This window comes from Misgurnus anguillicaudatus, chromosome 21 (assembly GCF_027580225.2).
Source record: "Misgurnus anguillicaudatus chromosome 21, ASM2758022v2, whole genome shotgun sequence".
NCBI classification, from domain to species: domain Eukaryota; kingdom Metazoa; phylum Chordata; class Actinopteri; order Cypriniformes; family Cobitidae; genus Misgurnus; species Misgurnus anguillicaudatus.
Window position 1 is genome coordinate 33,435,303 of NC_073357.2, and position 144,179 is coordinate 33,579,481.

General features: G+C 39.0%; 1 protein-coding gene across 2 annotated transcripts; it reads left to right on the forward strand.

The window, feature by feature from the left end:
- The first annotated feature begins 15,345 nt into the window (after window positions 1-15,345).
- lgr4 (leucine-rich repeat containing G protein-coupled receptor 4) lies at window positions 15,346-102,022 on the forward strand. 2 transcript variants are annotated; one of them, XM_073858967.1, is made up of 19 exons: window positions 15,346-15,684; window positions 15,876-16,149; window positions 58,233-58,304; window positions 76,872-76,943; window positions 77,954-78,025; window positions 85,706-85,921; window positions 87,160-87,231; window positions 88,463-88,531; window positions 88,956-89,027; window positions 89,132-89,203; window positions 92,700-92,768; window positions 92,916-92,987; window positions 93,575-93,640; window positions 93,742-93,813; window positions 96,796-96,867; window positions 97,131-97,256; window positions 97,510-97,622; window positions 98,240-98,292; window positions 98,406-102,022. In XM_073858967.1, exons 2-19 carry the CDS (start codon window positions 15,956-15,958, stop codon window positions 99,792-99,794), a joined length of 2,943 nt encoding a protein of 980 aa, XP_073715068.1. In that variant the 5' UTR covers window positions 15,346-15,684; window positions 15,876-15,955; the 3' UTR covers window positions 99,795-102,022. The 2 variants fall into 2 exon arrangements, with proteins under 2 accessions (XP_073715068.1, XP_073715069.1); XM_073858968.1 differs by having other exon boundaries at window positions 97,510-97,607.
- Window positions 102,023-144,179: the final 42,157 nt, after the last annotated feature.

A 144,179-nucleotide genomic window follows, 5' to 3' on the forward strand; every position in this document is an offset into this window, starting at 1 on the left:
AGATGCACGTCAGCCAAGCTGCCGCTGTGGCAGGGTCTCACTGCAGAAATGAGAGTGTCAGCAAGTCCCCACACACCTACACACACACGTACTCATATAAAACAAACAGGCATCATGCTCTTACCCTTACCTAGTAGATTTTGAAACACTGCAGATATTTGCCTCTTCAATACATTTTTTAAGATATGAGGCTACACATTTTATTTCAACAACCTGTTTATTGTTTATGAATTTGTCCACTTTGCTGCAATGTTGACCAGGATCTGCAATGCATGAATAAAATGATAGCAGAATATTGCGATCGAGGTGGGGATGGAGCTGTTTTTGATTACATGCGTACACAAATACTACAATATATGCACATTAGTCAGCATAAACTGTTTACTTCACTTGACATTGTTATATACTCTATTACAACCATTGAAGCAAAATACTGTAGACTAAATCTTTTACTTAAGTGCTGGATCAAACTTTCCCAGACAAACAAAGGAATGGTGGTTTATATAAAGCCCATAAAACACAAGGAATTGTTTAAACTGATAGTGGAAATGTGAAACGTTCAGAATTGTTGCACATGCATAGGAGGAAAAGATGCATCAAAGATGTTTCCAATCTCTGACAAATCTCTGGAAGGCACGAAACCAAAATGGAGTGGATGGTACAGTACTTATCCAACTACCAGAGAGAGGAAGAGAGATACACATGGTCATAATAACACAATAAGTTATGGGTTGTGTGATATGTTGATGTGAATAATGTGGAGCTTACTTTCACTCCAGGTCACTTAAAGGGGACATATTATGAAAATGTGACTTTTTCCTTGTTTAAATGCTACAGTTGGGTTCCCAGTGCTTTTATTAACCTAGAAAATGTAAAAAAAGATTAACCCAGTAACTTAGTTTTTGCTTAACCATTCTCTGTAAGCATATGGAAAAATACCTGTAGGTCATTGAAATTTTGCTCCCCTTGTGATGTCAGAAGGGGATAATAACGCAGCTTAATCTGTACTATCCAACCACAGCACTGTCATTTAGTGCAGATATCAGCTCATTTGCTTTTTTAAGAACCACGCATACACATTTTTCTCTCAAAAATACAAACATGTACATACATGTAGCTCATATAATATTGTAGCCCAGTTTGTGCTGAACGCAGTGTTATGAGACACTTGTCATTAATATGTTTTAAAGCAACTGAAATAAGACCAAATGTAAGAGTATGTCAGAACCTCTGCCATTGTCCCAAAATGGTCGGACCCCAGAGGGTTAAAGGAATAGTCTACTCATTTTCAATATTAAAATATGTTATTACCTTAACTAAGAATTGTTGATACATCCCTCTATCATCTGTGTGCGTGCACGTAAGCGCTGGAGCGCGCTGCGACGCTACGATAGCATTTAGCTTAGCCCCATTCATTCAATTGTACCATTTAGAGATAAAGTTAGAAGTGACCAAACACATCAATGTTTTTCCTATTTAAGACGAGTAGTTATACGAGCAAGTTTGGTGGTACAAAATAAAACGTAGCGCTTTTCTAAGCGGATTTAAAAGAGGAACTATGTTTTGTGGCGTGATAGCACTTTTGGGAGTACTTCGACTCGCCTGAAAAGTCTGCTCCCCTTCTCACTCTCATAATGGGAGAGGGAGGGTGTTACTGCGCCGAGTCCAAGTACTCCCAAAAGTGCTATTACGCCATAAAATATAGTTCCTATAGCTTAGAAAAGCACTACGTTTTATTTTGTACCACCAAACTTGCTCGTATAACTACTCGTCTTAAATAGGAAAAACGTTGATGTGTTTGGTCACTTCTAACTTTATCTCTAAATGGTACAATTGAATGAATGGGGCTAAGCTAAATGCTATCGAAGCATTGCAGCGCGTTCCAGCGCTTACGTGCACGCACACAGATGATAGAGGGATGTATCAACAGTTCTTAGTTAAGGTAATAACATATTTTAATATTGAAAATGAGTAGACTATTCCTTTAAAGGACACACCCAAAAATGGCACATTTTTTGCTCACACCTACAAAGTGGCAATTTTAACATGTTATAATAAATGATCTAAATCTAAAACTTTACATACATACTCTGGGGATACAAAAGATTTATTTTACATAAAAAATCTTGTGAAATGTCCCCTATAACAAAGGAAAAGAAATTCTGCACCATATTTGCAACTCTAGTATGATGGTAGACGATAAAAAATTTGGTTTGTTGGTTTAACTTAAGACTCACATAACACACGCTGATTCTGCTTATATAATGTTAATCTTGAGTACAGTATAGAGTAGTATTAAATCCATTATATATCCAAAGAGTCTTTAGTTGTAGGCGTACTGTGGGCGGAGCGAGTCACGAGCAACACACAACACATCCTACTATTTCTGGATAATTTATGATTCACTATATGTTTGTGTTGTTTACATGATATGCACCAACATGCCGATTGACAACAAAACACAGACCTTTGATGTAATTTTACATGCCTGTGACTCATGACCCGGTGGGGGTCGCCCCATTTTAACGCAATCCAGCATTAGACAAACACACACGCACAACTCCGCTGCTACCCCGGATAAACAAAATATATCCATTGTTTCCATACTTTGGGAAGCTGAACAAGCTTAAATTTTCCTCACAACCAACAACACAATTCTCTGGTGATGTTGATTTAGTGTCAGTTCTTAGTTGGTGTGTGCGTGCTTTATTCCGGTTAAAGTGCCTATATAAAGAAATAAAGCAAGATCGTATGAATCTTTCATTTTCGAAAATAACTTTCCGAAACTTGTACAAACCCTGGCAAAGTCCTGTAATTGGTAGTACTTTTGCCTGGATATGCCAGGTACTTGGAAGGTGTCAACAGTTCATTTTGCAAGCAGGAGATGAAGTTCTGCAGCTTGGGAGGAAGGAGCCAGACAACATCACATTACAGAGCCAGTATGTGCACATGATCAAAATGAAGGATGTAAGTAAAATGATGTGTTATTTGAGGCTGCTATAAATCATAAAAGTCCCACTACTATGGATGTAGCTAAAGATTTTAATATGTTCCCTGCTGTTATTCTCATATCGGCGCGTATGCAGTCAGGACCAGGTAAGGAGATATTCATTTTAGATGCCGCAGTAATCTTTTATTGTTATCTTATCTATTGAACAATGACAGGCGGCAAAGCACCATGGCAACCGAGAAGGTCGTAAGTCCCAATGAACCCTGGGAGCTTTAAGTGGCACTGCTGGAAATGACACCGCATGCTCCAATCGCTGAGCAGAGAGAGTAAACAACAAGACAGACACAGTAAATGAGATTCTTTGTTGCATTCTTTTTCAGCGAGAGAAAACTGAATGAGAACTACGATCGCACAGCGACTATTAAAGGTTAGAGTTTCACTAGTATTCATACATTTCGCCGATGCCTCACCTCAAAAGCCACATGCGCTATTGTGGATCGAATTTGTGTTCTGTTTGCTTTTGTGTATCCTCTCAATAAGGTATATAAACCACATTTCCCAAAGCCCCAAATGATCATTCCAGGACATGATGTACAAAACTAGTCTTGGTTTTATCTCTGTATTTTTTTACTGTTCTGCGTTTTCATTACTGGCACAGTGTGTGTTGTGAATGGAAGCTGAGTGAGTTTGGTGAAGAGAGAGGGAGATAGAAAACGAAATAAAGCATTTCAAAGGTGAGTCATGTTAAAACTCAATAGCCTTATACGAGTATACAGCGTGGTGGGTGAGAATGACGTGCAGACTCTATTCTAGAATCGGCTGTGGCCATGAAAATAACATTCCAGGGTCCCTGACTAACCTGGTCCTCTGCTTTAAAGCTTCACACCTCTAAGTGATAAATTGTTGAGTTCAGATTAAAATGTCTGATTTCTATTCATTAAACACGTGTACATTCTTGCTTTCATTGGGCGTTAAATGTTGGCTTTGGTTTGGGTACGCAGTAATGTTGAAGCATTGCATTCTGTCTTATGTGAACCTGATAAACTCAATGAAGAAAATTCCAACTTTTTTCTGTTAACACATTTATATTTGTGACACATTTGCAATCAACTTGGAAATGGATCATGAATGAACTTGATCTCTGTGCATTAATGAACAGGATTTCGCCTAAGCCCTGCACATCTCATCCTTTCACCGGTACGTGGTGATGATTACTGAGACATCTGGTGAAATTGCAAATGCCCAGCACTGACACAAGAAGCAATTTGTCACACTGTAATATAGTAGAAAGACATCTAATGGAGAAAAGATATCCGATTCAGAACCATTTACGTTGTTCGTCTCTTTTTCTTCAGAGTCCTAATGGATTAGGACTATGATGATAGACCATGCATGTGACATGACGAGTCTATAGTAAACGCTCCCTATTTAAACCTATTAAAATGAAGCCATTGACTCTGCAGGTATGATAGAACTGCCAATTAACTGCTTTACAGGGTCTTGTTAGTCTGTGTCTGCTCTGTCCAGCATTAAAGTCTGACACAGCACACTGTGTGAAAAGATGAGAAAGAAAGAGTGGAAATATGAAACCTTGTCAGTACCATGTTCAGAAATCCTCCTCAGACAGTGAGGTCGAACTGGAGGAGCTGAAGTACATGGAGAGGAAGAGAGCAAACAATGCTAATGCTTTTAATCTATGGTATATAGCCTTTTCAGATCGACCGCAGACCAGAAACCTTCAATTTCAAAGATTGGATACTTTGGTAATATTTTTCATTTTATTTTTGACCAACATTATTGCATATTATAAAACAAACGGTAACGACCACGAATTCAGGTGAGTCACATTTAAAGCTGTTGTAAAATGACTATAGACACACTCTTGACATAGTACAATCTCAAATGCTGCAGGTTTCTGTGTTGCCTAGCAACCACAAATAGAAAAGTGGTAGAAAAGTGAACTATATGCTTGGTGGATCGATTATTATTGATTATTGAGAAATTGAATTGCTCATTGTAATGATGTCATGCTGCTGTCGCCATTTTAAAGGTAATAGGCTTACCTTTGATTTTAAAATGACCATGCCTTACAGTGATTTTATGGATATGGGGTAACAATATTGATCTTTCAAGGTTTATTGCTTTAATAAAATATATGAAAGTTTATTTTATTTATATAGTGCCTTTTACAGTGTTGCATTGTTTCAAAGCAGCTTAACATGAAAAGATAGAGTACAGAAAATTGGAGAATTATTAATATATAGTAGTATATAAAATAGATATGATATTATTGCTAGTTTTATTGTCCTCATAAATAAATAAAAATCTAGTAAAATTATATCTACTTTCCTTCGACTATAAGATTTTTAGTCAATTAATATAATAAATGACTAAATGTCATATTAAACTTAAAAAGTTAGTTAATATAGTGAATTAATTATATTTCACATGTACTTTGGTGCATTTAAAAAAGTTAGAAATGTCATTCTATATCACTTAAATATTTGCATGCACATTTGTAAGAAATGTGTTTGTTTAACTGTAAGAGTGTCTATTTACAATGTATTACAATGTACAATGTATACTGTCAGTACTTGTCTATTGGAAATAACCTTGCTGATACTGAAGTTGCTGAAAATACTTTTTTTTTGCTGAAAAATCACGTAGACCAGATGCTTGGAAGATGTCAACAGTTCCGCTTAGCATATGAGCGATGAAGTTCAACAGCTTGCGAAGAAGGAATCAGACCACATCACAGAGCTCTGAGAGTCTGCGTGAGAGCCGGTATGTGCAGATGGTCAAAATGAAGGATGTAATCACAATAAGGACCCTTACCTGCCGGATAAACTCATCTCATTTACAAAAGATATACAAGCAAGCAACCACACATTCCCCAAAGAAGGAGGTGCTTCTTCCAAGGACTCCGAAGGGAGGTTATCCTTGTTTTGAGATATTGGGTGCCCAAAACATGACCAGAAGTAGGGCTAAGTGTATGGTGGGAGCCTAAATGATGTTGCTCTTTAGTGAGACATCCTTGCTATCCGCACAGAGATCGCATGGGGATATGCGTAACTTCTTATTGCACACCTGGCTCATTTTACATGGATTGGCCCCCGGGACATTTACTATTACGACACCTGCACAAACAAGCTATGTGGATGCTTGCCAAGACCCTCTAAGATGCAGCCTTGGGAGTCAGTCCAGAATGTACATGAGGAGGTCCACATCAGGCCACTTACATGCCCAGATATGCCCCACTCTCCACTTGAAAGATGCAGTCGTGCCTGAGGCCCGATTTTTACCATACCACCTTAAAACCCTTTATTTACCTGTGCTCTTCTACCCCCACACCTAACATGTGGCTTCACACGCACACTGCTAGCTTAGACTTGATCACAGATTTGGTGTGCTGGAAAAATTACGTATGTGTGTTGTCCTCAAGCTCTTTAATATCCCATTGTTATTATAATTAGTGTTGAACACCCTTCCAAAAAAGTTTCCAAACTTAAACCTTTGGCTTGTTTGGAAAGATTTATTTATTTATGAGCACTTTGAACCCATACAACCCAAACGTACATATCACCACATCTAAGCAGGGCTTTGAACCAGAATTTTTTCCCAATTGGTTAGTTCCGGACAGAAACAGTATTTTAACGTTTCCGGTTTTCGGTTCAACCCTAAAACTGACGTTCCTGAACTAGTTAGAACAAAAAAAAATAAAGTTCCCGAACCGGTTAATAACGTTCCATGTCAGCTGTGGGACATACAAATAAGTAGGCTGATCATTAAGACATAAAACTTAAATTATTACTCTACATAATTTTCCTAAGTCTCTATCTTTCACCGATGCAGCATAAACACATAAAGTCGATCCACATAAAGTGAAAATTACGTTGTTTTTCAGTGCTTTATTCGCCAAATGTATTTTAATGGATTACAGTATGAAACACAGTAGCGCAACTCTATCTCAAGTTTATACATCAAGAGTTCTGATCTTTGAAGGGCGGAGTTGGACCGGACACATTCAACCGCATGTGCGTACAGAAAATTGCTCACTTTAGCATTTTTTAGCGGTTAAATTGTTTAAAATAACTTAAGTGTTAACATTTGCAAGCCTTTGAAATATGTGCAAATGATCAACTTTCACCCTATTTTAAATTGCGTATTAATCCGTGAATTGCATGGTCCTGATCTGTACGAATCACGGATCAACTGTGATCCGTTACACAACTAATTAGTAAAAAACAAACATCTTGAGAAACTTGGTAGACTACAATATTTACCTCTTATGATTGGGCATTAGAGACTTTAGTAGGCTACTTGCTGGTGGAAAGCTTCCCATTTCTCTGATGAGTCAACGACAACCGGAAGTGAACTTCATCGAGTATTGCACAGCAATCTTGTCAAAGAACGAAAAAATAACGGTATTAACTGGTTACTATTATTTTAAATAAACGTTTCTGTTCCGCAGCATTATTTTTTTTTAAGTTTCTGGTTTCGTTTCTGTTCCGTGAACCGGTTCAAAGCCTTGGACCATGCGCGTATCTCGTCATCTCACGTGCGTCCGATAAAACCGTTTATATGTTCATTTATGACAATACACACTATGAAAAAATGTTTTAACTTAAAAAAAGTGTTTTTGCTGTCTTAAAAATATTAGTTAACTTAGTAAAAATGTTGAGTCAACTAATATTTTTAACTTAAATTAACTCAAATCTTTAAGGCAGCATAAACACTTACTTTTTTAAAAGTTGAACCAACAAATCTTTTTTACAGTGCAGTATTTGAAATTTTGATATATGTAAACATGCCCAAATTCTTTCTCTAAAACAATTCAAGATAGAATAGCTATATATTTGTACAAATAATGCATTGCATTGATTGGTACACGTACACAATGGGTAGAGGGTTTTGAATACAAATGGTTTAAATTTAAAAATCTATATTTAAAATTTTTTTAATGATAATTTGTCTGTCGATGCAATTAAGTTTAAATCACAATTGGAAAACAAACACAAAAGTGAGAAAGTGTTTTGAACTTATAAATAATATGTTAACAGACACTTTTACTTAGAGCAACGCATGGGTGATATGTAATAAAAAGCACCAAAGTTAATATCAGACAGGAAGTTCATGCAACACAAATATTCAGTTGGGGAATTCTTCATTGTGCTCAATTATTTTTAATGGATATGAGAGTTAAAAATAATCCATTCAACCACTGCACCACAATCTCTTGCGTTCCCAAAATAGCAGCACATTTACTACATTATTGTTAAGTGCAAATAGTAACTTGAATTTAAATGTTGTACATGACAGGTTTGATGTACAGAAATGACATCCTAAATTTGCTTTATTTTTAAGTTCATGCTGTCAGTTTAACAAAACGTAGCCTAAACATTTACTGTTGTTTCAACTTAGAAAGAATAAGTGTTTGTGCTGCCTTAAAGTTTTTAGTTAATTCAACTAAAAAGTATTTAAAGGTGTAGTGTGTAAATTTTAGTGGCATCTAGTGGTGAGTTCGCAAATTGCAACCAACGGCTCAGTCCACTGCCCAACCCTCGCTTTTGAAATACATAAAGAATGTACGATAGCCACCACCGGACAAACATGTCATCGACGGCAGTGTTGGGGAAATTTACTTTTAAAAGTAATGCATTACAATATTAAGTTACTCCCAAAAAAAGTAACTAATTGCATTACTTAGTTACTTTTCATTGAAAGTAATGCTTACGTTACTTTTAGTTACTTTTGCGTTACTTTTTCTTGGCTAAAGCTTGATCTCTTTCAGGCCTTGCAGGTGTTTTTATGACTGAAAAGTTCTGCCTTCAGAAATTGCATATTTCATCACAAAAATGTTTAGCTCTGACTCATACTGTTTCCACACAGGCACAGAGAGTGCATGCATTTAGTTTAATTCAGTACATATTTTTTAATCAAGTTAATTAAACTAAAAAAGTAACTTGAGTTACTTTTTTGAAAAAGTAACTCAAATATTAATGTCTACATTTAAAAAGTAATGCGTTACTTTACTTCAGAAAAGTAATATTATTACGTAACTCAAGTTACTTGTAATGCGTTACCCCCAACACTGATCGACGGAGACAACTTAGTAAAAAGGTTTATTCGTTAAGGGCTTCTGTAGAAACATTGTGGCACAAAATGGCGACTTCCATGTAAGGGGACCCTCTGTGTATGTAGATAAAAAGTCTCATTCTAAGGTTATAAAAACATTAATGGTTCATTTTAAAAGGTCTTTATACACCACTGATAATATAGTTTTGTATATTATTTTGCATTTCTTTCAAGAGATCCTTCTAAAAGTTACACACTGTACCTTTAATAAACAAAATTTTTTGAGACTAATATTTTTGAGTTGAATTAATTCCAAATTTTAAGGCAGCAAATTGAAACACCAAATCTTTTTTTACCGTGTTCAAGTGATAGCCCTCTGAGAGTGTCCTAGATACTTGTTTTGCAAGGCTTGGAGGTCATGCTTGGTAACTGTGTCTGTAAGTTTCATACAACTCAGCTTTAATCATGACCATAACCTCATTAGGCCTATCAGTCTCATGCCCAAGTTAAATAAAATCATCTTTTTGTTTCAATGTGACGGTGGCTGTTTTTTAAAGCTAATCCGATAGATTTGCTTCCTTGACGACAGAGTCTAGGGTTATAGCATTTACTAATGGTCGTAATAATGATGTAATTAGTGGCTGAGGATCACATAATGTGCACAACATCTCGTTGTCATTTAGCCAACGCAGTCCCTTCAATGACTTCTTTCATCTCTAAAAGCAAAAGACAGAGGGAACCAACATGCCCACAAGGTTTTTCGCATAATGTCGGCTGAGCAATGCGACGAGTGTTCTGTGGCCAGCTCGTTTCATGGTCAGTCTTCTTCTTTTTGAAATTATTAATTGCGCAATTTGAAAAGGCGTTTATATCTGATGCTTGATTGTTCATATTTGCCCTTCTCATTTTCCGTATCTCCTCACATTGTTTATCAGCAGAATGCAACAATGATATCTCTGTGTGGATATGACACGGCCTGATTGTCTATCTTATACATAAAATGTCTTGTGGTGTGCAAAGTGTACGGTGGTTATGTTTAAGAAGCGGATGAGCGCCATCTAAAGAAGACATGATGCTCCAAAATTCCGTGAGATGGTTCCTGCCCTTTCGAAAATAATTGATGGGATTTTATCATTACAGTTCATACATTCACTTGTTACCATCATAAGTATATTTTGAAAAAAATTGGTTTGTGCTTTTAACTATTGTGCAATTACAGTTTAGAAATGTCAGTCGCATTTATTGAGACTCCGAGGCCTTCAGGATGGACGGGATTGGTGGAGAAAAGGATGAAGTAGGATGATAGGGATTAAATATCGGGAAGGGAGGAGATGGATTTGTCTGGCGTGAAGAATGCTACGTGCTGAGGGGTTTATTTATGATTACTTAACTGCTTACTGTTGATCAGGGCCAGACAGACTGTGAAAAAAACAGTCAGAGAGAGAATGATTATGGGATGAGAAGCTTCATGACCAGACATGCATACAAATCTCACTCTCATCCGTGTAAGTGCATGCATGCTTTTGTTTTTCTTTATGTTTTTTTTTTCCTGGAAGGATGCAAAGGGGCGGTTGGTTTAAACTATAAATCATCATGTTTGTAGCACAATAAGCCACTACCAACACATTAATAATAAGGGAAAGTATGTTGGCTATGATGACAAGTACTAGACTTTATACATTGTAGCATTCTTGCCACTGTGTTGAGCCACACTCATGTGGTCACTGGATGTGGGTTTGTGTCCCAATAACATGTAAAGCTCTCAACGGTAGTGTCTTGTGTGGTTGACTCTCATTATGTGCGGTACACAGTCTGTGATCAGTAACACATGGGAGTACTTTGAATCAATCACAGATTCTGTATGATTTGTAGTTACCTCTGATGGGCAGAGCATGTAGTGGTTTGTGGTTTGGTGTGGTTGATGCCCAGATAGTTTGAGAATGGGGTTGCTGGTAGCCTATTGGTGTCAGCTCTGCTTTCGGAGGATCTGGGTTTCTGGCAAAGTAATTAGTCATTAGTAATGTAGGGGTTGGATTTGTGGAGTAATTGTGGTTTATTGTACATGCAATTATGAAAGTAAGGATCAGGAAAAATATGCGGTGTAAAGCTAGGGGTTTGTGTTTAATGTTTAGAGAGAAAGGAGCCTTTAATCGTGGGAAAATTGGTCTTTTGCCCTGTTGTGCCCTATGACAAATAGTAAGTAAATTATTTACTTATAAAGTATACAATCAGTGCACTTTCTGATTAAATACTGTTTACCACTAAGCGTCACTGTTTCCACTTTTGTTGCACTTAGATTTTTAACTCCATATTGTCAATATGCAAGTCTATATTTTGCCACCAGATGGAGGTAAACGACCACTTTATAATCTGTCGTTGTCTGTTGTATCCATATCGTTTTTAATTAACACTGATTACGTTTTTAGGTTAAGGACATAAAAAAGGTAATATGTAATAAATCTTTAATGTTATATGGAACATAGACTATAATATAGTCTACAGTTGCTGGCACAGAAAGTCTGCTTGTAACATCACAGTTATTTAGTAGGTACTACATATCTTTCTCTGTTTTTCTGCTGTGAAGCCTCTTTTGATATTTATTATTTTTCTATAAATAATACATATTTCTATATCTATAGTATTTGTATAGGCTGAAATGCCCCCCCCCCCCCTGTATGCATCCCCTCCGTGCCCCCTCATCCCCCCAAAGAAAATTCATGACATAAAACAATCGCAAACTTAGAATTTGACTTAAACTAAACATTTTATGATACAATGTGGTGTTTGTTGGTTAGTAGCCTTATTTCACTAAGGATTAATTACACTGAATTTCTGATAAATTAATGTATTTTATACAATTCTGAGCCCCCCTGGCACAATCTCACTCCCACCAAGTGGGGCCCAACACCCAGTTTGTGAATCCCTGGAGTAAATGGTCAGTACAGAACTTTGCGGGGAACAAGTCACAACATTTATTACAATTAAAAGTATTTTAAAAATTAACTGTAAAATGTTGCAAAATGTAATTAATAAGGTTTTTTATTGTCTGCTTTTCTATGTGTCTCCACCTATGTAGTAATTTTATATAGGCCTATAATTACGCAAATTCAGGTATCTTTTGTCGTCAAAAATCTGTAACCATAAACAGATCATAAACAGAATGTGAATAATTAATAGACATGCAGCAATTGATCTTTAGTGTAACTTTTGTGCCAGCATATGTCTGTATCTCTCTGCTTGACAACTTTAATAACCCTGTTTTGATAGTCACTGTCTATTTGAGGGTGATCTTGATATGCGCCATTCAAATGTGCTCTCACCCATGTCATTTCCTCTTAAGGCCATCTATCATAACAAGTTGCACAAGTGGCTTTTTTACTGCTTAGTTGCCACTGTTGCTAATTCAAATTTTATTTGCATAAAAACTCATTGCCTTGTGGGCTCTTCCTGCTCCTGGGAATAGACGCTGCCACCGAGAGTAAGTTTGAAGCCATGTGAAAAAATGACAATATTAATGTCTCTGTATAAAATTCAATTAATCCTTCCATATTTTCATAAATACAGAAAAATTATGACAAGTTTTGACACTTGTTGCTTCTGAAGTTCTGATACTCAAACTTGATAGTACCTACTGAAATACAGAGCATGTCAATTCAACAGGCCTTATATTTTTTTCAGCATCATCTCAATAGGGCTGTGCAAAAATATACAGCTAACTATCGTGATACATTTTTCCACGATAGTGTATCAATATTTCAATCTCTACTATTGATATTTTTTTTTAATCCCTCTCTCCTGTACCACTGGTGTGGTTGTCGCTGTCAGTTGTCTGTCATAGACCTACGACTGCAGCTTTCAAAGCCGACGTGTGGAAACACTTTGGCTTTAAGAAAAAAGTTTTTTTTTTTTTTTACATTTTTGATAAAAAATGAAAAAGTGTTGCAATGTATCGCAGCATGCAACGTATCGTATTGTGATACATTGTATCATGTCCAATGTATCGTGATATGTATCGTATTGTGAGGCTTTTGCCAATACCCAGCCCTATATCAAGTAATTACTCAGAACAGATATGCAGATAAGGCAGATGATCTAAATAAATTGCAGCGGTTCCTATATGTGTTGATGTTAACAGTATGGAAAAATTTCCATTTTATCCTGAGATTCACTTTTAGCTCTTTAATTCAATGATTGTTAAGGATGAAACAAATTTCCTGTAAACAACTGGTAAAGAGATCTTACGTTTGGCAATTCCTCAGTTTTATCACACATCTTTATGGAGATCAAACTTTTCCTTTAGACATCATGGCCATAACAGAAAAAGTAATAAAAACTCTGCCCAATAACATAGTCAGATGTAAAACAATGACCATGGTGTGAGGCGTTTGGCAGATAAGCTAATGAGCTGCAGTCTCGACAAATATCAGCTTATAAAAGCAAAGCAAGCTTTAGTGATTTTAGATAAACTTGACGTCAGTGGAGTTGAGCATGAATTATAAGGGGGGTAACATGGAAGAATTTACAAAACACAAACACTCTGGCCAAGACATGAAACTCTGTTTATGCCTCTTTTTACCCGTTGAGTTTATGTGTCAGTGCCATGCAATTCCATGGGTGGTACAGCAATGTTTGTAACTGCAGACATTTATAAAAGCTTTATTATGGTGTATAAACCTGAGTGGAATAGGAGGAATTGCAGGCAACCTTTACTTGTATCACAGATAGTTTGGCTCAGTTTCCAGAAAAAATAGGGTGTATATTGTATTCAAATGGATTTTGTTTTTTGAATTACGACTTTAAATACAAATTTTGGATGACACAAAGCAGAAATATTAAATATTTGCAAATTATGGTTTTACAACACCTTGCAAAAGTAGATATACTGTACAAATATTATTAATACAGATCACTTAATATTCTCTATGCAAACTAGGTATCACCTTAGGACATTTTCCCTCACTTTGCAACTGGTTGTAACTTTTTTAGCAACATTACATGCTTCACATTTTCCAGAGATATCGTCTGCTGGACTCTATGGCATTATTCAATGCTCTCAGTATTTACACGACTCTAACAAATAATTCAGGCGATCTGTTGCCACTTAATTTAATGCATTGGTGCAAGTTAAAAATTCTAAATAATTGATTTATTGAAACACTTTAAGTTGCAAACGTTTTTATAGAGTTGTCCAGACATACTTATGTTGATAATTACATCAAATAATATTGTGTGTAAGTTCAACTTAATTATCTGTGTAAGCTTGTTTAAAACATTTTTTAAGTTGTAGTAACTCACTGCATTTAGCTTGATAACATAACTTTTCAAGTTTCAGGTTCCAGCATCCTTTGCATGGGACTTGATAGTGACAGTAAATGTAGAAACATGATGTTATTTTATGAATTTTTATCAAGACGAAAACAGAAGAAGACTTAATAATGTTTAATGTTCTGTACTTTTGGTATTTTAAAGTGTTATATGTTATTTATTTTTAAGAGGTTACCATCGTGCTGAAGAATAGAGCATTTGCTTAAGTTAAGAACAGACTCCCTGAGCATTATCTTACATGCAGTTTCAATCAGAAGGCATTTTGCTAAAAATGCTAGGACTGGTTGTCTTCTGCAACCTGACAAGTGCAATAAAAAAGTTTGAATTTTTTTGTAGTTTTATGTAAATTAGTGCCCACGGTTGAATCACATTTAAAATTATGGGGGGGGGGACAAGATAGAACAACTTAAATTTATAACTTGTTTTCTAAGTACATCCAACTCAAGATTGTTTGTTGGTAGAACCTAATTTCAGGATTAGTTGTCTTAACAAAAAATAATAATAAATAAATAAATAGATGCAAACTGTTGAGTTAATTTTTTTAAGTTCAAGCAATATTTTTTTAGAGTGCTCTTACAAATAAAGGAGAAAAAAGGCACTTTGTAGCATTGCCATAAAAAATTATTCTTGGTTCTCAAAAAAAAGAAAAAAAAAAAGGTTCTGTGGCCTTCCAGGAACCTTATTTTTTAAAGTGTACTTTGTTTTCATCTACTGCAATGTAGCTGCATCACATGAGTACTATATTTTCTCAGCTGTGTTTTTATTCTTTGATGTAGGCTAATTTCACTTTCTCACAGCAATTTTATTTTATTCGTGTTCGTAAGTGTTTTAAGTGCAAAAAGATATATATTATTTCAACCTGTTTCTCGTTGGCATGCTATTAATTCAAGCTTTAAAAACGACCTAGTTGTTAGTCTACTAGTCTACCACAACAATTACACGGCTGACGTCGAGAAATCATTAATATGTAGGTTTGTATTAACATATTCAACACCTCACTGCCTGTCCTGCAGAGAGAGAGAGGGAGAAAGAGGGAGAGAGGAAACGTGAGGCTCGACGGAGAGAGCTAACCGTGTTTTTCTACAGGAAACAAATCAGAAAGAGAGAGAGAGAGTGAGTGAGTGAAAATATTGTTGTAATCGCCGTGTTTCGTCGCGGTTTTAAAAGTGTTTCCTGAACGCGGGGGCTTCACAATCACGCCAGTGTGGAGCCTGGTTTGTTTAGACCCGGGGATCTGAGCTCAAGGGGTTTTGTTTGCGTGTTTTTGGAGGCTCGAGACTCCGCGCAGAATGACCGTTGACTGGCCCGATCTGCTCATCGTTCGCGGGCATTAGGTAAGAGCTCTTATTCACCAGCACTGTAGCAGAAAGAAACCAGCTATTACATGCATATATTTTTGGGGCAACCACAAACAAAGGGAACATTTTGTTGCTTAATTTTCTATCCCGTTAAGTCGCCCGCATCAGGTCGAGGAGCCTAGCGAATTCAAAGTCTCCAGAGAGTCTGATATTGTACTTGTTTTAAGGTTAAAGGAACGATCGCTACCACCGTGTAACTGCCGAAGGAAACCACTTCGAGGGTCTTTGGGTGGAAAGGACGCGTACAATGGCACAGCTGGCCGTTCGGATGCTCGTGCTGGGGTTGTGGATAGGAGGGCGAGCAGCCGCTGCGGGAGAGGGACAGTCCACTCCGGCCACATGCGCTCCGCTGTGCCGCTGTGATGAGGACGGAGGAGCGGACTGCTCTGGACGAGGACTCACCGCCGTCCCCGCCGGCCTCAGCGCTTTCACTTATTACCTGTGAGTAACATTTAACATCGTAGAAACAACCAAGTCCATGTACACACTAGTATCAGTTGCATGTGTCTGTCTGGTAGCATTGCTACACAACATAACTATATCACTGTGGTCCACCAATAATAATTATGTTATTATAAAAAAGTGCAATTTCTCGAACACTACCGTAAGTCAACAAAATAAATGCACGTGCTTGCAATTAAATATAATACACAATTATGGGAAGCTGATTTCAATTTTAACCACTCTCACATGTGATTTTATGATGTCAACAATTCAGTTTTTTAATGTGGAAAGTCTGTAACCATTCTCAAAGGTTGAGCAAGATGTTAAGTGATAATTTAATATCAAACTCTGATAAACTGTGCTGTGACTCTGAAACACACCTGTATACACTCACATTTATTCACACCATAGCCGTAGTATTGGTATATTCTTACTCAAACAGAGTTCACTTATATAACTGTAAGTCTGGTGATTGTTTTTCACATTTAAATTTCACTTTGTAGCTCAAAGTCTATCTTGGGCAGCTTTTGGGTACTCTTGAGGTGTAACTGACTTGATGCCGTTTTACCCATTTGGGCCATATAGAGAAGGCTGCTCATTTATTATTAAATACAAACAAGCTTTAAAAACCTTACCAGAGAGCTTTTAAAGTTGTGTTTGTGCAGGTGTTTTAAGGTGAGCCAGGGTGCTTTTCTGTAAATAGAGTTTGTAGTTTTATTTCCATCCACCTTAATGAATATAGGTTTGACTATTATTCATCATCATTTAAAAATCTTTAATTCCGACTCTTTTATGCTGTATCAATGGAGTACATTCATTAGCGGTGCTGTATGTAGAGTCTGAGAACTATTTGCCCCTCACAGGAGGTTTCTCCCCCTTAATACGGAAGACTTGCTGGGTTGAGCCAGAGCCCACTGTGGCACGTGTAAATAATGTCCCTCACCTCATTAGACTCTACAGGCATTTATTGCGTTTTCACTTTGTTGTGATTAAGTGCGGTGCTTATGCCAAAGGGTCTTTGAAGCGCGTCTAGAGGCGAGTGTTTATTCTGAAGCTCCCTCCTGGAGCCTGTACATTTTGAAAACAGCTTGACCGGGCTCTCGAAATATCTCTGCCAAGCAGCAGCTTGTAACTCAACCCCAAGCTAAGTCCAGTCTGGAGAAGCGATAAAGCCAGAAATAAAGCCACCGAGTTAACACTAACGGTGGCAGTGGCCATCTTAGGTATCAGTGAATGATATGCAAAAAGGGAGGCTGCACGTTGAGGGCATCGGCGGTGCAATCACTGACGACCCCTCACATCCAGGACAGCACCTGTTCAACCTTATGCCCTCTGGCAGAATGTACAGGTGTATTAAGAGCAGGACAAACTGAGCATTAGGTCACTGAACTCTTAAAACTCTTAAAGCATGTATATATATATATATATATATATATATATATATATATAATAGTTTGTTTCTCTTTTATATTTCTTTTACATTTATTCTATAATTTTTTATATATTATATTAATAATAAGTTAGAGTGTTTTCTACCTGTGCAACATTTTGGGATAAATTGACAATTCTTGATTTACAGAGCACACGTAAGCTTGGTAAAAAATTCACATGTTTAATAACACAATAATTACTCTGCATTGACATTTAAATGATAAAAGACATACTTTTGTGTTTATTGACCAACAATGACAAATCCATGGCACATTGTTAGGCTACATAAAAGCTATAAAGATGTCAGTATTTTTTATGTTTGTTACCGTTATTTGGAATGATTATTCTGAAGGCTACTGATTTTATCAGTAGAAGGATTTTATAGTGCTGTTTTTTGAATTAAACGCATTACTGATCAATCCACAAGTGATGCTGAGCTGATGACAGGACATCTGTCAGACAGTCTGTGCAGTAATAGTTATCACAGAGTTTGTTACGGGCTGAAAAATGCCACCCATTTAGTCGCATTGCTGCATCCGGCTGCATTGGCCTGTTGCACGCTTTGCTGCATTTCTGGTATTTATTTATGTAATTGATAATAGTAGGGCAGTTCTCTCTCCCCGTCCTCTCAGTTGCTTTTTAGCTGTCGCCACACTGTCTCTCCCTGCAGTGAAGGACACAAGTGAAGAATAAGAAAGGGGACAATAGAAACGAAGACAGCAGAACTTTCAAAAGTGTGAATGTTTAGTTTATACAGTGGGAGAAATCAAATATTATGCACTGCATTTCAAACTAGCTGTAATTTTGAAGGGTAAAGTGTCTCCAAAATCAAAAATCTCTCTCTCTCTCTGCATTTATGATGATCACATAATTTCCTAGGAGTTTGATACGTAGTCTGGGACAGTCTTCCAAGTTATTCATTTTCAATATTAGGCTAGTAACCTAGCTAGCTATGGTTTCCTCAGCCGACACGTGCGATTGTTAATTGAGAATGTCACGTCCAAACCACACCCATGATTAGTATAAAATCAATCATCAACGCTCTTTGGCTAGCTGAGTTCTCCCAGGTCAAGAATTTCATGTGTAAACAGGAGAAATAGCACAAAACAAAAACTTCACTTCATTGCGTCATAATTCTTTGGCGACCCAAATTATCCAGTTCATGCCAGTAAGTATAAATGAACGTTAGGCAAAGAAAACACAATTTGTTAGAGAATATTAGGGAACTGGTGGGTTACTAAAAAGGAGGGAAAAGAGACTGGAACGTTTAAGAGAAAGAGTGAGGGTGACACACAGTCTGGTTGATCATTATGCCCCTAATGCCGATAGCAGCCCTCAGTCCTGTGGGTTTAATAAAGTTTGCTCACTTCACAACGGGTAGTTGCGCAACACTTTAAGTTAATCATACTACGATTAGGCGGAGTACTGGAGCAGGACGAGTGAGAGACTTAGCACCGGCTTAAGGAACAAATATGCCCCACACCAGAAAAACTTTGACCTTGACTGTACTCAATGGGCGGATGAAACTATATACTTAACTCCCAACAAAAGTGCTTTATTGCTTATTATGCTGTGGTTTAGATCTTTTAACAAGCTTCTCATAAAAATTGTCCAGAACTGTGTTGATAAGCTTTGTTTACAGTCTTTCCCCCTCCCACTTCTCCTTGTTTAATGCATTTATAGAATGTATTTTTTATTTATAATAACACATAACATTCATACACTAGTGCATTGGCGCATTACAGCAAACCTTTATTTCTGACCCCCCTCCCCTAGTTTTGAGTCGACGTTGCCCTTTTATTGTGTCCCCTCACTGGCTAAAAGAATTCCCCTTGTGCGTATATATATGTGTGTGTGTGTGCATGCTAGCTGAGTGCAGTGGGGATATCCCCCCTTAATCGTCTGTCCTCACGCCATTAGCCTCAGCCTCTGTAAAGGAGCCCTTCAGCATTGAGGAGCTGGAATGTGTCTTTGTGTCCCATTAACAAAACAGAGACGCCATGTTCTTTTCCATCTAAAAGGCTGTGGGACGGGCTGCACGTCTCCAGCCTCAGTCAGATGGAACCAGTAGCGCTATTTTTCCACACCTTTCCCTTATTGAATGTATAGAGCGATTAGGGACATTCAGGGTTGAAGACAATATCTCTTTTTGCAGGAAGGAGGTGCAAAGAGTAACACACTTTTAACAGTGCTCAGAGGTAATTTTGATTTGAAAGTTGAGCTTCGCACAGTGAAAAAGTGCATATGGACAGCTGTTACCTGTAGAAATTTGGTGCAGGCCAATTCAATTTGTATAGCATTAAGTAATTCTGTCTTGAAAAAAACCTGTCAATTCAGATAATATCACCCAAAACACATTTCTTAGATTACATGGCAACTGTTTTTTGTCCATTGTCTCTGTTTTAAACAGACCACCGGAGAGACTTGTACAGTTTCCTTTAATCTGTCAGGTAAAATTACTAGGGTGTTAATTATGGATTACTTGAACCATTGACCTGAAGGCATTTTTGTATGGTTCACTGCTTCACCAATAATTTACAGCTCTGACTGTGATGATATACGGTGAATTGAGAGAACTCAGAATAAAGGTTGGTTTATGTACATGAACACAAGCACTCTTTAGTCATACCTACACACGCACGCACGCACGCGCAGACACACACACAGGTCATGAGAAGAGCTTTGGAGGAAAAGGGCCCTCTGTGTTCAGTGGTCTGGCAATTGCTCGCTCTGCCATCGAAGGGTGAAACCACATGCCTCACATCTTTAAACGCATTTTATCAAGAACATTAAGTATCTTCCTCAAGCCCCTTTATTGTATAATGAAACATTAAACTCTATGAAACAAAAATGTTATGACTACCTCTGACAAGCTGGATGAGACTGGCTAATGTTGGTTTGGTGCTGATAGACCCGCAATGCATAACTTGTAAAGTTTGTCATCCAGCATGTTATTTTTAGTGAAGCCAGTTTGGCGCAGACGTACCACTGGTTAGTTGATTAAGAATCCTGGTAAGGACACCAGAATACAAGCATGTCATGCAGGGGTCCAACATACAAAACACAACTCATGTTGGTGACCATCGTTGCTGGGGCCTCATTTATAAAATGCTGCGTAGAAACCATCCTACAGTGTGATTCATAAACCAAAAATATGTGCAGAAAATGCGAGAATGGCTTATATTTGCAAAAATCTGCAGCAAACAGACAAGCAAAAGTGTGTACGTCTGCTCAGACCCTAGTCTCAGCCTCAGACGTCACGCCCACAGACTGTGGGCTGAACGTCTGATGTTTTTCGTACACTTTTCTGGAAACCCTGTGAGAATGTCAAAGTCATATTTGATTGGTTGAAATAAACCGGATTTCCAGGAGACGCGAATGTCGCGATTAGTTTCGGTCCCTGGAAAACAAAGCTCTGACGTTCCATTGAGGAAGAGAATCAGTCGTGTTCACGTGGATAATAATGACCAGTTATCATGATCAGCTAAACATTGAATTCTCAAAATATGCAAAGTTCGCAGCATAGACTCTCTAAAAGACGTCCAAGAGTTTTGCTTGAGGCAGTTAGTGGAGTCAAAAAGTTCGGTTCGCCTGAATTGCTTGTATGTGTTAAAAAGTGGAGAGATATGCTTCAAACAGACATTTAACGGGAGCGTCTCATTGGTGTGGCTGTTGATGAAGTGCACAACGTTGTTCTATGCTGAGTAATGTTGTTTATTTAGATGCTATTCGGTTGCGGCTGGTTATTTCAATAACTGACTTGTTGCCAGCCGGCTCGTTATTGTGGGGAGTCCTTCAGTATTGAAGGTCTGGCTATGCGAGACTACTCAGACCCTGACGTGGCGGCGGTGGTGCTAAGCACTTTTTCGCGTCAAAGACAGTTTTTATAAATATGGACTTTGCCGTGGATTTTTGCGTATTTACGATTAAATCTGTGCGTACGCACGCTTTATAAATGAGGCCCATGCTGGTCTTTTCAACCTGGTGTTTTTCTTCCTTCCCTCTTTTATTTTACTATTTTGGATGAGCATGAATGAAGGCTTATGATGATTAGAGAGACATGTAAGAGCTTTTCTCTCACTCAGAACTGGTGGGTGTAGGACAGAGAGAGAGAGACTGTGAGGCTGCCAAAACTTCTTTTACCATTGCGAGTGTTTACACATGCTGTGCTCATACCTGGCCCTTCTATCATAGTTTTCGTCCCATGTGAATGAAATACCCACCAAGTGTCCGTTCTGCTGGAAAGGACTGTGAGGACCGGATTAGTGTTTAGCAGGTTTGGCTCGCTGAGGGCCCAGACAAGTAGTCCCCAGTAGGAGTCCAACCGGAGATGAGCTCTAATCCAAGGTTTGTGTGTTTGGTGTACTGCGGTGGATAGGCTCCTTGAGAAGTGTCCAGCAGCTAAAGAAACACGGATGCCTTCACTGCCCAGCTCTTCCAGTAAGCAGTGTTTAACGTGGCACCTCTCCCCCATGGCGCTAGTTTGTAAGCGTGCTTGTGTGTGGTCCAGCACCATGCCACTTGGCTGGCACCTTCTGTCTCTCTCTCTGCCCATTGCGCACGACCCCCCGTGACCTGGAGTCTAGGGGTTTGTCATCACTCCACACCCGTCCTGTGAAACACACACTTCCTGACCTGGAGATGAACCCAGGGTCCCTCGCATCTGTCCGCACACCATCCCTGCCAACAATTTGTATGTGCGTTTATGAGCGTCAGAGAGGCAGAAAGTTCGAAAGTGTTGAATTTATTTAAACTGAGCTGATGATACATTATGTCTACAGGGTAGTAAAATAAACAGTTATTCTCAGTTCATCATTTTCTTCCTCATTTCAGAAACCTCTGCTGTCTTCATGTCTGCGTCTATGTGGCATTTTAGCCAGTCATGCTTCATTTTAATTGGCTATTTTTAAAAGTTTGCAATATTTTGTGTGTGTGTTTCATGTCAGGAGTTCTGGTTTTAGCAGACAAATTAGACTGTAAAGCGTTTAAGGGACATCACATTGACTAATAACAATAATTTTTTTTAGTGTTTTCAAGGTTTTTTAAAAATAATTTAAAACGGCAGATGGAAAGTTAAGGTGGGAGAGAGGGAATTTGATAAGGATGACTTCTTTTTTGAGCGCGCACGATGCGAAGTTCGTCACAACATGTATGTAGTCCATCATGTGTGTGGTTCGTAATTTCAAAATATGTGTTTTGCGCGTCGAGTGATCCTATGTGCATTACGTGTCTTGTCAAAATAAGTGCCTGCTGCAGACGCGTCTAAAGGGTTCATAATAAAAGAGACGCTCGCGTTTGCCAGATACTCGCATAATCTCATGCGTAATCAGAGTTTACTGTTAAGGGAGTGTCTAGTGTGTATTTTGGGATCGTGAGCGTCTCTTTTATCATAAACTGTTTTGACGTGTGTGCAGCAGGCACTTATTTTGACAAAACACGTGATGCACATGCTTCACAACGCAACAAACACATATTTTGAAAACACGAGCAACACACATGACACTCCGAACACATATTTTGAATTTGGGCCCATTTTGAAGAGCAGTCACGAGCCGCCACTGGACATGACCTGGATCTCTATGTGCTATCACCTCTTATATTTTTAATGAGCAAATGCTGTACCTTCTGCACCAAACCTCTGTCACATTAAGTATTTCAATATTTTTAATACTAAAAATTATCATTCATGTTAATCTACCCTGCATGTGCAAAATGTGTCTTTTTATTTGATTTATGTATCCAGGTTCAGTTTGGCTATATTATGTTTGGTGTATTGCACTTACATTAAAAGGATTTTTTTGCAGTGTTGACAGAGATTATAACTGATATGTACTAAACTTCATGTTGCGACTATAGTGTGTAGACCTACTAGCGACCAACAGTGTGACGACTTGTGACCTGCAGCAATTCATTTGTCAAGTGTTATAATCTTTATATTTGGAAGTGTTTAGACTCGAAGTAAGAGTTTGTATGGGCCTGCGAGACAGTACTGATGTACTTAAGAGGCCCATTTTTTATTTGTTAGTGTGCTGTGTTCAAGTCAAGGCCCGTTTGAATCATTATATTTGGTCTAAACCAAATATACAGAGTCATTAGGACAGCGGGACACTTCCTCCAATTCTCTCCCTTCGCACACTATTGCTCCTCGATATAGTCTCCATCCCGGTAAAGCAAAGGGTTGCGGACACTCGCAGACATGACCGTGTGATTATTTAGAGATTGTCTATGGTAAATTATGTCGTTGAGACCCACGCAGGTTGCCTTGGCAGTTAATGAGTTTGTTTAATGTGAGCTTCCTGATGGAGCTGTGAAGAAGGCCAGCTGGTGCATTAGAAACGCCTGTCTCCCATCACATCTTCTTTTTCTAATGGACACCAGACAAATGACAGGATGAGGGTCTGAGATCAGTGGAAAGGAATGAAGGAGATGGAGGGAGAGAGAAACAGAGAGAGAGAGAGATGCGCTGAATGATAAACGGAAGGGTAAACTGAGTGAGAAAGCTTCAAGTCGGATACACACACATTTTCTTACTCTTTCACTCTGGACGTGTTTTAATGTTTAAGTAAATAGGTGCAGCCACAGACAGGTCTGTACACACACTGTTACTGGAAGGTGGGAAGCCTCTCTGGTCTCACTGGAATGTGAAATGACTTCCCAGAAAACTGGCTTTATTTGGGTTTCGTTCCCCACGTCAAGCTTCCGTCCAGCTCTGCTCACCTCTCCAGAGTAAAAAAGAAATAGGAAAGAGCACGGATGCATAAGAACAGCCAAGAATGTCATTTTCCATCAAAATGTTTATGGTTTTTGTAGATTCAAATTTGTTCAAATGAGTCTCTGTGGATAAGCATTTCCTGACTGATCTGTCCGATTTAAATATTAGACACCAATTTATTTAAAATGAGATTTTTACAATTGCTGAATATGTTTATAACATTCCTTAAGGAATAACGTTTCTTCATTAAATTAAGGTGATACTGTTGAAGACATCTGGAGAACACCCGTGTTTGAAAGTTTGCAGGCAGGCAAGCTAAAATGTGACCTTGCTGATACTGTATTAAATCACTTGTTATTTTCTGCTCCCCAGATATCAGCCTTATTGCTGTTTCAATGATGAAAGAATGTGTGCTGCTCATTACAGCAGAATGACGTTTTTTCCTTCATATGAAAAGCTAGATTTATGTGGCCTGCTAAAATATGATATATGAGCACATTGAAATGGGGGATTTATTATTTACAATGCAATTTTTACTTTGCTTACAACCTCACAGCCATTTATAGATCAGCCATTTATAGTGAAAGCTCAAGTAGTTTACATAATTAATAATTATTATATTTAATGAGAAGAGAACGGTTTTCGGAGTTCTCAGATGCGTTTCAATTAGGTATCAACTTTAAACTACTTCTTAAATTTCTTATGAATGAATAAAATAAATCTTTTAGGGAATTGGTGACATACAGTAAATAGTATAGAGCTATACATTAAAGAGCACCTATGGTCCAATTCATGATTTTACATTTTCTTTGGTGTGTAAGTGTGTGTACATGTTAACGATATGCAAAAGGTACAAATCCCAAAGTAAACAATGATGCAAGTTATCGTCTCCAATATGGGCCGGTATAAGATTCTGGCGATATGATAACCTTTAGCAAAAAAAAAAAAAAAACGGTGTTGCGGTATTGCCATTGCAACACTAAAATGTGTTATTTTCAAATGCCAGGTAAAAATAAAGCCTTTTAATTATAATATGCTTTCAAAAAATATATCATATTTTCACAATGTATATTAAAGTAACAGTATGTAAGAAATGTATATCAATTAATCATAAAATGGCCCTGATATGTACCTTGAAACCGGTAACCGGCCCATGCCTAGTCTCCAAAGGCGAATCTCTTTTCTTGGACTACAACAAACACACGGCTTGTAGACAACAGTTTACTTCCTGGGATTGGTGACGTAGTAAAGACCGACATGATCATAATTCCTCCCGCTTCAGACTTAGCCTGTAAGTTAACTCCTGTTAGCATTGCATTGTGCGTGAATCTTTCAAACATGGTAAGGAGCGTCACATTTCCAGCTGACGTCAGAGGTATTCATGCCACTCACAACGTACAGATTAGCTGGCCAATCAGGGACACAGAGCTTTTCAAATCAAAAAGTTTTGTACCAAATCAGTGCGTTTCAGGAAGAGAGTGAAAGCAAATTTAGCTGCTTGTGCTATCGTGTATTATGTTGTGCTATCTGTCGTTTTTCTGTGCTTTCCACTGCTTCTATTAATGTAAAGCTGCTTTGAAACAATCACCAATTGTGAAAAGCGCTATATAAATAAAATAAAATTGAATTGAATTGAAATCTGGAGCTACAAAAATGTACAGTATGCGGAAAATAATGTGTTTTTTTACCATAAACCATGCATTCAAAAATCTTTGTATCCAACACATTTTACGAAATATATATATATATATATATATATATATATATATATATATATATATATATATATATATATATATATATATATATATATATTTATACAACAGTTCTTTCTGGTTCTCGAATCTGATTGGCTAAGAGGCGTGCAATATTCTACTGATAACGGCACAGTAACCGTTTCACCATTTTGTATCATTCCGCCACCTAGTGAATGGAGGTCCTCTAAACAGGCTCATCTCTGAATTGAAAAACTGCAGGCACACACAGACACACACAAACGCGCTGTTTTGAATCACTCTCCGTGTGTCTCATTAGTTCACTAGCTCATGAATCAGTGTGTGAATCACAATCGGAAGTTATTATTCCATCAAAGATCAGCGCTCTTGGATTTTACAATACACTTAATGGGAGTAATGTCTTGTCACATTGTGTGGACGATTAACACTTAAGAGGAATAAACAATTTTCTGGAGCGATCTCTCTCCTCAGAACGTGAAAACACTGTGGAACCGCAGGTAAGCACCACAGCTGTTAAATGTGGACATTGATCATTTATTTTATCGTGACGTGACTATTAAAACACATTATAAGATATCACCACTGATATATTTATAAGCAGCATGCAAAAAACATCTTTCTGACACTTATTAAAAAACTGTTTTATATATTTTATATAGTACTGACAAGAACAAAGTCTAATAACAAGCGAGTGCTCGTATCGCGTTAAGATTAAATGGGAAACCAATAGTAACATTATATAGTATAGTTTTATTAACTTTTACCTCGCGCCAAAACAATAACAACACAAAAGTGAATATGAATAACACTAAATATGAATAAGAAAACAAGTAATAGTTTCATCATGACACCAAATACTGGTTATTTGATCTAATTTTTGACCATCAGGCCAACATGAGAGCCAGGGAATCCCTGTCAGAGATGTAGCCCAGAGAGGGCGGTGGTCAGCGGGGCGAGTGAACACAGACGTCCACTCATGCTTTGGTTCTCATACGTACCGAATCTCACTAAGCAAACGTTCAAACATGCGCTATCTTTACTAATCGACTGTAGATTTAAATATAATACATATACATTCTCGACTGAACTAATCTTAAAACTAGGGCTGCAACTAACGATTATTTTAATAATCGATTAATCTGTCGATTATTTTTTCGATTAATCGATGAATCGGATAAAAAAACAAAAAACAAGAAAAGCATTCATTTCCAACCCCTTATTCAAAACAGAACAAAAATCTTTAGAAATTACACAAACATGTTGCTCCTTGAACATACCTGAGCTGTTACAATAATAATAAAATAAAATAAAAATGGACTAACACAAAAAATACACATGTATGCTTTACATCTGCCAAATATATAGACTTTTTATGATGCATTTCCCATCAAGAAGCCTCTCTTGATGGGATCAAAAAGATAGTAAATGAGTACACTCTTAGAAATAAAGGTACAAAAGTTGTCACTGGACAGTACTCTTTCAAAAAGGTACACCTTTGTACCCAAAAAGTGCATATTAGTACTTCAAAAGTACATATTGGCAGTTCAAAGATACATATTTGTACCTAAATGGTACATATTAGGACTTTTTATAAAGGGTACTGCCCCAGTGACAGCTTTGTAGCTTTATATTTGACTTCATGTGTTTTCTCTGATCAGATAGCTAACTCATTTGTTAAAACTGTTCTATTTACATTTGGCCACATACATGCGTCTTGTCAAAACGGAAAATGCTTCTTCTACTCCCGCGCAAAATGCAAATACACCATTTATTACTTCGCTTTAAAAAATGTAAGACGATGTTTATGTAACAAAAGGCGGCACTTACTGAATGTTGGGCCGGGCACGCGCGTCTACTTGCTTGGCAGTCGGCATGAGCTGGAGCGCGCAGGAAAGAGCAGCAGGAGAGTGATGGCGCGATGATTTTACGTACAGGTCCATGACGGGGAAAAGCGTTCATACAACTCCCTCTCAAAGTTTTATTTCATTGTTTAATATCAGTGGAGTTTGTCATTGGAGTTTTTTATTCGTTCTAGAAACTTTTTTACCCGCTGTCGTCGCTCCATAAAGCATAAGCGTGTCGTCTTTGTTTGTTTACCTCTTTGCCGGCTAACTTCCAGGTGACGCGCTTACGTTTGGGATGAGTAAAACACTGACATGTGGTTTTCCTCTACCTTTGCTGTTTTTTTTCCCATCTTTTTCCCGCCGCCCTGTCTTTTCTCCGCCCTGTCTATGAGCCGCCGAACTCTGCAAGCAACAGTGTGCGAGAGAGACCGACGCTGCGTCCCAAACCGCATACTTCCATACTATATAGTAGGCGAAAAGCACTACTTCTCATACTCTTTCCCTACTATATATTATATAAACAGGCTGTCTGGGACGCAGCACGAGTGTGTTCACTCCGCTCCGCGCTTAACTGATGTGTTTTTTTTTATTTTTTTTAAATTAAACGTCTCTGCGTCACGCGACACGACGAATCGATAATGAAATTCGTTGCCAACACTTTTAGTAATCGATTTTTATCGATTTAATCGATTCGTTGTTGCAGCCCTACTTAAAACTACACTTTGTGACCAAGAAACGGTAATATAAAGAAACGGCTTTTCCGTCCATTGAGTTATTATGAGATTCAAAGCAGCCGAAAGTGTTACCTGTCATTCTGGCCGCCCTCAAATCCGTGGCGGAAGAAGTAGTTCTCAAACAAAGAGGCTTTTAAAATGACTCCGTTGTTGTTTTCTAGTTTTCTTTTTTCAAACGTGTGCCGTCGAACTGTTGTATAAAAGCAATATCGCTCTCGGAGTCGTATGATATAGCTCTATATCAAATCAAATTGCCTCTGGCCTAATCACAGCCGTGATGATATAGAGCTATATCACACGACTCCGAGAGCGATATTGCTTTTATACAACAGAGCTATATCACACTCCTACTCGAGGGATATTGCTTAAATAATTTTTTCATATTGACCTTATTTGTTATAATAACTATTGCATATTTATTTTGCTTTAAATGAATGCAAGATGGTATAAGGATAGGAGGTGAGAAAAGTCTGAATGTGAGTGGTGCACTTGAATAGTTTGCTCTTGGCACTTGTGCAGTCCAACTCCAATGTATGTTGTTTGTGTCGATTGGTGGTTCGTTCAGCCTTGTTCATATCTCATTACAGATAGGCTATCAGCATAGCCCAAAGACACAGTGTGCTTACAAACATGGTGTTCCTGTGGAATTAAAGGCTTAATAAACTTCCTTTCTCGCGTTTCCGCCGCCTTTATCCATTTGTAAATCCCTTGCTTTTTCTCTGCCTCTCAGAATCTCAGTCTGAGAATTTTTATTTTTTTTACTTGACATGTTTGCTCTGAAGGTTGAATGTTTGCGTTAGCCCTCACGTGAGGGAATAGGCTTCTTGCTCTGTGACTTCAGAACTGTAGCTCTTCTTTGACTGAACATAAAGCTGCCTGTATGTTTGTGTGACTTGGTGAACATTTTATATTTTCATAACGCATTTGCATTTCATGCGCCTGTGTGTGGTCCTTCATCTCTCGGTATCGGGCGAGTCTGTTGAATTTTGTTCTCATGTCTCGGGTAGTTTAGTTCCAAGAGGGTTTAGATTAAAACCCGTTACTCGATTAAAAAAATAAAGTTCTGTCTGTATTGGATGGCAATCTTTGACAAACAGTATAAGTAAAACACTTTAAGTGCTGTCTTTCAAAACATTTCAAGTACCAACTGTTATGTTGAAATTCTTGTACATTATCCCAGTTATGAGGGATATTCAGGCCATTGTTTGTTAATGAAAATAGGCGTCTTGCTCTACGGCAAGACCAAAACTGATGTGTTTACTTTTCCTTTTACCTTTTGTCATTTTGCGGTTTCGCAGACATACATCATGCCTTCTGAATGGTGTGACAGTGTGCTGGTGTATAAATATGACTCAGTCTTTTAACTTGTGTACCGAAGGAGAGGAATTTGTCAGGCATGACATCACCCAACGTGCTGATAGACTTTCAGTGTTTAGTGTTCGTTCTCTACTGTATTTAACACTGAAGGAAAAGTAAAATCCTCAGCTTTCTGCTTGTCCGAAGAGCCTCATGTGCCTCAAAATTAGGGTGGAGGTCCCACTTGTAATAACAAATCCTGAGAGCCAGTGGCGGATTGAAGGTGTTGTATTGAGCCCAACTTTCATTCGTGTAAGCTAATGAGATAAATTCCTGTGCAGATTTATTCTTTATAACATATATGTGAAGTGTAGTAAATCAATTCACACCAATATTAAAGTCTAATTATCTTTGTGTACTCATCAGCAGCTCACTGGGTGCTTTGTTTAATATGTGTGAATGCGCAGTATGCGCTAGTATCATTACAGGCCTTGTCACAGACTTCACCTTTAGTTACCCCAGACCTGTCAGTTTCCAATAAGTCTATTTTTGTGAGTCTGTCAATCAAAATAGAGCTGGCATAAAAACGTCCCGCCCTTCTTTGGCCTAGAGCCAGCCCGTGAACGAGACCCACCCATACCCCAAGACACAAACACACACACCACATCTACAAGCCTTATCATGGGGCAGGCTGTGGCTGGGCTGCTTTAGGGCTTGGCAGGGCTGTGAGCGGGCTGGCCCGACTGTGATGTGGGGATCTGTGGGTAGAAGCGGCCACAGAAAGGCCTGCTGCGGTACTGCCGTGGTTTGCCAACGTGCGGATGCTGAAACGTAAAAGTTGATGTTTAGGATGAGAGCAGTCCTTGAGCAAGCAAGAGAGTGAATTACTTCAAACGCTGAGTATTTCTAGAACACAAAGCCTCTTTAAATGTGCTATACGCATAAAAATTAGAATTTGACTTGTAAGTCAGAGCAGAGGATATACAGTAGAGGTCGATCGATAGTGGATTTTACAGATGCCCATAACCAAGTTGGTCCCTACTTGCTTATAACCCATCAATCGACCGATAGTTTTTAAAATGAATACTGGATAAAAAACAAACAAACATAACACTCAAAGTGAAACAGTGCTAAAATGTATGACCATGAAAATGTGCTAAATAGAATACATAAAAATATATCAATTATATTTAGTATTGAAGTAAATACTTTGTGAAATTCTCCCACTGGTAAAATTAAATTACATAAATGTATATTATATGTGTTGTCTTGTACTTTCTTCTGTTTTAACAAAAATAACAAAAGATGTATTGCAGTGACGATAAAAAAATAATTAAAAATATAGCTGCAAGCAGCAATTGCGGGGCCAAGCACCTTCAGCGCAATGAGCACCCAAAGCACAGCAAAAACCACACGACGCAGCAAATGTGCAAAGCGCAGAAAGCGCGCAATACAGAGGCCTAACCCGAAGCAAAGCAAATGCAGAGCAGAACCACTGCAGTGCGGAGCAACAACAGTAAAGATGGCAAAAATATAATACGTGTGGAAAACCAGACAGATCGAGAAGAACGTGTTAAAGTGAACACAAAAGGAAATCTCAATAAGTGAAAGTAAGAGCTGGGATTCGAACACATGACCTCAGGTTACCAAAGCACAGCAGTTACCGCATGCGCCACTGAGTAAACGTTTAACCACTGAGTTGGTGTGTCCAAGCTATAGAATAGAGATTTAGAGCTGTAAACATTGATATCCAGCAATTACCAAAAGTGCAGAAATGACAACAGAGAGCACAAATAACTGAAATACAATGTATTGTATGAGATTCACAAAACTTAAGTGAGAAAAAAGTTAAGACAAAATATCACTGCAGATGGGATTCGAACCCATGACCTCAGCATACTTTATTATTATATATATGTATATTTTTGTATTTTTATTACATGTTCAAATAAACGTATTATTATTATTATTATAACATACCTGTCAAGTATCCCGTTTTGGCCGGGAAAGTCCCGTATTTTACCCTTCTTTCCCGCCGTCCTCCCGTATTATTATTTTCCCGTAAATCTCCCGTATTTTAACCTGCGTTATTACAAAACTAATAATGCTCGGGCGGAGTAATAAAAAACATTCCCAATCCCAGATCGCTAAAGATCCACTGATTCCGCTAATCCACTTCGTGTTTTCCCACCCGCTCCGCAGCATCTCTGTGTGCACTCTCTGCCTGGAGAACGAAGACGACAGTTTCTGTCTGAAGTTTGTTGCATTAACAGGTAGATTTATTACATCATATATCAGTTGTTAAACCGCAGAATTACTAATTTGAAAGTTTGTTTATGTATTTCTTTGGTTAATGATTTGCTGTCGGTGTTTTAAAAGTGCTAACAAGTTAGCAAGCAAACAGCAACAAAATATCCACATTATTATCGTTACAATGCTTGTCTAATGAATTAAATGTTCCCGGTCAGATCTAAGTTAACATAAACACTAAATTTGTTGTTGTTGGCACACTTTGTAGACAAAAAAATACCAAAAACACCAATGCCTTCACAAAATAAAGACAGAGAACGGAAAGGGAGGCTGGTAAAGGCAGTTCAACATTGCAAACATTGAAAGCTCCATCAAGCCAGCAGGTAAATCATTGAATATCTATTGTCACACTTTAATTCTTGTTATTATATTTTCCCATTATAATCACTTGTAATCACTTGTCTAAATTGATGCCAGTAATATAGTAACGCATTTATTTATAATACTATATTAAAACCAAACTAATAGTACCACCCCCATAGTGCCCTTTTGGTTTGGGCCACTGCCCCATCTAGCATTTTCATTTTCTAAAAATGACTGTTCTCATTACAAAGAAAAGTGAATGGTTTATAAATAATTTTGGCATTAAGGTATAATGCAACAGAAGTTAAAATAAGGCTTTTCAAACTAAGGCCATTGGGTTTTGTACATATGCAAATTTGTGTGTATAGTATGAGTGTGACTTATGAAATGTAGTTTTCACAGAGCTGTGTGTTTCACTAGTTTTCTTGCTAATGAATTAGTTTGTTTAGTTAATTTTAACACAATTATCAGCACTAAAGTTTAAAAAATATTATCCGTCTCTCACCAGTCTTAAAATGTAAGGAATACTGGAGCTTGTTTGGGTTAGTGGTGGGACTGTTTGCGGTGGGCGCCGGAAAATTTCCCTTATTTTCAAATCCAAAACTTGACAGGTATGTTATAAATCTCATGGCATGTGGTTAACCAGATGCGCAACTCAGTTAACACAGCTCAAAGGGCAGCAAAAAACAGCTTAGGTGCTGCAAGGATTGACATATGCCAATCAACACAGATGCAGAACTGACAGTGCAGAGCAGAACTAACAGAAATACAATGTATATGAGAATCAAAAAGCTCAAATGAGATTGAAGACAAGAACATCATTCTGTATAGTAATGCTATACAATGTAATATACAGTCACATTAATTTACTATGACAAATAGACAACGTCACAGGCACGGTCAACTTTGGAGTGGTATTTTTAAGAAAGAGAACAGAATATCAAAAATCTGTTCAGTCATTTCTGTGCGGATTGCTCCAAACATTATACGAACACTACCTGGCATAAAATAAACAAAATTTGTAAAAGGAGCTGTACTCTGACTTCCTAGGTACCTTCAGGACATCATGTCAAAGCTCCTTACTAATTTTTGCGCGGATATGTCCAATAGTTAAAAAAAAATAACAAATTATGTGAAATTTCAAAATGGCGGACAGGCGGTTTGGTCAAACCCGGCATCGACAGATGCGGCATGATGTAAGCAATCCATAGACATCAAGATCATAATTTTCTGACAAACAGTTCAGAAGTTATGGGCAAAAATAGCCTATTTTCATATCTCATGACCCATAGGTGGCGCTGTCACCAAATTTGGCTTGGACCCCCAGTTCATGGTCCACATGAAGTGTACCAAATTTCATTTCAATTGATCAAAGAATGACCGAGCTACAGCTTCAGAACCATCTTTGCGTCAACCTCGTTAAGTTTGCGCATTTATTACTTTTGAACAAAGATAAATATCAAAATTCTGTTCGGTCATTTCTGTGAGGCTCACTCCAAAGTTCACCTGTGCCAATTTTCATAACAATTGAACCAACTTTGAAGGAGGAGTAGCGAATAAACGGAATACTGTACATTTCAAAATGGCCGCTACTGTAATGGGTGGAGTTTTACTGTAAGGTATTAAAAACAACAAGCATGATGAGAGCTATCACGTGTACTAAGTAGAATTTTCATAGATCAAACGGATCAGCAGTTATAACCATTTAAACATTGAATTTTCGCACTGCTGGTGGCGCTATAGAGTTAGGACTAGAGACCCCATTTTTGGTCAGATGTGTTTTTAAGACCACCACTACAACTGTGCCAAATTTCATCATTTTCCTACGTACGGTTCATAGGGCTGCCATAGACTCCCATTGGGGAAGAAGATGAAGAAATATAGCTGCAAGCAGCAATTGCGGGGTCAAGCACCTTCAGCGCAATGAGCACCCAAAGCACAGCAAAAACCACACGACGCAGCAAATGTGCAAAGCGCAGAAAGTGCGCAATACAGAGCCCGAACCCGAAGCAAAGCAAATGCAGAGCAGGATCACTGCAGTGCGGAGCAACAACAGTAAAGATGGCAAAAATATAACACGTGTGGAAAACCAGACAGGTCGAGAAGAACGTGTTAAAGGAAACGCAAAAGGAAATCTCAATAAGTGAAAGTGAGAGCTGGGATTCGAACCCATGACCTCAGGTTCCCAAAGCATAGCAGTTAACGCATGTGCCACTGAGTAAACGGTTAAACCACTGAGTTGGTGTGTCCAAGCTATAGAATAGAGATATAGAGCTGTAAACATTGATATCCAGCAATTACCAAAAGTGCAGAAATGACAACAAAGAGCACAAATAACTAAAATACAATGTATTGTATGGAAATCACAAAACTTAAGTGAGAAAAAAAAGTTAAGACATAAACCACTGCACATGGGTTTGAACCTATGAACTCAGGTTCCCAAGGCACACAATTAACCGCATACGCCACTGAGTAAACGATTAAACCACTGACTAGGTGTGTCCAAGCTATAGAATAGAGATATAGAGCTGTAAACATTGATATCCAGCAATTACCAAAAGTGCAGAAATGACAACAGAGAGCACAAATAACTGAAATACAATGTATTGTATGAATATCACAAAACTTAAGTGAGAAAAAAAAGTTAAGACAAAAACCACTGCACATGGGATTCGAACCCATGAACTAAGGTTCCCAAGGCACAGCAGTTACCGCATACGCCACTGAGTAAACAATTAAACCACTGACTTGGTGTGTCCAAGCTATAGAATAGAGATATAGAGCTGTAAACATTGATATCCAGCAATTACCAAAAGTGCAGAAATGACAACAGAGAGCACAAATAACTGAAATACAATGTATTGTATGAAAATCAATAAACTTAAGTGAGAAAAAAGTTAAGACAAAATATCACTGTACATGGGATTCGAACCCATGACCTCAGGATCTCATGGCATCTGGTTAACCAGATGCGCAACTCAGTTAACACAGCCCAAAGGGCAGCAAAAAACAGCTTAGGTGCTGCAAGGATTGACATATGCCAATCAACACAGATGCAGAACTGACAGTGCAGAGCAGAACTAACAGAAATACAATGTATATGAGAATCAAAAAGATCAAGTGAGATTGAAGACAAGAAGATCATTCTGTATAGTAATGCTATACAATGTAACATACAGTCACATTAATTTACTATGACAAATAGACAACGGCACAGGCACAGTCAACTTTGGAGTGGTATTTCTAAGAAAGAGAACAGAATATCAAAAATCTGTTCGGTCATTTCTGTGCGGATTGCTCCAAACATTATACGAGCAGCACCTGGCATAAAATAAACAAAATTTGTAAAAGGAGTAGCGCAAAAATCATGTACCAAATGCTTTACAGTAACACATGAACATAATGTTGGAAAATGACAAACGAGGTATCGTAGCAATCGGCATAAACCAGTGAATACAATTTCACAAAGAAATTAATATCAGACAAAGTATTCAGAAGTTATAAGCAGTTCCATAAGAACTGTTATAGTTTATAACCCCTAGGTGGCGCTGTACTCTGACTTCCCAGGTACCTTCAGGACATCATGTCGAAGCTCCTTACTAATTTTTGCGCGGATATGTCCAATAGTTAAAAAAATATAACAAATTATGTGAAATTTCAAAATGGCGGACAGGCGGTTCGGTCAAACCCGGCATAATACACATCGACAGATGCGGCATGAGGTAAGCAATCCATAGACATCAAGATCATAATTTTCTGACAAACAGTTCAGAAGTTATGGGCAAAAATAGCCTATTTTATTATCTCATGACCCATAGGTGGCGCTGTCACCAAATTTGGCATGGACCCCAAGTTCATGGTCCACATGAAGTGTACCAAATTTCATTTGAATTGATCAAAGAATGACTGAGCTACAGCTTCAGAACCATTTTTGCGTCAACCTCGTTAACTTTGCGCATTTACTACTTTTGAACAAAGATAAATATCAAAATTCTGTTCGGTCATTTCTGTGCGGCTCACTCCAAAGATCATCTGTGCCAAATCTCATAAGAATTGAACCACATTTGAAGGAGGAGTAGCGAAAAAACGAAATACTGTACATTTCAAAATGGCCGCTACTGTAATGGGTGGAGTTTTACTGTAAAGTATCAAATTCAATAAGCGGTATGAGAGCAATCACGTGTACTAAGTAGAATTTTCATAGATCAAGCGGATCACCAGTTATAACCATTTGAACATTGTATGTTTGCACTGCTGGTGGCGCTATAGAGTTAGTGCTAGAGACCCCATTTTTGGTCACTTGACTTTTCAGTACCACCTCTACAACTGTGCCAAATTTCATCATTTTCCTATGTACGGTTCATAGGGCTGCCATAGACTCCCATTGCGGAAAAATAATAATAAATATAGCTGCAAGCAGCAACACGGGGTCAAGCACCTTCGGCGCAATGCACACACAGCACAGCAAGCACACAAAGCACAGCAAGCTCACAATGCACAGCAAGCACACAAAGCACAGCAATTACACAAATCACAGCAGGCACACAAAGCACAGCAAGCTCACAAAGCACAGCAAGCACACAAAGCACAGCAAGCACACAAAGCACAGCAAGCTCACAATGCACAGCAAGCACACAAAGCACAGCAATTACACAAATCACAGCAGGCACACAAAGCACAGCAAGCTCACAAAGCACAGCAAGCACACAAAGCACAGCAAGCACACAAAGCACAACAAGCACACAAAGCACAGCAAGCACAGCAAGCACAGCAATTACACAAATCACAGCAGGCACACAAAGCACAGCAAGCTCACAAAGCACAAAAAGCACAGCAAGCACACAAAGCATAGCAAGCTCACAAAGCACAGCAAGCACACAAAGCACAGCAAGCTCACAAAGCACAGCAAGAACCACCATAATGCAGACCAACAACAGCAAACATGGAAAAATAGAACACATGTGAACTACAGACAGGTTGAGAAGAATTGATGAGGAAGAACAAAACATCATGACTCAGGTGGGATTCGAACCCAGGAACTTAGAATCTAAATGCAATTGGTTAACTAGATGCGCCACTCAGTTTACACAGTTCATGAGGCAGCAGACAAGAGATTAGAGAGCTGAAAGGATTAACATGTCAATCACCAAAGATGCAGAATTGACACAGCAGAAGTAGAAATAACAGAAATACAATGTACATTAGTTCAAGTGAAATTGAAGACAAGCAGATCATTATGTATAGTGATGCTATACAATGTAATATACAGTCACATTAATTTATTACTATGACAAATAGACAACGTCACAGGCACGGTAAACTTTAGAGTGGTATTTCTAAGAAAGAGAACAGAATATCAAAAATCTGTTCGGTCACATCTGTGCGGATTGCTCCAAACATTATATGAGCAGAACCTGACATAAAATACACAAAATTTGTAAAAGGAGTAGCGAAAAAATCATTTACCATATGCCTTACAATAACACCTGAACATAATGTTGGAAAATGACAAACAAGGTATCGTTGCGATCGGCATAAAACAGTGAATACAATTTCACAAAGAAAATGTATATCAGACAATGTATTCAGAAGTTATAAGCAGTTCAATAAGAACTGTTATAGTTTATAACCCCTAGGTGGCGCTGTACTCTGACTTCCCATGTACCTTCAGGACATCATGTCAAAGCTCCTTACCATTTTTTTGCGCGGATATGTCCAATAGTTCAAAAAATATAACAATTTATTTGAAATTTCAAAATGGCGGACAGGCGGTTTGGTCAAACCTGGCATAATTCACATCGACAGATGCGGCATGAGGTAAGCAATCCATAGACATCAAGATCATAATTTTCTGACAAACAGTTCAGAAGTTATGGGCAATAATAGCCTATTTTTCTATCTCATGACCCATAGGTGGCGCTGTCACCAAATTTGTCATGGACCCCAAGTTCATGGTCCACATGAAGTGTACCAAATTTCATTTCAATTGATCAAAGAATGACTGAGCTACAGCTTCAGAACCATTTTTGCGTCAACCTTGTTAAGTTTGCGCATTTATTACTTTTGAACAAAGATCAATATCAAAATTCTGTTTGGTCATTTCTATGCGGCTCACTCCAAAGATCATCTGTGCCAAATCTCATAAGAATTGAACCGCATTTAAAGGAGGAGTAGCGAAAAAATGAAATACTGTACATTTCAAAATGGCCGCTACTGTAATGGGTGGAGTCTTACTGTAAAGTATCAAATTCAATAAGCACGATGAGAGCAATCATGTGTACTAAGTAGAATTTTCATAGATCAAATGGTTCACCAATTATAACACTTTGAACATTGATTTTTTGGACTACTGGTGGCGCTATAGAGTTACTGCTAAAGACCCCATTTTTGGTCACATGACTATTTATGACCACCTCTACATCTGTGCCAAATTTCATCATTTTCCTATGTATGGTTCATAGGGCTGCCATAGACTCCCATTGCGGAAAAATAATAATAATAATAATAATAATAATACTAACAAAAACAATAGGTGTCTCAGCACCTTCGGTGCTTGACCCCTAATAATACTGACAATTCCAATAGGTGTCTCAGCACCTTCGGTGCTTGACCCCTAATAAATATAGCTGCAAGCAGCAACACGGGGTCAAGCACCTTCGGCGCAATGCACACACAGCACAGCAAGCACACAAAGCACAGCAAGCTCACAATGCACAGCAAGCACACAAAGCACAGCAATTACACAAATCACAGCAGGCACACAAAGCACAGCAAGCTCACAAAGCACACAAAGCACAGCAAGCACACAAAGCATAGCAAGCTCACAAAGCACAGCAAGCACACAAAGCACAGCAAGCTCACAAAGCACAGCAAGAACCACCATAATGCAGAGCAACAACAGCAAACATGGAAAAATAGAACACATGTGAACTACAGACAGGTTGAGAAGAATTGATGTGGAAGAACAAAACGTCATGACTCAGGTGGGATTCGAACCCAGGAACTCAGAATCTCAATGCATGTGGTTTAACTAGATGCGCCACTCAGTTGACACAGTTTATGAGGCAGCAGACAAGAGATTAGAGAGCTGAAAGGATTGACATATGTCAATCACCAAAGATGCAGGAAAGACACAGCAGAAGCACCACAATGCAGAGCAACAACAGCACACATGGAAAAATAGAACACATGTGAACTACAGACAGGTTGAGAAGAATTGATGAGGAAGAACAAAACGTCATGACTCAGGTGGGATTCGAACCCAGGAACTCAGAATCTCAATGCATGTGGTTTAACTAGATGCACCACTCAGTTGACACAGTTCATGAGGCAGCAGACAAGAGATTAGAGAGCTGAAAGGATTAACATGTCAATCACCAAAGATGCAGAATTGACACAGCAGAAGTAGAAATAACAGAAATACAATGTACATGAGTTCAAGTGAAATTGAAGACAAGCAGACCATTATGTATAGTGATGCTATACAATGTAATATACAGTCACATTAATTTATTACTATGACAAATAGACAACGTCACAGGCACGGTAAACTTTAGAGTGGTATTTCTAAGAAAGAGAACAGAATATCAAAAATCTGTTCGGTCACATCTGTGCGGATTGCTCCAAACATTATACGAGCAGAACCTGACATAAAATACACAAAATTTGTAAAAGGAGTAGCGAAAAAATCATTTACCATATGCCTTACAATAACACCTGAACATAATGTTGGAAAATGACAAACAAGGTATCGTTGCGATCAGCATAAAACAGTGAATACAATTTCACAAAGAAAATGTATATCAGACAATGTATTCAGAAGTTATAAGCAGTTCAATAAGAACTGTTATAGTTTATAACCCCTAGGTGGCGCTGTACTCTGACTTCCCAGGTACCTTCAGGATATCATGTCGAAGGTCCTTACCATTTTTTGCGCGGATATGTCCAATAGTTCAAAAAATATAACAATTTATTTGAAATTTCAAAATGGCGGACAGGCGGTTTGGTCAAACACGGCATAATTCACATCGACAGATGCGGCATGAAGTGAGCAATCCATAGACATCAAGATCATAATTTTCTGACAAACAGTTCAGAAGTTATGGGCAAAAATAGCCTATTTTATTATCTCATGACCCATAGGTGGCGCTGTCACCAAATTTGGCATGGACCCCAAGTTCATGGTCCACATGAAGTGTACCATATTTCATTGCAATTGATCAAAGAATGACTGAGCTACAGCTTCAGAACCATTTTTGCATCAACCTCGTTAAGTTTGCGCATTTATTACTTTTGAACAAAGATAAAAATCAAAATTCTGTTCGGTCATTTCTATGCGGCTCACTCCAAAGATCATCTGTGCCAAATCTCATAAGAATTGAACCACATTTGAAGGAGGAGTAGCGAAAAAACGAAATACTGTACATATCAAAATGGCCGCTACTGTAATGGGTGGAGTCTTACTGTAAAGTATCAAATTCAATAAGCGGGATGAGAGCAATCACGTGTACTAAGTAGAATTTTCATAGATAAAATAGTTCACCAATTATAACAGTTTGAACATTGAATTTTTGGACTACTGGTGGCGCTATAGAGTTACTGCTAAAGACCCCATTTTTGGTCACATGACTATTTATGACCATCTCTACAACTGTGCCAAATTTCATCATTTTCCTATGTACGGTTCATAGGGCTGCCATAGACTCCCATTGGGGAAAAATAATAATAATAAATATAGCTGCAAGCAGCGATTCGGGGCCAAGCACCATCAGCGCAATGAGAACCCCAAGCACACAACGTATCAATCACCCAGGGCGCATTGAGCACCCAAGGTGCATCAAGAACACAAGGCGCCGCAAAGAACCCAAAGCGTAGCAATGACAGAGCAGAACCACCGCAGTGCAGAGCAGCAACAGAAAACATGGCAAAAATAGAACATATGTGAACTACAGACAGGTCGAGACAAATAGGTGGGAAAGAACAAAACTTTAATAGAACAAATTAACACCTGCCTCAGGCGGGATTCGAACCCATGAACTCAGGATCTCAATGCATACGACTTAACAGATGCGCCACTCAGTAGACACAGCTCAAGGGGCAGCAGAAAAGAGCTTACATGCCATGCAAAGAATTCAGAAGTTATAAGCAGTTCTATAAGAACTGTTATAGTTTATAACCCCTAGGTGGCGCTGTTCTCTGATTTTCTCAGGACGTCATGCCGAAGCTCCCTACCGATTTTTGCGCCGATATATCCGATACTTCAAAAGTTATAGCAATTTATCACAGATTTCAAAATGGCGGACAGGCGGTTCAGTCAATCCCGGCATAATACATATCGGCAGATGCGGCATGAGCCAAGGAATCCGTAGACACCAAGATCATAATTTTCTGACAAACGATTCAGAAGTTATGCGCAAAAATAGCCTTTTTTCCTATCTCATGACCCATAGGTGGCGCTGTCACCGAATTTGGCATGGACCCCCATTTCATGGTCGACATGAAGCGTACCAATTTTCATCTCGATTGATCAAAGAATGACCGAGATACAGCCTCAGAACCAATTTTGCGTCAATCTCGTTAAGTTCACGCATTAATTACTTTTGAATAAAGAAAAATATCAAAATTCTGTTCAGTCACTTCTATGCGGCTCACTCCAAAGATCACATGTGCCAAATCTCATAAGAATTTAACCAAATTTGAAGGAGGAGTAGCGAAAAAACGAAATACTGTACATTTCAAAATGGCCGCTACTGTAATGGGTGGAGTCTTACTGTAAAGTATCAAATTCAATAAGCGAGATGAGAGCAATCACGTGTACTAAGTAGAATTTTCATAGATCCAATGGATCACCAGTTATAACCATTTGAACATTGAATTTTTGAGCAGATGGTGGCGCTACAGAGTTATGGCTAGAGACCCCATTTTTGGCCAAATGATTATTTATGACCACCACTACAACTGTGCCAGATTTCATCATTTTCGTACATACGGTTTATAGGGCTGCCATAGACTCCCATTGGGGAAGAAGAAAAATTTACTAACAGAAACAATGACCAATATAGCTGCAAGCAGCGATACGGGGTCAAGCACCTTCAGCGCAATGAGCACCCAAAGCACAGCAAAAACCGCACGACGCAGCAAATGCGCAAAGCGCAGAAAGCCCGCAATACAGAGCCCGAACCCGAAGCAAAGCAAATGCAGAGCAGAACCACTGCAGTGCGGAGCAACAAGAGTAAAGATGGCAAAAATATAATATCAGACAAAGTATTCAAAAGTTATAAGCAGTTCCATAAGAACTGTTATAGTTTATAACCCCTAGGTGGCGCTGTACTCTGACTTCCCAGGTACCTTCAGGACATCATGTCGAAGCTCCTTTCTATTTTTTGTGCGGATATGTCCAATAGTTAAAAAAATATAACATATTATGTGAAATTGCAAAATGGCGGACATGCGGTTCGGTCAAACCCGGCATAATACACATCAACAGATGCGGCATGAGGTAAGCAATCCATAGACATCAAGATCATAATTTTCTGACAAACAGTTTAGAAGTTATGGGCAAAAATAGCCTATTTTATTATCTCATGACCCATAGGTGGCGCTGTCACCAAATTTGGCATGGACCCCATGTTCATGGTCCACATGAAGTGTACAAAATTTCATGTCAATTGATCAAAAAATGACTGAGCTACAGCTTCAGAACCATTTTTGTGTCAACCTCGTTAAGTTTGCGCATTTATTATTTTTGAACAAAGATAAAAATCAAAATTCTGTTCGGTCATTTCTATGCAGCTTACTCCAAAGATCATCTGTGCCAAATCTCATAAGAATTGAACCACATTTGAAGGAGGAGTAGCGAAAAAACGGAATACTGTACATTTCAAAATGGCAGCTACTGTAATGGGTGGAGTTTTACTGTAAGGTATTAAAAACAACAAGCATGAGGAGAGCAATCACGTGTACTAAGTAGAATTTTCATAGATCAAATGGTTCACCAATTATAACAGTTTGAACATTGAATTTTTGGACTACTGGTGGCGCTATAGAGTTAATGCTAAAGACCCCATTTTTGGTCACATGACTATTTATGACCACCTCTACAACTGTGCCAAATTTCATCATTTTCCTACGTACGGTTCATAGGGCTGCCATAGACTCCCATTGGGGAAAAATAATAATAATAATACTAACAATTCCAATAGGTGTCTCAGCACCTTCGGTGCTTGACCCCTAATAAATATAGCTGCAAGCAGCGATACGGGGCCAAGCAGCATCAGCGCAATGAGCACCAAAAGCACAGCAAGAAAGATACAACGTATCAATCACCCAGGGCGCATTGAGCACCCAAGGTGCATCAAGAACACAAGGCTCAGCAAAGAACCCAAAGCGTAGCAATGACAGAGCAGAACCACCGCAGTGCAGAGCAGCAACAGAAAACATGGCAAAAATAGAACATATGTGAACTACAGACAGGTCAAAAAGAATAGGTGAGAAAGAACAAAACTATAATAGAAGAAATTAACACCTGGCTCAGGTGGGATTCGAACCCATGAACTCAGGATCTCTATGCAAACGACTTAACAGATGCGCCACTCAGTAGACACAGCTCAAGGGGCAGCAGAAAAGAGCTTACATGCCATACAAAGAATTCAGAAGTTATAAGCAGTTCTGTAAGAACTGTTATAGTTTATACCCCTAGGTGGCGCTGTTCTCTGATTTCCTCAGGACGTCATGCCGAAGCTCCCTACCGATTTTTGCGCCGATATATCCGATACTTCAAAAGTTATAGCAATTTATCACAGATTTCAAAATGGCGGACAGGCGGTTCGGTCAATCCCGGCATAATACATATCGGCAGATGCGGCATGAGCCAAGGAATCCGTAGACACCAAGATCATAATTTTCTGACAAACGATTCAGAAGTTATGCGCAAAAATAGCATTTTTTCCTATCTCATGACCCATAGGTGGCGCTGTCACCAAATTTGGCATGGACCCCCATTTCATGGTCGACATGAAGCGTACCAAATGTCATCTCGATTGATCAAAGAATGACCGAGATACAGCCTCAGAACCAATTTTGCGTCAATCTCGTTAAGTTCGCGCATTAATTACTTTTGAATGAAGAAAAATATCAAAATTCTGTTCAGTCATTTCTATGCGGCTCACTCCAAAGATCACATGTGCCAAATCTCATAAGAATTGAACCAAATTTGAAGGAGGAGTAGCAAAAAAACGAAATACTGTACATTTCAAAATGGCCGATACTGTAATGGGTGGAGTCTTACTGTAAGGTATTAAAAACAATAAGCATGAGGAGAGCAATCACGTGTACTAAGTAGAATTTTCATAGATCTAATGGATCACAAGTTATAACCATTTGAATATTGAATTTTTGAGATGATGGTGGCGCTATAGAGTTACAGCTAGAGACCCCATTTTTGGCCAAATGACTATTTATGACCACCACTACAACTGTGCCAAATTTCATCATTTTCCTACATACGGTTCATAGGGCTGCCATAGACTCCCATTGGGGAAGCGGAAAAATAATAATAATAAATATAGCTGCAAGCAGCAATTGCGGGGTCAAGCACCTTCAGCGCAATGAGCACCCAAAGCACAGCAAAAACCACACGACGCAGCAAATGTGCAAAGCGCAGAAAGCGCGCAATACAGAGCCCGAACCCGAAGCAAAGCAAATGCAGAGCAGGATCACTGCAGTGCGGAGCAACAACAGTAAAGATGGCAAAAATATAACACGTGTGGAAAACCAGACAGGTCGAGAAGAACGTGTTAAAGGAAACGCAAAAGGAAATCTCAATAAGTGAAAGTGAGAGCTGGGATTCGAACCCATGAGCTCAGGTTCCCAAAGCATAGCAGTTAACGCATGCGCCACTGAGTAAACGGTTAAACCACTGAGTTGGTGTGTCCAAGCTATAGAATAGAGATATAGAGCTGTAAACATTGATATCCAGCAATTACCAAAAGTGCAGAAATGACAACAAAGAGCACAAATAACTAAAATACAATGTATTGTATGGAAATCACAAAACTTAAGTGAGAAAAAAAAGTTAAGAGATAAACCACTGCACATGGGTTTGAACCCATGAACTCAGGTTCCCAAGGCACAGCAGTTACCGCATATGCCACTGAGTAAATGATTAAACCACTGACTAGGTGTGTCCAAGCTATAGAATAGAGATATAGAGCTGTAAACATTGATATCCAGCAATTACCAAAAGTGCAGAAATGACAACAGAGAGCACAAATAACTGAAATACAATGTATTGTATGAAAATCAATAAACTTAAGTGAGAAAAAAGTTAAGACAAAATATCACTGTACATGGGATTCGAACCCATGACCTCAGGATCTCATGGCAGCTGGTTAACCAGATGCGCAACTCAGTTAACACAGCCCAAATGGCAGCAAAAAACAGCTTAGGTGCTGCAAGGATTGACATATGCCAATCAACACAGATGCAGAACTGACAGTGCAGAGCAGAACTAACAGAAATACAATGTATTAAGATCATAATTTTCTGACAAACAGTTCAGAAGTTATGGGCAAAAATAGCCTATTTTATCATCTCATGACCCATAGGTGGCGCTTTCACCAAATTTGGCATGGACCCCAAGTTCATGGTCCACATGAAGTGTACCAAATTTTATTTGAATTGATCAAAGAATGACTGAGCTACAGCTTCAGAACCATTTTTGCGTCAACCTCGTTAAATTTGCGCATTTACTACTTTTGAACAAAGATAAATATCAAAATTCTGTTCGGTCATTTCTGTGCGGCTCACTCCAAAGATCATCTGTCCCAAATCTCATAAGAATTGAACCACATTTGAAGGAGGAGTAGCGAAAAAACGAAATACTGTACATTTCAAAATGGCCGCTACTGTAATGGGTGGAGTTTTACTGTAAAGTATCAAATTCAATAAGCATGAGGAGAGCAATCACGTGTACTAAGTAGAATTTTCATAGATCAAGCGGATCACCAGTTATAACCATTTGAACATTGAATTTTTGCACTGCTGGTGGCGCTATAGAGTTAGTGCTAGAGACCCCATGTTTGGTCACTTGACTTTTCAGTACCACCTCTACAACTGTGCCAAATTTCATCATTTTCCTATGTACGGTTCATAGGGCTGCCATAGACTCCCATTGCGGAAAAATAATAATAATAATACTGACAATTCCAATAGGTGTCTCAGCACCTTCGGTGCTTGACCCCTAAATATAGCTGCAAGCAGCAATTGCGGGGTCAAGCACCTTCAGCTCAATGAGCACCCAAAGCACAGCAAAAACCACACGACGCAGCAAATGCGCAAAGCGCAGAAAGCGCGCAATACAGAGCCCGAACCCGAAGCAAAGCAAATGCTGAGCAGAACCACTGCAGTGCGGAGCAACAACAGAAAAGATTTCAAAAATATAACAAGTGTGGAAAACCAGACAGGTCGAGAAGAACGTGTTAAAGGGAACACAAAAGGAAATCTCAATAAGTGAAAGTAAGAGCTGGGTTTCGAACCCATGACCTCATGTTCCCAAAGCACAGCACTAACCGCATGCGCCACTGAGTAACTGATTAAACCACTGAGTTGGTGTGTCCAAGCTATAGAATACAGCTTTACAGCTATAAACATTGATATCCAGTAATTACCAAAAGTGTAGAAATGACAACAGAGAGCACAAATAACTGAAATACAATGTATAGTATGAAAATCACAAAACCTAAGTGAGAAAAAAAGTTAAGACAAAAAAACACTGCACATGGGATTTGAACCCATGAACTCAGGTTCTCAAAGCACAGCACTGACTGCATGCGCCACTGAGGAATCATGGGTTGAAAGGCTGTGGAAAAGAGGCTTCAAAGCTGCAAACATTGACATGCCAATCACTGAAAGGGCAGAAATAACACAACAAAGCAAAAATAAACAGAAATACAAAGTGTAGGGCAATCAGATAACTTAAATGGCACTGAATTCGTTTAGAACATTTTGTACAATAATGAACAACATGGGCAAATTTTGTCTTTTTTTTTAATATGACAAAGGGACAGCATGACAGGCATGGTCCGCTTTACAGAGGTATTTCTCAAAAATTTGACATTCAGCAGAAAAATATGTTCAGTCACGTCTGTGCGGATTGCTCCAAACATTATACAAGCAGAACCTGGCATAAAATAAACAAAATTTGTAAAAGGAGTAGCGAAAAAATCATTTACCATATGCTTTACAATAACACATGAACAGAATGATGGAAAATGCCAAACAAGGTATTGTTGCGATCGGCAAAAACCAGTGAATAAAATGTCACAAAGAAAATGTATATCAGTCAAAGTATTCTGAAGATATAAGCAGTTCTATAAGAACTGTTATAGTTTATAACCCCTAGGTGGCGCTGTACTCTGACTTCCCAGGTAACTTCAGGACATAATGCCGAAGCTCCCTAACTATTTTTGCACGAATATGTCCAATAGTTCAAAAGATATAACAATTTATGACCAATTTCAAAATGACGGACAGGAGGTTCGGTCAAACCCGGCATAATACACATCGGCAGATGCGGCATGAGGTAAGCAATCCATAGACATCAAGATCATAATTTTCTGACAAACAGTTCAGAAGTTATGGGCAAAAATAGCCTATTTTCATATCTCATGACCCATAGGTGGCGCTGTGACCAAATTTGGCATGAACCCCAAGTTCATGGTCCACATGAAGTGTACCAAATTTAATTTCAATTGATCAAAGAATGGCCGAGCTACAGCTTCAGAACCATTTTTATGTCAACCTCGTTAAGTTTGCGCATTTATTACTTTTGAACAAAGATAAATATCAAAATTCTGTTCAGTCATTTCTGTGCGGCTCACTCCAAAGATCACCTGTGCCAAATTTCATAACAATTGAACAAAATTTGAAGGAGGAGTAGCGAATAAATGGAATACTGTACATTTCAAAATGGCCACTACTGTAATGGGTGGAGTTTTACTGTAAGGTATTAAAAACAACAAGCATGAGGAGAGCAATCACGTGTACTAAGTAGAATTTTCATAGATCAAGCGGATCAGCAGTTATAACCATTTGAACATTGAATTTTTGCACTGCTGGTGGCGCTATAGAGTTAGTGCTAGAGACCCCATTTTTGGTCACTTGACTTTTTAGGACCACCACTACAACTGTGCCAAATTTTATCATTTTCCTATGGACGGTTCATAGGGCTGCCATAGACGCCTATGGCTAAGAAGAAGAAGAAGACGCAGAATAATAATAATAATACTAACAATTCCAATAGGTGTCACAGCACCTTCGGTGCTTGACCCCTAATAATACTAACAGAAACAATAGGTGCCACAGCACCATAGGTGCTTGGCCCCTAATAATAATACTAACAGAAACAATAGGTGTCTCAGCACCTTCGGTGCTTGACCCCTAATAATACTGACAGTTCCAATAGGTGCCTCAGCACCTTCGGTGCTTGGCCCCTAATCAGATTTTGATTTGTTGGATATGTTAACGTAGCTGACAACAGCATATTAGGGCTGGGTATCGATTCAAATGTTCCAGATCGATTTGATTTCGATTCACAAGCTATCAAATCGATTCTATTTCGATTCTCGGTTTGATTTTCGATTCCGATTTTGGGCTGATTTTTATACTCGATTCTCGACTCAATGAATATAGATTATATAGAATATTATTATATTATATTATATTATATTATATTATATTATATTATATTATATCGTATCGTATCGTATTGTATTGTATTGTATTAGAATATAGACTGAATAAATGAATGACAGGCTCGCCTCTCATTCCTTGGTAACATTGCGCAAGGCAAAAAGACAGTGATAGGGCTGAAACGATTCATCGAGTTACTCGATTAACTTGATTCAAAAAATTCCTCGAGGCAAAAATTCTGCCTCGAAGCCTCGTTAAATTCCTATGATGCGCAATATATGCGCATGGATCTGATTCACACAGACCGTTGTTCAATGTTCAGGATGCACATCATAGCGCGTGATACATTTTGAATATATTTGGTGCGGTGGCGGAGATGTCCATAAACGGCAGAGAATCTTTACATTCTTATCATTACATTACATTAAGTATCTGAACCGACAACATTCACTCCATGCTGTTTCACCAAGCGTCGTTGAAACAAGGTAACGTAGCTGTAGCCGCCTAAGCATATTGATGTTTGCTGATTTTAATCCCATACTGTATTTGTAGCGATGATGTTGGGTTTGACTAGATATGATGTTTAGCTTTGATGTTTTTAGGTAGTAAACGTATTCACGTTCAATTGCAAGAGAGTATAGTCTTAAAAAAGAATCCCTTTACACACACACACGCATGCACCCTCGTCTCTCTCACGCAAGTCAGACCAATCGCGCAATGCATCACATATGCTTAAACTTTTATGTAGCCACGCAACAATAATTTCAGCATGCATTCACTGTATACACCGGGACGTGATGTTGTGATTTTTCAAACGGATTCTTAACCTAAAATGCACCGCAATGCAAGTGATGCAAACCAAATGCAGCGTTCTATTGAAAATGAATGTATGTATTTTCTGCCGTACCAAACTGCAATGAAGCAACTGGTCTGACTGGGGTTTCACTCTTCCTTACGCACAGCACGCGTGCACACACAAACATACGTGCACGTGGACACTAGGGCTGAAACGATTCATCGAGTTACTCGATTTACATTTTCGTTATGCATTATTTGTTTTGGTTGTTTAAAAACACACAAAAGTATTTATCCGATTACTCGATTAATCGATCAATTCAGTGCTAGATTAATCAATTACAAAAAGAATCGATAGCTGCAGCCCTAGTGGACACAATCACACACACACAAACACACACACACAAACACACACACAAACACACACACACACAAACACACACACACAAACACACACACACAAACACAAAAAAAAACACACACACACACACACACACACAAACACACACACATACCATAACAAAAAGGTTCACCCCAGAAATGATATATTATTTGTTAGTAGCCTAATGGTAAATGCTGCAGGTGTAGAAATGTACATAAACCAGATATTTACTTTGATGTCAGGGCTAGATTACAGCATGAAACCTGCTGTGCATATTAATAATTAAATTGCTTAATTGTTGGCACTGGCACTTATAAACACTAAATGGGTAAAAATTGAAATAAATAGGCTTATTTTTTGGGCCAAATGTCAATACCTCTGTTTTTTTTTTAGAAATAAAAGCCAAATTTTACAGCCACGTCATTTTCGTTATGCATTATTGGTTTTGGTTGTTTAAAAACACACACAAAATTTTTATCCAATTACTCGATTAATCGATCGATTCAGTGCTAGATTACTCGATTACAAAAAATAATCGATAGCTACAGCCCTAGACAGTGACATCTAGTAGAGAAGACTAAGAATTAGATTAACGTTAATCTTACATTCAATGTTTGCGGAAATAAATATGAGGGGAAAAAATCGATTTGTGGCCTTTGCGAATCGATTTTTAATCGCACATGTAAAACAAAACGATTAATTGATTTTCCCAGCCCTACAGCATATAGTGTGCTTTCTCTCGTTATTAACTTAAAATATGGATAAAAGTAACCAACTGGAAATAAACTAATGCAAATCGATTGTAATAATCATGACCTTTAACATTTGGGTTGGATTTATCAGCGTGTATTTTTGTGTAACTTTTTGAGGTACTACTAATATTATTGTCCTGTCAGCCTTGAAGACAAACTTAGGTTCCTGCTGTTGTTTCTCTGCTAATACAGCAACTTTTTAGCAAATTAATTACTTGATAATGATATGAAGCAATGGACGCACTCAGATTTTTTTGCCAGTACCCAATCCTACCAATGAACTATCGTTGCAGATTAGTCGGTCTACCTCTAGTATACAGGACAGATTTCTTTCATACTTCTGATTTTATTTGGTTCTGTTAGTCTTACTGTTAGTCTGCAGTGCTCTGTTGAGACTTGATATTTGCCTGCGTTCTCCAAATATAATGCTTTCCTTCTTCCTTCCATGTCTGTAGTATGTATTTTTCATTCAGTCACACTCCATCTGTAGCGCTTAGGGTGGTCCTTATTTGTGTTTCTGGGGTTACCAATGTAATGACAATGCTGCATTGTATCCGCCATACAAACTAAAATCTTTAACTGTTTGAGCATGTTGCAGGATTTCTTCTTGCTAATCCCTGATAGGGGCTTTCACTAATGCAGTTTTATTTTTCACAGACAGATTAGGTTTTGTGTTGATCTTATGGAAAGTTTTATAAGATGACCTAAACATGCTTTGTGTGCTTAACTTAAAGCCCCCCTAACCTAAAAAATGCACTTTTAAATGTTTTTCTAGCAGAAAATGAGTCGCCAGTGTGTACAGAAACATCCTGTTACTATACAAATCCATCTATTCTTCTTTGTGTAATCTCTTTTAAACAGCAACATTCACACAAAACACACAGTTTTGGATCCCCTAGCAATGTGATGTCACATTGATTACTCCCCAACCATAACCGCTTACAGAATCTGCCTTATGAGCGCGTAGTTCAACCTTCTGCCAGAGACACATGTTTTGATGTAGTCTAAAGCACATGTGCACACGCTCTACCTCCTACTTTGCATACGGGGAGGGGAACAGAAGATTTCTTTGCATTTAAAGAAACACTTACAGAAACAGCACGTTTTTCATTGCAGCCACAAATGTTCAACATCGTATAATGAAAGATTTGTGGTGTATTTTGAGCTGAAGCTTTACCGTCACATTTTGGGGATACCAGAGACTATTTTTATATTGCTGAATACCTATAGGGGCCCTTTAAGTAATTTAATTTCAAGCAAAAAATATTGAATTTGAATCAAACTGACTACATTAGGTCACCCCAGTACCCCCCCCCCCCCTCCAAAAAAACAAAACAAATTCATCATGACTATTTTAAACTTTTCAAATTTAACAAAACATATTAAAGTCTCTGTAAAGTCAATTTTGAAAATTGTTACTAAATGCATTATGAATGCTAAAAAAGTTTGCTGAAACATGCCAAAAAGTACTGAATTTCAGAGTTAGTTCGTTAAACAGATTTTTATCATTCTGTGTTCAGGATTATTTTGGTTTGGTTAAAACGGTGGCTCAATGACGCACTTGAGACACAAGCGCATGGCCCCGGCATAAAAGTTAAAGGGATGGTTCACCCAAAAAATGAAAATTCTGTCATCATTTACTCACTTTCATGTTGGTAAAAACCCACATAAATTTCTTTGTTTTGATAAACACGAAGGAAGATAGTTCGTTGACCCCATTCACTTCCATGGTAGGAAGAAAAAAAATACTATGAAAGAAAAGAAATACATGGGGTCCACGAACGGTTTGGTTTCAAACATTTCTCAAAACCTCTTTTTGTGTTCATCAAAACAACAAAATTCATTCAGGTTTGTAACAACATGAGAGTGAGTAAATGATGATTGAATTTTCAACTATCCCTTTAAGAGAGACGGCAGCTTTCCTGTGAGGAGGCCATAGACTGTAAAAAAAGATGGACGTAGTGTCCGTGACATCACCCAAAGGTTTCTGAAGATCGTTTTTGAAGCTTAAAGTAGGCGGTGTCTTCCTTCGCCTTCTTGGCGACGCTTCACCGCGCATCACTCGCGGATATCCGAACATGGGTAAAGAGGCGGGACATGGGTGAAGCTGAGGTGACTGGTTGCTGAAACACGCCCGCCTCGACTCTAGTAACTGCAGTGGCTGTTTATCCGTCACTCAAGTGGCCACGCCCTTAATTATGCAGAATTGTAAGGCTTAATATAATTTAAACGGATGAGTTACAAAAAAAGTCAACCCCCTGACAGTTGTCATGAAGGGCAAAAATAGCTATACAGACCAAAAGCACTTTTTGTACCAGGCTGTAAACACATTATTTTCTACTGTAAAGTTTGCCATTTAAACATGGCGGTCTATGGAAATTGACTCCCTTTTGGAGCCAGCCTCTAGCGGCCAGTCGATGAATTGCAGTTTAAATCACTTCCGTATTGGATTCATCAGAGAGATCGGAAGGTTGCCCCTCGGCGTGGTTTCAGCACCGACAGAGGACACGCCCCCAGTGATTGTGAGCAGAAAATGCTACCTATTTTTCCATGATTTTGATAACTTATTTTATTTACTTGCCGTTTTTTCCATCATTCAAATTTGGTTGCCTGAGCTCTGTAACGCATTTTGCTGTGGTGTGACAACACTTAACTCAACACGTAACAGTTTTTTTCAACGGAGTTCCAAAAGACTATAAACGATCCCAAACGAGGCATAAGGGTCTTATCTAGCGAAACGTTTTTCATTTTTGACAATAAAATAAAAAATATGCTGTGGTGTTTACAGGGACTTTAAATGATACAATGTAGTGCTGTTGGTTAGTACACTTTAAAAATTGTGCTAAATAGTACTAACAGCTCGTAATCATGGGGGAACCATTTTTAGTGCTACAGAGCACCTATAAGGCACTTCAGTAGAACAATAAGTAGTGCTAAACCAAGACTATAGCACCCCTTAAAGAACTGTATGTTTTAATTTTATGTAGTATGAGCATTTTGATTCAGAGGTTGTGATTTTGGTTGTAATAAAAAACAAGAATGTTTTATGTGACTCATTACTGAATCTTACTTGTGGAGCCATAAAATTGTTGAGGTGTGTCACAACAGGCATGGTTTATCTTATTTCCACAAATGAGATTACAGTTGCTCACTGTCATATAATGCCCTACTCTTTATTTCCTATGCTTTATTGTGCAATTTTAAAAATGGCACCCATTGGAAAGTTCCACATTTATAGTGAAACAGTGTACCTTCAAGAGCAAAATGCATACAGTTAATAATTATGCTTTATTCAAACATAAATGTGGTAGAACTGGTCTTGTGTAGACACAAACACACACACTCACACGTTATCAGCCCTATACTATTGAGTTTCCTACAGCAATGGCTTCAGTAGGCCTCTGTCTCCGTCCCCGTCTTTGTCACTGCAGTTCGGCCCCTAATGAGAAAACCTTCTACTGAAGGATAGAGATCACATTCACAGACCCGAACCCACACACACACACATAGTCTTCCTCTCTCTCATCCTGCACCTCAGCCAAAACACTGAGAGAGTTTGCAGTAGGGCGAAAGACTGCGGGCGTAGAGGACTGAATGTGTATGTACGGGGAAACAGGACTGTCAGCAATACATAATGTATCCAGAGGACCACCGGGACCGCTGCACAAATAGGGGCCCAGGGGCGCTCCGCAGAGAGAGGGAGGAGGGGAAGAGAGAGAATGATAAGGAATGAGATGAGAATAAGTAAGTGCACTGCTTGTAGATGGGCCATTCAAATCAGCCTAAAGGGAAATTGGATAGGGCAGGTAACCTGTGGATCAAAAAAAAAGATAGCACAGTGATGGAAGGTCATAGCTGCAAGGGGGATAAGGAGACCCCTTTCAGTGGTCATATGTGTGTGATGGGGTAATCTGATACACAGCATGGCCAGAGGCCCTCATGCTCAAATATACGCTTTCAAGACCGATGCACTGAAATCCAAGATGTCGGCCTCTGGTTTTCCTCTTTTTTTTGAGGGGGTGGGGACCTGAGTGCCTCATTAGCTATTGTCGCATGTTTGTTGGGCTCTGTCAGACCCCGTCATCACGTCTACTGTGTGCGGCCCGGCTTTTGAAGCCACACAAAATGGATTCCTAATCAAGATCTCGGGGCTAGCTGAAAACCCTGCCCGGCTTTAGTCCGTCTCTTCCAGAACAAAGATAGAACACACACACACTATGCTGGCTGGAATACGGCTGAATAAATAAACAACACTAAAACGTATAACAAGTATGTAATATGATAACACATTTATTGTGATTTACATGCACAGTTGCTCGCTTCCTCTCTGGGAGTGTGTTGTGTCGTTTTTAACAGCGGGTGTTTTGGTCTGTTCTGACCTCTTTCGATACATATCTACCATTTGCTTTTCTGGCTGCCCACACACTTCACCTTTTAGCCCAAATGAGAAAATAGAGACAGAGGAAAACATTTTGTGTACTGCCTGCATTTTTGTCATGCTGCTACATGCTATCTCTCTGTCTCCTTGACAGCCCCCCCCCCCCTCTGTTTCTCTCTGTCTCTCTTTCTCTGCTTAGAGCTTAGAAGCCTTAGGGATAGAAGGAGGGACAGAGATAGTTTTATACGAATATGATAGGAAATGAGAATAAAAAAACTTGTAGTTCTAAGTATGGAGAATTATACTGTAGTGACATTTTATTTCATCATTTTGGTATCACCACTAAAGCTATGGTGCTTGAGGACAAAATGAGAAAGTTAGGCCTGTTTCATGCTGTGTGTTTATTTTGGCACTCACATTAGGTTGCAACATTCAGACTGTGCTCTTAAAGGTAAAGTTTCTCATTTCATTGTGTGGCACCAAACAGAGTTGTGTTGCCTTTCATTTGCAATTTAGCATTTGGCCTAAGATTTGCTGGGATGGACTCCAGCACTTCCAGTGACCCTACAGTACATAAACTAGAAGAAGCAGCAGCATAGAGGTTGGATTGATGAATAAGTAAAATGCATTAACTAATATAATAAAACATTTTTCAGCAGTTGTTAATTTTTGTTCATGTTAGTTGATGTCAATACAGTTATACAGCATCATGTTAGTTCATGGTGCATTAATTTATGTATGTATTAATAAAAACATGAACAAAGATTAATAAATGCTGTATAAATATTGTCCTGTCGTAGTTCATGTTAGCTAATGCAATGGGGGGGGGGGGGTCAATGGTATTTTTATGTATTCTGACTTATTAACACAGTTTAAGAGTTGGATTCCTCATGCTTAACATAGGCAAAGTGTCAAAAAAGCAGTTGGACGTGTTACAGATTATTTCTGTGCCGAATGCACTTTGCCAGGGTTCGTATAAGTTTCTGAAAGTTTTTTTTTCGAACATTGGGTACATCTTACCTAGCATGGGTAGACCTTACGCATTACTTATTTTATGGGCACTTCCCCCTCAAAAGCACGCCCACAAATCAATCAGCGGGAGAGCGAGAACCAAGGACGCTAGAAGTCACATGCATAACTTGACGCGACAGCTTTGTTTTATATCAAGACTCAACAATGGCAAGAAAGTTTTTGGATGTAAGGAGAATTAAGCCAACATTATAGAAATAATGGATATAGTTGTTTGTTTATCCGGGGTAGCTTTGCGTATGTGTTTGTTTAATGCTGGATTTCGTTGAAAAGTCCCAACTGGGTCATGAGTTGCAGGCGGTAAGTAAGACTTCTGTGTTATGTTGGAAATCGGCGCGTAAGTGCATATTGTATAAATGACACGAACATGTAGTGAATCATACATTTTCCAGTGTCGTATCCAGTCTTGCTTGCTCATGACTCGCTCCTCCCGCAGCTCGTAACTCGTGGATGTTTCTGTGCTTTTTCGGAAACAATCGATATAGCTGATCTGTCTTTTATAAATCTGATCAAACTAAAGACTATGAAGGATTTATTAATACTCCATAGGTACTCAAGAATTATTTCAGATACGCAGAAACAGCGTGTCATATGAGAGCTTTAATTAATTAACAAATACATCCTTACTTTAAAGTGTTGCCTTTTTTTTAACTATTTTTTCAGAATTGTCCTTGCTTATTGGCCTTTCGTGAATCTAGGCCTACTTAACCATTTACTGCAGTGTTTAAACTGCAAATTTGGTATCATGTTGATTCTATGATTCTAAATAGTAATTCTTTGATATGTGACCCTGCCTGTAAAATCCAGGCTAAAGTCTCATAATCTAATTATGGGATTAAGAGCATCAAAGTTTGATTTTCAAACATTAATTCCACATTGATTAAATCTATGTACTCAGTTAATATTAAATATATCAAGGTAATATTTTCACAGAATGTTCTTTACATTGTGTAAGTTGATTTTATGTATAAAATAATAAATCACAAAACAATGACTTAAGATGGATTTTCACAAGCATAGTACTGTTAAAATGGTATTTCTGGAGATGATGCAAAGCAGGAGAGTTTTCAGAGGATGATTGGAAATGAGAATTTAAATGAGTAAAATAGCTGTGGGTTGAAATGTTGTTTATCGTGGGACTCTTGTTTGCTAGTATATTTTTACATACTCTCATCTCTCAAGTAAACATTTGTAAGCCCCTGATGTCATTCTTGCATGACAACAGAGGTACATCATCATTGTGTGCTATCATATAGCAGCACTGATTAGGTTAGATCAAATACACTTTCATTTAGATTGGCTTTCTATTATTGTTTCATGCAGCTAGATCTCACTAAGTGATCTGGATTCAGACCTTATCGGTTGTCTCAGACACACAGATCTCTGTTTGAACTTGTAAAGCATGAACATCAGCTGTGGTAGGTGGGATTGAGATCCCATTCAAATTCCCTCATGTCAAGATTTTGAGGTACATTTGTTTGTCAACTTTGTCTTTTTCTCTGTCTAGGGAGTTTTTTATTAGCATCTAAACATACAAACAGTTTTTTTTTTAACTGTGTTAAACTCCTTTATCTTTGCCATACAAGTTGGTATGACCCTTATTACATGTCACTGTGCATGCATATGTTGTTAACCTATAGAGAATGGTGCTAAACCACTGACTGTGACCGTGTTTTTTTGTTTCCATAGAGACCTCAGTATGAACAACATCACTGAGCTGCCTGCAAATGTCTTCAGAAACCTGCCCTATCTGGAGGAACTGTGAGGATGATTTCTCTTCTTCCTTTTTCCATTTTTCTCTCATGCACTTTTTATCTTCTGAATGCCTGAGTTTGTTTTTTAAATAAACCATCATGAGGAGAGCATCTCCATGATTATTTGAAAAAATACTGCTGTGCTTGCTTGGCCAATTCATTTTGTTTAATACTTTTGAAGCTGTATTTTGTAATATTTGGTCATTTTACATTCTTAAATGATTATTATTAAATGGTAAGTTCCAGTCCTTGATTTTGATTGGTCAATAGCTGTGATTTAATAACGATAAAACAAGCCAATTGGCTAATATGAAGCTGTTATGTGTATAAATAATATTTGGTGTATTACACCAGTGTAATTATAGTAAATAAGAGACAAACAGAAATTGGATTAAACTACATAAACATTTATTATGCATTATATACAGTATATATAAACATATCCTTTAAATGACAAAACAATTGGGAGCTAATTAAGGAGCATGTATTTCACATACTGATAACAAATGTTTGTAATGCACTGTAATTTGCTTTAAATAAAAGCATCTGCCAAATGCGTAAATGTAAATATATCGGTCATCGTAATAAGTCGCTGTCAGTCTCTGGTTGGTGTTCATCCTGCCTTTGTTATTAGAAGATCACAGCTTTATTGTATTAGCTTTTATTGGTAGATGTGCCATTACTAATATACAAACATGCAGTAAAGCAAATACAACTTTATTGCATCACCAACAGTTGGTCTGGTGTCTTGAACAATAATCACTTCCAATCGCGTTGTTGTTGCATTTAGGTTAACATGTCGTAATTGTATCCAAAAAGTGATTCAATGTCCCCTGGACAATTAAGCAATACTGGAATTAATTCTACATTGTTATAAACACTGAAAGCTGCAGTAATTGTCTTCTATACACTATAAACAAAGTATGTCTGCGAGAGGATGAGAAACATTCTGAGCCCTTCATCATGGGTGTCTGATCTTTCTCTATGTATTTGTCTTCCCTGTTTCACTTGTCCCGTGTCTGCCCATCTGCGGGAAGGACAGATAACATCTGTCTAAGTGATATCAGGTACCAGTGCTTACAGACTGATGACCAGCTTTCAAAGTCGGCTGCTCTTGTTGTTCACTTGTTCCTGCTTTTTACCTTCTTATTCATTTGATTGCAGCGTGCTTTTTTATTCTCGTCTGTCTTTCATCCAATCCAGTCTCCTTAGCTCTCATTCCCAAACAGTCCTCTAGCGCTTTGTCAAAGACCAATTTGCTTTTCAACGCATTGTGAGAAGGAATGCATGGCAGGAAGAAGGAAGGCAAAACAATGGTTTCCGTGACAACAGGAGTTTTCAGAAACGTGTTGTATCTGGGATTGGGAGGGTGGGGGACTCTGGGACCTGTGCAGGACTGTATTGTGCCAGATGCTCTTTGTCAGGTTGCACATGGTTCAGTGATCACAATGGGTGTGGTCAATCTGAGGGTCAGGAGTTCAGTCTCTGAGCTGAAGTTTGCTATTAAACACATTCGGCAATCACTCAACGGCAAAACATTATATTATACTTTAGCTAGCCCATATCCAAGAATTACAGAGATAACAAAACATACAAACAACAGGGTTACTGAAACCTTCAAGAATAAGTCTTAACCTTGCCATTAATAATGATGTCACAAATTTATACTTATTTAAATGTTTTTAGAGATCTTTCTTATATTTAAAACAACAAAATTATTTTCAAAGGTAATACGTTCAGTTCAGCCCAGGTAGCCTCATTTTATAATAATGTGTTAAATATATTTTCTTTAACTACTCCATTATTCCCATTGAGTGTGTTTACATGCACAAAATAAGCAGATATCTGTTGAAAATCTGCTTATAGAAATCTGTTTTCGTGTGTTTACATGCAAATTAATAAACTGGCTATGGCAAAAACATGGTATTTTGAGATTCGTCAGGTTTTGCAGGCAGTGACGTCGCCACCTATATCATGCCTAGTTATTCAAAACGCTGGCGGGAAATCTGTGAAAAGCTATAGGGTGATTCTCACGAAATCCAGACTTAAATGTCCAGCATTAGATTTTTTAAAAAGCCCTCAAAGCCATTTTTTTGCACATATAAGATTAAGGTCTGAACTTACTATAACCTTTTTTTTAGAAGATTTTAAAAAATATTTCCCATAGAATTATTTACATTTTTTAGATTATCATTATATAAAAGTATCATTACCGCAAAATAATATTACATTAAATATATGCATTTACACACTCATGTTTCGGTAATGAGGGCTAAAAAGTTGTCTAGGTACTATGACAAACAAAATTTCAACTTTTATCTGGAGAGAAAAAATAAGAACTGCTTACCTGGTGGCCACCTTGAGTGTTACAGTCAATTATGTCCCTTCCAACTATTTTTTTTAAAAATGTTAGTTCATTGAGGGCTTAAACAATGGTTGAAAAGTGTTGCGGAGGATGAGAAAATTGGTCTTGGACACATTTATATTTCTTATTATTGTCTCTACATTTACCAATGATAACCAAATGCAACATGTTTCTTTACTGTTAATGTTTATAGTATACCATGCACTGAAGCTTTTTATTTTTTAGATTTTTTAATTATAAATATTTCCATGTCAAAGAACCCAAATCCAGTCATGGACATGTTGCGGTAATGAAAATTTTCCTTTTAAATGTGGAAAAAACAACAAAATTGGTTTGTATGATGTCATTTGAAATCATGTGCAAAATAGTACATGAAGAGATGTTTATAACTGTATGCTTTGCATTTACTTTTTTTATAAAAAAAAATAACACTTCATAAGTCTAATTTCGCCAAAATCACCCTATACTGTTGTATCTCTTCTCATGTCTACAGAACCTGTAAATGCAACAAGGGATTTTAATGTAGCAGATTTTGCACAAGACGGTTATGACATTTTCCTGATAAAGGAACTGTTTTACGCGTTATAAACGTTATCAGTTTAAGGATAATCAGAGTAACACTTTTCCCAATAGATGAACAATTAGCTCTATAATAAAGGGAAGGGATCTTTTTCATGTTAATCAGTTTTTGTCATAACTAGATGCGATGCAATCCGGCGATTAGTAACAGCATTGAATGACAGTGGACTGTGATGTCATGGCTGACAGCTCTGAAAGTTCGGCGTATTATAAATATTAATCATCAAAACGAGGTAAACGAATTAGACATTAATAGCAGAAATATATAACAAATCTCTCAAGTTACATAAGGAAAGCCATAAAAAGCGGAGGTATGCGTCTCTGTATGTGTGTGCACTCTTCATCTCCAGTGCGAGAGGGTGCACAAACAGAGAAAAACTGTACCGATTGGCTGTGTTTTATTATTGATTGCATCGCACCACGCCCCTTTTTCACATTCAGTATGAACAGATAAATTGCCTATCGCTGAAATCATATCGCATTGTGTCTAGGAAACGGTGTAAAACTGCATGTAAACACACTCACTGACCTTAGAAAAACCTTATTTGAGCATGCAATCCTGATCCTTAATAAAATGACCATTAATCATGAAGGTAAAGACATTAACTTTTCAATGTTTTGAATGGAACTTTATATAAATCAGCCACATATATTGCATTTAGGTTTTTAGGTGTGTACTTTATGTATGAGAGAGACATGGGAATGCGGTTTAGGCGGCAATAGAAGAGTAATGCAGTCGTCTGTCATAACCACACACCTCTCTCTTCAAACATATCCTCCCATTGCCAGATATAGAGCTGTCAAATATTAATCTACTCTACCTTGGTGTGTCTTAGGCCTGATAAGTAGTTTGTGTGTGTGTGTGTGTGTGTGTGTGTGTGTGTGTTCCTGATATATTTTGTGGACACATGTTTACCTAAAAGTGAGCCAAACCTCATTTTGTGCATGTTTTAATTTGCAAAAAAGCTATAAAAATGTAGTAAATAATTAATTTTTTTGATTTGTAAAAATGCAGATTTTTTTCTGTTAAGAGTGTGGGTTAGGGTTCAGTTATGGTATTTATAACTAGGAGAGTCTTCATTTACATAGATAAAAACGTGTTTGCCTGTGTACATGCAAGAGATTGTGAATGTGTCTGATAATGTTTTCATTGAAAGACGCACTTTTTATCACTTTTTGTCTATCTGTCATCATCAGATGTCATCAGATCGACTTTTAGTGAATGTTTTCCACTCTAGTTCCTCTGGTTGTTTGCCTTTGGATCTGGTTTTGTCTAAACTGTTGCTAAATACCCTAAAATGGCTCTATGTAGGAGAACAAGTAAGTAACAAAACTGCAATTATTTTAACAACGCATTCGCTTAATGCAATTATGATCTAAATATAACTGCATTTCCAAATAGATTTCATTTTTGCGTCCTGCAAGCGTTGGCTGAAACTTTCAGAAGGTCGTATGACAGTGGCCGTGTTACTCACTAAAGCAACACGCTGACCGCAGAATGAGACTTAGATCAGTTCCAGACAAATAAAGTAGATGCTTAGTAGATCTGTCAGCTGACTAGTAAGAGTTTGCATGTGTTTTTTAAAAGCTAACCATGGAAGCCTGGCCAGATCTAGTGGCTTTGAGATGTGGCCAAACCAGAGCTATGAAGAGAGAAGGACACAGAGCAGGGGGAACGTCTTTCTCTCCCACAGCCCAACCCAACCGCAGTGGTGCGCCACAACAAATGTGTTGATGTAAACAAGCGTGCAGTTGTTGGTGTGTTTTGGGGTTAGGATGGTGGTTGGAGTGGGGCAGGTCTTCTGTCGAAGAGCGTGTGCTTATATGCATGCCTCTTTTTTATTTTTGATATCCCAGCATTCTTTGTGGAGGTCTGTTTTTTTCCTCTCTTGGTGTGTGGTAATGTTTCAACACTTAAAAGCTGAGCCCCTATGATTTTGTGGACTGATAAGTCAGCCCGTCATCTCCTCAGCATACTGTACTAATTCAGGCTGTATTATCCCCTATTTTTCCCTCTTTGTTTTCTTTATGTTTGAATGAATCATTAAAACAATTATATGCTACAAGATAATTACCCACAGACTTATACTTTTGTACTAGTATTTAAGGGTGTACTAGAGAAAGAGAGGGAGAGAGAGACATGACCTAAACCAATACTCTTAAGACCTATCAATCTAAGAATTAGGGTTTAAGGCACAAGTTTAAACTATTTTAATTTACATTGCACTGAATAAATATGTTAACTGTATACATATGCATTAAGTAAAGAAAATAATAGCCTCTTCCAAACAGGAATTAAATTTACCAGAATAACTTTACCAGTAAATACGACAATGTGCTATTCACACACGCAACGACTTTACATCTTTTTACCAGTAATATAACATTCACATATCAGTACCAAAATACAGCTAAGCTCTTGTGAGAGAGCGGAAGTTTCCTCTAAAGTGATATCGGTGTTGTGCTGTAAACAGTGATGGGTTATGGTACCTCTGCAGAATTTAATGCCTGTCATTGACAGGCACACTAACCCCTCCCTTGTACGTGTTTGTGAGCAATAGCCATCATTGACATGTATCACATATCCCGCGCGTGCACTGTTTGTAAACCATATTTGACAAGCACACATATCCTACGCCTGCGCATGTTTGAGCCATCATTTGAAGTAACCTGCTGTTTACTGTGACTATTTTAAATGACGGAGAGCATAAACCATTTCATATTAAATAATCATTTCAAATCCATTTGAAGACGAAAAAGACTTGGGCAATTTGGCAAATAGAAGGTAAACTGTTTTTAAACAACTCTGGTGAAGAGATTTGGTCAATTTATCACTTGACGTATGTCGACTTTGAGCAGCATGTGGAGAGAAACTTCCATAAATGGCATGGAAGGCAAACGCGTCATCTATGTCAAAATATTATGATTGGCGTGAAGTTGTCAGCGCATTTTCCGTCCTGATACCGGCAATCCTATTCTTTGTTCACATAGCATCAGACCAGTTCATAACTGATAAATTGGCAAGACTGATGTTCCCACATGATCTCTTAACTGCAATTTACCAGTAAAGACTGTACAGTATGTGTAAAAGGGACTAATGTCAATTATAATCAGTGAAACCTTACTGTTAAAGGGGACAGAGAATGAAAATACATTTTTACCTGGTCTTAGTTGAATAACGGTAGTTTACCTGCATTCACAAACATACGAAAAGTGCTAGACATTCTGAACATCTCTGTTTCATAGAAATTCCTTCTTTAGAAATATCCGCCAGAAAATGGCCCAATGTGAACAACGGATACATGTTACGTAAGAATTATCTCATTTCCCCCCCCACTCTTATTCAGTTCCCTTCCCTTCAAAGTAATTTGCATAAATCCGGCCTCTCGCCTCCAACGGGAATTAAATTGCAGCAGTGTTCGCGAAGTTCAACGGATAATAGCACTTTTGGGAGTACTTCGACTTGCCTGAAAAGTCCGCTCCCCTTCTCACTCTCATAATGGGAGAGGGAGGGTGTTACTGCGCCGAGTCGAAGTACTCTGAAAAGTGCTATTACGCCATAAAATATAGTTCCTCTTTTAAATCCGCTTAGAAAAGCGCTACATTTTATTTTGTACCACCAAACTTGCTCGTATAACTACTCGTCTTAAATAGGACAAACGTTGATGTGTTTGGTTACTTCTAACTTTATCTCTAAATGGCACAATTGAATGAATGGGGCCAAGCCAAATGCCATCCAAGCGCCACAGTGCGCTCCAGCGCCCACGCGCACGCACACAGATGGATGTATCAACAATTCTTAGTTAAGGTAATAACATATTTTAATATTGAAAATGAGTAGACTATTCCTTTAATATAGCTTTCTAAGAGAGGTTTTAAGGAAGCTTCTAATGCTGTGTTCACACCCGTCGCGGTAGAGGCATGAAGCGCGAGTGATTTCGATGATAAGTCAATGTGAAGACGCGTTGACGTGTCTGGAGGTCTCGAGGCGCGAATGAGGCATCTAGCGCGGTGCGGTACACAGGATTTGCAAGTCTAGTTTGCAAAAATGCCGCGAATTGTGCATTGCCGGGGAAAATGCGCAAGTTGGAAAATTTGTACTTTGGCGTAAAAACGTGGCATGTTAACCAATCAGGAGCTTGCTCTAGTAGTGACGCGATCAAAGGAAGCGAGCGGAGCCGCAAAAGCCCCTCCAGTGACATGAAATTCCGTGTGAATGTCTCGATGACTAGAATTTCACGCGCGAATGAAGCGAGTAAACTCAAACTGTTCAAGCTGCGAACTAGGCACGGTACACACAAATTTGACGCCTCAAACGCGGCTGGTGTGAACCCACGGTAAGGCTTTACAGACCCAACCAAATATTTTGTTGTCTACATGTCATATCACAGAACAAGGAAAAATACTCCATTCAATCATTCTATGTCACCTTTAAGAAACCCGGTTGTTTACATTTATGCATTAAGCAGAGACTTTTATCCAAAGCAACTTACAGTACATTCAGTCTATACATTATTTTATTATGTGTGCTCTGGGATCAAACTTATAACCTTTGTGTCGCTAATGCAACGCTACAGAAAAACCATTGTAAATAATGTGTGGGTAAATATCATCTGGGTAACACTTTATAATAAGTTTGTATTAGTTAACATTACTAAATAAATGCATTAACTAACTTGAACAAACAATGAACAATATAGTTCCCTTTCAGTCGGTCACTACGACGTCACGTCGTGACCGACGAATTGGGAGCTCGCTTAGAGAGACCAATCTGCTTCGAATACTACTAAAACGCCAATGAACTTGGCATTGAGATATTTGCATAATGCTGGCGCCGCCCCGCCAGGTGCGTATATAAGGCGCACGTGCAAATAGGGAAATCAGCTTTTTTTCGCTTCGAAAGCCGGCTTTATCTGACTGAGAAGCTACTATCTGCTCTTCTGGGAACGGTTGCTGAAGTTGATTGACAAGCAGTACTAACACAGCGGACGCTCGCAGTATTCCACTGCTCTGCATATTTTTTGTTTTGAGTTTAGTGTGTGCGTTGCCTTTCCCTGTGCGCATCATCAGCTGAGCACCTAAAGAGTGATTTCCCTAAGAGAGTGATACGTGAGAGCTCTGTGTCTTTTTAAAGACAGCCACTCTCTCGTATATTCGGAGATCAGCGTCCTTTTCAGGATTGCTTTTCGTCCGTGCGATCTTGGATGTGAGAGGTATAAGGGTTCCAGTTACGGTCACGAGCGCTGTCTTCATGCTTGGGCATCAAGCACTCTGAGGCTGCGCTCGTGGAGAGTTTTTGTTCTCTCTGTGAGAGCATAACCCTCTTGGATTGCGGAGACGACTGACGTTTCTACGGGAATGCTGTCCGCGTCTTTGCAGTGCTGACACCGCCATGGTGCGACTGTCAAGCGCTCGCATGACGCTCTTCGCATCACTACGCTGAGGAGGACGGAGGATGCGTCCTCCACCTACCGGCCTTTCATCCTCAGCCGGTTGAGGTTCCGGTGGAAACGGCAGAGTCGTGTTCTACGATGTCTGCCGAATCCATTGGACCTCCTTCTGGTCCCGTTCACTTCTGCAGCATCAGAGGGGTGTCCAATTTTCCTCCGAAGGGAGTCGTTCCGGAGATGGCGGCCGTGCCCGCTCGAGCGGCGGTAACGGTAGAGTTGGAGGGGTTAACCCCTCTCCGCCCGAACCGTACCGCCCACGTGATTGGTATTTCGGAGCTGCTCGGGCCTCTCGGTCCTCTGCTCCTGTGCCTTTCTTCCCGACGGCACGAAGAGCTGACGTGGTTTGCGGCCATCCGGCCGTTCAGCTTCAGCTTTCACCCCTCATCTCCCTCACCAATGGAGCCGCTAAGGGCAGGGACCCTTCAGTAGAGCGGGGGGTTGCGATGCAGCTGCGTTCCTGGAGGGACCACCCAACCCTTCCCTCCCGTGTTTGTAGACAGTCGTCCGGTTACGGGCGCTGTCCGGCAGGCATGCGGAGAGGCGGCTTCAGCCCTGCACGCAATAACGTTGCTACGGGTTCACCAAGGATTTACGAGGGAGGCCGCGACCCTCAGTCGTGCGATGTTCACGACAGTGGTTCAAGATCGCCACTTTTGGCTGTGTCTGGCTGACGGACGCAGGCGAGAACAACTTCTTGAATGCTCCTGTCTCACAGACCGGCCTCTCGGCGAGGCCGTGGAGTCGTACAGCTCCGCTGCGCAGACTGAGGCGATCTATGAGGTCATGCCCCGGCGAAGGAGAGCTGCCCTTGGGAAAAACCACCACGCCGGTTCCTCAGTCTGCCTCTCGCCGTCGGCGTCCTGCGGCGACCACCTCCGTTCCCCTCCTCGGACCCCATCTCGGCAGCGCGGGGGAACCGGTCGTCAGCAGCTCGCCCCGCCCGCTTAGCTGCTTCCCGTGAAAGCGGGAGTTTAAGTGGCCAGTAAGCGGGCGACCTGGATTGGCAGAGGATCACTCTTCAGGAGGCGGTAATTCGCTCCTTCCCCCGATAGAGGGTCGGGTGGAAAATTCTTGGTTTGCATATGTTCCACCGGCTGTTTGGCCGGTGCCCACTAACCACACACAGAGTGCATTCCTCTTCCCTCTCCAGGTCTCCAGAGGATCGAGAGAGCCGTGAGCGGGCACACTCCAGCTCACCTTACCTCTCCTCTATCGCCAGCGGGTGTTCTGAGGAGTCCGAGCCCTCCACTTAGGAGACCGGACCACCAGCACCCCCATCGGAGTCTGCGTCCTCAGCTGAGGAGACCGGACGACCGTTTCTCTCAGCGGGCTCAGGTCAGTGTCACACACACACATACTGTGATGCTTATGCTGTCTCAGCAGACGCACCGGCAGTCACCTGTCTCGCTTCGCTGCCCCACCGCGGGTACTTGGTAGTGTCGTTAATTCTCCTCGTACGGTGCCTGGGTGCTTGGCTTCAGTTCCCAGCCCGTTTCGTTGAGTTTTACGCACGATCCGCCTCGGTTACGAAATACAATTACCGGCACAACCCCAAAATTCTCGGGCTTTCGTTTCACTATAGTGAAAGTGTCCGATGCACATGTACTGCGTGCATAAGTCGATGTCCTGCTGGCGAAGGATTATCGAGCCGGTCCCTCTTACCGAGATGATGATATGATGATAGGGTTTTCCAGCCTTTATCTCATAGTACCCAAAATACGCGGTGGGTTACGATCGATTTGATTTACGCACCGGCTCTACAAAGGTGGTCTTTCTTGGATGATAACGCCGAGGCTCGTATTTCAATATTCAGATCGGTTGCAGCCTTAGACCTGTAAGACGTGTACTTTTGTGTCCATCTCCCCTCGCCTTAGACCGTTTTTTCGCTCTGCGTCGTGGGGTGGGCATATTAATATTAAGTACACCATTCGAGCTGTCTCTCTCTCTCCGTGTCTCCATGAAGTCACGGCATTAAGATATCAGAGAGAGAGCGTTGTTCGCATTCTGCTCTTATTTACGTTGACTTATAATAGCCCGTTCTTGGCAGACGTGCGCGAACACAGAGAGTTAATGCTTCGGCATCTCGCTCGTTTAAGTCATCAGGTCGACTGGGAAAGAGCAACTTTGCCCCGTGCAGAGGATCCTTTTTCTCAGTATGGAATTAGACTCGGTCAACTAATTGGCGTGTTTTACAAGAGTGCGCAACTAGTCAGTTCTGACTTGCCTCGGTTTAATTCGAGGGAAGTACGCGGTCCCTCTGAAACAATTTCAGAAGCTCCTGGACATATGACAGCATGCCGCAGCTGTGACACTGCACGAGCTGCGTCATATGAGACCGCTTCAGAGTTGGCTTTACGATCGAGTCTCGAGGAGAGCGTGGCACAGGCATACATTGTGTAAACACTACACCGGCATGTCATTTAGATTTCCCCGTAGTAGACCCAGCGTTTCTGAGAGCAAGATATGCCTCTGGGGGGTCTCCTGGCATTCTGTAGCATGCGATGCCCTAAGCACGGGATGTTCAGCCACGTATGACGGGCTTGCAGTCTCTGGGGTGTGCATAGCATCCCAACTGCCGCGAGCGGTGCGCTGTATATCTGGGACTTGTACGCTCCGCTATGGAGATGCGAGGGAAGGATGTATTAGTCGACACCAATAACATTGCGACTGTTGCGTTATTTACCGTTAAGGCGGTTTCGCGCTCTCGTCACCTGTCGCATCTCGCTCGTCATCTCCTCCTTTGGAGTCAGAAGCATCTGAGGTCCCTTCGTGCCATTTACTTCCCGGGATCGCTACATACAGCGACAGACGCGCTTCCCGAGCTGCGCCCCCGGCGAATGGCGACTCCACCCCCAGACGGCCAGCTATTTGGAAGAAGTTCGGTTGTGCGTGGATAGATCTGTTTGCGTCGCCGGACGATACCCACTGTCGCCTATTTTATTCACTAACCGAGGCAGTCTCGGCGTGGATGCGTTGGCACACAGCTGGCCGCGGGGGGCGCGTAAATACGCATTTCTTCCAGTGAGCTTTATTGCGCAGACATTGTGCAAAGTCAGGCAGGACGAGGAGAGCCTTTTATTAATCGTCCGTACTGGACGACCAAGAATTGGCTTTCATAGTTAATGCTCCTCGCGACAGCCCTCCCTGGCGGATTCCCTGAGGAAGGACTCTCTTTCTTAGGAAGGGGCACATTTGGCACTCGCGCCCCGACCTGTGGATATCCATGTATGGTCGTTGAGCGCGCGTAGGGTTTAGGTGATTTATCGCAAGCGGTATCTAACACCATCGACGCGGTTCAAGCACCGTCCACAAGACGGGCTTACGCGCTTAATGAAACCTTTCGTCACCCGGTGCTCTTCGCAACGCGAGGACCCAGAGAATGCCCTTTAACATTATGCTTTTATATCTTTAACATGGGTTAGATGGTAGGCTGTCCCTCCGCCATTGAAATTGATATCGCCGCTATTTCTGCTTATCACTCACTTATCTACGGCAGATCAGTTGGCCAGCATGATTTAATTATTACATTTTAAAGAGGCGCTCGCAGGCTAAACCCCTCGCGCCCTCCCTCTTTTTTCCTGAGACCTGTCCATGGTGCTGAAGCCTTCAGGTCTCCGATTTAGCCTTTGCAGTTTGCGAGTCTGAAGTTTTATCAATGAAAACTCTGACCCTGCTAGCATTGGCCTCCATGAAGAGAGTAGGAGATTTACATGCATTCTCTGTTGACGATTCGTGCTTTTAGTTTGGTCCTGCTGTCTCGAGTGTAACATTGAGACCCAGACCAGGCTACGTGCCCAAAGTTCCCACCACTCCCTTCAGAGATAAGGTGGTGAGCTTGCAAGCGTTGCCTTTGGAGCAGGCAAACCCAACCGAGGCTTTGTTGTGCCCCGTACGCGCACTGCGATTCTACGTGGTCAGCACGCAAAGCTTCAGGACCTCAGACCAGCTCTTTGTTTGTTATGGTGGCCAGCAGAAAGGGAAAGCTGTCACTAAGCAGAGGATGTCTCATTGGATAGTTGATACTATCGCCCTAGCTTACAATTTGCAGGGCATTCCTTGCCCCTTAATTTGAGAGCGCACTCCACTCGGAGTGTTGCCTCATCTTGGGCTTAGCTCGTGGTTCCTCGCTAACAGACATCTGTAGAGCTGCTGGTTGGGCGACACCTAATACGTTCATTAGATTCTACAATGTTCGTATCGAGCCTGTATCCTCTCGTGTTCTGTCCTCACCTGGGAGGACACAGAGGGCAGACTCGCAAGTCGGCTTGCAGCCTCCGACTGAAGCTCCAAATTGAGTTTTAGTATGGAAGGCTAACAGAGCAAAAATGCGTAATGGTTTGATTTGCTCTCTCCACTGCCTTGACAGCCTTTGTTGCGGAGCATTGGCTGTCAGCCTTTCACTAGTTGTATTCTTACGAACCTACGTGTTTGGCCAGGGCCCCACATTGTGTCCCAACGGGTTCCTTTGTGAGTATTTTTCCGTGGGGTTAATCCTACCAGCCCACGTTTCCCTTAGCAGAGCACTGCTTTGCTTACACAGCCACGGCTGTCATTTATACCTCAACTACGGTTGACTTTCGTCCACCATTAGCCCTTAACGGGGCGGTGGCTTCCGCAGCGTCCCTATACCGCTCAGTTAGGGCGCTTCCCAGTCGCTGGCACTACTGTGGGGTTAAAGGAACATCTAGTGCCCGGCCTTCTGCCTTAAAACCTAATTCTCCTATCCTTAAGTGGAACCGGAGGGCTTTATGCAGACACTGGAAGAGGTCAGCCCCTAGTGGCGTTTTAGTAGGGTTTCCCAATTCGTCGGTCACGACGTGACGTCGTAGTGACCGACTGAAAGGGAACGTCTCGGTTACGGATGTAACCCTCGTTCCCTGAAGGAGGGAACGGAGACGTCACGTCCCGTCGCCACAGGTGCTGCCACCTGCTGTTTAGGCCGGTCACCTTCCGGCTTTCTCAGCGAACAGAAGCTGATTTCCCTATTTGCACGTGCGCCTTATATACGCACCTGGCGGGGCGGCGCCAGCATTATGCAAATATCTCAATGCCAAGTTCATTGGCGTTTTAGTAGTATTCGAAGCAGATTGGTCTCTCTAAGCGAGCTCCCAATTCGTCGGTCACGACGTGACGTCTCCGTTCCCTCCTTCAGGGAACGAGGGTTACATCCGTAACCGAGACGTTTTTCAGCATGTATTAAGTAAGGGATAATGTAGAGGCAGCCGGTAGTTATTGGGAAATAAGCCCCGACAGTGTGATCAGGACCCGACGCGAAGCGGAGGGTCTTGTATCACACTGAAGGGGCTTATTTCCCAATAACTACCGGCTGCCTCTACATTATCCCGCTTATTACACGGCTACTTGCCACATAAGAAAAAAACTGGACATGAATATGAATTTTAAACATTTTATTGGCATATTTGTTTTAAATTAACATTTTTATCCTTCCGCGAAACTTTGCACAGATGCATAAAATGATCGTAATACCTTATTAAGATCCGCTGCTTCATACTTGTCTGTCTCAATTTTTTCTCTTTTAGCCAGTCTTTGAGAAGTTTTAATGCCCATTCTGTATTTTTGTGTGTGTTGGCTTCGTAGCTGTCATGCTCTATTTTGTCAAGTTCAGTCTCAGTAAGCTGTCTGTGTCTTGTCGTGGTTGTCCAGTGTTTGTCACAAGATGGCGCCAAGCAGACAGTAATCTTTATTGATCTTTATTGGCGCGGAACGATTTTACTCGTGCAAGTAGTCCGGCTATGCGTTATTAATTTGGAGCGGTTATTATTTGAAAAGAACGAACCTGCAAATGTCTCAACTGACCAATCAGAATCAAGCATTCCAGAGAGCCGTGTAATAAATCTTGTTAATGTAGGTTAATGTCATAACAGTTATTCATGTAAGGTTATGATGCATTAATTAATGTTAACGTCACTTGATTTTATAAATGTATTAGTAAATGCCGAAATTAACATAATTGCTGGAGAGGTATTGTTTATTGTTAGTTCATGTTAGCCAATACTACTGTCATTTTTAACAAAAATTGTAAATATCTGTTCTCCAGTGGTAGATTGGAAAGACGACATGGATTAAACATTCACATGGTTATACAGTACATAACTAAAATGTAACTGGTGAAAGTAAATCTTTCTTTATTAAAAATGTAACTACTTAAACCTTTACGTCAAGGAGATTCAAGTTTTATGATGTCAAGATAATAAAACACGCTTGTAACTTAATTAACCAAAAAATCACCTACGTACATATTTTTATGTTACTAAGACAATGATACATTTATCAAACACAAGCACTTTGAAGTGTTGTTGTGCTGTTGACACAACTGTAACTTTAGAGATAGATAACAATCAGGTATCTGCCTCCATATATCAATAAAAGGGCTAAAGTTCAGCCCCCCCACTACCCCCAATTTTATGGTAACATGAGGCTGAAAGACAGATTCAGCTATAGTGGGGATGGACATTTCACATGCTCGCAATTTAGCCGTTTATTCAACAAGTATTATATTTGCGTATTATTCATGTATCCTGGGGCCACCAAGAGACAGTTAATTCACCCTGAAGCTATAAACGTCTCAGTTGTAGAGGAAGATCTTAGATAAACGCACTCAGTGCACGACTTCCTGTATTGTGAGGGAACGGTAGGCTTTCTCTTACCCTGCAGCACTGTGGCCTGCTGCTTCTGGTAGACGTGAGCCAGAACGCAAACAGGAGATGATAAGAGAGTTAAAAGAGTGTCAGAGACTCCAGTTTCAGAGGGTGATAAATCTGGTGTTAATCTCTCAGGCCTGATTTGGTGAAGTTATGTGGACTCTCTGCCTGCCTTACCATACGCACCTTAACAGACACAAGTCCTCACTGCACTCCAGTCACAGCACATTGAATAATACATATACCCAGCATTGACCAGACAAGAGCAAAGAAGCTTTGTATGGTTCTAAAAGGGGTTTTTGTGATAATGACCGACTGATTACATTATGTCTGTTATTGCATGGCTCACTAAATATACAGACATGAAACATAGAGTTGAAAGTGTCTGAAAGTGGTAATATGTGGTCTTTAAGCTCAATTGAGCATTAGGTTAGCAGATTATGGGTTAGATTCCCAGGCAACACTCATACTAGTAATGTAGAATGAGTAATTGTAACGCCTTGTAAATGTATACCTTGAATGCACCGTAAGACTGTTTGGATAAAAGCGTCTGCCAAATGCATAAATGTAAATCTAAGGCAGTTTAGCGTTCATTATTTATAGATATTTGGTTGCAGAATGCTGTGATTGACCAATAAGAATCAAGTATTTCATGAAGATGTGTGTAATAAGCACTTGTAATGTGTCCTTGACACTCTGTGAATAGAAGGTGTTGTGGGTGTTGTCCTGCCTAAAATTAAGATTATGTCTGTATAATCAACTTGACAATGAAGCCAACACATTCTGACACTTTTGAGGTATTTGTGCCGGCCAATAAGACAGAGAGCATGCAGAGACGAGTTATCATAATGCTTATCGTCCACACTACTGTCAGCACGGCACATATCAGCTACTGTACAGTATTGTACTATACCAGACCTCGAACAGGCACCATTAAAAACACTTATTTTCAAAATATACACTTAAAGGATTAGTCCATTTTTTTTTTTAAATCCAGATAATTTACTCACCACCATGTCATCCAAACTGTTAATGTCTTTCTTTGTTCAGTCGAGAAGAAATTGTTTTTTTTTAGGAAAACATTGTAGAATTGTTTCTCATTTTAATGGACCCCAACACTTCAGTGACGGATCTAGACCATTTCAACTGGTCTGTAAATGTTTATTTCACACCCCACATTTAGGGGGGCCACAAGGGGGTCCATGCTTGTTGTCACAGGGGCACTGGCCCCCGCTGGCCCCTCCCCAGAACCGCCACTGCAACACTTAACAGTTTTATTGCAGTTTCAAAGGACTCTAAACGATCCCAAACGAGGCATAAGGGTCTTATCTAGCAGAACAATTGTCATTTTTGGCAATAAAAATAAAAATATGCACTTTTAAACCACAACTTCTCGTCTTTCGCCGGTCGTGTGACGTGCCCTCATGTAATACGTCATCACGTCAAGATGTCACGGATGATGTACGCGAAACTACGCCGCAGTGTTTACAAGTGTGGAGAAAGAGGACCGTTCCGACGTTGTTGTATGTGGAATGATACTAAGGTTTTTGTCAGTTTGTTGTTTAAAATGGTCCGCAAAGGTGCGTTTCATATATGTAACACGTGACCTTTCCACGTCATTACGCAATTACGTGAGGTCGCACTGGGGCGTCGCACAGCCAGAGGAAGAATTTGTGGTTTAATATGCATATTTTTTATTTTTCTTGCCAAAAATGACAATCGTTTCTCTAGATAAGACCCTTATGCCTCGTTTGCGAACATTTAGAGCAGTGGTTTTCAAACTGGGGGGCCGGGGCCACGAGATGGTGCCAGGGGGGCCCCAGTTTTATGACATTTTATGAAGTACATTAATTTATCATGAATTCTATGTAATGAAACCTAAAAAAAATAAGGCTACTAACCAAAAGCACTACTTTTTGTATAATTTAATGGTTTTTTTATTAAAATGTTGAGTTTTAGAACAGTTTTTTGTCACAAATTTACTTTGGGGGAATGCACCGTACACAAGGGGGGCCGCACGCTGAAAAAGTTTGGGAACCACTGATTTAGAGTACTTTGAAACAGCAATTTTAAACTGCATTAAAACTGTTAAGTGTTGGGGTCCATTAAAGTCCATTAAAATGAGAAAAATCCTGGAATGTTTTCCTCATAAAACATCTTTTTGACTGAACAAAGAAAGACATCAACATTTTGGATGACATGGATTTTTTCTTTTTAAGAAAATGGACTAATCCTTTAAAACTCCACCTAACTCCACTCACTGGTAATATTTGAAAAATGCAAGAACAGTGGGCGGATCCGAACGGAGACAGAGGGAACAAACTGAGCTCGTACTAAGGGTTAGGTGAGATTGTAACAAGGGTGTGGTGAGCTTTAACATGCTTACGTCATGCGGTACAGCAACATCCAATAGGAAAATTCAACTGCAGTAGCCACTGTTCAACCTGAAGAGGGCAGCACTCAGACGTTTTTACACCATATATTGTAGCATTGAAACACTTTATACACAAATGTCAAAAAAGTTACTCAAATCAATGAACAGCACTAATAAAGCCTCATTCTTACAGATCATTAACTAAAAAAGTTGGTTTTTAAAGCAACAGCATTTATAAAAGACACAATTGTTTAATAGTTATATGTATAAACAATAATGTTAAAAAAATCAAAAGTTCATTAGACAATCTGTTATAGTAAGTTATAGTGTTGGGGTGATATTCTTTATAGTGAGATCGCCCCATTGTCAGCCCGTGAGATCCCAATACACAACAGTATCAGAGGCTGGGGCAATAGTTTCCTTATTTATTTATTTATTTATGTTTACTCATTTATCAATGACAAGCCACTGGATTGGTGGGCAAAAAACAGAAGCTGCTTTACTCTAAAAGCAGCAAGCAACAATGTCACGACCGCAACCATCTTAAAGATGCAATTAATCCAAGCGCGTCATCGATGGCTTGGCGTGCTGTAAATTACTTGCACGCCAGTAAACGAGGAACAACTCACTCACTGGTTTCAAACCCCTGCACGCATAACAACCTCTCTCGCGTGCTTTATAAGCTCAGGTGCAAGAAAATATCAGAGCGCAAGCGCATTACAAGCTCACTCACGTAATGGTGTCGCAAGTGCAGGTTATGCAGGAGTGTTAATGTGAAACTATGATGATAATTATAATTATAGCATAATCAAACAAGATAGTTGGCAAACAAGCCATCGCTATTGGCGATATGCCTGATTGTCGCCACAATCCTAGTAGGTTGGGAAAGGTTTTCAGGTTGGCGCATTGCTGTACTGTGGGGTGTGTGGTCATAAAAGTGTGTATATAGGGATTTTGCAATGGCTCCAAATGCTCATTAAATCCAAATTTGATGTCAGAAGTGTCCTTTTCACAATGTTTTTTTTTTAGATGCTTTCCACTCAAAGCTTTTCAATCCTCTTTTCCCAGCTCCCCATTACAATACATAAAGGCTTTTTGCAACCTAACTGAATTTAAGTAACTCTCTCTTTCTCTTTCTTTGTAGACGTTTAGCTGGTAATGACCTTGCTTTTATCCACCCTGAGGCTCTGTCTGGCCTCCATCAGCTTAAAGTCCTGTAAGTATTACAAACACACACACACACACACACACACACAACCACCTCTATTTCATACAAGCTTACTTTTTCACCTAGTGAGGAATTATTGTCGATCGCAGTGAGAGAGCAGTAGATCCTGCTGTGTGCATTTTGTTGAGTTTTGAAGTGGTTTGTTGTGTAACTAACAAAAATTTGGCTGCTACTGGATCAACAAGTCTGTCAGACTCTGATGGAGCACTTTTTATTATGATGTATTATCTCTCTCTCTCTCTCTCTCTCGGGTTTAGGTCTTCAGGTGTCTGTGAGCCAATTCAAATGCAGCTTATCAGCTGTCTGGTCCATTCAGCCACGTTTTACATAAAGCTTATTTTCCCTCTTCCTGTCCTCGTCCCTGTGGCGCTCTTACACAGGCTCATCCAGAGATCGTCTGTGAGGTTGGGAATAAGTTAGGGAAACTGAGTTTGGACCAAAGGCCAAGGGCTTTCAAAGTGAAGATGCTGGAGATGATTTGGGACTTTTAATTTACTGTGGCCATGTGTTTGTGAATGTCTCTTGGCTGGGTTTGTTTGTATGTGACTATACTGGTTTTCAGAAACGTGTGTGTGTGTGTGTGTGTGTGTGTGTGTGTGTGTGTGTGTGTGTGTGTGTGTGTGTGTGGGTGTAAACGCTGGGGCCTGGCACGGAGCAAGAAAAATTGCCCTCGCGGCCTGTGCCATTTGAGTGACGCCAAAGAGAGCTGATAGTGTAGAGAGGAAGCAAGATATGTACTCAGATTAGCTTAAAAAGACACACACACACTCAGATACACACACACACACACACACACACAGACTCAGATACACACAGAGACATATTCTATCAATATTAAAGCGTATTATAGGATTTTTTGGAGCTTGTGAGGAATAAAGATGATTGATATGCTTTGTAATGTGCTAACACACAGGTGCATGCTGGAGAAGTAAACGCAGTGGTTTTGAAGACTGCATACTCTAACATTACATGTATATATATATATATATATTTTTCAGGATGCTTCAGAATAATCAGTTGAAGACTGTTCCCAGTGCAGCGCTCAAGAATCTTCATGCCCTGCAGTCTTTGTAAGCATTATTACCTTTTTTCATTCATTCATAAACATATTAATTGTTTTATATTCATATTTACTTATATACATTTATTAAAATGTATACATTTATTTCTATTACAATGTTGCATTATATCAAAGCAGCTTTACATGAAAAAAAAATATATATTTCCTGGCTCCCGCGTCACCCTCTCTTTGTCGTTAAGCCTCACCATTGGTTGAATTTGATATACACATTCAGACGCACTTACCTTTGGAGGCGTCCCCAAAGTGTCACAGCGTGAGTTCCCTTGAAAGGGAACTGTAACAATGTATCTTTAAAGGTAACAGTCCTTGAATTTAAGGGGTGTTGGACCTGGAAAGTCCTTGAAAGGTCCTTGAATGTTAAGTTAACTAATAACTAAGGTGTTGGAACCCTGAATCTAATAAAGATGTTATTCTAAAACTTTTTCTGAGACTGTAGGACATTTAGTTAATTAATATGATAGATGACAGGTATCAGTTTAAACCAGACATGTCTTTCCAGCTCACATGGATATGGCCCTTAAAAGAAGAGAACATTATATAAGAACATGAGTATAACTTACATAGGAAATTTGTAGTAATACCATAGCCAGGACTCAGTCTAACATTCATAAAAATTTGCATTAATACCATGGATTTTACCTTAGCATAGTTCATTAGAAAAAAAAACGTAAAAAGGGTAAGTTAGGAAGGTTTGGACTTTTTGTGTGCTTTTTGTTTAACTCTTTCCCGCCAGCGTTTTTGAAAAAAAAGTTGCTAGCCAGCTCCAGCATTTTTTATTATTTTCACAAGTTTAATGTCTCCAGAAAATGTTCTTCTTTAAATATATAAACATACAAATAAAAGAACAGACCCTTTGCTTTAAAAAAAAAAACATTTAATCCTATTTGTAACTTTTTTATCACCTCACAAATATGGGTAGGTTTCTTCAAAAAGAAAAAAAAATTAGCAAAAAGCTGAGATAATTGCATTTTTATGAAGGACTTTTGATAGAGATCAGATTCAGAGCGATCCTCAAGACATACACAGAGTTTGAACTGTTTGCCCTGAAGGAAATACTTCAAGTTGGGTAAAAGCGCCACTTGATGGATAATAGTGAAAATATGGATTGACGGAAAAACTTGTCATTAGCAGGGAAGCGTTTTTTTTTCTTAATTGATGAGTTAAGTCGTCAATGGCGGGGAAAGAGTTAAACCTATTGTTTGTTTGAAAGAATTATTTATAAATATGTGGCGGTGGGGTTTTCCCAGGGCACCACAAAGGCTAGAACCGCCACTGATGATCCTATGCGTGTGCTGTGCCCTTTGTTGTGTCTCAGTAACCTTATTCACACAGTATGTTGATCCAGGAAAAGTCCCGTAAAATTGCCAGTGTGCCTTCTGTGTGAACGGGAACACATCCCATAATTGCTTCTGGCATCGGCCCCGTAAAGCGGAGCTGGTAACATTGCCATATTATTTAAGGAACATGTCCTGTGTGAACAAAAGGCAGAAACATTGCTGTAAGTGGCGTGTCGTAGTGGGGATCCATGTGTTATCGCATCAAGAACTTTTGGTTCATCTCTTTGACACAGGGGTTTTAAATGCAGATTAACATTCACAACAAAAAAAAAATGTCTGCAAACTGGAATGATGCAGAGATCAGGGAGCTCTATCCACGCTAAAGCTAAGATCGTTTGCTAGCATAATATAACAGCACGTCATGCACTAATAGTTCATGAAAATAAATACAAAGAAATTCAGGGTTTCCCGCAGAAAATTTGTTAGTTAAGGTGGTAGGGTTGGGCGAGTGGGCGGGGCAATCAAAGGGGCGTGGCGTATGCGTCATGATGAAAATTTTAATATTTTTATTTAAAACACTCAAATAAAACTTAATTTTGAAGAAAGTATGACAGAACACATACTAGATTATTAATGAATTAAATGTTTTTAACAGATACCTCTAATGGGAATAGCTGCGTGATGAAGTGAAACTAAAGGGGTAATAAACACAAACTAAAGCAGATGTTGTTGAACGTCAGGCAATGGTGATAGATAACGCGAAGATTGTAAAAATGTATTATTTTCCACTATTAATTACATTATCTTAAAGGAGTGTAACTACTGTAGCATGTAAATAATCCACATAAATAACGTGAGCAGAGTGTTCAACAATTATATCGAATCAACAGGCACGTGAAACCTAGCTAGCAGGTTGCTCAAACAACAAAATCACCAGCTAACTTACTTTAAAATTGCAAGAACTATAGACTAATACAATAACAGGCATAAATAAACCCAAAACATAAGTCCCCTTACAGTTCTCACGGACATGTGTTTTATCAACTGGCTATCCTCCAGACATGACGGTCCGGACCACGTCTTTCTCATTTCGGCCCCGCTCGCGGTGTGAAGCGTGTATGCGCTATTCTCCGAGATGCACTTGATGGCCTTTTGTGCAGCAATTTATTTATTTATTTTTGACAACCTAGGGGTTTTTTTTGGTGGTAGGGTTTCCAAGCTTAGGCGGGCCGCCTGAACTGAAATGTGCTGCGGGAAACCCTGAAATTGCAGATAATAAGCAAACTTAAGACCCTGTGGACAAAATCCACCAAGAACACCATTACAAATACAATACACGTCAGGTCACTTGTCTTTACAGGATATGTTTGATTGCACACACAGATTTGGGAAAATCATTGGCAGTGTGAATGAACCAAAATCAAAGGATCCCCAGACAAATCACGGACACATTTACTGTGTTTTTTCCAAAATCTGTGTGTTAATAAGTCTTTGTCCAGTTGCTGTTCCTGCTGGGGGACAATGCATGTTTAAAAAAGCAGCTCTCAACCATTATCACCTCTCCAGATCTCTCTCTTTCTCTCTCCCCTCCTCATGTCCTGTGTTTTTCCTTTCTTTTTCCCTGTGGTGCTGAAGTAATGTGTTTTGGCAAAGTCCACCTGCTTCGGATAAAGCCTCAGAGAATGACCTGTCAATCAACTTGCCTTCTGCCCGTCAGCATAGATGATGAGAGAAAGAGTGGGATATAGTCAGAGGAGAAGCCTAAGATGAAAGAAAAGGAAGAGAAAAGAAGAGGGATAGCCTCAGAGAAAGAAAGAAAGAGAGGGCAGTCCTCTGGGAAAGTGTTCACCCCACAGGCTCTCTGCACAGGTTCCTCTGCTGTGTTAATCAGGCTCCCAAAAAACTCCACTTCCTAATTACAGTGACATTTCTGAGGAGGGAAAGAATGAGACAAAGCCTTTAGAAAACACTAGACCTTCTTAGCACAAATGCTTGATGGCCTCTTTAGGAGTTAAGGGTTTGGTTAAAGAGTTTGTTGATACTTCGGATCGACGCTGGAAATACGCCTGCATCTTAGAGTAGTATATCCAAAACCACAATTATTATCTAATGTTCAGCTATAATTTTAAGTAGCCACCTCTGTGACATACTATGCAATGATCTGGTTAAAAATCTGTGACTTCTAACCTCAAAGTCAATTCTGTGGTTTGCCAGTTAACAGACCAGAGAGCAATTATTTATCATCAACAGTAATCTTTCAGTCTTCCGTGAGAGTTAAAGCTATTATTTGGTTTGTTTTATAAATTACTATAAAGTAATAAATCTCAACATACTCTGAGCTGCTAATGCGTTTAACATAACAGCGGCCCTCATGGCCAAGTTTTACATCTAAAATTTATCTCTTTTTAAGAGTCTCTCTCTCTCTTTCTCTCTCTCTCTCTCTCTCTCTCTCTCTCTCTCTCTCTCTCTCTCTCTCACTTGCTGTCTTCTGTGCCACCCAAGCATTTGTCATTTGAATGTCAGTCTCTGCACTATATGATCTATATGTCTTTGGAAGTGTGAGCTCAACTTTGGCAGTGGCTGATGTGGGCATGCCCAGATCTGCAAACTGAAAACAAGCGGCACGCACAGATCATATCTCCCTAGATCAGAGCCACCTGAGTCGACTCCTGAATAGAGTCAATTCACAATTTCATCCCTTTTCGAATAAAACTGCGAGCGCCATGTCATGTCATTCAATCTATTCATTCATTAAAGTTGACTTCTCCTTCACTGTCCCCACGTCATACCTATTGTGTGAGGCTGATGTTTGTGTAGACTGCTCCGTGTCTAGCTGGAAATTAGACGTTCCGAGTTGTTCCAAAGCCGCAAGTGAGCCAGGGTTCATATCCAAAGCACACGTCACTTCAGATGATCTCCCAGTTTACTTCACAAATGCCTCGCAGTGCTGAAGTTCTCCTGAAGAATCGCACAAAAAACAGGAGAACTGTATACACATGCAGAAAACTTGTTTTCACTCGCTATTGGTGGTTTAGAGAATGTGCGGTCTTCAGTTCTCCTTTCCCATAAAGCGTCAGGAGAACAGGTTGGTTAAAGTTTATTTAAAAAGTGAGGCTAAGCTCAAAGTAAACTGTATATATACTCTCCCAGGCAGGTCTATTGTGAACAAATATGAGCTGTGTTTATATTTTCATTTGCTAGAGCCATATAGTATCATTACACCGGCTTGTATAAGCTCCCTGCCTTGTTGTTTCAGTGCGTGTTACTGTTCCTTAACCTAGCAAGTTGCCTACAGTATGTGGGCATCATAAGGGTGGTCCTGTAATCACATGTCCTATATATGAAGAGTTTCGTTGCAAAACGAGATAACCACTGTTTTTTTAATTGTTCAGAAATCTCGTTTTTTTGGTTATGCATTCCAATTAATATCAATGCAACTGCAGTTGTTTTGTTTTGATTTAAACCTTCATAACTTAAAAAATACAGCTAAGTTGGACCATAAAACAAAATAATAACATGATAACATAATAATAAACATGTTTTGACAAAAATGTAAAAAAAATGGATTTATCTCGTTTTGCAACGAAACTCTTCATATTTTAATGGATAAAGGCAATCCCATAATTCATTGCGGAAAAGTTAGTGCAAAAAATCCTAGATGACAAAGTGAGTGCTATAAATGAAGGGGTGGTTTCCCGGACAGGGATTATCTTAATCCAGGACTAGGCCTTATATTAATTAGGAAATATATCTGGTTTTAACAAACATGCCTTACTAAAAACATTACCTGTGTGCATTTTGAGGCAAAACAAAGGGCACTGATGTATTTTAAGATATGTCAGTGCAAGTTGTTTTCAGTTTGGACAGCTCTTAAAAATGTTTTAGTCTAGGACTAGTCTAATCCCTGTCCGGGAAACCGCCACGAAGAGTTTGCTTCCAAAACGCAATAAATCTAATTATTTTGACTAATTTCTGTAAAAATGTGTTTTCTGAACCAAGAAAGTTGAAAGATGAAAACCACTATTTTCTGTTACAAACTATAGCATCTTTAGGTTATAATAACATTAAAAATTCAAATCTATAATTAGATTTTTAAATATTTATTATAAAAACTGTCATACTTGGGACGTCGTCGCTGAACTTTTTTTGATTGTTTTGGTCATGCTTAATTTTCGTTGATTTCTTCGAGTAAAATAATGGAAAGTTTTTCATAAGATCCCGTTGGGTCAATGTGTTAGCATGACAGAAGCTTGATGCTGTCGTGTGAGAACAAACAACAGCCGGCATTTTTGCTTCGCCCGAGTGCTTCTTACGTAAATTATTCGATTTTTTTATGGTGTATGTTTCTTCCCCGCCACAGAAAACCACCACAATGCCATCAAAATTTTTATTTTGTTTTTGTTTGTTGATCACGAAGTACAAAGTAGATGCGAAAAACTAGGATTCTGTGTGTATTCAAAGCGCCGCCATTGTTGTTTACGATGCATGGAATGGTGCGCTGTGATTGGTTGAGCGGATTTATTGCATTCTGCAGAGAAGGAGGAGTGGCGTTTAACGCATTTTGGGAAACTAGGGAGAAAAGATGACAGAATAACACGACGGATATCGGATTTTGCGTAAAATGAAGAATTAACTTTTTAATACTGACCTGATACAATACTGATTTTGGTGGTAACTAATTTATTTTTAAAAATGGTGTTTATTGTGTTTTGCAACCAAACTCTTCAAATATTCTGTTTTGCACAATATGTGTGTTTGTGTTATGGATTTGTGCTTTTGATAGCACAAATGTATCATTAGTTTATAGCAAAATTATTCGCAAATTGTAGCTGCGTATGAGGCTACTATGAAGGTAGTAGACAGCAATGCAGCACACTAGATTTTGGAACATAGTGTGTGTATGTTTTTGCCCACTTTTGCTTTTAATTATATAATTTTCTGGGGAGGGGGAGTAGAGAATAGCCTGTCAGCCATTCATAAACAGGAAGTCACCACCCCACCATTATTACCCATCAAACCCTTCCTCCTTCTGATTGGCTCCTGTGGTAAGAAATCAGTGTCTCATTTTAGATCTCAGTGCCTTAATAATAGATGCCATTTATTTATGCTTACATTTTTCCAAACCTGTTCGAATCTCTTCTGTCAAACATAAAAAGAAAAAGTTCTCATTGCTTTTTTACCGACAACAATCAGACTGTCAATCTCCACAAATGTACAAGTATCCAACACAGCATATATGTTATACTATAGTCTCTTGACCTATAGAAACTGACCAAGGTTCAAGTGAAAATCTTTGTTAACTCTTTTCCCGCCAGTGTTTTATATATATATATTTCACCAAATTTTGAGCAAAAAGCTGAGATAATTCCATTTTTGTGAAGGACTTTTGATAGAGATCAGATTCAGAGCGATTCTTAAAACATACACAGACATACAGCTGTTTGCCCTAGGGCAATACTTCCAGGTTGTATAAGTTGCGGAATATCCACCTGGTGGATAATAGCGGTATTGCGAAAAGCTGGAAATACTCGGCATTGGCAGGGAATTGTTTCCTTTAAATTGACAAGTTAACTCTTCAATAGTGAGAAAACATAAAGGAATAACACAAATTCTGTCGTTATTTACTCACCCTCGACCTGTATGAGTTTTTTTATTCTGTTGAACACAAAATAAGATATTTTAATAAATGTGGGTAAGCACACACTTGACAGTACCCATTAACTGACTATTATAGTAGGATAAACAAATACTATGGAAGTCAATGGGTTCTGTCAACTCTGTGTTTACCATCTATGATTAAAATATAATCTTTCGTGTTCAACATAATAAAAAAGTCAAATAGGTTGAGGGTGAGTACATAATAACGTAATTTTAATTTTTGGGTAAACTATCCCTTTACCTCCATTGGCTTATCATTACATGTCTCTCTTAGACAAACAAACATTGGTTGAGAAATATATAGATACTATATATCATATCTCTGAAGTATCTACAGTATTTGACACAGCACCGTTAGCCTCGGTCACGAGCCCTCGGGGGACCTGCAACGTGTGGTCCCATTCTCTCCTAATCCCAGTGAAGGGGCGCCTGAGTGAGTCCAGGGCTCCCACCTGGGCTGTTTGAAAAGAGAGGCCAGTGTAGTGAGATCATGGAAAAGGCTTGTGTTTCTTTACCAGCACTGTGCTTGGAGTCTGAGTGCTAACTGATGTTTTAGCGCCTACTTGACACCCCGCTATTATGCGCTCACTTCCTGGTGGCGTGCATGTTGAAGGTTGTGTTTTGATAAGGACAAGCGTTTTCAGCTCAATCTCTCACTTGTCTGTCTACGCTCTGTAACACGTCATCATGCAGCTCACGCATGTTTAGTCAATCTCGTTGTATTTTCTCCGCAGGCGGTTGGACGCTAACCACATTACGTCTGTGCCTGAGGACAGTTTCGAGGGTCTCCAACAGCTCAGGCATCTTTGGCTGGATGACAACAGCCTGACAGAGGTCCCCGTCGGCCCCCTGAAGCACCAGAGCAACCTGCAGGCCCTGACGCTGGCTCTCAACCGGATCGCACGGATACCAGACAACGCCTTCGCCAACCTCTCCAGCTTGGTCGTGTTGTGAGTGCCATACAAGTTTTATAGAAATATTCAGTGCTGTTTTGAACTCGAGTAAATGAGGTTACACACACTAGAGGAATTCATCACATTGATAAACGTACCCCACCCTGTTGCTTTTTACCACACATCAGTTAAATCGATCAATGCGCTACACTAACTGCGGTTCTTGCCTGCTCATAAAACCGTCATGGATATAAACTTGCACATGGTTAAGTACACACACAGGTAAACAGTGGTGTGCATGGAGGATTTTGGAGACGGAAACAGGGGAAGCAAAATGGACCCTTGTGTCTTGCAAAGTCACACAGAGGCTATAAGCCTCTCTTCTGGAAGCTTCGCTGTGGGTCTGATTTACCAATTACATTCCTGCTGATGGAAAATATTTGTTTAAGGAGTAGAGGCCAATTAATCTGTTAAGTAGGCTGAACAAACACACAAACCTGTGCGGCAAAGTGCTCATGCGGGCGGCTGATGAGTTATCCGTTCAGAGATACAAAATGTTTGCGTTGGTGTTGAAGTGCATCTGTCAGTGACTGGAACATTTCGGAAAAATAGACATCCTGTGTCATCTTAAAAGTAATGGATTGGTCGGTTAGTTCTGAATAGATCATATGAGTTTACACATTTTATACCTGTCGGATGTATTCACTACAATCCACAATTGTTCTGTTGTTGCATGTAGTTATGAACTCACTCAATAGCTAACAAAAACATTCAGATGGATCACAAATGCATGATATCTTTTTGCTTAATAAAATGATTGTATTTGCACACAAGAACAGGATGCATGATGCTATTTAAAGGGGACATTTTCCAAGACTTTTTAAAGATGTCAAATAAATCTTTGGTGTCCCCAGAGTACATATGTGAAGTTTTAGCTTAAATACCATATAGATAATTTATATAGCATGTTAAAATTGCCGCTTTGTAGGGGTGAGCAAAAATGTGCCGTTTTGGGTGTGTCCTTTAAAATGCAAATGAGCTGATCTCTGCACTAAATGGTAGTGCTGTGGTTAGACAGTGCAGATTAAGGGCCGGTATTATCCCCTTCTGACATCATAAGGGGAGACAAATTCCAATTACCTATTTTTTCACATGCTTGCAGAGAATGGTTACCAAAACTATGATACTGGGTTGATCGATTTCAGTTGAGGGAAGCACTGGGGACCCAATTTTAACATTATGATATATCCCCTTTAAAGTGATAATATGTATTCGTATTTGTCCATGTCATTCAGGCATCTACACAATAATCGGATCCAGGAAATTGGGAAGAACTGCTTTAATGGACTCGACAATCTAGAGACATTGTGAGTTTTCCTTCACACATATACACATGTAAAATCACACTTCCTGTCATTAAACAGAATGTAACGGTACATTTACAACTGATGCAGTGGATCTAACATCAATAGCATGAGTCTTGCATTTGTTTTAGCAATCTTTAGCTCATTTCATGCCTGTTAAATAGCGAATTACAAGATAATATGGAAACTTTCCCACTCTGAATCAATTCTTTGTGGGCACAAGTACAGTGGTGATTCTGGATGTCAGTATCTGCTGTGCTAGCGCCCTCTTCTGCAAGTCCTAGGAGCACAAATAATAGACCGTACTGTATTTGAATACTGGTACAGTATAAAACATAAAATTGCACACTTAAGCTAAAAATGTGCATGGGCAAGAGACCCCCAAAGTTTTGATGTTTAATCCCAGAACTCCAATGTCTGTATTATTTAGCTCCATTTTAAACAGTTTGTAACTCTATGTAAACTCGACTCGGTCCCTCTTTGACACATTGAATGTTTGCCAGTTGCTTAAAGTTAATGGATTGAATGTCTGTATTATTAAGGTTTATTGGATTCAGGCACTGATAGACCACATGTTTTAAGTATTATAATTCGGGTAGAGATCAGCCTTTATTGAGTCAGGCAACTGTAATGGGTCATTACCGATTCGCTTGAACTCAGTTAATCAGCATTTACTGTATACCGATAACGAACAAAGAGTCTTTTTAAGACCCTCGGCTTTACCTTATTGCCTTCATTCTTTCTCTCCACTTACCACAGTTCGTTTAGCAAGCATCCACCGCGTCAGGGAGGAAGAGACGAGGGGAAGGGGAAGGCAGATAGCCATCGCTGACTCTACTTTATTTACTTACTCCGACCATAATTAGGACAGGATGAGGGCACGCCAACGTCCTGTGCCCCTGGGGAGGAGAGCGGGACAGGGGCATTTGGGTAGAGGGGTATTATAATGCCAAGCTGTATCGTGTGGCGGTTGAGGCAAACAATAAACCAGAAAATCAGTTGTCCTTCCTGAGATTTCTAAATAGATTCAATGATTAGACTTTTTGTTTAAAAGTGGAGTTATAAAACAGAGATGGCCCCCTTAGGAATGAAACATTATTCTGGTATAACCAAGGACAATAACATTTTGTTGTATTAAGGGAAGTAAAGTGGTTTTGCTCGAGTGTAGCTAAGCTCACACAAGGGACGTTTTAGCCTAATATGAATAAATTTTGTCTACTCTGTGTCCTTTTAGGGATCTAAACTTCAACAATCTGAAGACCTTCCCAGAGGCCATTCAGAACCTTCCAAAGCTGAAAGAACTGTGAGTATCTACTAACACGCACATGCGCTCATTTATAGTCACTGCCATATAGTTTCCCCTTCGGCCATTCATTTTGGGGTTAGTTATTGATGTGAATCATTGTTTTAAAATGGTGATTTCTAAACACAGAGCTCACAAAAAAGTTACAAACTGATTTGCAGTCTTTCTACAAGTCACTAACAGGTATGGGTCCTTTTCTCACCATTGTGTCTTGTAATCCAGACACAGAGCTTTCCATTCATATGCGGTGAATTAAAACAAATCACTTGTACCAAGAGGCCATCTAGTGTTGAGATGTAGAACTGTTTAACGTGAGCAGTAATGTAAGCCAGCGTTAAATCCTGAGGGAGAATACTTCAGGTTGCCTATCTCACCGAGCTACTTTCTGATTTCCGAATAATTTTCTTTCCTCCCTGTTTGCCAGTGGATTTCACAGCAATAACATTGCATCCATCCCCGAGGGAGCCTTTCGTAGGAATCCACTGCTACGTACAATGTAAGCAAACCCTGACCCTCCCTCATCATTGAACACACAAACATGAAAATCTTGTAATTTTCTATTGGCTATAAACATCCGATCTATTGTTTCTGTCTCCACAGCCATCTATTCGACAACCCACTCTCCTTCGTGGGAACTACTGCTTTCCAAAACCTGTCAGACCTGCACTCTTTGTAAGCAAAACCATTATGTTCTTGAACTAAGCTAATTACTAAGCTTTAACATGTCAGTCACTTACAGTACAGCGGTGTGTTTACCTCCAGCATGTTATTACACTTTAAAGGAATAGTTCACCTGAAATTGAAAGTTTTTTATTGTTTTCTATACAATGTAAGTAAACGGGGACAAAGGAAGGCATTAAAGCTCTGAAAGTATCATAAAAGTTGTTAATATGTCTTATGAACTATGAGGCTTCTTAAAACCATACGCTCGCATTCAGATTTAAATATGGCATGTGAATTGCTACAGGTTTGACATCATTCATGCTAAACACCATTAATGTGTCAATCAGATGTGCCATGCCCTATTTAAATATGCTGACTAGGAGAAAACAGAGGGGAATATTATCAGTGAATATCATAGACCCTTTTACAGCCCACGTGATCAAATAGCCTGCGCTCGCATTTAGGCAACAGAAGTGGTGTTATTCCCCATTGGTTCTAACGTGTAAGCAACTCAGAAAGTTTATTAAAACAGTTTCCCAGCCTCAAAATGTCTGGTTGTTGTGTTTGGTTGCACTAATATAATATTCTAATATACATATATACTTTTACATGAATGTACATATATACATACTTTTTAAAATAACTTTCTCTGTCTGTGTTGCTTCACTGCTGATTCTTGTTATGCTTCCGTTGCCAAAATGCGCGCGCATACGCTGCCACGTCATCATTGTATACAAACAGTAAAAGGGTCTATACATTTTAAGTAAGGGATAATGTAGAGGCAGCCGGTAGTTATTGGGAAATAAGCCCCGACAGTGTGATCAGGACCCGACGCGAAGCGGAGGGTCTTGTATCACACTGAAGGGGCTTATTTCCCAATAACTACCGGCTGCCTCTACATTATCCCGCTTATTACACGGCTACTTGCCACATAAGAAAAAAACTGGACATGAATATGAATTTGAAACATTTTATTGGCATATTTGTTTTAAATTAACATTTTTATCCTTCCGCGAAACTTTGCACAGATGCATAAAATGATCGTAATACCTTATTAAGATCCTCTGCTTCATACTGTCTCCATTTTTTCTCTTTTAGCCAGTCTTTGAGAAGTTTTAATGCCCATTCTGTATTTTTTTGTGTGTTGGCTTCGTAGCTGTCATGCTCTATTTTGTCAAGTTCAGTCTCAGTAAGCTGTCTGTGTCTTGTCGTGGTTGTCGAGTGTTTGTCACAAGATGGCGCCAGACAGACAGTAATCTTTATTGATCTTTATTGGCGCGGAGCGATTTTACTCGTGCAAGTAGTCCGGCTATGCGTTATTATTTTGAAGCGGTTATTATTTGAAAAGAACGAACCTGCAAATGTCTCAACTGACCAATCAGAATCAAGCATTCCATAGCGCCGTGTAATAACGATATGTATTACACGGTCCCCACAGGTCATGGAATTTCTGGAATATCGTGGAATTTTAAAAGGTCTATTAGGGCTGTCACAATTATGAAATTTGGCTGACGGTTAATTGTCTTATAAATTGTGAAGATTAAGACAATTAATTGCCTGTTTTAGGGCTTCGATGTTTAATTCTCATTGATTTTTTTTTTTGTTAGTTCATGAAATAATTTTCACACATTGTTGTGATTATTTAAATTAAATCTTTTGCAAGGTTTACCTGGCAGTAAATATCAATACACATAACACTTATTTAAAAGTAATTATTTAATGAATATATCTTTTCAAAAACTGAAAAACAAATCCCTAAATTTGAAATTGCTGTTTTAGAAATGTATGTTTTGTAAGTTTTGCAGCATTTCTTTAAATGCGTTTTTTCCATTGTATTAAATGGCTTTGCAATGTATCGCGTTGCACTGTCAGTCAAGGAGCGCCATTAGATACTGTTTCGTTTATACAGGTGCTGCAGCTCCCTTGTGTTTTTTAGAGAGAAATGCAATCATTGCGGTGATCTGAAATCATGAGGTAAAACAAACGATTATTTAATCATTGTGACAGCCCTAAGGTCTATTCCGGACATTGAAATTTATATTTTCTCGGAATATTGTGGAATTTTAGCTTCCATTTATTAAAATGTAATTTTTCTATACAATTTTTTCATCGTGTTGTTTCAGACGCTTTGTGTGTTGTTAGAGTGCCGCAGGGTTGACATATTTTTGTAGGCCAACCTGGAAGTTTGCATGACATTCCCTTTTAAATAAAGTTGCTTTAAGTGATTGCAAGTTGATGAGCATGAAGGGACTAAAATTAGTGCCACAGGGATGTCGTATTTATGTAGGCAAAGCCCGGAAGCTAGTTTAGCATTTTAGCACTTCCGTTTCCATGGTCCCCAAGTCGTTGTTTTTTATTTTTTGACTGGGTTTTGCTTAAACTTAAGATCTTGGGTTAACATATGACATAAAACACACCAGTAATACCCGACTTTTTAGAGCTTTAAAGGGTCTTTAAATGGGCAGTTGCTAAATGGGACTACAGACTTTGTCGGAGACTTTAAATGTCATAACGCCTGAAGATCTAAAAAAAACAAGGCAGCATCAGCACAATTCCCAACAAACATTCATCCACAGATTATTTCCTTATAAGGGAACATGTTATTTTTTTCGTTTATTTTTTTGACACGTCCAAGAGTCATAAGGAAAGAGTATAACATTACATCTCCTGTTTTTCTTTAGGGTAGGAAATGAGTTGTCCTGCTTTCATGAACAACTTAGCTTTTTTGTCTGACTGGCCACTAGGGAGCAAACCATTTTTGATAGTAAGGAATCCCAAATTAAAAAATACTATAGTATATTATAGTAAAATTACCACAGAAAAATGTAGTAAAAGTACTCTAGTAAATACTATAGTGTTTTTGAACCATACTATAGGAAATGTTCTACAGTAAACGGTATTAAAAGGACTATAGTAATTCATAGTAATCTAACCCCAGTGCTAGCTGGAACTTCCGAATGGAAGTGGGCCAAGATCAAAAAAACATTGCGATGACGTCAAGCCCCATATATGGTAAAGACAACAACAGTGTAACAAGCTAGACGGGCAGTCCCATGGGTTTAATGTTCGGCAAGTCATAATTAATTTGGCAAATGCGTTTCCATCTCCCATTATTTGCATAAAAATTGAAAACCTACCTCATTTTTTTGCACATTTTTAATCAAAATTTGGCTTTTCTATCACTGGTTTTATATGCGATACTTCAAAATGCGCATAAAATCATGGTGATAGAAACATGGCTGCTTTTAAGATTTTTTCCTTGCATTCTAGGTCATGGAAATTCAGCTTTTTAGTCAGTAAAAGTTATGGAAAAGTCATGGAATTTGACATCTGGCTTAGAATGAAAACCCTGGTATTATAAACAAAATGCTTTTTTTGTAGCTTGAGTGTCCCCTTTGTATGAAAGCTCATTCTGTTAAACCATTTTTTGGGGTACCACAAAAGATAAAAGTGAAGTTGATCAAGGAAATGATGACAGAGTTTTATGTTATGTCATATATTTCAGAATGCTGCGTGGTGCCAGTATGATGCAGAATTTCCCCAGCCTGACTGGAACAGTAAATCTAGAGAGTCTGTGAGTTCAACACAAAGTACAGTGTCAGTTATAATCAAATCATCATTCAATCGCTGATGAACAGTTTATGAAACAACAGTACGTCCTGAAATGACAATCAATTCCAAAATAGCTTATATAAAAACATTTTCTTTCATATTTTTTCAGGACTTTAACAGGAACTAAAATCAGGAGCATACCAGCAGACCTGTGTGAGGACCTGACGGTATTACGCACACTGTAAGTTAAACCTGAACGTGCCACACAATACAGTTCCACTTATGTCTACTACACTCAGAATTTACTTAACTAACCGCTACTTTGTAATCAAACACACAAACCTATCAAACGGTGACATAACAGTTCCCAACACATGTCAGTCACATGTCCATGAGCACCCAGTGATGTGCCAGCCTCAAGCTGTCCGTAATTAAACATCAGTCACAAGTCCCTAAACACACAAAGGTTAGCCGTCACTCAGAACGCTCACACGGTCACAGAAAAGCCTTCAAGGCTGAGCTGTCAGTTAGGCTACAAACATACGCTCGACATGTCAGTCACAACCAAACAGTTTTCTTTCGCTTCGCGCACACCATCACGCGCAAACACAGGGTGTGTCAGTCAAACATCATCCACATCGCAGGCCCGTGGCCCAACAGAGGCACAGCTGCGGGGGGAAGCTTTAAAGTGATGTCTAATGACCTCCCAAAGGAGAGCGCGACAGAAGACTGACTGCTTTAACACATCACAGATCCTCTAGTTCCTGTCTAAACTTCATCTGTTCCTCATAAGCTCTGTTTCTCAGCATGTTTTGTGTTCTCCGACAGAGATCTGTCCTATAATGAAATCCAAGACCTGCCATCCTTCCAGGGCTGCATTAGATTGCAAGACATGTGAGTTGCAGGGCCATGCAATCTTATTTTGATGTTCAGACGTGATTTAGTCAAATAAAGTTTGGTGCATGAATGTTTTTGTTTATTGTCTGCTTTTGCAGAAGTCTACAGCATAACCAAATTGAGCAGATAGACAGAGGCACCTTTCAGGGCATGACCAGCCTCAGAGTGCTGTAAGTATCACATTTACATTCAGTCAATGTCATAGACAGCTAGTCATAATCATAAAATAAACCTAGACAGAATGGTTTTGTATGACCTTGAAAGTAATTTTTGTTAAATATTGACCACATGAATGTACGTTAGCCTGCTTAATACAAAACGCTTATTACAGCACTTACTAAATAAATGATTAGTCATGAAATATTGATGTGAGAATATTTTATTAGGTGAGAAGTAAAAGCCAGAATGGCTGAATGATTTGAAACGAAAATGTCTATTGAAATTGTTGCCTAAAGGACATTTATACAGTTTTGTTTTGTATGTAATCATATTTTGTCAATAATATTAACAAATGATACTTCAATCATTTACTAAGTATTTTTCAAATAGTTGCTTTTTTGAAAAAGTTGTCTATAGGTGTTTAAGATGTTTTAAAGAAGCCATAAGCTTAGGCAATTGTTAAGAAGGTTTTAAAGCAATAGTTTACCCAAAAATGTACATTTTGTCATCATTTTCTCATCCTCATGTTGTTCTAAACTTTTATGAATTTTTATTGATAATCACAAAAAAAGATATTTTGATTAGGGATGCACCGAATGATCGGCAAATTAAATTATTTTGCCGAAAGTAGCAAAAAAAATTTAATTTTCGGTGTTTGGCCGAACAAGTGAAAAGGCAGAATAAATTTTACAGAATAATGAGGTCTTTGATGATGCAATCAAATAGTAACCAGCGGAGAATGAGAGACTCGCGAATGCAGCAAACATGTTGGTAAAAACATTTTAAAGTGTGTGAGAAAGACGCGAAAACATGCAGCACTACAAGTTTCATTTATCGTTTAAAATCAAGACATCCTGAACACCATGCAGCCTATGAGAAAGACACGGCAGCGGCGTTGGGTATTTTTTCTGATGAATGCACAAGCACAGACAACAGAGACTTTACTGTAGCTCTTCATCTCATGTCATAGAATGACGAAGAGCATCAGCAGTATGTAATAAAAACTTCCTAAAACCAGTAAAGTCCTACAATGACAAACACGCTTATATTAAACAAGAAATAAATTGTTTATTAACAATAAGCTTTTTGTTAGACAGCTGTATCCTCTGTCATGTCCTGTCAATCTTGCTGCCATCTCTCTCCCTTTGCTCGTGGTTAACCGTGCACGCAGGCGCGTGTACGCTGCTTAACATACAGTGCTATATAAGTTGTTGCAAGTTTCTTAAGGCAAAGTAATGATTAGGTACCGTGTTTTCCGCACTATAAGGCACACTTAAAAGCCTTTAATTTTCTCAAAAAAACGACAGTGCGCCTTATAATCTGGTGCGCCTTATATATGGATCAAGCGCTGCATTTTTATATGTGAAAATATGTGTTAACACAGGTACTGTCCTTTCTTTTACTACGTGTAAAAACTACGTGTTTACTGAATTAGGGAAAAGTTCCCGTCCACGTTTTGAGCAAGGCTGTGAGATATTGTTAATATGCACATTAACATTTAAACAACGTTACCATAGGAGTGAACAGAGTTGTCAGAATGCTTAATAAAGTTTGACTTTATCTGACTGTTTTGTTAACATTCCCTTTTGCCCAGCTCCATCTAGTAGATCTAGATGTCCATCTAGTAGCAAACTCAGTCAAATGTTTGACTGCAGTATCTTCTATAATCCGGTGCGCCCTATATATGAAAACAGTTCTAAAATAGGTGATTAAATGAAGGTGCGCCTTATAATTCGGTACGCCTTATAGTGTGGAAAATACGGTAATTTGCATTTTACGGGAATAGAAGATCAGATTAATATCGGTTTAGCCAAGATTAATTTATGTGGTCGAATGTACATGGAACAGTTTTAACAAATCAGCTTTCCGATCAGAGAAGTGACCCGGTGTAAAAAGGTCCTATAATGTCTTCTGAAATGTTAAAAATTTAATTGTTAAATAATGTGACATAAATATAGTAAAAAAGTAATTCGCGTCTACTGTGCCTAGTTTGCCGCTTGAACAGTTTGAATGCATTCGCGCGTGTAGAGCGGAGTAGACGCGTGGAAAACAAGCATTTGACGCGCGTCAGAGGCAAAATCCGCTTCTTGTGGGAGGGGCAAGTGCTATGCGGTTGTCTGTTATCAAGATGACTGATGTTGAGAGAGTTACCGGTTTGTATTTGGTAACCTTACTATAGGGCGAAAATAAACAGCGCAGGTCGATAAACGTCACGTGACTCAAAAGTGAAATGTCTTTTACAACTTACCAGGTTGCCCGATGTCCTCACTGACACTCTTCGAAGCGAGGTCCTTTTTATTCCTTTCTCTATAGAAATAAGAACTTGTGTCGTATAGCTCCGGGTGACTGCTTACTGACAATATCAAGCATTTCTTCAGGTTGAATGAGGGACTCCGGGCGGGGCTGCCTACACAGGAGCAAGCAGGCTCCTGATTGGTTAACGCGGCGCGAAATTCCGGCAAAGTTAGAATTTTTCAACACAGGCGTCAGCCGGCAATTCGCGTCAAACACAAAATGCACAAAAGCACCATTCGTGCGTACCGCGCACAGCGCTCAATTCGCGCCTTTCGCTCGAGCTAGACGTGCAAATGAGGCGGAAACGCGTCTTCCGCTTCGCGGAACCTCCAGACACGCGTCAATGCTTCTTCACATTGACTTAACATTGAAATCACTCGCGCTTCACGCCTCTACCGCGTTTGGTGTAAACGCAGCATTACTTGTGCAATGGTGGGAAAATTGGCAAAATAATTAGGAAAATGAAAAATAAAAATAAATTGTTCGGTATTCTGCCTTCGCTGAGTTTTTACTTACCCATGGTAAAATCAATGTTCAATAGTAATACATTATTTGTCATGTTATCCTGTTCTCTCTATGGTTTATAGCTGTTGCACTCACCTGAGACTTGCCCTAAATTCTGCATCCTTACCCAGAGACATCTGTACAGTATAGATTATGTTTATCCTGTGTATGTGTTTGTTTTCACCACTCTACAGAGACCTGAGCAGAAACCAGATCAAGTTCATCCACAGAGATGCATTTCTTTCACTCAACGCTCTCACCAACCTGTGAGTCTTCAGTCTAACAACACTGTAGCGCATCTAATACATGAATTAACAACCATTTCAAAAAAACATATATATTTGAATGTGATTTTAATTTAATGGTTTAAACTAATACATTTTTATTTGCTGTTTAATCATTTAAATTAATGAAGTATTTAGGTGCAGTTTGAGCACCTCACATGAACCAATAAAGCCATACGGGGCTTGCTTGCTTGCTTGTGTGTGTGTACGTGCATATAATTGGCTTTTTTCCATCGTGTCATTAGGGATCTAAGTCTGAACTCCCTAGCCAGCGTTCCCACAGCAGGACTGAGTGCACTGAACCAGCTCAAACTGAGTGGAAACGTGGAACTGAGGAACGGCCTGATGGCTAAGAGTCTGCCTAAGCTCAGGTTAGAGCTCTTCACAGCTTTACTTATGAGCCGTGACTGATTACGGCTCCTTGCGGTTGCTCTCTTGTCCCAGTTTAGTTTGTATGAATAATGGCACAACCCCCCCCCCTTCCATCACACTTTGTACTTAAGAAATCCGAGAGACCTTGACGTTTTCTCTGATTGAAACCTTCATAAATAAAAAAAATGTATCAAGTAAGACTTGCTTTCCTGTATCTGTTTCGATTCAGTCATTTTGGCTCTGTTTCCGCAGGTCTATAACGGTTCCGTATGCCTACCAGTGTTGTGCTTTTGTAGCGTGTGACAGTGTGATCAAGCCTGCTGAGGATGATGAGAGGAGAAATGCATTCGGTATGACTTTGCTCAGTAATTTTTACTGTAATGAGCTCAGCGTGCATCCTGACTAGGCACAACACAACAAAGTGGCAAGCCATAAATGCTGAGCGTCTGGCCTAACCAGCTGTAACAGGCAACCCTATGTATTCTCGGTTGTGTGGTTTCTATTTCGGCATTGTCTCCTTCCCACAGTGAGATTTCATCAGACCAAAACCCTGCTCCTAGTGTGCATTAAACATCAGACATGGATGAGCCAAAGAGAGATTGATTATGGAAGTTGAGAACATTTCATATTTCATAATCTTTCAAGGGGTTATCAAAAAGAAAAAAAAACAATTATTACGTAATTGGTATAGATCCAAACCACTCTATGTGTTGTTTGTTAACATTTACAATAGCTGCACAGCTAATGAGCGTAAAATCGAGAACTTGGCCACGCTTTAAAATTGATTGACTGTGGTTTTGATGCATCATGCAGCCGTTTTGCTTTTACTTTGTGCAGAAATATTGCTCGTCACTGGATGTTGATGTGTTGCGTCTGGTTAGAACATCGTGTGATTGAATGAGGTGGTTTGGCTGTGTGTGCGTGTTTGTGCATGGCGTAATGTTTCACATAGTTGACGTGCATATATATCTATATGTGTTAGGTGGTGAGGAAGAGATGGAAAGGATTCCTCTGGTTATGCAGTGCTCACCCTCACCGGGTAAATACACTCTCATTTGTTTCTGTCTTATTTTGTTTCATTATGTAATTAGCATTGTGCCTAAATTATTGAATTAACTTCCTACGCTATTTTTCTTTGTTTTTGTCTTCCGGGGGCATTTAAACCCTGTCAACACTTGTTGGGTAGCTGGATGATCAGATTGACCGTGTGGTTTATCTGCCTGGTGGCTCTGCTCTTCAACTGCCTGGTCCTCGTAGCCACCTTTTCTTCACGCACCTCCCGTCTATCCCCAGCTCACCTCCTGGTTGCTCTCCTGGCCTCTGCGAACTTGCTTACAGGAGTTTATGTGGCATCGCTGACGCTCCTGGATGCTGCCACCTGGGGGTCCTTTGCAGAATACGGGGTGTGGTGGGAAACAGGTGCAGGATGTCAGATGGTGGGCTTCCTCGCTGTGTTTTCCTCAGAGTGGGCCGTGTTGCTGCTGACTTTAGCTGCCGTGGAGCGCTGCCTGGCCGTGAGGACTTTGATGGGAAAGGCGGGGGCTTTGAGGTCCAGCGGTGAGAGGAGGGAAGGACGAAGGAGATTCGGTATCGCCGCGCTCCTGCTGGGACTGGTATCCGTTGCAGCCGCCTGCCTCAGTCTGTATCATGGATCAGCTATGGGCTCTCCCCTCTGCCTACCGTTTTCTGGAGGTCCCGGCCCAGGCCTGGGGTTCACAGTAGCGCTGGTGTTGATGAATACACTTGCCTACTTGCTGAGCGCAGTGGTCTATACACGACTATACTGCAGGCTTGGTCGGGCCCAGCTGGCTGACCCCGAGCAGGCTGGGTCTGTGCGGCATATAGCCTGGCTTATCTTCACCAACTGCATCTTCTTCTGTCCAGTGGCGGCTTTCTCGTTTGCTCCCCTGCTGGCCGGGACCAGTAATGCGGTGGGCGGCCCAGAGATGGCCAAATCGGTGACACTTATATTCTTTCCTCTTTCTGCCTGCCTGAACCCCGTGCTGTACGTATGCTTCAGCCCCTCCTTTCGATACGACTGGCTTCGTCTTAGGGGTCGGGGAAGGGGGGGCGGTTGCGGCAGGCGGGTCGGTAAAGGGGTTACCAAAGGAACGGTAGGAGGGGGCTTGGCCGGATCCGACGATGGCGAGGGGTTGTCCGGCGATATGGGTTACGACTGCGGAATGTACACAAAGCTCCACGGCGACACCGGGGGAATGTGCGAACACTGCGATGCCGCCCTCCACATCAGAACATCTTCCTCATCTACTTCCTCCTCTTCGTCAGCCTGTAGACATTTAGTGAAGTCTCACAGCTGCCCCGCCCTGATGGCAAACGCACCCCAGTGCCTGAGCTCGGAGGGGTACTGGCCTGACAGCGGGACGCTTTCCGCCCAGTCAGAATACGGAGACGAAGGCGATTCCTTCGTGTCGGACAGTTCGGAGCAGGTGCAGGCGTGCGGACGGGCCTGTTTCTGTCAGAGCCGCGGCCTGCCTTTAGTACACTACTCTTACAACATGCCCCGCATGACAGACTGAGCACCCAAGCCTCGAACGCTCACACACTCACTTGCTCACAGAGTCCTCCAGGGTGTGGAGTGTCCCTGCCTCTGAAAGGACAGAGAACGAGGAGGGGCTGTACACGTGGCTACAGAGCCATGAAGACACAAACAGACCAGTAGCACTTTCTCTCTTTTCACAGTTGTGTGTGTGTGTGGGAAAGTGTGTTTGTGAGTATAGATTGAATCCTAAATCCATGAAAAGGGAATCTGACAATACAGAAAAACGCTCTGAGCCAAATGTTGTCAGCAAACAGCAACACTTGTTTTCGTTTTTTCTGTCCCCTTCAGCCAAATTCGGTTGCACTGGCATCCAAGGCTGATTGACAGATGATGATCTTATCTCCCAGTGCCTGCCTTTTAGTTTGGTAGAGAATAAAGTATGTCTGTTGGTCGTTTTGGGGGCGATAAAAAAAATGTTTCTTTTAACATCTGTCCTTTTTATTATAAAGCAGGGATATATGTGACATTTATCAATGTTTTTAGGAATGTTGATTGTTATTCCTTGTCATGTTCATCATAAATCCAGATTATGGCAGGGGATCCCATTTTATGTAGCAATGTTCCTCATGCTGGAGTTCCAGTATGCCAATGAGAATGTAATCTAGAACCATTTGTGTACACGATGTCTTGTGTTCTCGTTTTAATGGTTAATGGTCGCTGTCAGATTTGAAAAACATTCCTTCCTTTTATGTTTATTTTGAAAGCGATCGTAAAATCAGTCCTCTCTTTCAGCTGCCAGACAGAGTAAGTCAGCCATGCCACGCCAATACTCTGCTATTAGCTGTTATGGAAAGAAATCACCTTTAATTTATATTCTTCATTGACAATGGATGTTTCGACCAGAGCTCTTTCTTAATCACAAGTAATTTTCTACTAATTTATTTTTAAACACTTTGATGAATGAATGGCAAATTACACCTTTTTTCTTTTCGCTACTTTTCCTGATCTGAAAAAACTAGATTATTTTTATATGTATTTTGTACACTGGGTAGAGAGAAAAATTAAGGTTTTTATTTTCGTGGATCAGTGATATAGGATCAGCTGTCTTAAAAGAAAACACAACTGTTTTATTTTGCTATGTTTTTACCTCAACTTAGATTCATTAATACATACCTATCTTTTTTCATTGAGTGCACTTTTAATCTTTGTGCGGCGCCTCGTGGATGTGTTAGCATTTAGATTATAAAATAAAACAAAAGTTTTATTTTGTGCCACCATACTTAGTCATGTAACAGTCTTTAAATAGGGAAAACATGGAAGTGTTTGGTGGCTTCTAAATTCATTCCTGTTTGGATCCTAAGGAATGAATGGGGCTAGGCTAAATGCTAACACATTCACGACACGCTGTGCGGGGATTGAAAGTGCACGCATTGACAAAATATAGGTATGTATTGATTTATCTGGGTTGAGGTAAGAACATAGTAAAATATTGAAAAAATGTGGTGTTTTCCTTTAATAAACCTGCTACATTTTAGGTAAAAAAAAACTAAAGCTGATCGAAATCTTAAGCTTCCTCACGAAAAGCCATTTTTCTCTACACTTTACACCAAACAGTAGCATTCATTTGAATAAATCATCTGTACTCTATGTTAAAGTGAAAGGAGACCAAAGTGTGTCTTTGTGTTCAGTAACATTTTATCATCACGATTCCTCTTCTACACCTTGGTCCATGTTTGTTCAAGAGTTCAGGTGAAAGGAAATGTGTTTGATTGCCTTTAATACAGAATGTCAACACTTTACTCGTGTTTGCAAAGTGGATGCCATAATGCCAGTCATACAGTATAAGCTCTGGCATCAACAGACAAGTTTAAAGAAGCCTTGCAGGTCATAGCTAATAGAACTGACAGAATTCCAAATCATTATGTGTCTATGCATGTGTGCGTGTATGCGTGTGCGCTCTGTACTGTACGTGTGTGTGACTATTAGACATGTCTGTATGTTGTAAATTATTTTTATAGGACTAATCTAATCAAAAATGGGATGCATTGTCTAACAGTGGAAGCTACCTCTTCAACCTTAGTGGCTGCCAGTAGTGAGTAGTACATGTGGTCGTCTTTTCGTGTTTATTTGTTGGTATGATTGCTTGCGCTGTAAATACATCTAGTTCTCTCTGAATGAGTCACACATTAGTTTATACCGGGAGAAAATGACATACTGTATACAGACATTTTTGTAAACCAAATAAACTGATTCGCTTTAAAGAGAGCAGTTGTCCTTGTTTTTATTTTGGAGGGAGGCTTGGTTGTTTTGCTTTTAAACAATATAGAAACCCCTTTTGTTGACTTTAAAGGGATAGTTCGGCCAAAAATAAAAAATTCTGTCACCGTTTATTCACCCTCATATTGTTTCTGTTAAAGGACAAGTTCGGTATTTTACACTTAAAGCCCTGTTTTCAGATTGTTTATGATGAAATAGAACGGTTTTGACTGAAATTTCGACATATGCGGCTGCCCCAAGAATTTTTGGGTGTTTGTTGTTTCACCTCAAACCTCTATAATGGGTTTATAGGTGCACTGAAACAATTCTTCCTAAAATGCATTAAACTTTCATTTACAAAGACGTGAAACTCACCGAGTGGTCAGGGGTGTTCACTGATATGCTCACACAAAAATCGCTGCAAAAGACGCATTCCAACAGGTTTTATCGTAGTTTTTGTCCAACTCCATTGACTTGTATTAGATGTGCTGTGAGGTACGGTATTACTCCGCCGCCGGGAACTTTGTTTGTATTCTTGCAATTGGCAAAGGCGGATTATCGCCACCAACTGGGCTGGAGTGTCTATTATTCAAGCTATCAATGGAAGAATATACGGGTGTGAGGCGTTTGGAAAAATAGGTCCACAAGTTTACAACGAATGCTAAAACACCTGTTGGAAAGCATCTTTTGCAGTGATCTTTGTGCGAGCATATCAGTGAACACCCCTGACCACTCGGTGAGTTTCACGTCTTTCGAAAGTTTAATGCATTTTAGGAAAGATTGTTCCAGTGCACCTATACACCCATTGTAAAGGTGAGGGCTGATACAACAGAAACCGAAAATTCACGGGGCAGCCGCATATGTCGAAATTTCAGTCAAAACCGTTCTATTTCATCATAAACAATCTGAAAACAGGGCTTTAAGTGTAAAATACCGAACTTGTCCTTTAAACACAAAAGTAGATATTTTTGATTAATAATGGTAAGGACACAGTTATGGCACCCATTGACTTCCATAGTAGGAAAAACAAATATTACAGTCAATTGTGTGCTTACCACAGTGTGATTTTGTTTCTACTACACCAGTGGCGGCTCGTGACTGCTCTTCCAATGGACGCAAATTCAAAATATGTGTTGGGAGTGTCATGTGTGTTGCTCGTGTTTTCAAAATATGTGTTTGTTGCGTCATGTGAACCATGTGCATCACGTGTTTTGTCAAAATAAGTGCCTGCTGCACACGCGTCAAGACCATTTATGATAAAAGAGAAGCTCACGTTCACAAAATACACGCAAGACACGCACTTAACAGTAAACTCTGGTTACGCATGAAATTATGCGAGTATCTGACAAACGCGAGCGTCTCTTTTATCATAAACCCTTTAGACGCATCTGCAGCAGGCATTTATTTTGACAAGACACGTCATAGGTTCACTCGAAAAAAGAAGTCACCGGCCCCCACTGTACTATACTCAATAATAATAAAATACTGGGTTATTTTAAAACCAGCATTGGCTCAAAAAGTGACAAATCCAGCTGTTGGGTTAACTAATTCTAGTAAATGTTTATATTTGACCCATTTATAAGTTTAAACAACAGCATATAGGTTAAATTGCAACCCATTGTCCATCATTTATTTAGAGTGTATAGTCTTAAAATGTCATTTTTTATATCACTAAACATTATCCTTTCAGTGATATTAAATATTAGTATCCTCAGTGTTAAACATATTACAACATTTAATGTGGTGTGCAAATACTATTAACTGTGTGAATGATCTCTTAACCTGTCCAGCCACTTTAAATACAACATAGAAATACTGCTTCAATTCATTGCGCAGAGAGAAGACTATCTAGAAATGATATATGCAGCAGTTAATGCAATGCAACCTTATAACCATCCACGCAGCCTCAGGGAATTATGTGCTCCATTACAGTGAAAAACATTACAGTGTTCAAGGCAGTGAGTGCTGTAAAAAACATGGTTTTTCCAATTAGACAGGAGGAGTTGGGAATGTTGAACCATCAGACACTGCCAGAGGGAATAGAGAGAGAGAGAGAGAGAGAGCGAGAGAGTCTTAATAAAGGGCAGTCGATTGCTTCCTTTTTTCTACTTTTAATTTTCTTCTTATCAGACTCTTGATGCTTAAATGGAGGGGAGGAATAAGAAATTTTTAAGTAGACCTGCTGGAGCTCCATGTCTGAGTTAAGACATTTAGCAGGAATCCTTTCGAAGGTGGTCTTAATTGCTCCCATACAGTACCTTTAGAAGAAGCGCTATCTTCAGTATGCCTTATTACAGTCATGATGGGTAATGAATAACAAACCGATGTTCCCAAACCGTATGCAAGTTTATCGGTTGTACAGATTTGTGTGTGCCAAACCTTCATGGAAAAACATGAATGTATGTGCTGAATACGTGTATATAAAGTAAATTGATGATTCTGCCGGCTGACACTGTAAGACTTATTGGGCTACGGTTTACTGATTGAGGAGATCTATGGTGCACTGAAGACCTCGCTGCATGTGTTAAATGGATAGGTTTGATTAGTCAAGAGTGAAAAAAAGCGTAGCCTGCCAGAATTTGTTATTACCTCAACGCTCCCGGTGATAGACCAAAACCATCCAGGCTGAGAAAAGACTCATTACTAGGAGTGATATTGGCCTCTGTACTAAATATATGCTTTCTGACAGGCAATTCACTATGTAATTAGTGGTTCTGACAAGAGGGAGACTATATGGTCCCATACATTTTCATCTGCAGGTGGTTGTGGACTGCACAAGTCTCTAGATGGCAGTGCTGTTCAGCTGGTATACAGTCTGATGCCTTTTCATCTTTGTGCTACTCGGCTCTACATTAAACGCAGTAGATTTTCCCCAGCTGTTGAGAACCGACGATCTTCCCATGTCCTCCCATAACCTTCCTCTTTAGGTACACACTGCATATGAACCAACTTTGCCATGATGTAAGTTACCACCTGATACACTCTTAAAAATAAAGGTGTTTCATGATGCCAAAAAATAACCATTTATTGATAAATGGTTCCTTAAAGAACCTTTCTGTTTCACAAAAGCTTGAAAAAAGTTTTTTAGATTCTAAAAAGGTAAAAAAAGAGAAATGGTTCTTTAAAGAAACTTTGACTAAATGGTTCTTTAAGGAACCAAAAATGTTTCTTCTATAGCATCGATGTGAAGAGCACAGTATGAGCATCACCGAGACTAAAATGTCTACACATCCCTGAATATACTATAAACATGGTTCAAGATAAACACCTGTAAATGTGCTCCAGATTTACGGCATGTGATTTCTGTGAGTTGTGTATTTCTGTCGCTCTCCTGTATTTATTTTACTTTTTACTTTTATTTATTTTTTATCTGCTAGTGCTGAAACAGTCAATCTTCCATATAAAGATGTATGACATAGCCATTTTATAAGTGTGTAGTCTCCAGGAGGGTTGCTATGGTGATACTATGGACTAAAAAGGCTGATATGGCTTTACCTGTTTGCTTGGATCCATTTTCAGTTTACATTGTTAACAGTTACTTACAGTACTTTTCTGTGTATTTCTGTGCATTGTAAAGTTGATTTATTGTATTGCATGTTTTTTGTATCTTTGTGTTTTATGGTTATGTTTATGCAAATCAATTTTCTTAGAGAGGATTGATAAAGTGTCTGTCTGTCTGTCTGTAATGATCAAGTGCTTAAACTATGGATGCATAAAGATTAATTGTGATTAATCTATAGCAGAATAAAAGTTTTTATTTTTGTATAGTAATTATGTATATATAAATATGCACACATGCATGTATCATTTTTTATACAAACATAAATATACATTTCTTAAATATATAGATGCATGTGTGTGCATTTATCTATACAAAGTTATTCTACACAGTTCACACATATATGATGTAAACAAAAACTTTTATTCTGCTATAGATTAATCGCGATTAAACCCATTTGTGGCAAGAATTTATTTTATAACAGAATTTAAAAGATGTATTTAATCTTACTTTACTTTATATCACGGGGCTAATGAATGCTTAATTCTGATTGGTTGAGAAATGTTCCACAGGTATGCATTATTTTTCGATAAACGCACACCTGGGGCCTCATGCATATAAAATGCTGCGTATAGAACCCAGACTAAATTTGATCTCAGGATAATTTTTCAAAAGTGCATCTATGTGATTCATAAACAAACGTGCGAATAGATGTGAAATATAAAATCGCAAATGATCTTGAAATTGTGCGTAGCTAAATAGTCAAATCACCTGTTAATGTTTAAATCCTTTACAGCAAGAAATATTTCCAAAACCTGCGGCAATCGGACAAGCAAAAGTGCATATGCTCAGACCTTGGGCCTAATTTATAAAATGCTGCGTAGAAACCATCCTAAATTTGATCTGACGATCATTTCTCAAAAATGCATACATGTGATTCATAAAATGGCCGTATGCACAGAAAGTGTGCATACCTTTTTCTTTTCAGATGTGAAATCGCATATGAACTAAATGAATAAATCTTACATATAAAAGAGAGCCTGTCAATGTTTAAAACCTTTTCGAGCAGCAAGAATGGCTTATATTCCAAAGATCCTGCTGCATCGGACAAGCAAAAGTGCGTACGTCTGGGGCCTCATTTATAAAGCGTGCGTACGCACAGATTTGATCGTAAAACTGTCTTTGACATGGAAAAGTGCTTAGCGCCACATCAGGGTCTGAGCAGACGCAAGTTATGCACTTTTGCTTGTCTGATTTCTGCAGGTTTTTGGAAATGTAAGCCATTCTTGCTGCTCGAAAATGGTTTAAACATTGACTAGCACTCTTTTATACACTCATATAAGGATTTATTAGGAACACCTGTTCAATTTCTCATCAATGCAATCTAATCAACCAATCACATGGCAGTTGCTGTAGCCCCTTATGGAACGGTAGAAATTCCACAAGGGGGCGTATTTGTTCCTCAGACGTTGCACAATAAACGTGACATCCGAATATATTCATTATAAATCGTGAATGAAAAGTGAGATTCGAACGAATGTCAGTTAGTGAACTAATTGTATACACTATTTATATCGTAATTCGGTCAGAAACGTCAAGATTGTGAGATGAACAAATCCCTTTGGATTAAAAGGTTTGGATATTCCATTTCCTTGGACTTTTGGGGATTTATGAACAATTTGTTTTGGACAATTTCACCGAAGCGGATAAAGGGAAGATTTTGAAGGTAAGTAAATATCCTAAATCGGCGCCGCCCGGATCAGGTAACTAACAACTAGATTACAGTTTTATGACTGCTAAAAATCATATTATGCTTTGTGTGTGCGCTTAATGGAATCCCGAAAGTCCAAGCTTTTTAAACGATGTGCCGCATGACCGTATATTTTGAAGATTTAATGCTTCAAAGTTACAATGACGTAATGCAGCCTCACGTGCGAGGGAGGGGGTGTACCTTGTACGGCACAGTGTTCCTTATCAGGTTAATGCATTTAGGGGTGTGGTCCTGGTCAAGAGAATCTCCTGAACTCCAAACTGAATGTCAGAATGGGAAAGAAAGGTGATTTAAGCAATTTTGAGCATGGCGTGGTTGTTGGTGCTAGACTGAGTATTTCACAATCTGCTCAGTTACTGGGATTTTCACGCACAACCATTTCTAAGGTTTACAAAGAATGGTGTGAAAAGAAAAAAACATCCAGTATGCGACAGTCCTGTGGGTGAAAATGCCTTGTTGATGCTAGAGATCAGAGGAGAATGGGCCGAATGTTTCAAGCTGATAGAAGAGCAACTTTGACTGAAATAATCACTCGTTACAACCGAGGTATGCAGCAAAGCTTTTGTGAAGCCACAACACGCACAACCTTGAGGCAGATGGGCTACAACAGCAGAAGACCCCACCAGGTACCACTCATCTCCACTTCAAATAGGAAAAAGAGGCTACAATTTGCACAAGCTCACCAAAATTGAACAGTTAAAGCAAAAATGTTGCCTGCTCTGATGAGTCTCGATTTCTATTGAGACATTCAGATGGTAGAGTCAGAATTTGGCGTAAACAGAATAAGAACATGGATCCATCATGCCTTGTTACCACTGTGCAGGCTGGTGGTGGTGGTGTAATGGTGTGGGGGATGTTTTATTGGCACACTTTAGGCCCCTTAGTGCCAATTGGGCATCGTTTAAATGCCACGGCCTACCTGAGCATTGTTTCTGAACATGTCCATCCCTTTATGACCACCATGTATCCATCCTCTGATGGCTACTTTCAGCAGGATAATGCACCATGTCACAAAGCTCGAGTCATTTCAAACATGACAATGAGTTCACTGTACTAAAATGGCCCCCACAGTCAACAGATCTCAACCCAATAGAGCATCTTTGGGATGTGGTGAAACGGGACCTTTGTGCCCTGGATGTGCATCACCCAATTCTCCATCAACTGCAAGATGCTATCCTATCAATATGGGCCAACATTTCTAAAGAATGCTTTCAGCACCTTGTTAAATCAATGCCACATAGAATTAAGGCAGTTCTGAAGGCAAAAGGGGGTCATACACAGTATTAGTATGGTGTTCCTATTAATCCTTTAGGTGAGTGTATATCTGTGACATTAATTAGGCGTCGTTTAAAGGCGGAGATCTGAAACTGCTCAGCGGCGCACAAGTTCAAGATAATTTGCGATTGATCGATTTCACATCTGAAAGAAAGGGGTACACGCGTTTTCTGTGAATACATTAGGTTTATAAATCACATGTATGCATTTTTGACATCGGTCTTAAGATCAAATGTAGGATGGTCTCTACGCAGCATTTTATAAATGAGGCCCCTGCTCAGACCCAGATGTGGTGCTAAGCACTTTTCCAAGTGATTTTATAAATATTGATTTTTGCATACGCACACTTTACAATCAAATCTGTGCATACGCAAGCTTTATAAATGAGGCCCCTTAATGTGGCGCTAAGCATTTTTTATAGTTTTTATAAATATGGACTTTGTCGTGAATTATTTTGTATGCACACTTTACAATCAAATCTGTGCGTACGCATGCCTTATAAATGAGGCCCCTGGCCTGTCTTAAAGCAATGTCTTAGCAATGTCTGTAATAACCATGGTATAAGCTGAATAATTGACTCCGGTCCTTTGAATTATTTGAAAATAATGCACACCTGCAGTGTAATGGCACTCCGCTACTCGTCGCATTCTCACCTTGGGTCTGCATTATTTTCGAATAATTCAACCACACATCATCAATTATTCCTTACATATTGAACACTGTCTATCTTTTGGATATCAGTCATGCCATGCATACTGAAAACTATTAAAAATATATGGAAATACAGTGCCCAACCAGAGCAGTCAGTGCTGCAATGTAGTGAACTAGAAATTTCTTAAGCCTTTAAATTATGCTTCCTTCATTAGCACATAAATTCATTCCGATGGAGCGGCTCAGCCGCAAATCTCTCTCAGTGCAGTTTCTGGACAAAGGACGGACTGGGAGCAAAAGACGTTGGAATGGAATCACAGAAAAGAGAAAAACAAACCTACTGGCATTCACACTGTTGACTTTCTGGCATGAAATGAAGAAGCAGAGGTATCAGTGGAACTGTCCATCTGGAGCTTGAAAAGACAACACTGTCTGAGTTTGCCAAGACACTTTTTGGAAACTTTAACGCTGTTAAAAATAACCCCCACCCAGCAGTCTGTCAGCTACGAACTCAGTCAGCTGTGGCACACAGAGGAAAATCTCACACGTCAAATATAGTCCCTTACCTTTCTACCACCTCTAACCTACTAACACTGAATCAGTGTAAAGTCATATATTTCAAATAGAAATGGTTATATAGACATTATTTAAATTCTTTATTTCACGCTTTCTAGTTTTCGAATTTGGTCATGGACATTAAACTTAAATTATCAGTCTACATAATTTTCCTTAAGTCTCTATCTTGTCATCAAACATTAAAAAAGGCAACATTATGTAAGCGGCATAACTGTAATTCTGACATGCCTACATTTGTTTCAGCATTATACATGAATTAAGAAAAGGGACAAGGGAAAAGGGACACTAAAACTATGGCTCTCCGAGCCAAGGGAAGCGGGACCACAGAGTCGCCCTGGACTCTCACGGGGACGGGGAGGTAAGTCACTCTGTCCTCTTCTTCGATTTGTGTCCGTCCGTGACTTGACGGTGTGTATTCCTGATCAAGCTTTTTGCGTCTACAGCCGTTGCAGCCGAGTTCCTCCGCTTCCTGTTCCTGGACAGAAGGGGTACACACAGGTAAGTAAGAAGGTAAGTAGGGGAGGGGGGCGAGTACCTGAGTTTAGCAATCCCAAGTATCCTGCAGCCGTCCAACTGAGACGTCCAGCGAGTCTACAAGTGTCCCGGAAGTCAGACTAGGGAGGCCTAGAAGGTACACAGGTGAGTATTCAGATACTAGGAAAGAGTACAATAAGTTAGGCGTTCAGCCTCCAGACTTCCGGGTGAATTATGCAGGGCGATACACTGGACTCGTGACTGAGATGAGCAGGTAGTATATAAGGTGAGTACACTAGGCTCTTGACTTCAGGCCAGACAGCAAAGGGACAAGGTAAGTACACTGGACTCGTAGTTTTAGACGTACAGATACGTGTATTGGGCAACTTCACTGGGCTCGTGACTCTGAACGTACAGGTAAGTGTAAAAGGGCAATTTCACTGGGGTTGTAGCTTTGGACGTACAGGTAGGTGTAATGGGCAAATACACTGGGCTCGTGACTTTAGATGTACAGGTGAGTGTATTGGGCAGATACACTGGGCTCGTGGCTTTGAACGTACAGGTAAATGTAAGGGGCAATTTCACTGGGCTCGTAGCTTTAGACGTACAGATAAGTGTAATGGGCAGTTACACTGGGCTCGTGGCTTTGAACGTACTGGTCAGTGTATTGGGCAAATACACTGGGCTCGTGACTTTGGGCGTACAGGTAAGTGTAGGGGGCAATTTCACTGGGCTCGTAGCTTTGGACGTGCAGGTAAGTGTAATGGGCAATTACACTGGGCTTGTGGCTTTAGACGTACAGGTGAGTATATTGGGAAAGCAACTGTAACCTTTGACGGACGCGACTCACTAACCCGGAGACAGCGGGGACACAGCTTTAGCTTCGCAGACATTCAACGACGACAGAGAACGTAGGTTCACACACACACGTCTGATCCTCCTCACCAGGACAGACCCCCGGCGAACACACTCGGACGGGGACTCCCAACACGCTGCGACACAGTCCCGCGTCGACACAGAGCCCCCGGCTCGAAACCACAGGCTGGCAGCAAACACAAACACTGTTAATAATAGGGTACTTCAGTGAGCAGGTAAGGACAAATACATCACCACTGGACTCGGCACAAGAAGGCGAGTGGAAGTACAGGGCAGGTTGCTGCACGTAGGGCCTAGCACGGCCGCAGGTAAGATCTCAGCGGTGGGTAATCCAAATTAAAGCACCACACCAGGGGTGTACTGTGCAAGTCGGCCTATCGCTTCCCTCTCCTCTCTACCACAGCGTGACCAGAGATCTAGACAGGGGCGAGCATCTGAGAACACTCAACAGCGTGTGATCATACACAGTACAGCACATCTACTTTCCCACACAGCAGCCGATCTGAATTCTTACTCCTTCAGTACTTCACACAACTACTTACAACAAATCTTCTCTCCTTACAGAGTTCTTGCCGCCACCAGATAGAAAAAGGGATTACAAGTCGCCGTCCGGGTATGTATGAAAGTATCAGTCGTCCACCGACACCAGCTCACTCCCCTTCATCCAGGGTTCTCCTCTTCGGCCTAGGGGGCGAGTGCTGACAACATTTACACAACACCGCACTACAATCCTCTCAAGTGTAGACACAGCAACAGAAAGACTCACCCACAGCAATCCACACACTCACTGTGCCTTAGGGTCGCACCACCACGTTGGGCTAAGGGTTGATCCTGAATGATGCAGAAGGGCTGACACAAAGGATGGCTAGATGGACGTCTACCCCGCGACAGTAATCCACGCTGCTTGTCTCTTTTCGTGACTTTCGGCTCGCCCACCGCTCCTTGCCACTGGTGGGCCCGCAATCAACTGTTCACACTAGCAAGAGACGTACTGGCACACACGGTTAGTAACAAGGGTACTCACAACTAGGTGTACTCACTGATTCGTTGTTACGCTATGTTTTCCTTCTTCCTCCCAATGTTCAATCCACACAAGACAGCCGAAACGCTCTCTTTTGTCCCCTCCAACGCGTCCAACAGAGACGTTGATATACATGGAGACTGCAGAGCAAGCAGTAGATGTAAACACAGGCCACAACAAGAGTTTTTTAAATACTCAACTCAATTCTCCATTCATCCAATCTTCTGTGTGTGCTGCCAAATCCACAATATCTTCACTACGTCTCTCTCTCTCTCTCTCCTAGCCCACTCGTCACTCCGTCTAACTTTCAGTCTCGACCAGAATAACAACCGCGCTTTCCTGTTCCTTCAATGCTCTTCTAATACTCCACATCTTTGTTGAATCGTCCAATCGTTAATCGCTATCAAGACCCAAATTTGGTTGCCCATAGCTATAGGAAGTGACGGGGTGCATCACGGATCATCGTCCGGGCGGAACCATTCATTGCCGCTTTTGGTTCCGCCCTTGAGTCACTCTGTGACATTTGCAAGCCTTTGAAACACTTGCAAATGAACAAATTTCACCCTATTTATATTTGCGTATTCCACGAATCGCATGCAAGCCTTACCGTGGGTCGTGATCTGTACGGATCAACTGATCAACTGCGATCCGTTACACCACTAATTAGTATTAAAAAAAACATCTTTAGATACTTGCTAGCCTACAATATTTACCTATTTATGATTGAGCATTAGAGACTTGGGCTTGAGTAGGCTACTTGCTAGTGGCAAGCTTCTCATTTCTCTGATGAATCAACGACGACCGCAAGTGAACTTCACCGAGTCATATTGCACAGAAATCTTGTCAAAGAACGAAAAAATGACGGTATTAACCGGTTACCATTATTTTAAATAAACCATTCTGTTTTGGAACATATATATTTTTTAAAGTTTCTGGTTTCATTTCGGTTCCTTGCAAAACATCAAAAGTTTCTGTTTTTTGTTTTCGTTCCGTGAACCGGTTCAAAGCCTTGGTTAGAAATAATGATCAAAATATGTTCCCCAGCTGTCACTGGGAAAGTACCCTTTGAAAAGGTCCTAATATGTACCATTGAGATGCTAACATGTATCTTTGAGGCACGAATATGCACTCTTTGACACCAATATGTACCTCTAAGGTATTAATATGAACTCTTTTGGTGCAAAGGTGTACATTTTGAAAGGGTTCAGCCCAAGTGACAGCTGGGGTACATGTTTTGACCATTTTATTTTTGACAGTGTAATGAAACTGATGTCTCCCTCTGTTGCCATGGATACGCAACACATCAACTGTTAAATAAGCTCAAAATCTTAACCACTTTCTTTTAAAAAAAGGAACATTGGACTTCATATATATATAAAATAAAAGTTTGTGTTTACATAACATATGTGTGTGTACTGTGTCTAAATATTATGAATATATAAATACCGACACATTCAGGTATATATTTAAGAAATATTTGCATTTAAATACTGTATATACATTTATATAATTTATATTATATATATATATATATATATATATATATATATATATATATATATATATATATATATACATAATTGGGTGTGTTTTTATATATAAATAATAATTATACACCGTACACACACATTTGTTATGTTAACAAACTTTTATTTTGGATGCGATTAATCGCGATTAATCTTTTGACAGCCCTAATATATATACATATATTAACCCACTAGATTAATTTGAGTTAAATTATGAATTTATGTGATTTTTTGATGTTTAGGCCCAAAACATTTTAATCTAACAAACAAAATTGTGTTCAGCTGAAGAAAGGAAATCATAATTATCTGAGATGGCATGCGTAATTTATAAACAACATTTTCATATTTGGGTGAACTATTTCTTCAAGCCAAGTGTGTTTACTGCTACGAAGACCACAAGTAAATTTCCAAGTTAGTTATCAGTGTAAAGTTAGCAGGATGTAAATCCACTGTTAATAGCACAGTTCCTCTTGCCTGTGGCCTTGTCTGTGGTATCTCTGACAATGCACTCTGCTCATATCAGCAGACATCATTTGATAAAGTGAGCAAAGGGCATGAATGTGCTGAGGGATTAGCGTTCGCTAACATTACAAGGTAATTCACAGTGGCACATCTGCCATCTTGATTGTTTGTAGAGAAAGCACACACCTAATCACACTGAGTTGCCCGTTTCCATCTCCCCCAGGCCTTCCTCTCTCAGCGGCTGAAGGTGATCACTGCCTCATTTGGGGACTGGCTTCAGCTTAGCCACATCCTGCTTATGCAAGCTTATCTCTCACTGTCAAACATCTCATGCAGATGCAGCACGGTGAGACTCATTTTTAAGTCTGTGTGTTAATCAAGAGAGCTCATTTACGAGTTAAAGGTGAAGCTTTGTTGTTGATACTTAGCCTGTCATTATTATACTGTATAAAATATATCAGACAAATCCTGGGATGTTGCGAAGTCTGGGATGTTGCTGGGAAAAAGATTAGTAGTTTTGAACAACAGAACGTAAAAATATCATGAAAGCTTATTTAAGCAATAAGGGAGAGACTGCTGTATCGTGGGAAAGTTGTTGTTAAAAGGGTGTTGGTAGACCAATAGTCAATGCAACCCTCAGCTGTGACTTATTCACGATAGCCTTGAGTACTTTATTGCTTTCATAAACCCATTACCACACAATTCACATTTTAAAGCTATACAAATGTGTATCAATGGAAGTTTTATGAAGTAAAATGACTAAAAGCATTCTTTTCACTGGAAAAACCGAATGCGAACAGCAACAGAGACTGTTGCCAAAAGCATAGCCAGCTGACTTGTTGCCTCGCTGCCTCATGAGGCAATGACTTCAGATGCAGCACTGTGCATAAAGGCAGCTCCAGGAAACATTCGTATACAGCCTTCATAGGCAGCAGATTTTTCAAATATAAACAGAAAGCACCTTTGTGATAACTTATCGAATATTTAAAAACTACAATACCAATTTCTCGCTAGAAATGCAATCAAAAGTTGCAAAAAGTTAAAATATAACTTTATCTACTCAAAAACGTTGCTCCAGAAGCTTTCTTGGCTCCCATTTTATTTTTTTCCAAACTTGACCAGGCTCTCCCATTTCCCATGCATGCACATGCATAGCATTGTGGGACATAATTGAAAGCAGTGAAGGATACATTTACGCTGCCTTGAACAATCAACCTGATGAAGGTACGTTATAGGAGAAAGGAAGTAAAGCAAGCATTGGATTTATACGTGCCTTAGAAGTGAGGGGCAAGCTTCCGATCTCTCTGATGAAGCCAATACGGAAGTGACTTAAACTTCAATTCATCGACTGGCCACTAGAGGCAGGCTCCAAAAGAGAGTCAATTCCCATAGACCACAATGTTAAAAATGCCCAACTTTACAGTAGAAAATATTATGTTTACAGTCTGGTACAAAAGTGTTTTGGTCTGTATAGCTAATTTTGCCCTTCATGACAACTGTGAGAGGGGTGAATTTTTTTGTAACTCATTCGTTTAAATTATATTAAGCCTTAAACTTTATAATCAAGGTCGTGGCCACTTGAGTGACAGCCACTGCTGTCACTAGAATCAAGCTAGGTGGGCGTGGTTCCAGCAACCAGCCACCTCAGCTTCACCCACGTCTCACCTCTTTACCCATTTTCGGTTTTCCGCAAGTGATTTGCGATGATGCGCGGCCAAGAAGGGCGATGGCAGGCAACGTCTACTTTAAGCTTCAAAACCAATCTTCACAAACCAATGGGTGACGTCACGGAAACTACGCCCATACTTTTTTACAGTCTATGCTCAGAAGAAGGGCTTCTAGAGTCTGTTGTTAGTACATACACTGCATGACGTTAAAACAACTTGGTTTTACAAGTCAATTGAAACTACTATTTTGAGTTTTGGCTTGAAAAAAGTTGACATAACTTATAAAATTCAAGTTGAAATGGTTTAACTTTATTTTTTAAGTTAAAGTAACATACAAATATGTGTTGATTTGACACAAATGTTGCACATTTTTTAGAGTGTATAGGTGAATAAACATACAGGTCACATTTTAATAAAACATGGCAGCTGTAGTGCATATATGTGTAACGCTCTCACACATACTTAATTCACATACTTTCACAGTACATGTAGGGGTGTTATAAAAGGCGCAGTGGAAAGTCACACCAAACAATCACATGATCTTTCATCAACGGAGCAGGTGGGTTTGCGATGATGTCATGAAATGATAATCCATTACTGCCCCTCGCTGTGCCATTTACACGTTTCAGCCATGCCAGCCTACAGGGCAGCTGTAATTCATTCTGACACTTTGGAGTTCCTCGCCTAGTAGGTGGTTGTTTAGGGGCAGCAGGGCCCTAGTGCCCTTTATCTCTTTATTCCAATCGCATCTCTCACCAAGAGCTTTCCACAACCACTGATTAAATCTTACACATCGGCCAAAGCACTAGGATTTAGGAACGCAGCCTGACTGAAACATTTGTGGCTCTGAACTATTCTAGACACACAGTGTTACTGGCTCACTCTTTTAAATTCAACCACTGTGACACCAGACACTCTTAACGCTGGCCTGAATACAGCAGTGTCTATTATAATTGAACAAGTTTAAGCCTAATTGTATTTTATGTTCTATTAAACGTGTAGTGTGTTTTAAATGCAACTGTGTGGCTATTTAACTGCTGTTCCTGCTGGGAAAAAATGAGGCTGTCGAATAAATTAGATGTTGAGGAGGGTGTAGGAAGCAGGGCAAAAAGGAAAGAAGGGAGGAAGAAAGGACAGACCAAAAAGAGAAAAGGAACGGAAGTCAACAGAGTTAGAGAACTTCTTAGAGAAGTCCTTCAAGTCTCTTTCAACATGTCTATTAAGTTAATATCAATGCACACAAAAAACATGTTCTTAAATACATGTTCTTTGAGGAATATGTTTTGAATCTAAATTAATGTGTGAATTTTGTGTGGCATAAAGTCAAATAATAGGAGATTTAAAGAAGAAGCAGTATAGCTATTTTGTTTTAAAGGTCCCGTTCTTTCTGTGTTTTTGAAGCTTTGATTGTGTTTACAGTGCGCAATATAACGTGTTTTACGTGTAAAAAAAAAACGTGGTATTTTTCACACAATTGACTTATCTATATAGCGCTGTTTTCACTGTCCTAAAAACAGCTGACGTTTGTTAGTGTGTTGTGATTCGATAGCAGCTTAGCTTAGCAGAGCTGTTTTAGCTTAGCCGCCGACTGACGTATTCCTGTGGGCGGAGTTTAGTCAAAAACTGTTTTATTGACGCCATTTAATCGAGACGTAGAGGGCTGTAGTCCAAACCGGCCGTTCGCTGTAAGCTTTGAAAGCTTCTGTTAAAGAAAATATATAGCTTGGCAGTGAACTGTGAATTTTATTATTTTGCAGGTATTATTTATAATCTAACAACAACATTACAAACTAACCAAAGTTTGAAAAATGGGATCAGGAAGAATGTGACCTTTAAAAGATAATTGAAGAAAACCTTTATCCACAAACATGCAAGTATCTATTGTCTTGTTATTAAGACATAATAACACTTGAGACTTACAGGCCCATAAGGGTGCAATGAAGTTTATTAAAGGTGTCAAAAGGATGACCTAATTTTGAGATTATGCCTCATTATGTGAGTACATTATGCAACTACATTTACATTAATCTTGGAACTCTTTGCTTGCATGGATGAGTTTGATCCGAACGGGAAGCCACATTAATAGATCCATTAAGAAATGAAATTGGTCCTGGATTATCCAACATGATGTGAAAAGGCATTCAAGTTGAATAGTTGCTGGACAGCACATATCAACTAGTGACAAAAAAAATGTAACGACACAACTGAGACAGGACAGTCAATGTCAAGTTCTACTGCAGGGAAGATGCACAGCCAAATATCTCCCCTATTCCCAATCACCTGATCACAAGCTCACTTTCACACCTTTCTGTGAGAATATGAGCATCTACAGAGACACACTGTAGGTAAATGCATGCCTGTCTGCTGTGTATATACTGTACAAAAATGTTTGCTTCTCAGTTGATGTAACGAAAGGTCATTTTTTGATCCGAGAGGTGCTTCTGCTGTGTGTGTGATGTTTGTTTTCATCTTATTTACTTTATTTGAATAAAGATGAGCCGTCTCTCTCTCTCTCGGCTGTGTGTCATTGCAGTGGGATGTGTAGACAGGCCAGATGGGGCAGAACACGTCTGCTTCCATTTGTCATAGCGAAGCACTGTCAAAGAATAAGGTGTGTGTGTGTTTGTGTGTGTATGTGTGTGTGTGTGTGTGTGTGTGTGTGTGTGTGTGTGTGTGTGTGTGTGTGTGTGTGTGTTGAAACAGTTGTATATTGAGATGTGTATTTATGACCCTGGGATGGCCTCACTCTCTGCTTTCTGAAAAGGTACAACGGTTTGCAAATATGCACCAAACGCATTATTCTACATCTTGTCAATGTGAAGAGCACAACTAGATGTAGAAATGTAACATTTTGTTAAGCCACATATTCATACATGCCTCATACATGACTCATTTCATGCACATTTCCCATTCTGAATCTATTTGGCTCAGACTCTTTCCTCCTTGACTTGGCCATGCACGCGCATGCATGCACACACACACATACACACACACACACACACACACACAAACACACACACACTTGTGCAGTAACCACAGTCAAAAAGGGCTGTGAGAGTCAGCTAAGCCCCGCCGGCCAGATCCTCCTTTCCACATGAGTGTGTCCAGTCGCCAGACCCCCCTCCCACCCCCCTTCTCCTTCCCTCTCCTTTTGGGCCACAGGCTTCAACATGGCTCAGAATGCTTCAAAGACATAAAATCAAACCCTCATCAGAAGCTGTGCATTTTATTACAGTTGTGTAATTGTGTTGTGCATAACAGATGAAAAGTGATCCACAGAGATGTTCCTGTGTTTTAGGATCATGGTTGGGAACAAAGTAATGTTTTAAATGTACAATTGTTAAATAAAAATGTTCTATGTCTGTACTGTACTAGTCTAGCAATCTACAAATCTTTGCTTTATTGTTTGGACATGTTGTGAAACAGCTCTGACCTTCACTAGACATAATACAACTCTGATGGCTAAGTCGATTTTAGATGATGAGACTCAATCTTATTTTGTCTTCTTGATGTAGGATTCTGTAGCCTAACGGCCCTGAGGTGCTGTCACAAATATCTGATGTAATTTGGAGGCCAGATGTGCAGTGGAACCACAAATGGAGGCTCAGTAGCTCCGCTTATGTGCTTTCACAGACAAATACATTAGGTCATTGGTCGATTGTTTAGTTAAATACTGCAATGCAATTTTACACATGTATTATTATGGTATTCAGATTTTAAATTATGTACAAATCTTTTTGTATGTGTTGACCCACATGTGCATGGTGTGCTTTAAGACTCTCGTCTAATAATAGTAGCTTATGTATCATGTTGTACCTTAAATACACAGCAAAAATGACTTTCTTACTCAGTATTTTTGTCACGTTTTCAGTAGAAATATCTAAAAATTCTTAAATTAAGAAGCTTTTTCTTGATGAGCAAAATGACCTAAGAAAATTAGTCTAGTTTTAGACAAAAAATATCAAATTTAGGTGAATTTGTTCTTAAAACAAGCAAAAAAATAATAATAATCTGCCAATGGGGTGAGAACAAAAATCTTGAAATAAGTTTTCTCTTTTCTCAAATTTCTTTTTTCTACATTTTCTCACCCCATTGGCAGATATTTTTGCTTGTTTTAAGCACAAATTCATTTAAATTGTATATTTTTTGTCTAAAAAAGCCTTATTTTTTAAGGTAATTTTGCTCATGAAGAAAATACATCTTGATTTAAGAACTTTTAGATATGAAAACAAGACAAAAATACGAAGTAGGAAAGTATTTTTTGCACTGGATACACTGCAAAAATATATATATTTTCAAGAAAAAAAATCTTAGTATTTTTGTCTTGTTTTCAGTAAAAATATCTAAACATTCTTAAATTAAGATGCTTTTTCTTGATGAGAAAATGACATAAGAAAATGAGTCTAGTTTTAGACAAAAATAAACAATTTAGGTGAATTTGTGCTTATAACAAGCAAAAAAAAATCAGCCAATGGGGTGAAAAAAAATCTTGAAATAAGTTTTCTTTTTTCTCAAATTTATTTTTCTTGAAAAATTTGCTTACTCCATTGTCAGACATTGTCAGATTTTTTTGCTTGTTTTATGCACAAAATCAATTAAATTTGATATTTTTGATCTAAAAACTAGACTTATTTTCTTGGGTCGTTTTGCTAATCAAGAAAAAGCATCTTAATTTAAGAATTTTTAGATATTTTTTATTGAAAACAAGACAAAAATACTAAGAATTTTTTTTCTTGAAAATCATTTTTTGCTGTGTACTCTAACTGTAAAACCTGATAAGTTAATTCAACTCAGACCATCAAAGGAAACCGATTGCCTCAAACCATTTAAGTTTTAAAACACGTATATATGAATACTGTGTACTTAAATATATTGAACCATATGCACATATGCACTTATATTTACGTCCACAGTGCTCAAATGTATTTGTTTTTAAACTTAAATGGTTTAAGGCAATCGGTTTCCTCAAATGGTTTGCGTTGAGTTAACCTTTTAGGTTTTACAGTGCTGTAAAAAATGTTGCAGAAGCTATAATCAAATATAGACAATAAAGTCATTTTAAATTGATGTTTAATATTTTGATCAGTGGTAAGTTGCTTTAACTTAAAAATTAAAATAAGTTGAAATTGCTTGTTGGACTTATTTTGATGATATAATATAAAACATAAAACATAAAACATGTAAAAGGGTTGAAACTTGATTGTACTTTTTTTGCATTTTTGTCAGTGTAGTCACCATAATTTTTTGTACGTAATATTTTTGCTCAGTAACAATTAATGTGTCTGAGGCTATAAATGGAAGATGATTTAGTGACTTGCAAGGGTTTGCATCATGGCAGTAACTCACCCAGACATCCGTGAAGCCCCAGCCCAGTGTGATGTGCAACAATGTGGGGTTACGTCTGAGGTTATGTATTAACTATACAATGGAGACCATTAAATCAAACAGCTTCGCCGTTCCATCATTTCTACAGAAAAGCCGACACATTTGCCTGGGTATGGAAGAATATTGTGTTATCAACTGCGGATATACATGCACTTATTTGTGTGTTTGTACACGGGTTCGAGCGTAAGCCCGTGCTGAGTGAGTGTCCTGTCACAAGGGACTGCGCCTGATGAAAAAGTGGACTAGCAAACGCGTGACTATAGCTCTACACTTTTCCATGCACTGTTGCATCATCTACCTCCAGGACATCTCATAGCAAATGGGTCTCTCGAACTGAAATCGCTCCACGTGACTGTTCCACACACCTCCAACAACTCACCCTTATTATCATTACTGCTCTTGATATTCACATCTACACAAGCAGCAATTGGGGAAATGTTCGATTATTTTGTGCCACTGTGCTGTTGGTCATTTGCTTGCTGAAATGATGATTGGGAGTGAATGGAGAGCAGTGAAATGAACAGATGAGATATCTGTATTTTTCCGGTTGACGCTGATGATGGAGCTTCAGCACTGAGATGAGCTTTCCGTGCTTGCAGATTAATTGTCAATCCGTCATCTTTTCATTTCAAAGCATTTCAGTGTATCACAGTTCCAAAGCCACTGAATCTATCTTCTATGCAAACATCAATGGAATTAAATCTATTTTGATGTAATTAAAAGTGGAATTCAAACAGTGTCCTTGAGCATCTATTTGTTGTATTTTGTATAAAATGTGTATAATTTGTTTGATGTTCTGAAAGTCAGAATGTTGGCCTGGTCTTCCTTAGTATTTGCTTTAAAACTTTGAAAAATCCAATGAAGTTGCAAAGAATCTGTGGTGACCAAAGCAAGGCAAGGTTGAAGCGAAAATATAACTTCCCCACATTTATCTTATGTTGGGGCACATTATGAATGTCACTGTTCGGATGAGGAAAGGCTGGTTCGTGACCAACTCTGTCAGACTCCATTATGTCAAACAAGCTTATGGTCTCTGTTTGTCGCCTGAATATATCAATGACATCATCTGCATTCAGAGCATGTTAAATGAGTCAGGGGAGCAGCGCTCTTTGAGGTGATCATGCAGAGATTTACAGATGGATGCAGCCTAGAACATCAATTAGTTTTGCTTTTTGTTAATTTAATGTTATCTTTTCTTCTCTCTCTCTCTCTCTCTCTCTCTCTCTCTCTCTCTCTCTCTCTCTCTCTCTCTCTCTCTCTCTCTCTCAACCTTTTTGTTATTCTCTCCAGTCCGTGGATGCTTGTGATGACTCAGTTTTTTAACAGATTGTTTGCTCTGTTAAGTGTGTGTGTACCTGGTAATTATCACGTTGTGGGGACCAAATGTCCCCACAAAGATAGGAACACCAGTAAATTTTGACCTCGTGGGGACATTTGTGAGGTCCCCATGAGGAAACAAGCTTATAAATCAAAGAAAATGATGTTTCTTAAAAATATAAGGTAGCAGAAAGTTTTCTGTGATGGTTGGGGTTAGGGTTTTGGTTAGGGTAAGGGAATAGAATAAACAGTTTGTACGGAATTACAACCATTACGTACATTATGGAATGTCCCCACAAAACATGAATGGAAACCAGAATGTGTGTGTGTGTGTGTGTGTGTGTGCGTGCGTGCGTGCGTGTCACTAAAAGGTTTAAAGAAAGGAAAACAAAAGGGCATTCTATATAAAACGGGTGCCATTTATGTTTCTTATATTTTTGTGAATACATGTAACAATGAATTGCTGATGCAAACTTTCTGTAGATATATATTTAAAAAATGAAGAGTTTCGTTGCAAAACGAGATAATATAATAATAGATATTGAATAGTATTAAGATGATATTGAAGGGATGATATTTTATTTTGTATAAGGACAGTAACGATTAAATGAATATTATAACACTAAATATACATAATTAAAATACATAAATATAACTAAATATATACCGCACTTGATTTTAATGCACCCCATGCTAATTTTAATGCACCACATCTTTCTTTTAATGCACCACCTTAGGCACATTATATACAATTAGTAATCTTACCATAAATCAAAGAAAGGGGGAAAAACATAACACCAATCCAAACACAAAAGGTTTGGATTAGTGTGGTATGTGTTGAGTATGTGTTGTATTAGTGTTATTATTATTATTATTATTATTATTATTACTATTGATATTACATAATCATCATTATTATTACCATTGTAATTATTATTGAGATTACTGTTGCTGTCATCATAAAATATTTTCATAATTACCACTTTTCAGTATAATAGTATAGTTGCTGTTATTTTTATTAATATTAAGTTATTATTATGGACATTACTATTGTTCTTATCATCATATTTAGCATTACTTATAGCGTTTAAATATTTACTGTTATTATTATTATTGCTGTCATTGCAAAACATTCTTGTAATCATAACCATCTTTAGAATTATTGTTGTTGTTATTATCATTATTATACATACTGTTATTACATAACATACATATTATTATTACGTAATACCTACATTACTATTCGTTTATCATTTTTGTTTATCACTGCTTTATAATAATATCATTATTATAATTGCTGTTTTTTCTGATTTTTGTTTTCTGTTCTGTTTAATCATATGTTGTATGTTTTCCACTTCTAATGAAAAAAGAAAACAAAAACTAAATGTTTGTCCTTATTTTATAACTCCACATTTTTTTTTTTACAAATATTTGACATGGGAATATATATGGGAAGTCATCAGTTTGTGTGTCAACTCATAATATTTAATATTTTAGAACTGTCACAATGACATCATAATCTTTAGTAGTACTTAAATCATCAAGGACAATGTAATATGAGCTTTTTCTTATCACTTCATAAAATTGATGTTTAGGAAAAGATGTAAAAGTGTATTTAAGTGGTGTCCTACCTTTGAACTTGTATGAGTACTGACATTTTAATCCTAATAAATCAGTCCAAATGCACCCCTAAAAGTATTATAACATATATATTTTTTATTATTCAATAGTGAAACCAATTTGTGAAGATGCACACTCATAGAGGACCCATTCAATGAAGTGAAGGAAAACCCTTCTGTTCAATGGAGGTATTCAGGAGTCTAGCCTTAACCCTAAATCTTTTATCCTCTCATGGAGAAAACAAGCTCTGGGGGGATTTGCGCTGGCCCATAATTTTGTTTCCAGTCCACTGAGGGAAGCTGTCTATTTCTGACATCACATAATAGACTACCACATCATGCCAAAGACCCAAAACTCGCAAAATGTCCTCCAGACATACATCCAGGTGATATACAGACCCACCTTCATGTGAACCAGCAACAGATCTGCAGTCCTCAAACGTATAACTCATGGATTTAAGAAACAACACAGAGAATCTGATGTTATTATTCCACGTCTGTTTCAAGACACCCACAGCAGGCCTCTCTCATGCCATGTGTAGCTGTTTAAGGAGCCCTGCTTTAGAGCCAGACTTTAGAGATGAAAGAATTAAAGATGAGAGAAAGGCAGAGAGTTCATTTTGATGAGCTTAGCTAAGTCTGTGAACCGACGCTGAGATTTAACCTGAGATTTAAACAGCATTTCTAAACCACTTATCAGCAGAATCTAAGACTGATGGATTCTGAAAGTGACTGCATTCATTCAAATCTGTTTGAGTCAAGATTTACTTTCTTCAATCATGGGAAAATGAGCCTGAAGATAAAATCAGGTTGCTCTTCTTGGGAAAAGCATGACCATTTTTTAAAGTTTTAAATAAATTATATTAGCAAAATGACATATGTTTCTGTGATCAAATAGAAGCATACTATACTAATAATAACTCACCATCTTCATGCTCTAAGAACGGATTGTAATTTTCCTGTAATTGCCTGTGAACGCAGGCTTTATTTCTTGGCGTTACTGCACACAGAGGCTGACTCAAACAACTTGGAGAAACCAGCTAGGATATGGCAGCTAGGACACTAACCAACTGCCAGGAAACATTTACAAAGTTCCTGCACCTCACTACATTCTAGCAATCTAGCATGCTCTTCAGTCATCATGCTCTCCTAAACACACACACACACATAGGAAAAGACAGCACATCTGTTCCTTATTGAATCCAGAGAATGGTCCAAGCCAAACTAATTAATTAGCATATATATAATGATTTGCTTGCGTCATTGTAAGGTTACATGTGAAACTGCCCCAAAAATGAACTTGGAAAATGTTTATTTCTGTTCTCAACAAGTATAAACACCAAAGTACAAAGTACAAATTGTAAAAAATGTGTTTAGATTTCTACATTTTACTGTAGGCTAAGGTAAACTTAATCAATGAACAAACAAACCGATAACACTTTACAATAAGATTGTATTAGTAAATATTAGTAAATGCATTAATTAACATGAACTAACAATGAACAATGTAGTTTATGAGCATTTATTTATCTTTGGTAATGTTAGTTTATGTCAATTCAATTGTTCATGTTAGTTTATGGTGCATTAACTAATGTAAACAGTTTCAACATTTGATTTTAAAGATGTATTAGTAAATGCTAAAATTAACATGAACTAAGATTAGTATTGTTGTAGTATTGTTGTAGTATTGTTCATTGATAGTTCATGTTTGATAATGCATTAAAGGCAGAGTCCATGATGTTTGAAAGCCAATGTTGATATTTGAAATCACCTAAACAAACACGCCCCTACCCCAATAGAATCTGGACCTTCTGTTGATAGACCCGCCCCACACATACGCAACCCGGCAAGTGTCGGTTAGTAGACACGCTCCTTACTGCTGATTGGCTATAGGTGTGTTTTGGTAGTCGGCCCGTCTCCTTTTCCAAAGCGTTTTTCAAACATCGTGGACTCCGCCTTTAACTAGGCTAATTGTTAACAAATACAACCTTTTTGTAAAGTGTTATCAACCAACCTTATTGTTATAATGTTGTTATAATAGTGTAATATAATCTAAATGAAAACTGAAGGCTTGTGGCATATGTCAGTTGTTCTCCATATGTCAGTTGTTACACACATGCGGGTGATTCTCATGAAATCCAGACTTAAAAGGTGTTCAGCATCAGCAGCATCAGATTTTTTTTAAAAGCCATTGAAGACAATTTTTTTGCACATATAAGATTAAGGTCTGAACTTACTATAACCATTATTTTTTGAGGATTTAAATTAAATGTATTTCCTATATAATTATTTACGGTTTTTAGATTATCATTATAAAAAATTATCATTACCGCAACATGATATGATGAGTACTAAAAAGTTGTCTAGGTACTTTGACAAAAAAACTTTTATCTGGAGAAAAAATAAGTACTGCTTACCTGGTATTATTATTGTCTTTACATTTACCAATGATCACCAAATACCACATGTTTCTTTGCTGTAAATGTTTGTAGTATAACATGGACTGAAGCTTTTTATTTTTTAGATTTTTTAATTATAAATATGTCCATGTCAAATAATCAAAATCCAGTCATGGACACATTGCGGTAATGAAAATTTTCCCCTTAAATGTGGAAAAAAAAATTGTTTGGTATGATGTCATTTGAAATCATGTGCAAAATAGTACATGAAGAGACTCATAAGTCTAATTTTTTGCGAGAATCACCCATATGTGACCCTCTCTGTGAAATTCAGGTTAAAGTCTCATAAACTAAATATAAGATTAGGAGCATCAACGTTTGATTTCACTTCAATTTCAGTCTTTGACATGGCCTTACACAGTCAATATTAAAGAATTCACAGAATTTTCTTATATTAATTATAAACATAGATAAGACATATCTTTTAATGAAAACTATAAAATGCACATGCAGCTTTGCTAAAGAAAATAATTAAAAATAATTTTTAAGGTAGGATTTTAAAAAAAGTGCTAAAAGTGCTATTTATTCCCAGCAGAACAACTGTGGATAAATGTATTCAGCACACTTAGGAGGGCTGTATGAAAACTGCTATGTCATGCCACATATTGGCCGGGTAATGATGACTCATATGTGTGTGTGTGTGTGGCTCAGTGAAGAGTGGTTGAAGCGACTCAGTGGCTTTTTACTGGCAGATTACAAAGCCTGTTGCCGCAGAGATGGAGACAAGAGAAATGAGTAACAGAGATGGGAGGCTGTAATATAGAAAATGTGCATGGCTACAACAGAGCTAATTTCCAATGGTCTGAATAAACCTTCTCTTTAAACAAGCTCAAAGTGTTACTCTTTGAAATCTCTACATCATGTGACCAACAGAGCCGAGTCATTCCTATGCATAAGTCAGAAAGTCAGGGATAAAAAGAGAGGTCTGTGTGGTGGGCGTCTGACAGCTCTTGAGGAGCCAACGTTGTAGGAGGGATCCCAAAGAGCTCACACACGTCTCCAACTCCGGCTTGCAGATTAAAAGACATGCTGGCAATAATGTTAGATAAAAAATTAAATAAACCACACTCATAATTAGTCTTTATGCATTTGGGAGGTACATTTATCCAAAGCAACTTACAATACATTCAAGTTAACAATCCCAGGGTATCAATCACTTTTTAAGCTGCTAACACAATGCTCTCCGTTATACCCAGTATAGGCAAAGCACTTTCTGGCTCTGAACCACTAGAATATAAGCTTAGACATTAATATAACCACACTAAGTAGTGCCTGAGGCTTAACCTAACTTGTCACAGACTACTGGGAACTCAACAGAGGAGAAGAGAGATCTGGTCATTTACACAAAGTGTAGTGAACCATTTAAAGAAAAGGTTTTGCACTAGAGGTCCATTGTACTACACAAAACCTTCCTCTGGAGGTTTGTTTGTGACTTTTATCAACAAATACAAGTAACCACGAGAAGATTTTTTTTGAAAAACAAAAGTTGTTTTATAACCTCAAAATGACTAGTTCAAATAACTGCATTAGTCTTTTCTGTGTGTAACACAAGAGTAGAAATTCAGAATAATGTTGATGCTTGTTTTTCATACCTGTCAACATTTGGTTTTCAAAATCTGGGAGATCTCTGAACGGGGGTGTGGGGGGTGTTGTGGCAGTGTTGCAAAGAGTGACAGTCTGCATTCGTCAGCACTATAATTATATCATTATAATAAGTATATATAGCATATGTAAATCACCGATTAAAGCAACACTAAAGACTTATTGCTCTTTGCTCCCCCTACAGGTTAGAAGCGTAATTGTTCATTACCACTGTCGTAAATACTGCAGCATAGCTGGCTCTGATTGGATTGTATTCACTCGAACTACAGGACCACTACCCGACGGTTGGAAACTTCTTTAGTGCGGTTTTGGCCGATAGAGGGCTGCAAAGCCAATGTGAAAGTGCCATTCACCCTGTTTTGAGTGGATGAACCACTGAAACTTTTTTGGAAACGTTATTTTAAGGTAAAAAAAACTCTTTGGTGTTGCTTTAAGAACATAAGGATTAATTATTTAAGGATTTATTTGAGGAAAACCATTCTATATTTTTAGCAACCTCCCAATGCCTCCTATGTTTCACTATGCCTCCATGTTTCACTAGGAACTACAGTAAGACGGACAATTTAATATAGCCTAACTCATAAAATTTTATTAAAATAAAAAATATGTAAACACTGATAATTCTTATTAAGTATCAACATTCATGGCTAAATAGCAATATTGCTAGCTATAGGCTGCCTCTAGTTGCCAACTCTCAAAATAATGTTACCCAATGACCTAACACAACCAGAAACAACTGTTCAGTCTCACTTGTGAAAGGTAATTCCCGAGACTCTTTTTGAGGTGTGTGTGAAGGTTTGTACACCTCCAAACTGCACAAGACGGAGCCACGAAGGCATTTACCTCCAGTTGTTATGATACTAACAAAAACGTTGCCACCACTAATATGGCAGCGCCGTTGACCCACAATCCAGCAGCAAACACGCGATCTAGTTATTCAACTTCCCCCGTCTACCTGCGCAGATATCAACAGCGCAACCAAGTTGTAGGTTGCCAGGTTGCGGTCAAAATGGGTTCAAATTTGTATGATGTTTCTATTGTGTGAATAGGATTCATTTCATACAAGATCTGGCAACTAGACAATCGTGGAATAATATAGTGATGTGATTGTTCAAATAACGAGGTAGGGCTGTTTAAATTACGGGAGTTTTCCGGGAGAAATAACAAAATGGGAGGGGGGCGGGAGATAGGTGTGAAATACGGGAGACTCCCGGGAAAAACGTGAGTGTTGACAGATATGTTGTTTTTCCAGCCTGATCTCAAGAGAATTCGTACTAATTTGTATGAATTCATACAAAGTTAATAGCGCAAAAACATACGATTATCATAAAAAACAATAACAAAACCCAACCCCTAACACCAACATCACAGGGGTTAAGGCAAATTGTACAAAATTCTATGAATGTGGTCGTATGAATTAATATGAATTAGCCACCTTGAAAAAATGTACGAATTGCCATGAGATATGCCATGCGTCCCATACAAAAATATCCATATGTATATTTTATGTGGGGCTCAGACTCCAAAGATTAGAAAGGATTCATTTAAGAAACGTTAATTATGTGAGCCGTAGATGATCACAGGTGTAATCCTCTTTAATACAAGTGAAGGTCAGAATACACCTCTGCTTTATGACATTACTTACAGTCAGCCAAAAAGTTCACCGCCCACAACTCATCCACATCTCACTGATGACTGTGTGGTTATGAAACCGTTGCTGTGGCACTCATGTGCTTTGGCAGGTGGCTGCGGGGAGTGAAGGATTTCTGGCTTCGAAAAATCCGTACAAAACAACAAGCCAAAATTCGGCAATGAAGAAGAACAACATGACAAAAATGTTAATGCATCCATTCAAATATTCCAGCATCCAACATGACACGTGAGGCGGCGTATTTAAACAGATGCGGATTGCGAAAAGTAGGAGTTTTATTATAAATGCAAATAGGGTGGCAGAAATGTCCATAACCCAACAATTTAATTTCTTCCACAGAACCGAATTAAATAAGAAAACAACCAAATTTAACACCAAAACACAAAAGTAGTCCACCAAACCATTACGGGACAGATATTGAATAACATGCAAATACACAAAGAAATGAAAATAAATTACAGGCAGATAAATACACATCACAATACTGACAGACTAAAGTAGTATTTTAATTGGATGCTGATTTATATAAGTACTTTGGTTTGGCCTAGATTTGGATGTTGATTGAAATGACCAATGGGAATTTACCACAAAGATCATGAACTGTTTTCTGTAACTGGCAAGCAAGACACATGATGTAGAATCTGAACTCTGTATTACATTTGCAAAAAAGCAATTATAAACTGGTTTATAACTGCTGTGGAGAAACAAAATGCCAATGATTTTGTATTACAATGAAGGCAGATCATTCATGTTTGCCAAGCTTTTGATTGAGCCAGGATGGATAAAGTGAAGCCAACTCATGTAGAGAATTGAAAGCAATATATCTGAATGCCAAGACAGCGGTGTTGTTCGGCATTAAGTCGCCCTCTAAAGTGTAGTTAGACCTTTATTGACTCTCACATCACAGGTTATGATTCACCGGAGGAAGAGCAGATTAATTTCACCCTGATGTCAGTCAATGACAGCGTAACATTGTTTGGAGACACCTGCTTTGGACAATGTGGGAGACTCATAGACACTCTATTCAAACAGAGACATCATGGAGTAGGCGCTGTTTAGACAATAAATTGTTAATTTGGGTTAATGATAAAAATGAGAGAGCGTCTCTGAGGACAAATGTGCCATCTGTTTGCAACATGTGTGAATATGCCCTTTGCCAACCCAGCGCAAAGTCAGGACACCATTTCGAAACCTCCTAAAACTCTCTGGATTGTAAAACTCTGCCTTATTTCTTTCTCAATTGCTTTCTTCTATGAGAAACAATAAAAGTCATTTTTGCTGATAAAAGACTCATTGGCCTTGAAAAATCTATTTTATTTTCATGCCAATATTTGGAGATCATACAACCCACTAAACACAGGACGTCGGATAGACGTGCAGATCATGTCTATATTGGGTCTGTAATGACACGTAAGGAGTGGAAACAACTGCAGGGGAAATGTTAAACAATGTTTATTAAATATAAACAAAGAGAGAGTATTGAGAGTCAATGCGGAAGTGACACAGTCCGGTGTTGATGTTGCTGGCAATGGTGGCGAAGACTATGGTGGAAGTTGATGTTTGAGTGCGACGTTGGTGGCGTGGTGAGCAGTGGTGAAATCCAGACTGAACACGGAACATCCACACGAAGACGACGACAAAACACATCCAACTGAGAACTGTAATCCAAACGACACGAGAACCCAAACAACACAGGACCGAACACAATGAAAGAATCTGGCAGAGAACAGAAAGTCATGTGAGTATTTATGGAGGAGATGTAATGATGAACAGCTGGAGCGAGACAATCAACACACAGGTGAACTGAATCGCTCTAACGAGCACATGGCAGAGGTAAGTGACAAACAAACACACACACACATGACACGGAGGAAACAGTGGATTTCCTACCGTGACAGGGTCTATATTCGACGTCCAAACTAGGTCCACTACTTGGACGTCCAACCATGACCCTACTTGGACGTCATATTTACGGGCAACATTTGACGTTTGAACTGGGTAATTTTTTGGACGTCATATTTACGGCAACATTTGACGTTTGAACTGGGTAATATTTTTGGACGTCATTTGGACGTCATTTTTACGGGCAACATTTGATGTTTGAACTGGGTAATTCTTTGGACATCATTTGGACGTCTACGACAGGCCTATGTCTATATTACATGATTAGGCCTATAAAAATGTGTTTATTTACAAATATCAGCATTATTGTACCAACATGACTACTTACGAAAAGTCTATATTATTTATACAATACTGTTTTTACTGCTTTCTTGAATTATATACAAATTCATCTAAATGTACACTTAAAAATCTGTAATTAAATGTGTAGTTTGTTATATTAAAAGTATATGATACTAACAATTTAACATGAAAATATTCTCACATATTCTCATAACATTGAGTTCATGGTATGAATGCAATAAGTGTGCCTTATATACAACTTAAAAATATGGCTGTGTGGCTGAGTGGTTAGTGAAACTTGCTTGTAACCCAGTGATTGGTAGTTCGAATCCCATGGCCGGCAGGAATTGACTGAGTGTTTTGGTGTTGCAATGAATGGGTGTAGTGCAGAGACAATCCTCTATTTTCGCTTTTTTCATGTCTCTTTTCCTTACACAGGGGTCCTACGGATGTCAACCTTTAGACGTGCAGAAGATGTCGAAAAAAAAAAACGTTGCCTGGCGTTACAAAACAACCCCTTTTATGGACCGCATTTGGACGTCCAAAAATTACATGAAAAAGACGTCATTCCGACGTCACTTTGCGCAGTGGGAATGGCTGATTATCCCTGCCCACTTTATCCCAGTAACCACCTTATTATTGCACGATGTTACCAAGGAGCGAGAGGTGAGCCTATCATTAATTCATTCAGTGTTTAAAATGGTGGTTTCAGGTGCTTCATCGACGTTGATGCCACCTTCACATAAAAAGTCAGAGGTATGGAAGCATTTTAGATTTTTCAAGCAAGACGACGACGATAGGCTTTTAATTTCTTTTTATTAATTACCCACTTGTAATAAATCTATATTCATTGAGTTGAATCGAGAATCAAGTATAAAAACCGACCCAAGAACAAGAATGGAAATTTGTACAGAGAGTCAAAATCGAATCCATTTGATAGCTTGTGAATCGAAATCAAATCGATCTGGAACATCTGAATCGATACCCAGCCCTAGTGTGTAAGATTGAAAATATAGGAATGTATTATTCCGTCACAACCCCCATTTCCATCCTGTACCATTTGCATGCTCATTGACTTGGCAGAGTCGTTCATCCAGTGGGGGTTAAAGGTGGTCTTCTGATTGGTCAGTTTGAATGTATAATGTTGGATTTAGTCAAGTACAAGTTTTGTGTCCGAAACCTGGGAACGAGTTTTGTTCTCCTTCTAAAACCGGATATCCCTTACAGATTTGGAGGCCCGTACGGGGATCATGTGCGACTATGAGAACCGAATGAACGAGTGTAATACCAGAGCTAAATCAGAATAAACAAACATCCATCCAAATTCTGTAAGTGTTAAAAAGTATTAATCAATCCGATTTGTAATATAATGTAAACGATATCTTTATCTTTTTGGAGTCAGATAAACCTACCTAAATCACGTAACGCCAAAACATCATCTGCAAATTGCCGGAAAAGACAGAACACTCAAGAATCCTTTACCATGCCGTTGGTTACCGCCATTGGGCCAACAGGATGGGTGACATATATTTTTCCCCCTTACAAGTGTCCATGGTACATGAACACAAAACAAACACAGTGACACAGGGATATTACCCATTACAATAATAAGGGTGAACAGCTTAACTTGTTTGACTCTGTGGACCCTGTACCGGGTCCAGAATTATCTTGTTTTGACTTAATATAAAATATTCCTTTAATTTTTAATGGTCTGTCATGGACCCAGTACCACATATGAGATACTGTTTGAAAGCTTAGACTCTCTACTTTCTGCAGATATGCATCACTTTTAGATATGTTTTACTGTAAGAAAGTTATTTACACTTAATTTACACTATCACCCCCCCACACACAATTTTTTATATGATTTAATATTCACATATTTAATCTTTTTGAAGTTTGACAAACATTGGCAAGTCTTATATCAAATGAAAGCTCTCACTCTCAGGAATAAAGCTACATCTTTATTTTTGTTCTATTTTCATCACATATCCAACAATAGTCGAATGAATAATGATGTAAAAAATCGTCTTTTGTAAACATATGGGAAACTTGAGTGTAAACTGCCTCAGATAGCACAGATAGACACAAATGCTACACCATCTTTTCTCTTAGGTCCTACTCTAAAAAATGAGTCCATTCACAGCATTTTCTTTGGTTGTGTGCATAAATAATCCCTTGCTATTTATTATATGTGCAAAACAAAAAATTCATATTTATATGAAAAATGTATTTTCACACCCTTCAGTAAAATAAGATTACTTTTGAATGCGACATGCTAAAGAGTTCATTCCTTTTTTGTGTGTTTACTGTCTGTTGCTGGTAACAACCAGAACTGTCTGCAGTCTGCTAGAGCACCCAGAACCAGAGTTATGCACTATAAAAGACAGTATTTACAACATAAAAAAGACAATTTGGTGTTTCATCATATGAAAATAAACATAAATAACAATATTTGTCACAAACAGCAGCTTTTTCTGTAACTTCAAAGGGTTTTCTGCAAAATGATATAAAGATATTGCATTTATTCCACTGTATGTTGGTATGGTAGCACTTCAAAAATGTTTAGGCTGAAATTAAATACAAAAAGGGTATTATTCCTCCCATCAGTTGAAGTAAAATAACTTTTGCATTTATTATGATAGAGAAAATATTCCTTTTTCCTCTGTAAGCTGGCAATTGCTGCAAACAAAACTATCTGCAGGTTTCTTTACCACTCAGGGCCAGAGTTATACACTTTTAAATACAGACTTTAGAAAAAAAAAATCAACAAGCGCCTATTTATTTTTGTTTTTATTAGAGGACTAACAACACATACAACCATGTTGAGCACTTTTAACAGTGTTTTGCGTAATTTCAAAGGGTTTCCTGTAAAAGGATGCCACACTTTTGTATGTGCACCTCTGCTTGTGGGTATGGGAAGCTTTTGAAATTGGGTAGGCTAAATCCAGGCGGAAATCCCCAAAATAGCCTCAGAGTGTAAGTTAAAATATGTTTTGTCTATAAAACATTAAAACATGCATATAGTACAGCCCTAACTTTATTCATTCTATAAATTATGAGCTGTTTATATTCATGGGGCTTATTTGACAACAAAATGCACATACCTTATACTTGAGAAACCTCAGTTGCAGTGTCTTAGAGCGATTGGCATCTTTGTGTTTTCCTGGCAGCGTCCTAATGGAAGACGAAATTGTACACAAGGTCTCTTTATCTGCCTTTATCTGCTTGTGCCAAAGCTTGCAGAGTCCATCACACTGTCTTGTTTGGCCCTGATGAGTTTACAGTTTTGGTGACTGTTTTGCCACAGCCTCACGCTGCTACTGAATCACCAAGCCATTCCACACTGAAGACAAATGTGTAAAGCAAGAACGATTGTTCAAGGACGCTGAGGCCAGATTGAATGATTATACCCATTTACAGACATGCTGGTTCCTGACCTCTGTCCTGTGAAACACTTAGTCTTAAGAGAGATTGCGGTATCTTCTAAGGTAGGAGATCTTACATTCTTAATTTTTTATTGAGAGATTATATTAAAAAGATAAGATTACTATCTTAAAAGGGGTTTTGGGTTTCGTTTTTTAATGTCATTTGAAAAAATATTATTATGTAAAGAGAGGTCTGAAATGATTTCAAGACAGATAATAAGATAAACGCAATGACAGAATTGATAAATACCATTTAGTAAAAATATCCAGTGTAGGGGAAAGCGGGGTAAGATGTCACACTTTTCACACTGTCTAACATTTACTGAGCACCATACATCACTATGGTATAATTCTCATACCAAATAAAAGAAGAAAGTCTTGAGCACATATGTTACAGTATTCATTACATTTTAATGTCTTATCTCATTACGGAGTTGTAGACTGTTGAATAGAAAATGTTTACTTGTGACAATTTGCCCCATCGGCGGTAAATTGTCACAGATTATCTAAAAAGAAGAACATAACTTAATTGTTATTATTGATTTTAATTTTTAAATCCAAACCAAACCAAATTTTTTCACGCTGTGCTTAACCCTGAGATATATTTGTTCTAACCCTGCTTTTAACCCTATAGGATAAGAATCGTATGGTTATCCCTGAAATGAACTCAGGGTTATGAAACCCTGCTAGCCCTACTTCGGTGAGATTAACCCCGCATTGCGGTGCCAAACGCACGCAGTGTCAAACAAAGCAGGGTTAGAATGTTATTACCTCAAACTGTCATGTGTGCTAATGTTGGCTAAATCTCAGGGTTAGCTTTACATAGCACGTCAGCTAAAGTATCAAAAGACACGTTATTGGTCTCCTCTATTTGTGCAAAATAATAATTTTTAACATTCATATAACAAAGTTGTATTGCATAAAATATAAAGTGCAATTTTTTACTTTTAAGGCCAAAAATTTGAAAATTGTGTTAACGTCAGATTAGAGCGACCACATGTGAACACAAAGTTGACTATAGAAGCAGTCGTCACACAAAGTGGCAATTTGAATTTTGATATAGAGCCTCTAGTGTTGGAGTTATGAAAAGTGTGAAAACTTACCCATGTGACAACTTACCCTGCTCTCCCCTACCGTTTTTTTTTTTTTTTTCATTTAATTATGGCCTTTTCATTCTGCTGTTGGTCTGGTTTAAAAGAAAACATTTAGTAGTGATAAACTAAAACTAATCCTGAATGGCTATCCCAACGCTATCTCACGAGAATTCATACATATTTTACAATTTGGCTAATTCGTATCAATTCATACCACCACATTCGTAAGTTTTGGTACAATTTGACCCCCTGACGTTGGGGTTAGGGGTTCAATTTCATGTTTTTTTCTTATGAGAATCAGACGATTTTGCAAATTTAACTTTGTATTGATACAAATTAGCCAACTCGTAAAATATGATTTCTTGTGAGATCAGGCTGGCTATTCATGCAGTTCCCCCAAATGTCAATTATATATTTGCTGAATTTATTTTTGTTTTATCTGCTCTTTCCTACTTCCTTCTTGTCAGTTAAACCCTGACTTTTGTCCTCTGGAAAAGAAAAACATGATGGAAAAATACTCTTACTATAAATATTTAAACCACAGGGGAAAAGCATGTGCCATTTTTGATCAAGGTTGTCGTACTTGGAAACTACACTCTAAAAAGTCCATTGGGTCAACCCAACACAGTTTGGTTAAATTAACCCAGAAAGTGTTTATGTTTGACCCAACCACCAGTTAAAACAACCCAGAATTTTAGGTTAAAACAACAAAGCATAGGTTAAATTATAATGCAGTTGTAGTTTGTTTCTTTTTAATTCAACACTGGGTTGCACCTACAGGAGAATGTAGTATGTAGCCCAAGAGATGCATTGCATTTTGCCGCAGTGCGCATGGGTCAAACTTCTGTGTACATCTACGAGTCAAAAACATTATACCTTGCAAGGTTGTGCTTTTGACCGCATGCGTATATCACGTACACATTAAAAACAGAATATTCAGAAGTTTTTACACGATTTTTTACGTGAAATGCAAATTGCTCATTTTGGCGGTAGTGTACAAATATGTTTTTCTTGGGCTCAAATTCATGTTTATATCTTTATATTCTTATATATATCCAATTTTAGATCAATCAGTGAGATTTTATGGTGATTTGCAAATTTGTCAATAGACGTGCAATAGGTATTCTGAATAGGGAGTGAGGGGTGGTGGGTGGAGAGTTTATTTTTAAGGGCTTTTAACCTCTATAGAATTCCTGAAAAAGGCTAAAAATGCCTAAAAATTTTAAAACTTAAAATAGTTTGCATCATTCGAATCACAAGAATTTCAGCTTTCCAAAGATATGTGACATGTTTAGATTTTTGTTTTTGAGGTGTGTTTAGTTGTATTTGAAGTTTTCTGTCAAATAATGCAGTGTCTCTCCCACGGTACACTGGAATTTTAGTCAACAAAGATATAAATGACCTGACACAAACCTTTTAGTAAAAAAAAATCATATTTAATATGTTTAAAAGCTGGGGTCAAATTGCCCGCAGTGGGTAAAAATGTTATCAGTTTTTTGGGTAATAGGAGGGTTAAGCTACCAGTCTTAGTTGGTGTGATGTCTCTGCTTGCCTTAAAAAGCGGTACAACGCAGAGATAAGACAACAAATAAAACATGAAAACTTTCTCAAGTTTGCTCTGGGACGTTGTACTTCACACATCATTGATTGTAACGTTGGGCAACTTTTAGCAAACCAAGAGTAAAGCATCCCTGTGACAATCACAAGCTAAATGGACACTCCACTTTTTTTTTTGAAAATACACTTATTTTCCAGCTCCCCTAGAGTAAAGTTAGAGTGAGTTTTACTGTTTTGTAATCCATTCAGCTGATCTCCGGGTCTGGCACTACCATTTTTAGCATAGCTTAGCATAATCCGTTGAATCTGATTAGACCATTAGCATCGTGCTCAAAAATGACAAAAGAGTTTCGATATTTATCCTATTTAAAACTTGACTAGTTACATTGTGTAATAAGACAGACGAAAAATTTAAAGTTATGATTTTCTAGGCCAATATGGCTAGGCACATTACTCTCATTCTGGTGTATAATTAAAAACTTTGCTTCCAAAACCATGAGTGCAGCGGGCGCAATGATATTACACACTGCCCGAAAATTTTGCGGGTACTGCATAATAATATTGTAATATCATCCAATAGCAAAATTATCAATCATCTTTGGTCTTTTTTGAGCGTGATGCTAATGGTCTAATCAAATTCAATGAATTATGCTAAGCTATGCTAAAAGTGCTATCGCCAATCCCGGAGATCGGCTGAATGGTTTCCAAAACGGTAAAACTCAGTTGTTTAACTCTAGGGGAGCTGAAAAATAAGCCTATTTTCAAAAAAAGTGGAGTGTCCCTTTAAGCGTGCATATAGAGCCCAATGTTGCTTTTTATAAACAATTGCATTCTGATATACAGGACATAATGATTAGGCAACATCCAAACTTATGTTCATTTAGCTGAACTTTCTTATATTAAGCTTTTGATTTATTTGCTTATACTGCACTGTAGTCAGCTCATATATACATTTATCAAGATGTTTGTAAGTACCAGAAGACAGCTTCACACTTACTAATGCAGTTTATTCCCCTATGCTTATAACGCATTAAAACAGGGCTGCTGTACTACAATATTAGCCTACATTTCTTATTCCTCTGGATAACCCAGGCTCACTTTATCATCAGAAGTCAGCTGTTCTTGCGTTCCTCGATTTTAGTTAGATGTGCCACTACAGGAGATTGCAAATATGACAGAAATCGAGAAGAGCACATTAAGATCAGATATTATGTTCCAGGGCGTAATGGCAGCAGAGAGAGGCTGAGTTATGTACACACTTCTTGTACACATTCATAAGATAAGTGGACCCCAGGGCAGCTCTGGGTGAGTAGCCACAAGATTGATGTTTTAGAAGGATTTATAACACTGATGGCCTGTAAACCTTTTTGGGCACGAGGCCAAATAATGAGGTACCTGCTGTGAAGAAATGGAAAGATTTGAACACACCTCGAATCACCCGATTCTGCTGTCAGAATGTTTCTATTCAGCCATTACCTAGAATTAGGATGTTAGCAAGCTGGTTTACATATCTCACCAGATGATTTCTTCGCGAAGGCATTAAATGTTCAGGCAGTGTTTTAGTGTGAGCTCTCTCGCCAAATCACTTTCACACTCAAGCACTCCAGAAGGAGAAAAACATCTCCCGCAAAAAACCGAATGCAGATCTAAAAGCAGCATGGAAAATGTTATAAATATACATCTTTTTATTTATATCCCGGAATGTTCCACAACCGAGCAGACCCTCTGCAGGTACTTCTGTTCATCACAAAAACAGCATGTGGATGAGAGCTTAGCCAAGTCCAATCCCAGCCCCTTCTCTGCTTGTCACTTAGCTAGCACAGTTTGACACATCCAAAGCTTCTCTACTATTCATTAGCATAGACGCTGTGCAGAATGAAATAAATATCTTCCTCTGCCTCATCAGTTCGAATTTGAAGAAGGAATGGTTACGTAAGTCTGCTAAATTTATCAATGCTCATTTCATGCAAAGCCCAAGCTTACAGGCTGCGCGCTCTGTGCTGTGCACCAACCGGAGGATGCCGTTGCTTTCCCTCCAAGCCATTTCATGCTATTCCTGTCCATGAAAAAGCCAAAAAGACACTAGATAAAAAGGTCAGGATATTTTTAGACCGAGATTCTCGGTTTGGGGGCAAAAATAAGCTCCGTCACAAGAGTTTTCAATCACTTTGTGGATTTGCACAGGAATTTTTTCGATTATGCATGCGGGGCATCTGTGACTCGCCTCAGCGTGTGGAGGGGTGGGACATGGATGCAAAAAGACTCCAAAATATGTAGTCTATGTCATTTAAATAGCTTTGAACATGAGAGACTGTAGTATGAGCCTTTGGTGAATGAATTGGTATTCTAGTGTGAGGCTGAAAGAGAACTGCTTTGCTCCCACAGGAAACTGTTAGTGTCCCTCTCTTTTTTCTCTCTCGCTGTAAGGCTGAATGATATGCCCCATGACTGTGAGCTGCTCAGCTGTACGGGTCTGAGTGACAGCTCCCTCAGAGCGGCTTAAGCTTAAACGGCACAGCGTAACGCAGTTCAACACAGCTCAGCTGAACACTACACTGCATACCACTTACCTGCACAGTCTAAAGTTAGATAGCACACCGAACACTCAGCAAAAATCTGTACAACCAATGTCAACAAGCACTAAAGCATTACAGCTTTAAGTATAATATAAAATGACACTTCAATTCAGAACTTGGATGCACTAGCATTGCATAAGAAGGAATTGTAAAAAAGTGCACCACAGCATGGGGGAAATTCGAACATAGCTCCCTTTCAATAGGAAGGTATGACACTTATTCAGATAATCTTTAAACCTCCCTGCCAATCCCACCGCATGACTGCAAAACCCCTCACGTCGTATTTGAAACCTCTCCAGAAGATGTTCTCTGCATGCTGTCCCTGCTGCTCCATTTCTATGTTACCTAAATGATCACACACTCTGTTGTCCCCAATTGAGTCAGATCATTTTAGGTCCTTTCAAATTCAGAACCAGAATATTCAGCGTTAAAATCCACGCAGTCCAAACCTGACCCGGCACAAAAATATTTACGCTGCAGCTCTCATAAATGTATGTGTTTGTGCTAGCAATTGTAAAGATGCATTAAAGATGCATAAAAAATGTTATGCATGTTGCATTGATGTGTTTGGAATATAAATTGAAGGTAAGCTTTGAGAAGAATTCAAGGATGCTTTGCAAAAATTTACCCACAATGCATGTGCAAAGTTAAAAAACTTAGCCCAGAACCAACCACAGTAGGCTATACGTGCAAAAGTGGCTACCATGCCAGAATTAGATTTGTTGTTTTTGCAATGTTATAGTGATCATATATAATTCTTTCTCAGACTCTTTAATAGAATAAATTCAGAAAATACAGGAAATGTGTATATAGTATTAAAAACTGTATCGTTTTTAGGGTAAACTCCCCTTCCACTTGAGCATTAGCAGGAAACTGCAGGATCTCTTAAACCTAAATTAAATCCTAATTTCTAATTTTAAAAATTGGTCTTTTTACTTCAGTCTGCTCAAAAACGCTCAAGATGTGTTTAGTGCCAAGAGAGGTCACACTAAACATCGATGATGCCTAAAGAAGGCATTTAGTCCTTAAATTATATATATGTATCTTAATAAAATAGTTTGAAAAATAAATATGGATGGACATTAAAACTTCTAAAACAACAAATGGTGGTGGCCTAAGACTTTTGCATAGTCATGTATATTAGAGGGGATATAAGGGACATATAAGGGATCTTGGTATCATTAATGCATTCTGCTTTAAAGATATATTCATCAATATGAAAAGCATTTATGTAATTGTTCTCTGAAAAAAACAAATTATAAATGGCTGGATATGTGACGTCACAGGGTAGAAACATTTTCATATTACCTGCCCCATGCAAGATAACACCTATTTTTACATTGTTCTGTTTTAAAAACGGAAACAGTTTGCGCCTGACAGAACAACACCACAGCAACATCCTCTTTGTTTGAGATTAATCAACTACGACACCACACAACATCTAGCCAGTGGATCCGAATAACTTGTTTACACTCACAATGCAATTGTAATAGCAGTAAGTTGTCAGTCAAACACTGTGCTGTTTCTGGCTGTGAAAATGGTTCCAAAGGATCCTGACATAAGGAGAATGAATTCAGTTTGTTTTTACAGAATATCCTAGCCACAGTAAATCACGAAAAATGTGTGTTTGTTCAGTGCATTTAACATTGATTGTTTTAAGACCACGGACAATTCGTTGCTGGCTTTGCTAAATAAGCATTTGGGTCGTGCCCAGTGTTTTGAACCCAGACGCAATCCCACGAACTAAGTAACATTTTCATTTACTATTACATTGTTTTCAGTTGGTAATGACAGTGAAAGTTACTTTTCAGGATCCGCTATTAGCTAAAACATTAGCCATGCATGTTGACAAATACACCCATAAAGGAAAACCCCTCAAATCTTACTTTAATCACAAAATAACAGGGTGCAAAAGGTCATAATTTCCGTTATTCTGAATATTTATTTGGCGAATATAATGTAGTGTTATTATAATTACACCTCCGGCAAAATAAAAAAACGTCATGCCCCTTAATACAATTGTAGTAAATGTTTGCTTTATAACCTGCGTTTTTGTTTTCTATAATTTTTTGTATATTTGAATAACACCCAGATTCCCCAATATGCTGCGGTTTGCCTTTTGCCAAATTATTTTTTATAATATATATAACAAAATTAGTACCTTAAAAGTAGTGATTTGTCTATTTTGTGCCAATATTATAGCTTATATTTTAATGTTTTAAAGGGAAAGTTTACCCAAAAATAAAAATTTGCTGTTTATTTTCTCACCTTCAGGTCATGCGATATGTTGGTGCATATTTTCTTTAGTAGACCAATAAAGAAGACATTTTGCAGAAACTATAGTGCTCTGTGATTCATATAATGCAAGCATGGGCGGATTGGCAATGAGGGGCCGGACCATTTTTTTAATGTGGGCCGGTGAGATTTTTTATATATATACCCAATCAGAGATTAAGTGGATACAGGGGGAAACTGGTCATATGGAGCAATGTAGGCCAGTTCGCTGTTATGCACGCAATTAAAACCAGTCCCGAGTCCAACACTTTAAAAAAAATCTATATATTATTGTTTCTGACCAGTCCATAAATCCAGACAGTTGATCAGCGGCCCGATTGACATCGGGCTGGCCCCTTTCACTTTAATCCCGCCAGCGTAATGTATTAAAAAAAATAATAAATAGCGCAAGAGTAACCATCGGCCCTTGACACACGCTCTGCGGCCCAAAGGCTATTTTCTACACTGACGTAGTTACAGCGTCAAAATGGAATCAAAATGAAAGAAGGCGGGAGTTTCTGTTCACAGAAGCAATTGTACACGACTCCCAACCAATCGAATTACATGGTTGAGCAAGATTTTTACCAATCATATGAAAGAAAATGAGTTTTTTAAGACAAAAGTGAATTCCAGCCAATCGCATTACAGAGCTAAGCAGAATTCCAACCAATTAAATGAAAGAAGGCGTGAGTCTCTGTTCACTTAGTTTGAGCGTTTGTATAGTGCTTAACACATGAATGCATTTTGTTTTAAAGCTGCATTACAGAAAATGCATCCTTAAATTAAAAAATGCAGACAGTTAGCAAATCCAGAGATGCAAACTACCTAACTTTAAAGATAAAAATCTTTAAAAATTAAAAATCTTATTAATGCTACTACAGTTTTTTAGTTTGGTTTTTTATGTGTGTTGTGATTTTGTGAGTATGTTTCATTTGTTTCGTTTTGTTAAGACAAAATTAGCTTTGATTTTGGACAGTTCATCCATAAATAGATTTGTGTTTCCTTCTCATGTTAACAAAGTCTGTCCACACCTTTGGTTACACTTTTTGGCTGTTCTGGTATCTTTCAGTAAATCATTTGTTCTCGATAATGATTTATAAAACTTAGTGAGAGATCTACACCCTCAGATCTGACAAACAGAACAGAGAGTCAAAGCCTTAGGTTTAATCTTGTTTTATGCCATGGTTGGTATACACATTTAAGAGACCAAAAAGACAGAAAA

Coding starts and splice junctions, on each gene's coding strand:
- lgr4 (XM_073858967.1), top strand. CDS start 15,956: ATGGCACAGCTGGCCGTTCGGATGCTCGTGCTGGGGTTGTGGATAGGA. Junction 93,814..96,795: donor ATGACCAGCCTCAGAGTGCT/GTAAGTATCACA, acceptor ACCACTCTACAG/AGACCTGAGCAGAAACCAGA. Junction 96,868..97,130: donor CTCAACGCTCTCACCAACCT/GTGAGTCTTCAG, acceptor TCGTGTCATTAG/GGATCTAAGTCTGAACTCCC.